The following is a 118,832-nucleotide window of genomic DNA, read 5'->3' as shown; positions in this document are numbered from 1 at the left end:
GACAGCAACATTTACTGTATGTTTTCATCAGAAAAGTAAAAATCTAGTTTTGTAGTACTGTAGGTGTGCAGTATATATTGTCTTTGATAATTACTTCTTTTTTGTAAAGTTTTAACAGAGTGCATGCTGAAATTATTAAGTTTTCAAAAACACCTTGAGGGTGAATGTTTTCACTGCATTATATAGCCTATTATAATTCAGTTCTACCTATATGACTGCATTCAAAATACTGAAAAACCCCATTCAATATATGAGGCCAAAAATGCATCTGTATTAATTTTTGTCTTATTTATGGCATATATCATATCGTTTTGCAACATCACACTAGTGCTGTTTTTAGATTACTTTTTTCTTTTCTTTTTTCATTATCGCACCTTATTTTGTACACATTAATGCTTTTTGTATTGAATTTAAAAACAGTTTTCTCTCGCTTGCTTGTCAAACAGTGCTCTCCATTTCTCCATCCACAGCCAGCAACAGATGCTGAAATGACAACTGTTCACCAGCTCAACAAAGAGAATTAAAAACCGACAGACTACAGCTCAACTCGAGCGGGAATGTGAAACGAAGCAAAGAGGGAATGTAAAATCCTAGACCCATGTTACATTTCCTGTAGAGTTTCTGCTTATATTCTTTGTAGATCCTCATTTGAACAGCCTCATCTGTGCTGCTACAACTGAAGGCTACCGTTTAAGGTGTACTAAGTGCTGACAAGGACAAAAACCAAGAAAATGAGGAGCAAGAAAGACAGGAAATGGCCCTAATCGTCCTGACGGCTCAGAAGATGAGTTGAACAGACACCGAGAAACAATGGCCTTCACTCTGGCGTGTCCAGGTCAAGATGTAATTAGCCTCAGAGTACAGCCTAAAAGGATTGTTTTTGTCTAAAACTAGATGCGGGGCTTTTCTTGTGTCAGCTTTTCTCACAGACAGCATGTAAAAGATTAATTGCTAAGCCACTATTCAGGCTGAGAATGAGATTAAATGTTTCTGAGATGCAAATTATTAAACAACTGCCAGCATTGTTTTATAACTGTAATAATTATATTTAAAGAAACAAAAATGACATTATGTGTTTTAGTGAGTGAATGTTAGACCATCAGGAAACTGACACACACACACACACACAAGCAAAAATGCAAATTGAAGGGACTTTCAAGATTTCGCTTTCAGTTCAATAAAGTGAAAAATGGGCAGACAGCCAGCATCAAATGATATGCCTCTGCACACGGGACCAAGGCCAGAAGGGCAAAAGGATCTGCTATTATTCTTTGGGGGCCACAAGAAAAAGGAAATTTCCTGCAGGGACAATACAGAGCAGAACAGCTTAGATTATGGATACATTAAATAAAGGAAATCTGTATAATCCCAGTTGTAAATCAATGAGCAGCCACAACCAAATAAAACTGTTGTGGGTTGCAAAATAAGGCCTGTCAATGTGATCTATCTCAAAACTTTCTGATTGACACAAGTTGACTGCAATGATAATGGTTCACAATAGTAATAAATGAGTATTTCCCATTTTGATATTTTTAGGTCAAACCGTTCTTGTCTGTGACTCATATAATGGAGGCCTATGGTCACCACCTCAAAGAGCATGCACAGAGGAGTCCAAATTAAACAATTCCCCATCATAAGTACACACTGATGACCTAAGACACGAAACGAGCGGTTTGTGTAAGAAAACGAACAGTTTTTATATTGTTTTTTCCTATTGTACACAACCACATCCAACTGATCTGAGGGCACGAGTGCTTTCTGATGTGACATGCGCGCGTGCTCTGGCTTAGTCTGCGCAAGCGCGGAAAGCGCCAGAAGTGATCTCTCGCACGTGTACATCACTCATTGTTTACACTTTGGTTTACACAGATTTCGGAAGTATTACCTTTCACTGTGAAGGTCTAAACATATTTAGACATACAGGAAATTGCAATGGAAAACGACTTCAATATATCCATAGACAACGTTGAATTTTTTTCACAACCATATTTTTTTGAACCAGTATACTCAGGAGCGATCCGCTGCAGCAGCATGCCTTCAAGCCTCAGAGAGACAGAGATCTCTTCAAAATTGGTGGTGTTTTAGTAGCAAGTGTTGTGAGATGCCAACAAAAGTGGAGAGCATATGTTGTCACGAATGTTGAGCCACAGCGTTTTGCACGTCGTGTTTAGTTTGCCACGTATAAACTGGAGGCAACGTCCAATGCCCGAGGGACCCAATAGCACGCTGTCAATAAAGTGAGTAATGTGTTGTATTTTTATTATAATCGCAACGATTACAGGGTGCATTATAAACAAATTAATTAATTACAATTACTGCATTATATTTCAGACAGTGCAGATTGGTGGCGTATCGTGTGGTAAACAGTAAACAATGAGTGACGTTCACATGCGAGAGATCACATCCAGGGCTTTCCGCACTTGCACAGACTAAGCCAGAGCAAGCGCGCACGTCACATCAGGAAGCACTCGCGCACTCAGATCAGTTGGTGTACAAGAGGTAAAAACTATATAAATACTGTTCGTTTTCTTACACAAACCGCTCATTTTGTGTCTTAGTTCCTCAGTGTGTACTTATGATGGGGAATTGTTTAATTTGGACTCCTCTGTGCATGCTCTTGGAGGTGGTGACCATAGACCTCCATTATATGAGTCACAAACAAGAACGGTTTGACCTAAAAATATCAAAATGGGAAATACTGCGGAAACAAAGAAACCTACATCTTGGATGTCCTTGAGGTAAGCTAAAACATATCAAAATTTAATTTGAGAGTGAACTATCCCTTTAACTTCATATAACGAAACATGAGTCCGTACTGTAAAAACGTGATCACCGTGATGTCTCACGGATATTGTAGTTTCTTGTTACTCCTCACGTCTTACGAAATAAACATATAGTCATTTATTTTCAGTAAAATCAAAATAAATTTACATGGTATCCTGCTATAGATATGTCATTACTTTATATTAACATATATAAATAGGCTTATATAGGCTATATATTAGTCATAATTATTATCATATGTGTGTGTGTGTGTGCACACACACACACACATCATCATCATCATCATCATCAACATAGAAATCTTTTACACATTTCCTACAATATAATTAGTGTCATAACCATTTTTATTTGGATAAAGGTATTAACTTGCAGTCTATATGCTGAGAATTAAAATGTAAGTTTTACCCAAGGATTACCCAAAGAAAACAGCGCATTACTGAATTGCTGCAGTCATGGGGGTTTGTCTCATTATGATAAATGTATTACATATAATGCATCACAACTTATATATTGAAAGCACACACTGAAGCAATACATGTACAGTTATCTACTTTGGATACAAATCTGGTGGGTTGAAAGAATGGCGTTTCATCTTTACTAGACAACAGACTGTTAATCACTGATGAATATTGTATTTCACATAATGAAATGGTCATAATAGCATTGTCCATACAGAGAAAGTAAGCGCTCAGTAATACGTATACTTTGCTGGAAATTAGGGCATTTAACATAGAAAAGAAATAATTCTAGAGAGTCCCATTGGTACACAATGCAACATTACAATATGGCATATATCTGTAAAACAAAAATACCTGACAGAGAAAATACTGTGCATGGCACGTCAAGTAACATAGAAAGAAAACTGTTTATACAAAACTAGAAAAGGTTATCACTTTAAAATAAAATGTTAATAGAAAAGCTTAATATCATATAAGCAGCTATGTGTAAATATGAGGAAAATGCATTATATTGCAAAGTTAATGGCATGGGACAACCAAAAAAAGCTAAAACAATTGGTCCTCAAGTTAAACGCTGTTTAGTGTTTTAGTGAATACATTTTGTTGTGAAAAAAAAAAACCTCAACACAAAATAACTAAATCATGTTCATCACAAATATTCCCATGCACAAGGCATCTAAAACCTCAGTTGTAGTTCTGTTAATTTTGTTAAAAGAAAAGAAAAAGAAAAGAAATAAAAGAAAAAAGAAATTGAGGAAAAAGCTCTGTAGCAGCATGTAAAATACTGAAAGTCTACAAAAGAGGAGATTCACAGTTCCTTTGTAATGAAACAGGTGCAAACGTCAAGTTCCAACTGTTTAAAAGTCATTAAAATGCACAACACAGCTCCAGAACAGAGAAAGGCCAACCAAATCAGAATCACACTGTATCACACCGTTAAACTACTCCATCTTTTCCTTAATATGATGCATTGGAACACAAAGACCATTTTTTGTGCAAGAACTCACCGAAACATCTATGAATACATCTCATTCACACAAACAGCACACACACACACACACACACTGTTCTCTTGGCTTTAAGTGCCAAAAGCTTTAAACATCGCTACGGTTACTAAAATACCAAAGCTGGATTAAATTAACTACAAAGCATCCTGGTATATATCGGTTCTGATAACAGATCAAATGTGTAAATGGACAGAATATTTCCAAATTGGAATCGGAGTAATCCTTGGAAAAGAAACTTGTGGAATGAAATAAGCATTTTAGACAGTGCATTATAAGCTCATTGTTTCTTTTTTGCGTACAATGTGCAAAGATATTAAAGAACTATGTCTAGAACTTGGCAACTACGTAAAAACCTCTTTCTAGAGCGGATGATCTCATGAAACCGGTCAAGAACAAGCCATACACTGAAAGAAAGTAAGTCGAAGTTGAAAGAAGTCTCTTATGCTCACCTAGGCTGCATGTATTTAAAAAAAAAAAAAAAAAAAAAAAAAAAAAAATTATAGTAATATTTTGAAATATTTTAACTCCAGTCTTCAGTGTCACATGATCTTTCACAAACAGATTATAGGTGCTGGTTTGTTGATAAAGAAATATTTCTAATTGTTATTAATGTTGAAAACAATTGTGCTGCTTAATACTTTTGTGGATTTTTTTTTTTTTTCAGGATTCTTTGTTCATAAGAAAACCATTTATTTGAAACAGAAATCATCTGTAACATAATTGTTACTGTCAATTTTGATTAATTCAAAGTATCCTTTCTGAATAAAAGTATTCATCTCTTAAAAAAAAAAAAAAAAACTTTTGAATGGCAGTGAATTTTACCTTAAAATCAGGAGGGGGTGGAGGATGTTGAAAGGAAAATTTAGCTTATTTTATGAACAATAATGTTATTAGTGTAATGCAATAAATCTAATTCATACATATAATTCAAAAAAAAATTAGATTCCCCAGTGCGATGTGATATATGACGATGTAAACGGCAGAGGCACATTGGGTTTTTGATGACTTCTCAACATGACATTTCGACTCCCATGCAAGCAGTAAGGGGAGTTTATATTCTTACAAGCTGACTACCTGATAAATGAGGATCTAAAATGGCTGTTTTACTTCACATCTTTCTGTCAAAGTTTATATAAGGGAGCTGGCCATCTCTTTACATTACTGACTTATTCATAAAAAAAAAAACAACAACAAAAAAAAAAAAACATGCATGCATAAGCAACCTCAAACAATCTCGTAAGCAATCATCAAGAAGTGCATTTTGTGCGAATAATAAATGTGCACACCAACAGATGAATTTTGTGGCGATGGGTCTTAAAGAAGTAGTTCACCCTAAAATTAAAATTCTGTCATCATTTACTCACCCTCATTTAATTCCAAACGCATAAGCATTAATGCTTCAGAAGATTTGGGATATAAAATGCAAGTCACGTGGACTGCTTTGGTCACTGGAAACCTGCGGTTGGAAAAGAGCTTTGTGAACATTCTTCAAAACATCTTCTTTTGTGTTGAACAGAAAAAAAGTCAGTAATATGAGTTCTGAACAACATGAGGGTGAATAAATGACGAAAGAAGGCTTATTTTTGGATAAAGTTGTCCTTCAAGTGGGTAAGACTGCTGATGAAAACCGGAATCCCCGGTGTTTTTTTTTTTTTTTTTTAACCAACAAATACATTGGCTCTCAAGACAGCAGGGAAATCCCAATAGTTGCATTGTACAGAAGTATAGAAAATCCCTTTATCTGACCTATCAGCAAGAATTGTTGTGTACCAAGGCATTTTCCTTGCCAAAAGCATCACCTCTAAAAGCAGCATCATCTTGATATCATGTTTTTCCCAAATATTTTAAAATACCCAGGGATTTAAGAAGGGTAAAAGATGTAGATTTCAACAACAGTTGAAAAGAGTAACCACTGCAAATACATAGTGGTTACCAACAATACAACAGCTTTGTATGCAATCCATGTTGCCCCCTCAGCCAGACAGAGTGGCCAAGTCTACTAGTTTATGCTGCAGCAACTCAAGTAACTGATGTTTTTCCCTTCTCCAGGCATGGGAGTGGAGTCGTTGTTGTCCAATGTGTTTTGCTTGGCCTCGTGGATCAGTTCACAGGCCAGATCCAGAAAGAGCTTCTCCACGTTGTCCGATTCTTTGGCAGAGGTCTCCAGATAAAGCATGCTCTGCGCCTCCGCAAACTCCTCTGCTCGCTGCCGATGGACTTCTCGATTATCGGCCAGGTCTATCTTATTCCCTGCAAACAATAACAGCAGTAAAGGGGCTCAAACGCTCTGGTTACAAGGACATCAAATATGTGTTGACAGCTAGAAGGTCTAACGTAACCCAGTTAGTTTGTTCAGTGACAAACGGCTCCAAAAACATATTAAACTAACGTTGATGGACAATTTCCTGCATTGGTTTACAGAGTGCATTGTGACCGACCGACCAACCTGACAGTCACATCGATCAATAGATCTAGAAACAGTGGAGAGAATATTTATTTGATACCCTACTCTTTTTGTAAGTTTGCCCACTTTTTTTAAGTATAGAAACATTATATAAAGGTTCAAAATTGATTTGCATTTCAGTGAGTGAAATCAATCAATCACCTTTATTTATATAGTGCTTTAAACAAAATACATTGCGCCAAAGCACTGAACAACATTCATTTGGAAAACAGTGTCTCAATAATGCAAAATGATAGTTAAAGGCAGTTCATCATTGAATTCAGTTATGTCATCTCTGTTCAGTTGAAATAAGTATTTGATTCCCAAGCAAAACATGACTTAGTACTAGGTGCAGAAAAATTTGTTGGCAGCACAGATGTAAGATGTTTTTTGTAGGTGGTCACCGGGTTCGAACAAATCTCAGGAGGGATTTTGATCCACTCCTTTTTACAGATCGTCTCTAATAACTTTCAGTTTCAAACTTTCAACTTTCAACTTTCAAAGTTTCAGCTCCCTTCACAGATTTTCTATAGGATTGAGGTCTGAAGACTAGCTTGGCCACTCCATGATTTTGGGTCATTGTCATGCTGGAAGACCCATCCATGACCCATCTTCTCTGTTCTGGCTGAGCGAAGGAGGTTCTCATCCAAGATTTTACAGTACATGGCCCCGTCCATTTGCCCCTAAATGCAGTAAAGTCGTCCTGTACCCTTAGCAGAAAAACATCCCTGAAGCATAATGTTTTCACCTCCGTGCTAGACTGTAGGGATGGTGTTCTTGGGGTCATATTCACAATTTCTCTCCCTACAAACACGGCGAGTTTAGTTCATGCCAAAGAGCTAAATTTTGGTCTCATCTGACCACAGCACTTTCTCCCAAGCATTCTCTGAATCATTTAGATGTTTTCAGTCCATTGTGGTGTAGTGTGTTGCCAATAGTTTGCTTTGTGACTGTGATCCCAACTGCCTTAAGATCATTAACAAGCTCATCCCATGTACTTCGGGGCTGATCCCTCAACTTTCTCATGATCATCCTTACACCATGAGGTGAGATCTTGCACCGAGCTCCAGACCAAGGTTCATTGATGGTTGTTTTGTATTTCTTCCATTTCCGAATAATAACACCAACAGTTGTCTCCTCACCAAGCTTTTTGCTGATGGTCTTGTAGCCCATTCAAGCCTTGTGCAGATCTACAATCTTGTCCCTGACATCCTTTGCCAGTTCTTTGGTCTTGCCCATGGTGGTGGAAGTGGACAGGTGTCTTATACACCTAATGAGCTGACATTAGGAGTAACTTCTTAAAGTGACAGTGACAGGACTAATCTGTGTTCCACATGGGCACATAACCAATCTGTGGGAGCCAGAATCCTTGCTGATAGATAAATGATAAGCTATATATTAAGTAGTTTGTAACTGCATCAATAAACATGTAGCTTACTGTACTCGTGTTCCTATACTGAACAACTCTTACTAAAATTAGCCTGTGGCCTATTGTGTAGTAGAGTTAATCTGACAATCTTAAAGGGATACTCCACCCCAAAATGAAAATGTTGTCATTAATCACTTAGTTCCAAATCTGTAAAAGCTTCGTTCATCTTTGGAACACAATTTTGGATATTTAAGATGAAAACTGGGAGGCTTGTGACTGTCCCATTAACTGCCAAGTAAATTACACTGTCAAGGTCAAGAAAAGTATGAAAAACATCATCAGAATAGTCCATCTGTGGTTCAGCCGTAGTGCAATTTTGGAGAATATCCGCTGGACGCCAGCAGTTTACGCTCTTCTGTTCAAATCAAAGCGTAAATACTTCTAGGAAAATATATCTTTGTGTCACGGGTGACACAGAATAGCGTACGCAGTTTGCGTCCATCAGATATTCACCAGAATGCTGCTACGGTGAGGTGGAGAGACGCAGAGGAGACAAATTTTTTAATAAAGTCATTATTTTTCTTTTCTTTGTGTACAAAAATTATTCATGTCGCTTCATAATGTAACGGTTGAACCACTGATGGACTATTCTGACGATGTCTTCCATACTTTATTTGACCTTGACACTGTTATTTACTTGGCAGTCAATGGGACAGTCACAAGCCTCCCGGTTGTCATCCAAAATATCTTGAATTGTGTTCTGAAGACGAATGAAGCTTCTACAGGGTTTGGAAGGACATGGGGGTAAGTGATTAATGACAAAATGTTCATTTTTCAGGTGGAGTAACCCTTTAAGGTAACATGACCTTCTCCCATAAAGGACAATGTGTCTAACACATACAATTGATTTTGAAATTGGTATCATCACTCTAGCTAAAAAACGAACAGCTAAAAGTCAAATAATTTATTTTAATATTAGAAAATGTTTCAATAAAAACTTGGATACTTACCTACTAAGATTGTCACTACTTGGTTGTTGGCATACTGTTCGATCTCCCTCAGCCACTCAGGAAGGCACCGGAAGGAATCTTCACAGGTGATGTCGTAGGTGAGAATGAGGGCATTGGCACTGCGGTAGTAACTCTGGGTAATTGAGCGGAACCGCTCCTGCCCAGCCGTGTCCCAGATCTGGAGCTGTGGGAATGATCGGATCAAATAATCAGTGAAGTCACTTAGCACTTCTAGCAGAACCCAAAACAAACTACAGCTTTCAGTCTATTTTAATAGCAGGAAGTGCACTAAAATGCGGAAAAAGGCCCAGAGGTGCAAACACAAACACAAGGGCTAAATCAGTCAGTGTTCAAGTAGTCTAAATTGATGCTTGCTACATTCCAAGGACAAGATTAATCACATTTATACTGTTAAAAAAAGATATAAAACAAGTATTGTCTTGAATATAAGTAGCATTATTTTTATCATCTGAACAATGCTGAGTCTTATATTCATTATGTAAGTTTATTTGTATAGCGTACTGTCTACACTGGTAGTGCTGGCGGTTTCAGTTTCACTATAAATAAATTATTTTAGGTTTGACACTTATAATAAATGTTGTTTAGAATGAATGTCATAGCTTGTTTTATACATATCTGTTCCATTCTTGTTCTGAATACTGTCAAATGTAAAGGATTTGTTGTGGAACTGAGCAGAACTAAAACACAGGTTGTTTTATTTGCCAATATTTCAAATAATTTCTGAAAGTAATGATTTAATGCTATTTTAATGTAATTATAATGTGACAAATGCAATTATGACCCAGCATGTGGCTTCCATATATGTATAGTTTTTTTTTTAAATGACAAAAAATAACTTCATAGAAAATTTACACTGAAAACTAAAAAAAATAATCATTAAATGAATTAAAACTACAAGTAAAAATAGAAAGTACTTATAGTCACTATTTATTTATTTAATTATTTATGCACGCATGCATATGCAATAACTACTATATTCCAATTAAATTTCCACACAGTTACCTCAAAATGAAACAAAAACTAAAGTGGCTTACCTACCTTCACTTTCACTCCTTTTATTTCCACAGTTTTAATCATGAAATCAACTCCAATGGTGGCACCTTGTCCAGGAGGGAACAGCCCCTAGGAAATGCAAGATAAAGAATAGTTTTAATGCAACAACAATTATAAAATTAGTATTATCAGTGAAAACATAGACACATGGCAAACCTCTAGTGTTTGGTGCATTATTACAGGTAATGTAATGAGATATTCCACATACCTGAGTGAAGCGTCGGACGAGGCAGGTTTTGCCCACTCCTGCATTTCCTATCAGCACAATTTTGAATAAGTAATCATAATCTTCCATCCTCACGCTCAGCTAAGGGAACATAAATGAAGAGAGAGAGAGAGAGACAGGCGGATAATATGTGGGTGTTAAGAACTGAATGCAAACTACACATGACTGAGCAACATCCCTCTGATAAAACACTGTTTGAAGTAAAAGAGCCCTTACAGAACAAACATTTCAGTGACACCAGTGATTTATTACTGAGAACAGACGAGGGAATAAACTACGCCTGATGTCTCTAGGGACCATTTTTTTCTGCCCATTCTTTAATTTATTAGATCAACAGTGCATCTGCCTCTGTATTTCACTACACACATTAACAGTGTTTGTTTCTGAAGTGTTGCTATAGGAGAAGCTGCTATGCATGTGCTCAAACGCTGCTGTTGCCAAGGCCTATGGCAGGATGCTGAGAGAACTGCAATAAAAACACAGGGAATAAAGAACAACTCTCAGAGGCCTGTCAACACACATGCATGCACGCAAACAAACTTTCAACAGCTAATTAAGAATTATGGTGGATGCAGGCATACAAAATGTAAAAGAAATGAGAAACTGAAATTTGAAAGTTGAGCACAAACAGACCTTTTAAAATAAATTTTTGATTCAATAAACAGTTTGACTGAATTAGCTGCATGAATAAACATTCCAACATTACACATCGATGTCATCACCACTGCAGAAATTATTTTCTCACAGTTGTTTTGTAAATAATATTTTAAATAAAAAAGAAATAATACTATACTAATTTAATTATCTGTTATTATTGTTGTTATTCACCGCTGCAAATATATTTTATATCACGTTAATTTTGTATGCAATTAATATATATATATATATTTTTTTTTAAATTAACAGTACAGACAATTATTAGTTGAGGTTGTGCTCAGAGTCACATTTATATTTGATCATTTTGCACAATTATTTATGCATTTATATATTGGCAATTAATTAAATTAAGATTGTTTAATAAACTTTTTTATGCTGGTTAAACCTCACATTAACACATATTGCAACAACATGAGCAGAACTTTTTTTTACCTCTCATAGAGTGAATAATAAACCTTCCAAACTGTATTCCATTTTCATCCGGAAATCAATATGTTGAAAACAGATGAAATATAACTTCACTGTTCCTTATATATTAAATATAAGGATTGTGATATGTGCTATGTGGGAAAAATAAGGATATTAAATAGAACAGAAAAAAAAGATCCCTACTGGGTATAACGTTAATGAAAACATATCTGATGTGCAATATCTCAAAGCAGAACACTGAAATCTGATATGCCATATCTCTGAGCAGAACAAAATGTAGAAAAAACACAGATGTGGCCTAATTATTTTCCTTTACATTTAGACCATTTATAAATAGTTAAAACTGCACATTTTATTTTATTATTGAATAAAACCAGCTGGCACAATGTTTTCCATTAGCTAGCAGGATGCTCTTCACATTAAAGGTCATATTAAATCATCTTTACACTTACCAAACGCAGGGGATTCTCCCCACTGTTTCTATTATTCCGAATGCATTCACTCTTTTCTTCAGGCTTTTAATCTAAGCGATAATAGCAATCAAATCAACAGCAACCTCGGAAGATTTTCGGCTCCAGTGTTGCACAATGATCGCAGCAGAGTTTCCTCTTTTTTTTTTTTTTTTTTTTTTTTGCGAATGACGTCATGCTGCTTCCCCAGCGAAAGCCGAGTCCAGGAAATATAGCGGCGGCATTCTGGGATTTGTAGTCCCAGACCAGTGTAAATGGCAAAACGCAACGTTTTTATGTATATAGCATTTAAAAATACAATAAATCCGTGAAGATACATTCACATACTTTTAAACATATTTTATTTTATTATTACAGTACATAAAATACATTACAATATAATATACAAATAATTCATCATCAATATAAATCTAGCTCTGATCTCTAGTTCCATCCACATTTGAATAAATGTAGCCTACTGTAAGACTGGAAACGTAACGTAACCCTGAAATGCATTATATGTAGTTTTAATAATAATACTATAATATATGTATATCAAGAAAAGCTTGAATTAGTTCATAGAATCGATATTCATGTTTAGAATATCCATATGTTCTCTCCGGAACACTTGTAAATCCGCCATGTGTTTCTGACCGGACCGGTTTTCATTTCCGCCTAAACATTGCCCTTGATTTCCTCTAGAAAGTGATATGGAAAGTTAAATGTCAAACGGATTCTTACTTTAGAAGAGCCAGCTATTTGGCAAAATGGGTCTTCTCCCTGACGAAGCGAAGGTTTTGCCTCCGCCGGGGATCGTCAACAGAAATTCATTGTGGTTCGGGCTGTGCGGGTGGGCGACCGCGATGCTGCACAACAGTTTAAACCGCAGACCTGCGCTCAAAGCCGGTGAGAACACATCTACAGCAATGCAATTATAATGAATTATATGTGTAACATCAACATATTGTAATTTAATTGCATAATAATAACAAATTGATGCGTTCGTGGTTGACTTTTCTTGCACAAATGAACTGTAGTTGGCACCGTGGTACAATAATGGTGACCATTTGTGTGCTACTAAATGAATACCACATTCATATAACTTGATATTTATATGGTACCATTATAAAATACCATGGATACTAATATTTTTATTACCGAGTGGAATTGCTGTTGCATTCTTTGTTACTTGGGCTAAACCATAAACATTGCTTGTGACTTAATATAATTTGCATATCACTATATTATCCAACTGACCGGTCCAGTTAAAATGGCAAAATGTGATATAAAATGAATGCAGAAGTAATACCAGATTTAATGCATAAGTGTGAATTTTACTTTTCCAAAAAAAAAAAAAAAAAAAAAAAAAGGACAATTTTGAATGAAAATTAAAACGTCAGTTGTATTCTTAAACATCAACCATTCCAGTTGATTATGCAAACATATATTTTAATTTCTAATGTTTTATATATTTTATACTTTTTATATACTTTCCTTTTTACATACAGGTGTTCATCGCCAAGCGCTGTTCATAACAGTTGGATGGTTTATTGGTTATCATCTTACAAAGTATGAGAATTATAAATATGCCACATTGGACAGGGACATGAAAGAGTACATGCGGCTGCATCCTGATGTATTTCCAGAGAAAGGTAACAGCATCTGGAAATCCTGCCACATGATAGTGTGTTATTTTCTGTCTTGACATTCTTTATATGTATGAATGTTGCCACAATATTCTGTCTTTCAACTTTCTTTTTTTTTTTTTTTTTCACTTTCTCAAACCAGAACCGAAGACATTTGCTGAAATCGTGGAGCCTTTTCATCCAATCCGTTGAACAGAGTCTACTGTTAAAATACTCTTGTATTGATTTATTAAGTTGTGTCCTCGGTGACATTAAACTGTTAAAAAAAAAAGTTTTTTTTGTTGTTGTTGTTTTTTTTTTCAATGTACAATTAGTTTTTACATTACCAGAATATTTTAATTGTATGAATAGTCAACACAAAACAAGATCAGAATTTACCCACTATCAATTTTTATTTTACAATATTTGTATTCCATGGACTATACGCAGTTTAGAAAGATAGTATTTTAATTTTTGATGAAGTGCTCCTTTCACAATTTGAGTTTAGTCTTGTACATGTGTGTATTTAGTATACTATATGCATCTGCTGTTCTTAAGAGTGTGTTTGCCATAATGACAGAAAGCATGTTGCAAGGACATGCATAAACAAGGCCATCAGTATCTCTGAACTGATTGTACAAATAATTGTGCAGCACTGAACAGCATGACATTTTACAGATAGCCTGTCTCATGCAATAATGAGAAATAGCAGGAGTTTTGTGTGTGTGTGTGTGTGTGTGTGTGTGTGTGTGTGTACACGTGTACATCTGGGTTATTGTCATTGACCAGAACTATTTAAAGCATTTTTGTTAATTTAAATAAAGTAAATGATAGAATGAAAAAAAAATATATATAAATAATAGAAATGTATCATTGGCAACTAACAGTAATAAATTTAAGGTGAAGCACTAAAATAACTAACTGGATATAACTAGAGCTGAAATAAAAAAAAAAAGTCTCACTTTAAATGAGATTCATTAAATATGATATAAATAATAGCAAAATAATACTGGTGTGCATACAGTGCTTTGGCAATTTTACATAAATTGTCTTTTATTATTAGCTTAAATTTGTTATATCTCAATGATTTCACTTGCCTGTCCTGCTTGTTTCACTGACAATATATATGCAAATGATGTACAGTTACAACAAGTGAAGGTCTTTAAAGTGTTTCAGTGATCTTGTTTACGTAATTTACAAAATTCTGTTAATTAAAAAACTAATTTCATAACCTATTCATACTGCAACCCCTGATATTAGATGGAAGCAGTTTGTCTATTTTAAAATGTCTACTGTTCACTAACAATCTGTGTACAGAATGTAAACTAATATTACAAGCCAAATCTAATGGGTGATTAGAATAAAATAATAATTATAATAAATAATTATAAATTTAAGATTATAAATACAATTCTGAAACAAAATCATTTGTAATATTTTAATTGCATGTCACAGATAGTGACAAGGATGTAAACAGCTTTCCAGGTAATTGCAACAACCCAAGATGGATGTTTTTTTCAATATGTGCTGAATCCTAACGACTGATCCCGATGATGTCCAAGTATTTCTCAGTCAAGTTCTGGGACTTCTTCGTGAGCGTTGCCATGACTGTGTACAGGCCTCGCAGATGGAAGTGGAAAAGCTCTTCAGGTTCTGCCTCCAGCAGAGGCTCCAGGCCTTTGTGCAGGGCAGCATGACTCGTGGCTTTGGCATCGTCATGTGGGATGAGGCCACTCTCTGCCGTGTTCTTGATGGCTTTCAGCAGAAGGTAGTACTCGTACAGGTCCATGCTGTTGTCGGCGCCCTCACAGTCCGAACCGTCATCGTATGGCACATCTCTGAGAAGGCTAGGAAGCAGGACGGTCTGCTCCATATTCTTCACTGCTGTGCCGTAGCGCCTCAGGGCCAGCAACAGGGAGCTTCGGCTGAGCTTGGCATCGGCAAACTGCATGGTTGCTGGAGGTGGGTTTCAGGCAGAGGGCGTCTCTTGATTAGATGGTGTAGCAGCCGGGGCCTGGATGCAGTGCAAAATCTAAAGAAAAAGGCTCTTTTTATAGCCTGTCTGACAGGGGTCGCATGGAACAGTTACGCAACATGGTGGCCTGATCTGCTAGTGGTTGAGTTCAGTTAAAGCACCCCCTTTAGCTCACCCCCCCTCCCTTCCCCTTATTTCTTCACAGCGTGACATTCTGGCTGCCATGCTGAGACTGAGCAGTTTACTGGAGGCCACTGTCCCCAGAATGGTCATTTACATCAGACCATCCCTCGTGAATAAGAAGTGTGTTTAAATGTGTTAAGTGTACTCATAGTGTACTTCAAGTCTAAAAAGTATATATATATATATATATATATATATATATATATATATATATATATATATATAACTAGAAACTGCAGATAATGTAAGCTTAAAACTAAAATGAAAACAACTCAAACCTGAAGAGTAATATTTAAAAATGAATCTAAATCCAGAATTGCATAAAAAGCTAATTTTCACAACTTTTCATAGCAGACAAGTAAAAAGTGCACACGTTTAAAAAGTGCATTTTGTAATAATGTCCAGTTAAAAGTTTTACTTAACACAAGAAGTACAATTAAAATCAACATGCTTTAAAGATCATGTGTCATGCATGCATGCATTCAGCAGCACACTTTAATCATATTTTGCATTAAATGAGCAAGCTTTATTTTTCGATGATTCTACAACATTGAAAAGCTATAAATGGAAAGCTAAATATAATCTAAGAGTATGTTTCTAATCAATTAGAGTGCAATGACATTCAAGGTCAGATCTGTTTGGATTGGCTCTGAACTGTGATTGCACATGTACAGATGCAACCAGACTGTACAACATCACTCATATTTGGAAATAACAGTCAAATTGTTTGCACAATGTCTGTGAAGAAATAAATGTTCAAACTTCATCATTTATTGGAACATAAAATGATTTTATGATATATTTAATCTTTTTGCACAGCAAGTTAAAGTTAATATCTAGTTAAGTTCACCCTATAAAATTCCAAATAAAATATAATATGTAATATTTTATGTAATTTATAATATTTTAACACTGCTATGCTGCATACAGCAGAAGTCTGAGAAGTGAAAATATTTAATATGAATAAATAATAATAATAATAAAATGTTTGGAAAGTTAGTATTTTCTTACCAAGAAGACAACAGTGAAGGGAATAGCTTTAGATGAAATATGGCACATTTGATGTGCAAAGAAAATAAAGAAGTATGAAAGTAAACATCACTTATGGGAAATATACTTTTATGCATAATTTCCAAGCTGCAGATGATGCAAATATGTGAAAATATGATCATATTTTGTGTATTTAGAATATATACAATTGTCAGAAGTGAAGTAAGACATTTTTATTCCAAAAATCAACTATCAATTCCACCACAGAATTAATGTATACATAATATATGATTTGAGATGTGGTGGAAATTAAATTGTGTTGTAAATCTTTATAGCTTTTGAGAAAAATTAAACATTTTGACATTATTCAGAAAAAAAGTGTGTACACTGTTGGACATTGTTAGCTGACGTATCAAATTAGTGAGATTATGAAACATGCTTCAAGAGTGTTTGAATAAATGGGTCAATTATGACAAATTACATTTTTTGGGGAGAATAATCCCTTTAAAAATACAATATGTAAGTTTTTGCTGCTACTGTAGAGGGCACACATTCAAAACAAACAAAAAAGTCATAGTTTGATGATGCCGTGACTGAGTGTGGAATCATATTAATCAGTTTTCTCTCACATTTTCAAACATTTTGCTTGAGATCACAGTTTAAATATTTTATTTGCTTGTTTTTTTTTTTTTGTTTTTTTTTTTTTAACTGGTGAGCCATCATTTAAAAAAAAGCGGGGAGGGGGGGAGAATGTCTAGAGTTATACCTAGACATTTTGCTCCACACACAATACTCCATCAATACCAGGCTCAAAATGAAGCCATGCAAATTCTTGGTACTAGTTAGCATGAAATTTTAGAATTCTGTCCCGAAGCACCTGACACACAATTTAGGATCTAGCTGGTGGGTTTTTAATATTTACAGAAGACCTGCCTACTTCTACAGCAGCCAGCCCTATGCCTGATGCCCCCTGTTCTGTCTATAAAAAAGGACAAATTAGTCTGCTTAGTTTAAGCTAAAAGGTAAGAAATATGTTATTATAGACAATGCTGTAAATAATCTGTCCTTACCTCTGAAGCCTCATTGATACTTTCTGCCTCATTCACTCTCAACTCTGAATTCACTTAAGCCTCTGTATATTGAAAATGAAGTAGTGTTTGAAACGTACATACAGGGAATAGTGACAAACAGAAGAAACACATTTAAGGGTTAGTTCAACCAAAGAAGAAAATTTTATGTTTATCTGCTTGACACCAGGGCATCCAATATGTTGGTGACGTTTCTTCAGTAGAACAAATAATTTGAACTCTTAATTTGAACTGTTGCAGTCTGTCAGTCTTTTAATGGAAGTGAATGGGAATCACTGATAAAACATACAACATTTTTTTTTTTTTTTTACATACACAAACAAAACCAAATTAAACCCTGTGGCTCTTGACGATACATTGATGTGTAAAGACAGAAAACGATTGATCTGTGCAAAAAAACTGTACAGTATTTATATAGTATTTTTTATTTTTTTTTTAACCTCTGATGCACTGCCTGAACTTATGCACTTCCTCAAGCAGTCTGCACTTAAAGCGTCTTCTTCTTCTTGCTTTACGGGGGATCACAGACTTAAAACTGCATTACCGCCACCTATCTCTCAAGTGGACCATTGACACTCCTAATTGAGATTGTAGATAGAGTGGCAATGGTCCATTTGAGCGAAAGGTGGAAGTAATGCACTAATAAGTCTGTGATCTGTCATAAAGCAAGAAGAAGAAGACACCTCATGCTCCTGCTTCTTAAAAAGCGCATAGGACAACGCACTTAGGAGAATTATAACAGTTCGGACATTGCATGAATCAAATTTTCATTTTTGATTGAACTATCCCTGATACACTGCTTAACAATAATCAATCATTTGTATCCTAAAATATTTTTGGTAACACTTTAGAATAGGTAACACTTGTTAACTATTAACTACGACATGTCTCTCAATAAATTCTTAATTTGCTGCTTATGATGATGAGTTAGTAAGGTAGTTGTTAGGTTTAGGTATTGGGTAAGATTAGGGATGGAGAATAAGGTCAAGTAGAATAAGGCATATGTTCTTAATTAGCACTAATACATGGCTAATATTCTAGTAATATGCATGTTAATAAGCAACTAATAAGTGTGACCTATTCTAAAGTGTAACCATATTTTTTTAACACTTTAATATTGGGTACACATTCACTATTAACTATGGCTTTTGCGTCAATAAACTGTTCATTTACTGCTTATTAATAGCTTGTACGGTAGTTGCTGTAATTGTTAAGTTTAGTTATTAGGTAGGACTATGGGATGCAGAATGTGTCCATGAAGAATAAGGAATTAATATGTGTTTTATAAGTACTAATAAACAGCCAATATTCAAGCTAATAAGTACCTACTGTAGTTTAAAATTATAGCTGAGAAGTTGTTCATCATACTAATGTGCTACATATTTGTTTCTATATATAACTAATTGCATTTGAATTTTTTATGATTGATCCATATATAATCATATAAACACTTGTGTATTAAATTTTATACAATGAAAAAAAATGCAATAGCAGCCAGATGTTATAAGTCACTCTTTCTTACCTGTGAAGGTTCTTTTTCTTGTGTGTCATCCTGATTCTGCCCAGATAAACCTAGGCTGTCTGTTTCTTGTATATCCTTGACAACACATTAAAACATAAAAATCAGTCCAATAATGAAAGAGCACCCCACAAATTAAGATCATTCCTATATCAGATCGTCAATGTTTTCATACTTTATTGACACATGCCCCGCTTAATCTACGCCACTGGTTAGACCTGAGGCTAGCTGAGCTGATATATGACCACTATATGAGAAATTTTATGCACACACATTTTATACAATTTTATAAAAATTATGAAGCAAATTATGAACCAACAAGACAAATACGATAGATACAAATGAAATATTAGACTATTAAACTAAACTATTTTTTTATACAGTTAGTTTAACATTTATACATTTAATTAACATCTGTTGTTGTTTGATTAACATTAATCAGGCTCCTGTCCCTTTAAGGCCAAATGAATGTAACATAACTGACACATAACCTGTTTATGTTTACTTATGCCATAGCCTACTGTATTAACGTGAGATACTCATATGGACATTTTGACAGTTCTGTGTGACAATTAAGGCTCAAGGGAAAGGACATAAAGCACAAAGTCTGTCAAAGAATGCCGTATTTGCACCTGTACCGACAGGGTCTCCCCTGGGAGCCCCATACCATCCGGGACTGCTCAAAGAGAACACATGGCCTTTCTTCCTTCTAAGGAGAAACCAGACTCAGTCAGCGCGGCCAGTTCTACTCTGGTCAGACACTCAACTAGTTCCTGTGGTCTTGTCCTGGTGGCTATCTGAGACAAGGTCTTTAGAGGGTATCTAGTGCCGCATTTCCACCGCAGGAACTTTACCCAGGAACTAGGGAGTTTGGCCTGGTACTTGGTGTGTTTCCACCGGAGGAACCAGGAACTAAATAAAGTTCTGGGTTAAAAAATGCCCCTCAGAAAGTCCCTGCTGGTGAGGTAGTACTTTTTCAAAGTTCCGGAACTTTCGGGGGCTGGACTTGGGCACTAAACATCCTGATTGGTCGAGTTCACGCAGCATTGGTTCAACCACCATTTATTCGGATCATTTAAAAATATTACTGCTATTGTGCCATGAAATTTAATTTTAAAAGTATTTCAGGCGAGAATATAGTTGTTTAAAACTCAAATCTGTGGTTTATTTATAAACACAGCGCCTATTTAAAAATGTGTTTCGCCGATCTCGGAGACGGTCAGCTCCACTCGATCAGCGGGAGATCAGTGATCATCTATCCGCTGAGAAGCAGCCTCACCTCAGCTAGACCTTCTGATATGTGCTGCTGGCTCTGATGTCTCTTTAGTGGTTAAACATAAAATATAATAAATTTTGGGTAAATCTAACAGGTTATCTTTCATCTGTATTCAATTTATCTATATGTTAAAATGAAAATAAAAAGGCAAATTTGTATAATATTTTGTTTCATTGTAATGGCTGTTTATATACACATATCCCTGATCTAAGTACATTTCTGCAGCTGTTATTATGTTTAAATGAAAACGAAAGGAGGCAGTGGTATTTGATATCCTATTTTGTTTTATTGTAAATATACAGAGAGGAAAATTGCAGTAGCCAAGACGAGCTGAATGACGTTATCAAGTACACTGCTGTTTGCAGATTTACCGGATTTGCATTGTTGCGGACATCACGCTCCCGAGTCGAATGCACAAAGTCTGAACTACCAAGGATGCACGTCCAAAATCAGCAAACTTTGTATTGAGAAACGCGCGCAGACCTACATCACCAGTCTATTTGCCTAATCTTCCCGGAACTTTACACCGCTGTGGAAACGCATAAAGCAACAGGTCTGGGGGGGAAAGGTTCCTAGAGAAAAAGTTCCTGGTACAAATGTTACGGGTAATTTCGGTGGAAACGCGGCATAGTTGTCCTAGTCTCTGCTGTCTTTTAGGGCTGTAAAGGTCCTCTATAGGTGCTGATCCACCATCTAGTCTGGATACGTACTGGATCTGGTGGCTACGGTGACCTCGGAATAAGAGAGAAACAGACTAATATTAGCATAGATGCCATTCTTTTAACGTTGTAGCAAGTACATCGGGTGTTATGGGAAGTGTTTCTGGTTCCGGTTGACCTTAATTAATACAGCCTAAAAATCCTTTAACGGAATTGAATGTTAGAAATGTGTTAATGTGTTATGGGTAAGCCAGGTTAAAATGATGGGTCTTTAATCTAGATTTAAACTGGCAGAGTGTGCCTGCCTCACGAAAAAATTTAAGATAGGTTATTCCAGAGTTTGGGCACTAAATAGGAAAAGGATCTGTCACCCACAGTTGATTTGAAAAACAGTGGACGCGGAGGACTGTAATGTAACAATAACTTGTTCAAATACTGAGGTGCTACACCATTCAGGGCTTCATAAGTAATAAGCAAGATTTCAAAATCTATACAATGTAGCCAGTGGAGTGCTGACAGAACCTGGCTAATATGGTCATACTTCCTGGTTCTAGTAATGCAGGTGGCTCCACTCCACTCCACACTAACACCATCCACGGCTTGCTCCCTCGTGGTGGGCACTGTCGCCGCCTCTCGACCTGATCTGATGGGTTGCGCTCTGACTCATCGGTGGGCTCGGGCTTATACTCGTGGGGAGATGGTGGGCTGGGCTCTGGGTCGGGAGTGGCACTGGCGATCAATCCATGAGAACAGGTGGGGAACAGAGATCTATTTCTAGCCAGTGTCCACTCCACAAATGTGGCGAATTTCACTAGGGGAGCATCCTTGGACGACTGCGCTCCGTGTGCAATGTTCAATCTGGCGTTGTAGAACGCACAGAGCACGTCATCCGGGTAGTTGGTGTGGCTTGCCATGATCCTGAACAGACTGGTGTGTGCCCTGAGCGAATTAACATACAGAGGAGGAGGTACTCCAGGGCGAAGGAGGGGATCCATCACACACACACACACACACACACACACACACACACACATATATATATATATATATATATATATATATATATATATACAGTAACAACAGTACCCTTGCAACAGTTGGTAACAGTCAGACACACACACACACACACACACACACACACACACAAACAAAACTTTTCACTTGTAGTATAACAAATGCTTAATGAAACTTAAAAATAAAAACCCTTGTAACAGTTGGTAACAGTCAGACAGAAAACAGCAGTCCAAATGTGCAGCATACTGCATTTATTTATGTAAGGCAATGGTTACAAGTTAGAACGGTAGTGTTTTCTAAATAATTTAGCACACAATTTCAAAAGTCAGAATGAAGATTACATACATCAATAGAAAAACTGTACAAATTATTTATAACACTGGTCCCTCTTTACACTGTGTTCACTAAACAGTGTTTGGACATTTAAATTACTTTAGTAAGTCACATTTAAAAGTGCCTGTCATTTTGATTCATTTTAATTGAGACTTAAGTGTCCATATACATTTTAGGGGCACTGTAAATGCAGCGGATTATAGAGCATATCATTTGCTAACAACATGCTTCACACCCCAGCAAATAGGACAAATGATCCATTAATTACCATTAATTAATCTCCTCTTGTATCATTTCTGCCTGTGAGAATGACATTTTCAGACTTGTAAAGGTGATTCAGATAAAAGTAAAAGGGTAAGAGAGCTCTGCTAACTGGATATCTGGATGCACAGAAACAGAGAAAAAGTGTATGAAAACAATCACAGAGATATTGCTAGCAGGTTTCACCCTCTACCAAGTCTGTTTTATGCTTTTAAGCCACAGAGTCGATCTTTAATCAGGATGGGATCCTTTTATTGTGCAATGCATCAGAAATTGGCAGTCACTCCTTCTTTTTTTGCCCATTGACTATGATCTCCAGAACATGCGTTAGGTCCATCATCTTAGTGAGCATTTCCATGATATCAGGATGTTCTTTAGCCCCTGTGATGAACTCCTCCAATGTCAACTCACCTGCCAAAGTATAGGCATTACATTTTAAGCGTGAATCTGTTAAAAGGTCAGATTTCAACACAAAATTAAAAGAAAAAACTAAGATTATAGAGTGTAAAATATAATAAATTGCAATTTACACATATGAGTAAATATATTATGTTTTTAATAATAAAATGGGTGACACTTTAGTATAGGGTCCAATTCACACTAATAAGTAGTTGCTTATTAGCATGTCTATTATTACCATATTGGCTGTTTATTAGTGCTTATAAAGTACATATAATGCATGACATCCATAATCCTACCCAATACCGTAAACTTAACAACTGCCTTATAAACTATTAATAAGCAGCAAATAAGGAGTAAATTGAGTCAAAAGTTATAGTCAATGGTTAGTTAATAGTGAGAATTGGACCCTAAAATAAAGTGTGACCATAAAAGGTTTTAAAATGTAAATGTAAAAAACAAAACAAAAAAACTCATTCTCAATCATGTAAAAAACAAAAACAAAAAACAACCTATTATGATACTTATTGGTAGAATTTTTGAAATGTATTACGGTACATTATGGAAATGATAATGACATTATTTACAATATAATGAGAACTGAAGTTTGGGATTAAATTGTTATAAACCAATGCAAACAATTTAAACGGTCATGAAATACTTGGTTTTCTGTAGAGAAAAGAAAAGAAATGTACAGACAAACACAGTGATTCTAAACTTTAACTGGTTAAATCGACCTAGACTGTAGTGATGTGTCGTTCTTGAACGATTCGTTCATTTTGAACGAATCTTTAATGTGACTCGGGAAGAACGAGTCGTTTCGGGGATGATTTGTTCAGTCGCGCATGCGCAATATTCTATAGGTTCTGTAGTAGTAATTCACCTGTGTCAGTCAATGCAGTCTTGAACCGGAAAGAGAATTGATTAGTTCATAGTTCGGGTCTATTGGGTTTTTGACTCGTTCCTTAATCAAGTGAATTGATTAGTTCACAGTTCGGGTCTATCGGGTTTTTGACTCATTCCTTAATCACGTGACAGGCCCATACACTAAACCCAATGCAATCTGAGTCGGAAAGAGTCTTCGGGTAAAGTCGTTCCTTAATCATGTGACAGACCCATACGCTAAAACCATAGACAGTAAAAGAATGCAGTATTGAGCCAGAAAGAGAATAGATTAGTTCATCTTTTGGGTCTTCGGGTTGTTCGTTCTTTTGTCACGTGACATGACAACATTGGCTAGAGTAATTAGTTAATTTACAACCTTCTTTACAAATGGGTGCATAGTACTTATTATTATTTTGTATTATAATTATGCTTTAAATGTTGTCCATATGATGGTGAAATCACTTTGATGAAGAGATGTTTTTTCTGTTTTTTTTTTCTTTCTTTTTTTTACAGTGGATTCTAATCTTCAAAAATTACCTTGTTGTATGATTTATGTCTTTTGAGTTCACCCTTCAGATTAGACTATAGAACTGTAGTGTTACTTGTTTAGGATTCAAAATATTATTTGCTTTTAATTTATGTCATTATGTCCTTTTTGATCAAGAAATACTTGGTTTTCTGTTGAGAAAAGAAAATAAAAGAAAATAAAAGAAATATACACACAAACACAGTATGATTCTAAACTTTAACTGGTTATATCGACCTAGACTGACTTACCCAGACATTTTACCACTGGAATTTGTTCTCTGTGTATACACTATAGATGCTGTAATGAATATTTATTTTAGCCAATAACCTTGTTCAATAAAGAAGTTTAAACATTGACCATTGTTAATGGTAGTGGTGGTTTTAGATTTGAGCTTCTAATACTACACAAAGGTTGCAAGTTTAATCTTGGACAGAAATTACTTGAAAAGTAAAGAACACCAAACACCACAGAGGACAATAGGAGAAATTAGTGTTATGTTAATTGTTTCAAATGAAATATTCCAGTTGAAAAATTATGCTGAAGGTTAATATGATCTAGCAGCTCTAACCTTCATTATTGACATCAATTCTCTCATAGATCAGAGTCACAATATCATCTGGAGGAATGTCATAACTCCGGGTAATATCCTGGATGGCCTGGGCAAAGATAAAAATATGAATGTTTTGTCTTTTACTAACATAACATGTCAAATTGCGTCAGTGTAATTTCCTTGTGCTTTAAACCAAGATCTGTTGTGTGGCTTCAGAAGTTGTTAATGAGATCAGATTCTTCTATCATATAAACATACTGCGGCCACAAAATCACTGATTTGGAATACACATCTATGGTGGCAAAATAAATCAATTGAAATAATAGTGTGTTTTAATTTAGTTTTTAATGATGTAGACCTTCATGAGAAGAGGATTGCAGTCATATCAGAAGTTTTTATGACAAATGTTTTATTCTACATGGGGACGGTCACCTCAGGAAGCAGGGGTAGGCAAGTTCGGTCTTAGAGGACCGAACTTGCCTACCTCTGTCATGGAGGCTTCCATGTTGGGATTGCTTGTAGAATAAACAAATCATGGCTACCTCTGAATAGTGTATTTCTACAATGGCTTTAGTAACTGAAAACCATTGCTTCTATGTGATGTTATGACACAATATAACTGCACTCTCACTTAAGCTTCTTTTTATGAAGAAAAGAAGATTAAGAGTGCAGATATATTTTGTCTTCACTAAGTCATTTCTCTAAGTCATTTCTCAACTCAAACAGTTGTGCATTTGCCTCATTGCATAAGTGCTACATCAAACAGAACTCTAGTATGAATTAGTGGTCATACACCAGAACAACGTGATCACTAAATAAAGGAAAAATGGATATACTTTACTTTGAATATGGTCTCCATTTCATCTCTGTCAATCTTGCCATTTCCATCCTGATCAAAGAGTTTGAAGTACCACTTCAGTTTCTGGTTTATCTCTCCTTTTAGTAGCAGACTTACAGCTGCGATGTATTCTACAAAATCTATGTAGCCATCCTGAGGTAAAAAATAAATAGATAAATATAAATTAGAATAAAAGAAAGAAATATACAAGTATATAATAATTATTATTATTATAGAATAGAATAAAAAATAAGGCGCATGTGCAAGCTGACCATTCATTGTTTGGAAAAATCTGACTGGGCCAATTAAATTTGTCTCATGCACTGTAAGCATAAGCAACATATTGCTTAAAAACTGAATTATTCTTTGGCCTTTTAAGAGTTTAAAAAAAGTAGCTTGTCCACAATGAAATGAAAATGCTAAATCATGTTACTGTTTATGCATAAAACGTAATAAAAGCTCACTGAGATGATAGCGAGACACCAGACAATGGGTCACATACATTTATCCATTGTAATTTAATCTAAATGTAATTTAACATTCTGATTTTGATGGCTAACAGATGAACAGAAATGAACATTGTAATGTTTAAGAATGAGCTCAGTCAGCAGAGGGGCTGTTCGAAAGCATGAGTATCCAATACAATCCATTTTCATCAAGCTCAAAACGTTTTAGACCCTGTTCACACCTGTTTTTAGCATTGTCCACTTATGATAGAATTAACAAAAATGCATATTAATTCCAGGCGTAAACAGTGTCTATGAAAGTGAATAGCAAGCACAATTAAATTCAATTCAATTCAAAAGGTCAGTTTTCACTGGATAAAAATTAATTTAATATTCAAAAATATATTATTTCATGCACAAGAGATTTTGGTGTCAACTGAATGATCAATCTGTATAATAAACCTAAATGTTCCAGTCACACATTTGTCTCACCCCATCCATGTCAAAAGTGAAGAAGACTTGGTCCACATAGCCGCTGGCTTCCTCAGTCATCCCCTGCATCTGTAGCATGGTCTTGAGTTCAAAGAGTGTGATGAGACCTGATGGCGATTCCCTCATGAACTTGTTGTACCAGTGGTGCATGTCCTCAGCCAAGACTTCGTCCAGGCTGGATCCGTGGGCACCCATAACTCCTCAGAGAACCTCTTTCTAAATGAAATGTAGAATTGGCCTGTCAAATCCAGAAGTCCAACAGTAGCTGCAGTTTATAGAGTATGAGTTGTGAGGAGTTTGCTGCTCCAAGACAGTATTGACTGCTGATGACGGCACAAAGTCTAAAGCCCTATAGACTAGGCACCTAAAAGGAGAGATAACCCTTTAATTGGATAACTGTTGAAACCTTCCTAGAACTGAAGGACATCTATGGTCATCAAAGAGGCAAATGGGAAAGTCTCCAGATGGATTTACCCCTCTCCTTTGGCAGAATAGGTCATGATTTGCCATTATCTTGAACTTCCTGACCTTGTCTGAGAGGGCTTAGCAGGGAATGATCAATCACTTTCCATGGAGAGGTCAAGATCTGGCCAATAAGCTTAAATATTCCTGGCTCCTCTGAATAAACCCCGCCCAGTGTGACGTTTATTTCTGAGGATAGTTCTTGTCTAGGGAAACCCTGTAGAGGAGGCTGTATTTGAGTCCACAGAAGTTCAGTGTGGAACATAACTACATGGTGGATATTTTAAGAAATGATTAAGACTGTATCCCTAACCCTAAATGTATCAATGGGCAAAATATAGCTGTGCTACATTTAAAACACTTAAGTAAATGTTGCATTGAAATTATATAAGTCAATGGTTAAAAAGTAATTAATTTGATTGTTCCACTATGCAACCCTACGGAGCCCTGCACATGATATGTAAGAAAAAATAAATAAATTGTGCGCACAATTTACTAAATCGTTCCCTCAGTGTACTAAAACATGCACAAGATTACTATTGTGTTCCCTCGATTTACTAAATTGTGCGCACGATTTTGCAAATCGAGCGAACGAATTAGGAAATTGTGCACACAATTTATAAATCAAGTGAACGAAATAGTAAATCGAGAGAACACAATAGTAATCGTGTGCACGTTTTAGTACTTCTAGGGAACAAATTAGTAAATCGTGCACACGATTTAGCCTATTCCTGCATGTCATGTGCAGGGCTCCGTACAACCCACCTAGCAACCACTCAGAACACTCTAGAAACTCCTTAGGAAACAATTAAAACAGATTAGTAACCAAGAATGGTGCTTTTCCACTGCATTGTACGGCACGGTTCACTTTTGGGGGGGGGGTTCCACTGGTTACAGTTTACCGTTAATAAATAAATGTTTTGAACAAATGCACCTTTTTTAAGAAACCAAACCTCTGTTGAGGAAGTAGAGGAATTCCTCCCATAGCAGAGGAGTGTATCCAGCGAGAGCTTGATGGGGAATAAAAATGCTTTTCAGGAGTCGTAGCAGTAGAGGCGGCGCAACTATAAAAATGTGAATAATCCCACCCACTCTAAAGTGGCACTAAGCTACAGTGGAAATTAAATCCCAGCCGAGTCGAGCCATGCTGTACAACGCAGTGGGAAAGTGCCAATTATAACATGCTAAATAACTGCATATGAACACCATAACAACCACCCAAAACACTCAACATTGTGGCAGCAAGTTTATTCTGAGCAAACATTTATATTTTTCTTTAGAAAATTTAGTCAAACTACTGTTTGTTTTGTAAATCAAGTTGATCTGAAAAAAAAAAGTTAATCACTTAATGTAACAATGTCAAACACCGATATATGAACTTGCTACACAGTTCACACACTATATATATATATATATATATATATATATATATATATATATATATATATATATATATATATATATATATATATATATATTTATATATATAGTATAATAGTATAATAGTGATGCATTATATCAGGATTAATATTATTATGTGTCTGAAACTACATTTATATTTATATCTTTTATGTTAGAATTTTATAGTTAGCATTTTATATGTGTATAAAGCACACACAATAAAAATATAAATTTTGCTAAATTTTACAAAATGATAGCTTAATAAAAAGAAAAACTGTTCACAATATTTGACACAACAAGAATTACGTTTTTTCAGACAATAAATATTTAAATGTTTATTTAATACTGCATGCCAGTAGTTATAATTAAACATAAAATGGATATTTGAGTGGCATTTAACCCTCTTTAGCCAAAGCTAAACTCAACCCTGCATGTCATGTTTATCTAGCACGGCTGACCCATGCAAAGTGTGACCATGATCTCTGATCTGCATGAGATTCCACTGGCATGTGCATGATCCATTCAGGAACACAAAGTGCAACCACACTGAGATTAAATAGAGGATAAATTAATCAGACTATCAAGAGTGTTCTTATTATAGTAAATCTGGCCTCAGACGATTAACAATTTCCAAAACAGATTACATTATTTCTGTTGAGATTCTTAATTGGGACTTCTTAAATATATCTTCTGCAACATATATATATATATATATATATACATATATATATATATATATATATATATACATATATATATATATATATATATATATATATATATATATATATATATATATATATATATATATATATATATATATACACTGTAAAAAAAATTGCCGTTAAATAACAGTAATTTTCTGGCAGCAGGGGCGCCAGTAAAGTACTGTTAATTTACAGCTCTTAACCATTAATTTACCACTTTTATTTTTTAACAGTATTTTACCGTAAATTCTACCATAGAAATTAACTCCACTCCCACTGCTTCAAACAGTTCAAGTTTTTAAAACTAGCATTCCTACGATGTTAGTACTATGAACTTATTTCATTTGAGTCCACTGAGAAGGAATATTTCTTAATATAACAATGCAAACACTTAATGTGCAGTAATAAAGTAACTAAATACATGACTTTTACTCAAATCACTGCAGCTCATTGTCAGCTATAGCACACATGTATATGCTGAAGTACTTAACAAAGAGATCATCACTGTATCAGCGACTCCACATTTACTGCCTTTACATAAAGCAGCAGAAAATCAGAAATTGTGGCTCATCATTGACTGAAGCAAAGGCTCTACTCTCCAGCACAATGGTGAACAACAAAACTACATTAAACGATTTCTCTTGTGCAAACACACATTAATACAGTCAAGTTCAGTATTTACTCTCATTATCAGTGTATGACTTTGCCTAGTTTTTTTTCTATGGATGTTCACAAATATTTTAGTTAAATTAACTTTTTTTTCATTTGGTAAATCTGACGTTTACATTTTACAGTATATTACTGTTTTTCCTTGACTTAACGGCAACAAACTGTAGAAAAACACTTTTTTTGCTGGCAACCATTAATTTACGGCAAGAAACAGTTGAAAAACAGTTTTTTACTGGCAGCAGGGGCGCCAGTAAATAACTGTTTTTCTACAGTTTATTTCCTGTAAATTAATTACAGTTTATTACTGTTAAATTATGTTTCATGCTGTTTTTTCTTCATCTTAAATCTTTAACCCTTTAAACCCCACAAGAAAATCCTCAGTTTTAAATGAACACTTATAATGTGTGCACACTACAGAGTGTTAGAGTAACACTGAATCAGTGAAGTTAATGAGATAATTCGGTGATTAATTGATGATTGAGCATTAGTATAAACACCTGCAGAATCACTGAAGGAAAGAGAAACACAAGATCTACAAATGACTTCAGCCACAGCCTTAGATGAAATCAACTGAATAAAATAATACATCAAATCTCTCAAGATCTGATTAAACAACTATTAAAACAGCTTCATCAGATTCACATTACTAACCAGACTGACTTTATTTCTGTCAGATGTCTACAGAAGAACTTATGGAGAGTTAAATAGGTTTAGGTGTTTTTTTCACTACCATGATGGAGATCAGTGTTTACTTTAGTTGGGCTCTTGAACATGACTTTTCAACAACTAAGTTTTTTTTTTAACATGCTTTAACAATGCGTCTTTGGAAATTGTTATAGCAAAACAAAAGTACACAGAAGAAAAAAAAATCTGATATTGTTGTTTATATATTGACAAGAACAAACACTATTATTTCTGATCTAATCCCGTGTCTCTTCTCTTATTGAATATTGATACTACAGCATAAGAAGGAACACTGCTGAGCCATAAGTTATAAAAGACTGTTAAGAAAATTTCACTCATAATAAAAAATAAAAAAAAAACCTTTGCTGAAATTTAGACAGAAACATCAAGAATCAGCGTATGAATCACAACAATGGTGACAATCCACAAAATAAATGAACAGATCAGTTCTGAACATCACAACACATGCTACTAAAACTTAAAACAAATGCAAAATTATAAGCACATAAGAATTCAAGAAAATAAGTGAACAATTCAGGGGCATAATTTATTCATGCCCCAATGCATGCTGGGAGTCATGGATGAGTTTTATCCTGTGCTGGTACCCAGCATGCATTGCATCATAAACCTTTTGATTGTCACCATTGTTGAGATTAATATGCTGATTGTTGATGTCTCTCTTTCAGTGTTGTGAGGACTGCTGCTCAAAATATTTAAAGCTCAAAATTTCATTAAATCCATATCCAGATAATCACATTACCGTTCAATCTTATAAAATTTAAAAAACAAACAAAAGAAAAGTGATATTCAAATTATGAATTGACTATTATAGCAATAAGTCAGTCTAGTAGATCATGCCTGACAGAAACCGTCATAGTCACTTGATCATGAAGATTAATATTGCTGTAACAGATGTATCATAAAGATACAAATATAACAATGAAACAAAAGTTGAAGTACAAAAGTCAAGGGTCAGGAGCCCAACTAAAGCAAACACTGATCTCCACAATGGTGACGTCAGACGAAACAGTAACATTATCATCTAAATCTCTGTAATTCTCAATAAGATTTTTTGATCTCTGATCTCTGATCTGATAGAAATAAAGTAAGTCTGGTTAGTAATGTGTGAAGTTGGTGAAGCTGTTTGTTGATCGTTTAAATCTTCAGTTGATTTCATCTAAGGCTGTGGCTGAAGTCAGTTGTATTTCATGTGTTTGTCTTGTTATGTTTTTTTTTTCTTCAGTGATTCTACTCATTAACAGCAGCTGTTGATCATTGTCTGAATTAACTCATTAGTTTTCATTCTCTCTGTCAGGTGGACTATATTAGTAAACTCATGTAGGGAATAGTGAATGAGGGTGTAGGGTGTGATTTGAAACACAGCCGCTGAGTGTCGAATTTGAACTTTGTTATTTTACGATATATAGCAGCAGGCTACTTCTTGAAAATGATTAATATTACCCAGAATGCACTGTTTAAATGAAAAACAGTATTTTACTGTCGGAATTTGGCCGTTTTTTTACAGCGATTTTTAACAGTGTATATATAAAATATATATAAAATATATATAAAATATATAAAAATTTAGACCATAATCAGGCAAACAGTTTTAACCTTATGTGGAACATTTAAAAATCAATAGTAATAGCTTTTGAGCTTTTGACTTATGTACTGAGAATAGTTAATATTTGAACATATTTTGTGTTAAACAAATTTCTCCAATAAAACATCAAGTCCTAAATTTCATAGTTGGATTTCTATTGTATCTAGCTACACTCTCAAACATGTATTGTAAACAAACAGCAACATACTGTCATGGATCAGGGTGCTTTCTCAGCTCCTCGTGTTGTATTTGTTGATGTTCGGTGTTTAATTATTGTTTATTTTACTTTGTGTTTTCTGGTGAGAATAAAAATCTCCCTTCTCACAACTCCACTGCATCTGAATCCTCTGTTATCCCAGACAGAGACACATACAGTTCTGTGTTTCTACAGTGCATATGTACTTTGAAGGCACCCAGCATGCAATTCAGCATGGATTATACTGCAGAGTGTTATATATATTATTATTAGTTTAATAAATAAAATAAAATCTTCATGTTCAGGCTAAGAATAGTTTGACTTAGTCATACAGTTAGCTTATTTCATATTCTAGCTTGTCATCATTTTGACAAATGTTTTAATTTGTTACACTTCCGGCATGACTACATCATAAATTTGAATATGAATATGCAAAGAGTAAGGCTGAAGATCCCAAACAAATGGGATCACTAATCTCCATTATGATGAATTCAAAACAATTATAGTATTAAACAACAACATTTCTCACAGTGGCTCAGTTAAAGACAATTCTATAATGTGAATTCACAGAAAAACAAGAGCAGTAAATTAATTTAATTAAATAATTCTGCTGTTCAGTCCCAGTCATAAGATTTTCTGACTACAGTAATATATTGTAAAATAAATGATGAAATGATGAAACACATCTGAAACACAGAACTATTAATGATGGTGGCCATGGAAACTGAAGAGTGGCAGGACTAAGGGAACACAAACTAAAAGTATTGGAACAGAATTAAACAGAATAAAATAGTGACATTTGTAAAATTAAGTAAAACCTACTCACCTTTTATGACACTGGTGTTCCCATCATGCAGTGGGGCACGTTTTTTTTTTTTTTTTTTTTTTTTACTGTTTTCCTGCTATGTTTACACTGCTTTATCATTGGTTTTATGTTTAGTAACTTGCGATTGTGTTACAGTTCATATCCTACTCAAAATGACACATTCATACTCAAAGATCCACGGAATGCACCGTCATTGTGTATTGTGTACCAATTATCGAAGTCTCTGTGTTTGGGTGAGGGCTGCTTTATTTTATTAAATGCTTCGATATTTGTGAGTAACACATATGCTTTATAAGCATGGTGTGATTCAATACTGTCTTTAAAAAAATCAAAGTATTAACCAGTAATCTTTGAAGTAAAAAATACTCAAACTCTTACTGGACAAGCTAAAGTTACTTTTTTTTACAATATGTTAGAGACATGTAGTCAAAATAATAATAATTAATAGCCTAATAATAATACACAATTAATACATAGCAATCAATGTAGTTATCTTTTAGATATTTTAGCATTTATTAATTTAGTTTTAAAATTGCATAAACTTAGGACGGTTGCATAAACTGCTTAGACTAATCTTAAAATATTAGTAATCTAATTTGTTTTCTTCAAGGCTATTCAAAACATTTTGAACTTTTAGATTTGCCCAATTTGAGACAGAAAAGACAAATTACCTTTTGGCTAACTGCTATAGTTGGTCAAACAATTCCTCAAGACAGTCTTAACAAAGTGGTTGTTTATGCAACTGACCACTGGACTTTTTGCTTTTAAATAAAGATCAACACTTATACTTTAATAATAATAATAATAATAATAATAATAATAATAATAATAATAATAATTATATCAAATGTAAAAAATAAATTTCTGCAAAGCTAAAGTTTCCCAATTTTATTTTCTCACATTAGAGCAAAGTTACAAAAGAGCATCTCTATCCCATTTGTGTCTTCTAGAGATACTACTAAGATTTCATCCAGTAGCCTAATCTTTGTATTTTTTGAGATTTCAAAATGCCTCTCATTAAATATATTGTCTCTATACAAGAGATCCAAAACAGTAAAGAATAATATCCATGACAAAACTTTACAATATTTTACTTAAGACTTTTAATTTACATAACTTATACACACTCAATCATTATGATTATCAGGAAACTATTCAGACTATTCAGAAGATGGTTTTTCAATGCCACAAAAATGAATGCGGAATACAGAAAATTAAATGTCTCCAATCATGTAGCCTAAATGTACCAGAGGTTTGGATGAGTATCTAGTCATAAAACTAAGAGCAGTGAAAGAACAGTACAGCCCCCTACAGGACACAACAAACGAAAACATGCAGAATGAACAAAAATCATCTGATAATAATATGGGATTATTTAGATTTCTTTACAACAATATTAAACGATGGTGGCTTATTCAATACTATGGGTGTCAACCAAACACATGTCGTTTTAGCATAGTATGGTACTATAAAACAAATATTATAAATAAGTGTTTTGTGTTGGATATAACCTACATGTATGAAAAAAATACTATAGTAATTTATAGTAAATACTATAGTGTTTCTGAACCATACTATAGTAAAGTGTATTATACTGTATGTATATATATACATGACAAATCTAAACCTCAATATTCCTCAATAATGATAATAATAAAATGCAAAAATCTTGTTTTACTATACTGTTAAGTGTATTGATATAAGTTTTTTTAAAATGATAAATTCAAGGACTTCATATGGGCACACATTTCAAGTGAGAGCAAGGTTATATCCTGATATCTTGTAAGATGCATTGTTACAGTTTTCATGTGTCAAACATAACTATGCAAAAAAAAAAAATGTTTTAATTATTTCTGTTTTGCATAAAACTGAAGAATATTCGGTACATCCTATACTGTATTCTAAAATGATCTGATATTAACTTTTGCATGAATTTGCATGATTTTATTGAAAAGAGCTTAGGCTCATGTAACCAGAAGTTTTTCTTGCCTCATAGGTTTACATTATCTTAAGCAAAGCAATTCAACATTAATTCCCAGGTGTGTCTGTGAAACACAGAGGTAGGCCTACCATCCTAGTGGTTTAGTGCATGACAGTAGGGTGACCATATTTTAGTTTTCCAAAAAGAGGACAGTGGTTGGGGCAGGGGGCTGGGATGTGGTTGGTCAGTGGTTAAAGTAGTGCAATGACCATATCCCAAATATCAAATATCATGAAAATGTCATTTCCATACCTAAAATACATATTTTACAGTCACGGTTATGCATATTGATCATAAAAACAGCTAAAAAGATTCCTACTGTACCAGTGGCCCTCCTTCACAAAATGTAATATCTAGAACAGTTTTATCATAGGTAGAATCTTAGTCAAATGTAATTAAGCAACATTTAAAACCTTTAACCAACGGGGAAAATCAACCCATTAACAGTTTAAAAGTAGCAATAGGAGCTGCAGGAGTCAAATTTGACTGATCACGGATTGAGGAGAAAGGGATGACTGATAAAAAGAGATTTAAATGCTCTGCTTATTGAAGGCGGCTCCCTGATGCGCAAAAAATTATGCAATATTAGAATCACGGGAGCGGGAAATCCAGTGGGAGCAGGATTAAGAAAACAGTCCATCGTAGCGCTTTAATACAAAAATGCACTGACGACTGTAGAAAGTAAAAGCCGAATTCCCGACATTTTGGGCAGTTCAGATTAATTTGTTTAGGTCCAAAAAGAGGACATGTCCAGGAAAAAGAGGAAATATGGTCACTCTAACGTAATGGCAACGTACTGTCTACAACACAAAGTACCTCACACGTGAAACACTTAACGTAAAGCATAAATGCGCGTAACTAATGTAAATCAAGCAAGCTTCTATGCATAGGCCACAAATTATTGGCAAAATAACACATTAGCAGACCAGAGGGACTAATATGGAATTTTTTCCAGAAAACTTCTTGCACAAAAGAAATCCAAGCACTTTCAAGTACCTGCATCAAAGTATATTTATTTTCTAAAACTTTCCAGGCCGCAACAAAAATGTTTCAGATTCACAAACTTTCAAGGATTTCAGGGACCCATGGGAACCCTCTATATAAAACATACTTTAATGAACACTAACTTACCGCAATGATATTTAGAAATGAACCCATAAAACTGAGATAATTTTTAATGGTGGATAATTAATATTATTAAGAGATCTTTTAAAGAGTCCACAAGGCAATCAAATGAAATAAAGTGTTGCATGGAATGTTCTGTTTTCTGATGAAGCTACCAGAGGTTCAACATCCATCTTGTAGTTAAAGTTTGGCATGTCTACCCAACTGAAAAAATAGCAAACAAAAAAACAAGAAAATTATAGTAAGGTTTACTAATAAACCAAAAAACAAATTTATCTCATATTTTGCAGTCTTGCATGTAATTAGCATTTTGTATAATGCTACAATTATTTATGTTTTGTCACTGTATCATTTCCATACTTATACTTTTTATTATTAGCTATAATTTTTAGGATAACACAGATGATTTTTATTATTTATTTATAATGTCTTATTATTACTTCATTTGATAAATATCTCCTCACCTTCCATGTGGAGTGATGTTGGTTTGATATAGAAAGGGGCTCCAGTGTCTCGATCATACAAGTGTTGGAGCAGCACATTTTTAACCATCTTTAGACTCAGAGTGTAGCGTATCAGCTCCTCATGTTCTAAAGGCATCATGAACTGGAGCTTAAACTGGGCTGCAGTGTCCCTGTTTCGAAACACAACATTAAAAATTCATTTCGGTCGACTTTCCCCTGACATAAATTAGATTTGTTTGTCTGGACCAAAAATGAGTGGATTAGACTTAAAATCACACTATGGTATGGACAAGCAAATAGGTGTAAAATGTGACTGGAGTGTGAAATTTACTCACTGGAGATTGTTTATGGTGACACTGTAAAAGTACCTCTCCAATGCAGGAGAAGAACTGTAGACTTCTATCAGCTGAAGATTGATTATGTTGTATGGGAGAGACAGATAGAGTGAATGAGTAATCATACATGTAAATAGCAACATAATTAAATAAAAGCAGTGCTGTTTTGTTTGTTTTTTTTCTCCATTGTACTGCAGGATGTTTAACTTATCTAAAACATGTGCTTGAGTCAGTATACTACTGAGCTCTGTTAAATCAGATGTGTTGGATAAGGAAAACATCCCAGATATGCAGTGATGTGCCCCTAATATAAGGAACAGCACTGAGAAGGAAAAAAATAAATAGAACACTACTACTGTTAAAGCATAAGTGCAAGTTGTGGAGCATCCCGCTCAGGATGATTAGTTCACCCACAAAATTAACATTTCATCATTATTTACTCACCTTCAAGCTGTTCCAAATCTCTCTGATTTATTTTCATCAGTGGACTACAAATGGTGGGTTTTTACAAAATCTCTTGATATGTGCAGTAGCTTTAAACAGTGATGTCCAATGAAAGCATCGTTCTTTTGGGTCAGATTCTTTTTCACAGAATATAGAAAGTCATACAAGTTTGGAATGACATGAGGGTGAATAAATGACATCATTAGTGAATTTGCATGAGTGAACAATTTTTGGGTAAACTATTCCTTCAAGACAGATGTCAATGATTCAAGATTTGCAGTGTCACAAGAATATATATTTCAAATAAATGCTGCTCTTTTGAACTTTCTATTGATCAAAGAATTCTGAAAAAAAAAAAAGAAAAGGTATCATGGTTTCCGCTGAAGTATTAAGGATTTTTAACATGGATATATATATATATATATATATATATATATATATATATATATATATATATATATATATATATATATATATATATATATATATATATATAGGTTTAGCAGCAAATCAGCATATTTCATTCCTGAACACATCAAGTGACACTGAAGGCTGAAGAGTAATGATGCTGAACATTAAGCTTTACATCATAGAAATAAATTAAATTTGAAAATATATTCAAATAGAACAGTTACTTTTTAATTTCTATTCTATTCTATCCTCATTGACACCCCTTAGTGCACTTTTTATTTGTTCATACAAACTGGGACGAGTAAAAATCATTTTCTGTGTCAACTGATAACATGTCAGATGCTGTCCTTATAGTCTAGCTTGTACTAAACATTGAACATTTATATAGATTCAAATTCAAGATTAGTCAGGGAAATCATGTGAAACATTTGGGGGTTGGGGTTAATCATTAAATATATATTTAAAAAAAAAAAAAAAGGTATGTCTTCATACTTCAGAGTTTAATACAGTATTGTTCAAAATAATAGCAGTACAATGTGACTAACCAGAATAATCAAGGTTTTTAGTATATTTTTTATTGCTACGTGGCAAACAAGTTACCAGTAGGTTCAGTAGATTGTCAGAAAACAAACAAGACCCAGCATTCATGATATGCACGCTCTTAAGGCTGTGCAATTGGGCAATTAGTTGAAAGGGGTGTGTTCAAAAAAATAGCAGTGTCTACCTTTGACTGTACAAACTCAAAACTATTTTGTACAAACATTTTTTTTTTTCTGGGATTTAGCAATCCTGTGAATCACTAAACTAATATTTAGTTGTATGACCACAGTTTTTTAAAACTGCTTGACATCTGTGTGGCATGGAGTCAACCAACTTGTGGCACCTCTCAGCTGTTATTCCACTCCATGATTCTTTAACAACATTCCACAATTCATTCACATTTCTTGGTTTTGCTTCAGAAACAGCATTTTTGATATCACCCCACAAGTTCTCAATTGGATTAAGGTCTGGAGATTGGGCTGGCCACTCCATAACATTAATTTTGTTGGTTTGGAACCAAGACTTTGCCCGTTTACTAGTGTGTTTTGGGTCATTGTCTTGTTGAAACAACCATTTCAAGGGCATGTCCTCTTCAGCATAGGGCAACATGACCTCTTCAAGTATTTTAACATATGCAAACTGATCCATGATCCCTGGTATGCGATAAATAGGCCCAACACCATAGTAGGAGAAACATGCCCATATCATGATGCTTGCACCTCCATGCTTCACTGTCTTCACTGTGTACTGTGGCTTGAATTCAGAGTTTGGGGGTCGTCTCACAAACTGCCTGTGGCCCTTGGACCCAAAAAGAACAATTTTACTCTCATCAGTCCACAAAATGTTCCTCCATTTCTCTTTAGGCCAGTTGATGTGTTCTTTGGCAAATTGTAACCTCTTCTGCACATGCCTTTTTTTTAACAGAGGGACTTTGCGGGGGATTCTTGAAAATAGATTAGCTTCACACAGACGTCTTCTAACTGTCACAGTACTTACAGGTAACTCCAGACTGTCTTTGATCATCCTGGAGGTGATCATTGGCTGAGCCTTTGCCATTCTGGTTATTCTTCTATCCATTTTGATGGTTGTCTTCCGTTTTCTTCCACGTCTCTCTGGTTTTGCTCTCCATTTTAAGGCATTGGAGATCATTTTAGCTGAACAGCCTATCATTTTTTGCACCTCTTTATAGGTTTTCCCCTCTCTAATCAACTTTTTACTCAAAGTACGCTGTTCTTCTGAACAATGTCTTGAACGACCCATTTTCCTCAGCTTTCAAATGCATGTTCAACAAGTGTTGGCTTCATCCTTAAATAGGGGCCACCTGATTCACACCTGTTTCTTCACAAAATTGATGACCTCAGTGATTGAATGCCACACTGCTATTTTTTTGAACACACCCCTTTCAACTAATTGCCCAATTGCACAGCCTTAAGAGCGTGCATATCATGAATGCTGGGTCTCATTTGTTTTCTGAGAATCTACTGAACCTACTGGTAACTTGTTTGCCACGTAGCAATAAAAATATATACGAAAAACCTTGATTATTCTGGTTAGTCACATTGTACTGCTATTATTTTGAACAATACTGTATGTGTTGAGTTATGTAAAGCTTATGAATGATTTCTCAAAAATGCTTCACATGGATCTACAATTTCTAGTACTGAATAGGTCATTTTTGTTATTACCTGCTTTTCCAGCTCTCTCATAGTCTCTTCATCCGGAGAGTTTGAAATGAAGCTGTTAGCATCCAGAGTGAAATTTCCTCTGAAGAAGCGTGCCACCACATATGAGGATTTGTCATATTTTTCATCCTCATCATCATGAACAACTTTAAAACACACAGGGTTGCAAAACAAAAATACAATCAAAATGTTATACAGGAATTATTTAAAGGGGTCATATGATTTGATTTAAAAATGTTCTTTTTTTTTGGAGTGTTACATGCACTTGCTGCATAAAGAAGATCTGTGAAGTTGCAAAGACTAAAGTGTCAAATCCAAAGAGATATTCTTTATTAAAGTTAAGAGTCAGCCACGCCCTCCTAAAACGGCTCGTTTAAACATGCCCCCACATTATGATGTGGGAAAATTTGTATAACACTGCCCAAATGTTTACGCACATAAAAAAGGCGTATGGTGGTTTCATGGTGGAAGTGAAACTACTTTTTTTGTCCTTTCAAAAGAGGACACAAAAATCAGTGGTTAAGTTGTATTTACAACACTGTTCCGGAACAGGTCAAGGAATGTTTATTTATTATTACTGTATTTATTTTTACTGAAGATGAGGACTGTTTCCTGAACCAGTAGCCTACAATGCTTCTGTGCACAAATGCTGTTTCTATAAAGTGGGGAAATTCTAACTTTGCAAGGACAGGCTGGCGCTTCTGACTCTCAGTCTGTAAGTACATTTACATATGTACCACAAGACCGCAAAAGTCTCAAGTGTCAATTTTTCGAAATTGAGATTTATACATCATATGAATGTTGAATAAATAAGCTTTTCATTGTTGCATGGTTTTTTAGTACAATATTTGGCAAAGATACAACTATTTGAAAATCTGGATTCTGATCTAAATACTGACAAATTGCCTTTAAAGTTGTCCAAATGAGGTTCTTAGCAATGCATTTTACTAATCAAAGATTAAGTTTTTATATATGTACAGTCAGATATCTCCAAAATATATTCATGAAACATAATCTTTAATCAATATCCTAATTATTTTTAGAATAAAAGAAAAATCTATAATTTTAACTCTTACAAGTTTTTTTTTTTTTTTTTTTTTTTGGCTATTGCTAAAAATATACCCCAGTGACTTAAGACTGGTTTTGTGGTCCAGGGTCACATATTTAAACAATGTGCCACTGATAATTCAAATGTGAGTTTTGAGCAGTGTAGAGTAGCACTTGTTGTTTTATCATTTTTCCAATCACAAATGCAGACATTGTTTTTTGTTTACTCAGCGCAACGAGTAAAAAGAGAGTATAAGTTATTATAATCAGTAATTATGTCCCCACTGGATGCAACAAATGCCTCATTTGTAATGGGTTTTATTGGTTATGTCTCGTCGTGACGGAAGACGGCATTTCCGTCACATGCTTGAGGCATTCAGCCAATCACAATGCACTGGATAAAAATGTTTGCGTTTCAGAAGGGCGAGGCATAGAGGAGCAATAATAATGTGCACTGTGTGGAAAATAATGTGATTTTTTAATCTAAAACTGCATAAACACATTGCATTACACTAAATACACAAAATAATGATCTTTTAAGCAATGTCATATGACCCCTTTAAGAAACATATGCTGTGGTTCAGTCATCTTGGAAACAGCTGACATTTTGGTAAATGTATAGAGGAAGGCTCCTCTGATCTCATAATTTTTAACATCAGTATCAGAAGAGCAAGCCAGATATGACTAGAATTCAGGATGCACTTGGCCAAAAATAAAACTAAAAAATAAATGTTATTTAATAATCAATTAATTAATCAAATGTTTTTAATAAATCAACACTCAAATAAAACGAGATGCAAGATATTTCAGCAAGTTGCTTTGTTTCTTTCAACATACAATACATTATGATGTTCATTCATGCTTATTTTGTGCAAGAACTAAAATGAAAGAGAAACATATGCAATCAGCTAAAATAAAAGTGTTAAAGGTTTAAAATGTTTTGCGTGTGTTAAACATTTATTGTTTGTATTTTGTGATAAAATTGACAGAATTTGAAAGTTGAGATTTTGTTTTCTCTTGAAAGTGCATAAAAACAGCAAAATATATAGCCTAACAAATTAGACTGGTAACATTATCAATAGCATTCGCAGTAGTCGAAGATTATGAATGGAGCATCAGTACCTGCACACACAATAATTGAGATCCCAATAACCAGAGCAATGGTAATAAAGATGAAGAGTAGCACTGTCCATAATTTGAATTTCCACACCACCACCTCATTTAGTTCTCTCTTGACCCTCCGCAGCTCCCTTGACCACTGCAAACACAAACAGAAACTCTGTTTTAATAGTAACATTAAATTGAATTAATCAAAAAGCATGTCTAATGAATTTACATCATGAAGCGTACACAATATAACAGCAATTTAACAAAAATATATTTTTTTTATTATTTACATACTTGAAGCAATATACATTTTTATTTTTTTTGTTTCTAACATTTTTTTTTTTTTTTTGCCAAATTCTGTGTTTTCCATAAATTTTCTGGATTACATTTGAATGGTTTCATTACATTATAATAATAAAAGCACCTCTAAATAATATATTTTATAAAATAATAATAATAATAATAATAAATATATATATATATATTTTTTTTTTTTTATGTTTTAATAACAATTTTATTAGTTGTAGTGGTACTATCATTACATTAATTAATATATTTCTGTCACAGTTTCTTTGAGTTAAACCAAACTTATTTTTGATGAGTTGCTGTAAAGACTTTTGCGTTTCTGTTTGAATATGATATGACGATAGTTTTTCTCAAAGTAAATGGGAAAATGGTTATGAAGTGACTCTCACAGCAGACCTAGAGATTATGTTCATGTACTCATATATTGAGGCTAAAAACAACACAAACGTCACAGGTTCTTCAGTATGTGTGTAGTAAACGAAACCTTGCATCTGTGCCGTTCATTCACACAGTGACACGCAGAGCAGGAAGGATTCATATTAAAATGCATATTTTAAAGCTTAATATTCACAGACAATAGTCCATATCACATTTTGATTTAAGTGTAATGAGATACTTTTGATTTATTCATCCAAAAATTGGCAAATTTAGTGACATTCCTTGTTTACTTTAATTTTTATGACTGGATTCTGGTTCCGTCTGAGTTTTTCACATCGCGGAAATCATAGGGTCCTACAGAGGAACAACCACAAGACTTTCTTACTGTACCTAATCGTTGTTAAAAGCCAAGCTGTTTAAAGGGACAATAAGTAACTTTTTAGGTATTTTATTATCTAAAATCAATATTTTTATTCATAAATATGCCCTCAATGGTGTACAAATACCTATGCCAATGTTTAAACTAATCCTTGTAAATGAAGAATTTATTATCTTTATATACATGGGACGGGTAGGTTGACAGAGGCTTCCATGTAGTTCCGCCATCTTGCAAAACTATAGTAGCAGAGAGGGACAAAAAGTACTAAGCCAACGCGTTTCCACAGCGCGTTTTCGGTCAGAGCCAGAAACGCAGGTGCAGAGCAGTGAGAGGCGCTTGAAACTGCACCGGCAAGTTTAAAAGTCTGGATTGCATTCTTATTATGGACCATACATATGCCACGCCACAGGAGAAGAAAACATCGTCGCCAAAACAGTCAAAAATAGAACGTAAAAGGAAACGTGACCGTAGATTACAGAAAACAAGAGTTAATGTCGGGGAAGCTTTTTCTAGGTGGAAAGAGCTAATGCTGGATAAAGATTTCAAAAGAGACGCTGAAGTGGCCAGTTTTCTTCTCGACAGGTAAGTCAGTGTTACAATCTATATTACAATATTTTTTTTATATCTAACAATGCATATAATTCAGAAAATATAACGAATAAATTAGACATAACTACTAATTACAATATTTCATGTTTTCCACAGTCAGTAATTCATACTGTAACATTCGTTTGTTAGTTGTCATGTTGCAGTTTGTTTGAAATAACACACCTGTTCACCTGAAGGAAAACTCGACGAAGTGCTATTAGAATACATCCTGTCAAAGCTTTTTGGTACATATCGCCTACCGTAGATGCAACGCGCATTTGAAAAAACGAGGCGCTGGAGAGCAAAATTAGTTTGAATGCAAAATACAATTTCACCACTAGATGGGAGTAATTCCTACTCAGTGTCCCTTTAAATTACATTATACACATTTGCTTATGTCAGTGGTTCCCAATCTTGGTCCTGGAGAAATCCAAGCATTGCACATTTTAGATGACTCCCTATTCAACACAACTGATTCAACTCTCATTAGTAAAGACTCCCAAGACCTCAGATGTGTATGTCAGATAAGAGAGACATCAAAATTTTATTATTTCCACATGTAGACATACTCCAAAGTAATGGCTTTTTGTTTTTCAGATTTACCTTGGGTCGAGTTAGAGAGTCAGCATCGACGCCTCCATCCACATGCTGTTCACTATTATTCTCAGTGACCTGAAAACACATAAATCCAGACAGACCAGTCAAACTAAACTGAAGGATGGGTTTGCAGCCTAAAAATCTGCATGCAGCACAAGACATCGATAGTGGAAAATTAATAGCTTACTTGAATAACCTAATTATGAGTGAAAACAATGTATTATATATATATATATATATATATATATATATATATATATATATATATATATATATATATATATATATATATATATATATACAATGCATTTCCCATAAGCAACTATGGTCACAAGTTATGTCATTGTCAATGCTTTTGCTTTGTTTCAAAACCATCATAGTTTCATTCATTCAATTATTTTTTTTCAGCCAATCAAAAGTTACGAGTAAGAGGCATATACCTGTGGTGTTGATAGAAGAGGGGACACTTCATTTCTCTCTGATCTTAGGTGGTCTGAGCAAGTGCCATTCCCTGGAATCACCTGTGAACATTTCTCACATAACTTATACAATATTTACATAGAGAAAGTCATTGGTCTGTACAGTTGTAGTGTACAGTATATCAATATTTAGACAACAGCCTCTAACGCAACAGTAAAAACATTAAAATAGTACGGGCCAGGAGCAATGAAGAAGGGTAAATAATAAAGAAAGAAAAAACTTCCCAAGTGTGCCAGGTGTGTTTTAAAAAGTACTAAATTTAGTCATGTTTGTATCATATGTATTATATATTATGTATTATATATATATATATATATATATATATATATATATATATATATATATATATATATAGATAGATAGATAGATAGATAGATAGATAGATAGATAGATAGATAGATAGATAGATTATTATAAACAACTTTACACTTTTGGTAATCATGCCACATGACATTTTACAACCTGGGCCAGCCTTGCTTTGTCATAAAAGTGCCAGATTATAAGATATTTGAGAGACTTGCTGACTTGTTATGGCCATGTACCATAGTATCCTATCCTTTTTCAAAAGAACCACTAAACTAGATGAAGACCTGCTTGGCTAGGCTGGGAAACCAGTTTAAACCAGCGAATACCATCTTAAATTAGCTAAAAACCAGCAAACGAGGTAAGACTCTTATGATATTCTACCTTGGACATGTAGACTTAATAAATATGAATGGGGTAATCATTCAGGTCATGGCATGTATTTACTTAAGCATCAACGTGTCACCATCGTACCTTTCGTACGTTATTAAGTACAAAGTAAAACAATAATAAAAAAAAAAAATAAATAAAGTAAAAAATCTATACGATCAAATCGAAACAAGGGAATACACTCAGAGTAAAACGTTAGAGTCGGACATTTGCGCACTTGCACAATCATGAATAAATTTGTCAATGATCTGAAGACAAGATGAAGAAAATATTTTTACAGCTTACCTCAATCGTTTGGTCACTCGAGGCGTTATTGTTGTCACAGACAACTTGAATGGGCTTCAACTCCAACGCGTCTGTCATACTTCCATAGTCACTATCCCAACCTGCGGAAACCCGGAACTGAGGCGTGTTAAGACTGGTTGCGAAATAGTTTCACCAGGTTTTGTGTTGTGGTTAGTGAACAATTTTCCCAAGTGTCACATTTAGCTAATAAATTATAAATAAGCTGATTCCAGGTTTTTTTTTTTTCGATGTGGATGCGGCTGATAATGATATTCTAGCCAACAGGTTAAATCCAGGTGTTAAAGAGTGTCTCGTATTTCAGTTAGAATGACTTTGTACATTGAAACGAAACTGTAGCACACAACGTTAGGCAACTTACAGGAACTGTGAGAAAAGGGCATTTGCTGTCTGAAGGCAAATAAAATAAAGAAGCAGGCTAAACCAGTATATGGATATATTGAAAAACGTGTGCTTTTTACTGTGAGGTGAGATTGTACATTTAGAGTCATTCACTGTGACTCATTTGACACTATAGTCACCAAGGCAATCATTGGCAATTATGTAATTCCAAATAAACACAAACATCGCCCTTGTGGACACATAGGTGAACTGCATTTTGTGCACATTTAAAGAGACGGGTAGCTGCATTTAAAGCACACATTAATTTACCTTCTCACACTCATGTCCGTTGAACACAAAAGGGGAGTCACTTGAGTTTCAGTTTTCAACAGATTGCTGTCAGTTAATTTGCACTTAAACAAATCAGTGTTCTTACACTTTTGTCCAAGTGAAATTCAAGCAATTTCCAAGCATTTGCAAGGTGCAATTTCAAGCTTTTACAGCACTTTAGAACTGCAAATGACATGTTTCTTCATGTTGAAGGGGTGGATTCTGGAATCCACTGCTACTTCAACATATATCCTTTTGAGTCGTTTAAGTTAATTTTAATTAAGTTAATATTCATTAATATTATGATTTGGAATAATGTATGATTTAAGGGACGTCCCCATGTAAAACTTAAATAGTATACAATTACATGTGTTCTCTCCATGGTTTGAGAAAAGAACCCAACACATTAAAACATACATTTACTCCTCGACTTACTACAGCTTCATAGGTCACAAAGGGCCTCTCATCTACATGACCGATTTACAGTTAAAGCATTTACTTTATTTATCTTAATATTGAAGAAAATAATGAAGAATATTGTTTGAAACATCTAGCTGAGAAAAAGTACTTTATAAATAGATATTTTGGGGAAGTTTTGGAAAATCCAGTCTTGAAGAAGCTGTATGTTCTCTATTGGCCCTATCATACACCTAGGCAAAATGCGGTGCAAGGCGCGGCAAATGCATTTGCATTTGCATGCAAATGCACTTGCACCCATGGGTGTGCTGGTATAAAAAAGAGGTGTGTTCAGGCGCATTTTTGGCATGTTGCTATTTTGAGGAACTGAAAATAGACTGTGCCATAGACCAACTCAAACTTGCTATAAAGTCAGTATTTTTCCTTTGTTATTTAAAGGGCATGTTAGTAAAATGCACCAGTAGGCATGTAAAACGCAAACACTTTCCTTATTACACACAGGGATGTGCAGCAGCTCACAATTTTTTTTTTTTTTAATTATATTTCGCTTTGTAAATAGCGAACCCACCATGGCGCGAGCTCAACTGGCTTTTAAAGGGGATGGGAGACGAGACTGTTTGGTTTATTACACGTTACGTTCCCCAAAAAATGGCCATTACTCATTCAGAATGGACAACCTGTTTAGACCATGTGCCCGAGCACACCGACCATTTTCCCGTCATGCAAACATGTCCTGATAACACCTTCACCAAGTGCTTTAGACCATGAGCTTAGATCGTTAAAATAGGGCCCTATGTGTGTGTGTGTGTGTGTGTGTTAGTATTAGGGGCGGCTCTGGGGTGGAAGGGTGGGGCGGATGGGTTTGGTTGGGAGGCAGGGTTAGGGTTTGTACTGTAGCTGGCAGTAATGGAAACAGGTAATTCATTGTGCAAACATAACTTTTATTTCAAGAGGAAATTACTCAAAGGGAGAAAGCATGCAGAGAATACGTGCTTCAGAAAGAAAGAGCTTCATAAGAGCTACATTAAAAAATATATATATTAAATTTGTCATTTTCAGGTAGTAAGAAAAACTATTCAAGTGTCTTCTGTTAGTTAGTATCTGTCTGTGCAGGACCGACCTTCAGAAAAATTCGCACCCAGGATGGAATATGCACATGGACATCTTCAGTCAACCTGATGCAAGGGTGGCAGATACACGTCTTGGGAGTGAGTGGTTGCGTGTGCGATATGCTTTAACCTGCATATAACCAGTCAGATTCATTTTTACCTAAGTAATGACATTACTATACTCTAACAGAGGTTAGTGAACTCTGTTAGAGTATAATTACTGAAAATGTTAGCGCAACATGTACAGGACCGAGTGCATTTGGTTTCGTTTTTAGCAAAAAGCAAAAGTAATTAGGCTTGTTGTAACTAAAAAGTGAACTATTTAGTAAGATTATTTAATTATTATCATGTCAGTCAGTGGGGTCAGTCAGTGATGCTTCAGACTCAATTACTGTACACAACAAAGGAAAGCATCTGGTAAGTGTAAATAAAGCTCTTTATTCAGTCATATATGGGAAGTAGTAGATCATTGATACAATACAGTAGCTTTGCAGTCACAGTGATACATTTCAGGCATTATATTTAATAATAAAGTATCTTTACATAACAGCAGTCGAGACTGCTAATAAATTTGGCCTTCACAATATATTTGCCACTATGCTCTTTGTATTATTTATATTTGTCGTTATATATCTTAAAAAAAATAATAATAATTTCAGTAACCATCAGAAAATAAAATTGTATTTAGTGATTCGTGATTTTGCAACTTTACCCAAACCCTTTCCACAGCCCTCTTAGCCAACTCAATGTCAGTGAAACTAAACACTCAAAATGACTGATAAATAATTTCTGAATTGTTTATGAAGCATTTATAGCCAACTTTTGCTGTTAACAGACCCTAGTGCTATCACAGAGGCATGTCAGATATTTCAAATTAACCAACAGTCGGTAAAACTACACCTATTTCAGTGATATTTGTCACTTTGTTAACTGAATCACATGGATATTCAAACAGGGTGAATGCTGGAAATGTACTTTCAAAATGAAGAATGCTCTCCAAAGGTGAAAGTGTTTCTGTTCTCTGAACAGAAAATAAAAATCTAAGTTTATTTAAAAGAAAAAGCCAGCAAGATAATCAAGGAATATGAATAACCCAGACATACTCTAGAGAGTTTGAATAGAAACTCAGGGTTTGATATATTATGGCTTCAAGATCCCACCTGATCTCTTGAGAAAATATACACATTTTTGCAGTTGGAGGCAAATTTGTACAGTTTTTCATTTGTACAAAAATGTATGATTTTTTTTAAAGGTCCACCTCTAAACCTAACCAGCAGTGGGGTGCAAGCAGATTTTACAAAAACATACAAATGAGATTATACAAATTCACCACCAGTACTCTAAAACATAAAATTGCAACAAATTGCCACGAGAGTGCTGATAACATCTAACCCTTTGTGTAATATTTACTTTCTGACAATATGTCCACAAATCCACAGTCCTAAATGAGAAAAAAAATTCAATTCTGTCATTTAGACAATTTAACTTTTCATCTATTCTGGAGTCTATTCTCAGCGATTCCATTTGAAATTTTGTTAGAAACACCATTAAGTCAACGGTTATTGGCAATAACATTATTATTATTCTGGGTTGCTAAATCAATGCCTTATGTTGTGTAAAAAAAAAAAAAAGTTATAAAAAGTTATAAAAAGTTATAAAAAAAAGCTAATTTTTCTTTTCAAGACCATTACCCTGTTATTTCTATTCTGGGTTGTTCTCTTCATCCAGAACTTCCTTGTCCTCTTTCACTTCTGTCCTGTCCTCTCTTGTCTCTTCCTTCTCTTCTTCTTGAGCTTGTTTAGAGTCAGAAGGTTCATACCCTCCCTCAGTTACTTCTTCCTTACTTCCTACATGGGTTACTTCGGTCCCCTCATTTTCTTGGGTTGCATCTAAGTGCTCTGTCCTGTCTTTTTCCTGTTGAAGGCCATTGGTGGGTTGAACATAGTCTGTTTTATCCTCAGTGTCCTCCTGTGAAGGCCCATTATACAATTCCCCTTCATCTCCATTCTGCTGTTGACTATCTGGTTCACATGGAGAATCATCGTTCCATTTTGTCTCCTCACATGCTGACTTTCTGTGTTGTCGTGTGGGCAGCCGTCGCTTAAAAGACAGCCTAGCCCGACTCTGTGGGGTGAAGACACATAATCAGACTAGCTGAGTTTGTAAAAGTTGAATTCATACATAATTTTAAAAGCACTACAGACTACATCAGACATATTTACTTTGTATCAAACTTATTTAGCTGCCATGCTACATAAGCAGCATGCTAATTGGACTGAACATCAAAAATAAAACTGGAAATTGGCTGCAAACAACCACTCCAAGTGCCCCACAAATAGCCCTTGTCATATTTACCACACAGAAGAGTGTTGCTATGCTAACAACATAAGGCTGTGATAAGCAGAAAAATATTGAAACTACAGTAAAACAATACAGTACAACACAATAAACGATTGCATAAAATCAAGGAATTTACCAGATATTTATGATTTAGGGGGACCAAATGTACAATTTGATAATTTGATCGATTAATCATTTATTTAAAAACAAATGGGTTTCACAGAAATCTGAAATTTAGGTGGTGATGTTGTCTGTTACATTTACATATACATTTAGTCATTTAGCAGACGCTTTTATCCAAAACGACTTACAAATGAGGACAATTGAAGCAATCAAAAACAACAAAAGAGCAATTATATACAAGTGCTATAACAAGTCTTAGTTAGCTTAAAAGGAGTACACGTAACAAGGGCTTTTAAATAATATAATGAATAAAAAGAAAACAGATAAAATAGAAAAAGAATAGAGCAAGCTAGTGTTAGAGGTATTTTTTATAATTGTATAATAAATAAAAAGAAAATAAACATAATACAAAAAGATTTGAAAGGATGTTACATTATTATTATAATTTTTTTAAGAATAGAGTGCTAAAGTAAGAGGGTCAAATAAAGACGGAAGAGATGTTGGGGTCATTCCACCAGGAGGGAACATTTCATTTAAAAGTCAGTGAAAGTGACTTTGTGCTTCTTTGGGATGGCACAATTATGCGACGTTCACTTGCAGAACTCAAGCTTCTAGAGGGCACATAAGTCTGAAGTAACAAATTTAAGTAAATGGGTGCAGAGCCAGTCGTAGTTTTGTATGCAAACATCAATGCCTTGAATTTTATGCGAGCAGCTATTGGTAGCCAGTGCAAATTGATAAACAGAGGTGTGACGTGTATTATTTTAGGCTCATAAAAAATTAATATGGCGGCCGCATTTTGGATTAATTGTAAAGGTTTGATAGAACTGGCTGGAAGACCTGCCAAGAGGGCATTGCAATAGTCCAGCCTGGACAGAACAAGAGCTTGAACAAGGAGTTGTGCAGCATGTTCCAAAATAAATGGTCTGATCTTCTTTATGTTGAATAAAGCAAATCTGCAGGATCGGACAGTTTTAGCAATGTGGTTTTAGAAAGTCAGCTGATCATCAATCATAACTCCAAGGTTTCTGTTTCTGTTTCTGTTCCTCTCAATGTGATAAAATGGTCTTTTAATAACACTGAACTATTTTTATTTTAAAGGGGTCATATGATGTTGCTAAAAAATAACAATATTTTGTGTATTTGAAATGTGTTTATGTGGTTTAAGGTAAAAACAAACAAAAAAAATCATTATTTTCCACATATTGTTCATTATTGTTTCTCCTATGTGCCCCAAAGGGAAGTCGTGGCCCAGTGGTTAGAGAGTTTGACTCCTAACCCTAGGGTTGAGGGTTTGAATCTCAGGCCGGCAATACCACGACTGAGGTGCCCTTGAGCAAGGCACTGCTTCCCGGGCGCTGCAGCATAAAAATGGCTGCCCACTGCTCTGGGTGTGTGTTCATGGTTTGGATGGGTTAAATGCAAAGCACGAATTCTGAGTATGGGTCACCATACTTGGCTGAATTTCACTTCACTTCTGAAACGCGCTGATTTTTACAAGGCTCATCAGTCTGAAATGAGAAAAGAGTGCGATCTGATTGGCTGAATACCTCCAGCGGCTGACGGAAATGTTATGCCCCTTAACATATTGTGATCCCCTGTCCGGCCGGAGCGATGAGACATAAACATTAAACCCCATTATAAACGTGATATAAACATGATTTCTAGTCGTGTCCTCTTTTGGAAGGCCAAACAAAGTAGTTTCACTTTCTCAACAAAGCAGCGTCACACACCGCAGCCTTGAGTGAGCGGAGGCCAGAGGCCTAGAGTGAGCAGAGGCCGGCTTGAGTGAGTAGAAGTGGGCCAGTTTGAGAACTGCACGGCCGGTGAATTTTATGAAGGAGCTTGCGCCAACCACATGTGACGGCCCCGGGCTGGACTCCGCTTCATCCTTCGGATGAGACATTAAACCAAGGTCCTGACTCTCTGTGGTCATTAAAAATCCCAGAATGTCTTTCGAAAAGAGTAGAGGTGTGACCGAAGCATCCTGGCTAATTTCGCCCATTGGTCTCTGACCATCATGGCCTCCTAACAATCCCCATATCTGCTGATTGGCTTCATCACTCCGTCTCCTCTCCACCAGTAAGCTGGTGTGTGGTGGGCATTCTGGCGCAATATGGCTGCCGTCGCATCATCCAGGTGGATGCTGCACACTGGTGGTGGATGAGGAGATACCCCCTGACTATGTAAAGCGCTTTGAGTGCCTAGAAAAGCGCTATATAAATGGAATTAATTAATTATTGTTATCCATGGTTAAAGCCAATCCAACAATCCACAGTGAAAAGTTATATTATAAGATAGATACTTGGTTCCAGGCAGGGACGTGCACAGACATTTTGAGGGACAGGGGCTCAAGTGAAATAAAGGGCACTTCTCATAATTACGTTTTTTTTTTTCTTGATGCTATGGACTGACAGGATAGAGACGTAGAGACGGAGCGTACTATTTTCTTTAGCGGAAGCAATACAATTGGGTTTAAATCAATAAACTCCCTTTTAATATGTTGTGTCAAATTATTAATTTATTTGGTAGGTAGCCAGGTAATAAGCAGGAGGATAATGTATAGCGATTATTCCTTACACAGCTCTAGTCTAGTAGCTCATGAGGCATGCTTGCTATCAAAACACAGGTTAACTAAGTTATATTTGCCTTTGGCTAATCAGCAGTAAATTCGAGCAATATTCGGGGCACTGGTATTTTAATCTTTTGTTCATCACCAGCTCCGCTCACCTCAGCACAAGCCAAGAAAAACACTGCTGGGAGGGGCTGCTGCTGCCTGCAGGTGTGTGTCTGTGTATCTGATGTGCGCCGCTGCGCGCAAGGGGGGAAGGGAGTGGGGGGGTGGGTTGGGGGTCAATGAGCGCTTCAGAACTCCTGACCTGATATTTATACTATTTTTCAATAAATATATTTGTTTGACAGGGAAGCTGTGCGCAAACAGGAATATATATTATTTTTTCAGAAAAAAAAGCACCCCAGAAAAAAGGGCACTTTCTCTCCAGGAATAAAAAGGGCAGGTGCTCAAGCCCCCTTTGATGTCTATGTGTGCACGTGCCTGGTTCCAGGTGTGGTTGGTGGGAAATTTTCTAGGTAACAATTTTAGCATCTATTCCAGTAAGATTTATCCCAGTATATCAAAAGAAAAACACTGACTTGAAACATGTTAAATGAAGATAATTGTTTTATCAAGTTCAAAATAGAGTTTGAAGATGACTTTCACAAAACAGTATTTTGTGCAAGATTTTTTGCAAGATAAGTTAAAACATTACATTTTAATCATCCACAATTTATTTATACAAGTAAAAATGTTGAGGAAAAAATAAATGTCACATTTGTTTAGAGCATTTTTCTATAACTACATGTCAAGCTGCAATACCAAATAGGAGCACACGGAGATGCTAACCGACCAATGTAACAGTCGCCTTTACCTGACTGTATATAAATGTAGACAGATCCATTCAAAATTATTAAACAGAGCAAAACACAAAATAAAAAAAGGAAATAAAAACATTATGAATTTGTCGAATGTGGTGATCTGAAGGCGACTCAACATTACCAGTGAACAGTTCCTGTAAGAGGGAGTGTTCAATGTCCATATGTACAGTATATGAACACCACTGGCCACTGGAAACTCCTAAAGCATGCTTCTTCAGCAATTGTCCTTTAAGTTCACACTACAAGATTATAAGCCCGATTTGCAAGTCAACAAGTTCACCGACAGGTCGGGCAGTGATCGTGGGAAAATCAGCATGTGATCAGCACTCTGCAATCTTTGTGTGTGTGAATTACTCAACGATGAGTCAAAGAGGCTCGCTGACAAAAATAAATGAATAATAATAATAATAAAAATAAAAAAACCTTTCTAGCATGCTATGCTACATATCTAGAGCTACAGCCAATGAGAGAACAAGGCATGGTTTAAGGTCAGCAGAAAAAAAACAGCAACAGCAACAACACAGCTTTAAATAGTTTTAACACAAGAAATTAAGTCATCACACAAACATCTTTCAGCACTTATTTCTTCCTGATGTCTAGTTACAAATAAATTACTCCTGTTTAACTTGTTGTTTTGTGTCACTCATTCCCGTTCAACTTCTCATGTCTGTTTTCATGACAAAACATCGTTTTGGGGACCTCGTGGAGATGTTGGCTGTCAGAGGTTGAGTGTATGACCCATTTACACCAGATCATTTACATCAGGCGTGCACAAACTAGGTCCTGGAGGGCCATTGTCCTGCAGAGTTTAGCTCCAACCCTAATGAAACACACCTGAACCAGCTAATCAAGCACTTAGAAACTTACAGGAAGGAATGTTAAGGCAAGTTGGAGCTAAACTCTGCAGGATACCAGCCCTCCAGGACCAAGTTTGGACACCTCGGATTTACACATTGTCATGTTGTGAGAACACCACAACAACTTCAAGACAGACAGCAAGTCATGTAGACTGAAAAGTCTACCATACTGAAACCATACTGAAAAATGTTTGTGCAAAAAGCTATCAGAGCGCACATACACGGTTTGCCTATTTGCACACTAATAATAACAGACTTGCACATATATATGACTCTTCTATGTCACTGGAATAGTCTAACTTCATTTCAGTCATAATCCATAACAACTTTACTGGTAAGTTACTGGTTTGCTTTATTCAGGCCATCCAGACTTGTTTTGATTTCATCTTAAAGATAAATAAATAGAGGTATGTTTGTTCCCACCAATTATTTCACAAGTTAAATTTATGTATGATGACAAAAGCAGGTTAGTGCTAGCACTCCTACTGCAGTCCCTGCAATTCGGGAAAAAATTTAAATAAAGAAAAAAAAACATATATAAACATATAAAAATATGAATGATGGACACATAACTCAGTTTAGTATAACTATGATTCTTTACTGAAGAACTGAATATACTAATCACACGTAGTTTTTTTAGACAAACCACTTCCGTACGTGTCTTTACGTCCTCACTATGGAATACCCAAAAGTACAATTGCGATTCATATATAAGAACATATAATCAATGTTCTACATCCCCTTTCTTTATTAATCTCTCATCAGCTTATAACAACAAATATCCACATCAACTCAAAATCAAAGAATGTATAACCAAATATACTATTGGCACTTAAAGTGTCACATTTTATGAGCAAACAAAACTCACAATATTTTACTCCAAATTCTTTAACAGTCTTTTAGTAGGTCACTAGATATACTTTGGATTTGGTTTCGAGATTCTGCCTGAGCGAGTCACATAAAGTTTTTTTTTTTTTTTTTTTTTCTGTTTCTTTGGCAGGTACAGCGGATTCCGATATTAACTCAGTAGCAGTCACTTGTGCACTTGGGTGATCGGAAAGGAAACTTTGAAATTTTCCTGGTGTACAAACTTTTGCATGTTTGCAAGGTTGTATTAATCATTTAGTTGTGGCAACTTTTTTGTACCCTTGAGGTGTTTGTAACCTGACTACTTCACCTTTGAAAAGAAGACAGAGTGGCTTGCTGCTTCTGTCATAATACCGCTTCTGTTGATGACGCTTCTGTGCAAGTCGATTTCTTGACCATGACATGGCTTTTGGTGGAAGGGACTAGCAACTTTGTTGGCAGTGTTTGTCTTGACAGAAGTCTTTCTGCTGGTGACCCGATAATTCCATCACAAGGTATGTTTCTCAAATTGAGTAGATTTAGGAAGACATCTGTTCCGTCTCGCTTTGATTTTTCCATCAACTCTCTCTTGCTCTTCGCACCGCTTGTTCTGCTAATCCATTGGATTGCGGATATTCCGGGATGCTTGTTACATGAACGAAGTCCAAGAAACTTGCAGAGTTCTTAAATTGTTGACTGGAAAGATGTGTTCTGTTGTCAGTGATCACTTTTTGGGGACAGCCATGTACTGAAAAGTGTCTCTTTAATTTTGTAATCACAGCGGTCGATGCAAAACTACGAAGAAGATCTATTTCAAACAAATTTGGATACGAGTCCACCAGGACAAGATAATGTTGGCCATTCCATTCAAATAGAGCAGTTGCAACAATTGACCAGGGAAGTTCTGGAATATCATGTAGCTTCAGTGGTTCCTTTTGTTGCTGCTGTTTCATACCATTGCAGACCTAACAGGAAGCACACTCCTTCTCAATGTCCTTGTTCATTGAAGGCCAAAACACTACACTTTGTGCTCTGCGTTTTGTTGATTCTACTCCAGGATGCACTCTATAAAGAATAGTAATATATTCTTTCTGCAGTGACTTGGGGATCACAGCTTTTGGGCCTTTCATCACAACCCCATCCTTCGTTGTCAACTCATCTCGGTATGGATAATACTGGTGGAGTTGAAGAGAAAGTTTTGCATGTCGGTGTGGCCAGCCCTGTTGTATTGTCCTGGAAAACTGTTGCAATGTTGGATCTGTGGCTGTGTGATCTTCCAACTCAATGAGCCTTGATGGCGAGATGTGCTCAACAGACAATACTTCAAAGTCGGCCTTCTCACTGCTTAACACTTCTGTGTTTTTCATTGGGGCACGTGAAAGAGTGTCAGCCAGAAACATTTCTTTTCCTCTTTTATAGTTTGTCACGAAGTCATACTTATGAAGCCTTACTTTGCGTTCACACCGCCGGCCGTCGAGAACGTCAAAGTGGCCGGAAATCATTCATTTTCAATGTAAGCCGGCGTCGAGCAGCGACGAGGAGCGGCGCAGCGCGACTTGGCCGTTGAGAGTGTCGAGGAGAGTTGAAATCAAGGCAACTTTATGGTAATGAGCTACCAATCGGAACGTAGAAGTCCACCGCTTGAGAGGATTCCAGAGAACGTAGCTCCGACCACATTAGTTCCCAAGTCCAATGGAGGTCAGGTTGATTATTGCTGTTTCGCGTTTGCAATAATCTATGATGTGTCCCTGTTTGCTTACATGGACATAAAAAATAAATTAAAAGTGTTACGTGGATCGAGGTGTCTGAGATTGTTAATTTTAAGTAAAGGATCTTAATATTTCCTCCACAACAATATTTCATGAGGTTAACTTATAACGTTTCCTTGTGTATCCTATATCCTTGTGGTCAGTCTGCACGAGATCAACAAGTTTGTTTGCTTTGCGGCCACTTTAAATACAAAATAAGCATTCGATCTACGTCAGAGCGTCTGAGCGCTCACAAATCTTTCTGCAAATCTACTTGACGCTCTCGACGCCGGCGGTTGTGAACGCACAGTTAAAATCATGCATTGTAATCGCGCAGGAGCCATGTGCAGTGGCTTGTTGAGTATCGTGACTAATGGCTGATGGTCTGTCACAATGTGGATTTTCTTTCTGTATATGTTGTCGTGAAACTTACCACATCCAAACACCACTGCAAGAAGCTCTTTCTCGATTTGAGAATATTGTCTCTCGGGTTGTGTCAGGGTCCGTGAAGCATATGCTATGGGAACATTTTGTTGAAGGCATGCCGCACCAAGTCCATATTGTGAAGCATCACACGTCAGTGTAACAGGTTTTTTGACATCATAATATCTCAGTGTTGTTGGGCTTGTGACTTCAAGCTAGTTGAATGCATCTTGATGTTGTTTAAGCCAGCACCATTCCATATCTTTGTGAGTCAGCTCTCGTAAGGGTGCTGAGAGGTCGCTGAAACCTGGAAGGAATTTTCCAAGATAGTTAACCATCCCTAAGAAGCGTTGTAGAGCTGTGACATTCTCTGGGACTTCCATCTCTGTGATGGTTTGATCTTTGAAGGGTCTGGTTTCAGTCCTTCACTTGTGAATACATGTCCTACATAGCATACTTCTGACAGCCGAAACTTACATTTGAGAGGGTTAAGTCTAAGGTTTTGTGCACGATCCAGCACTTTTTTTAAGATTTACATCATGTTCTTCAACATCCTTTCCTCCAACAAGGATGTCATCTACTATAATAGCGCATGGATAACCTTTCGAATATTTGTTCCATTGTCCTTTGGAACACCTCGCTCGCTGTGCTGATTCCAAATTGTAACGATAAAAACTCCCTAATCATCAGGAAGAAGGAGGCGGGAACCGGCGCACAATCCAAAACGTTTTAATATTCAAAATTAAATACAAAACAGCGTGTCAGCCCCTCACGGCGACTGACGCGCACAAATAAAAAGCAAACATAGAATAATGTCCCAGGACTGGTCCTCTCTCGTCCTTCACGGTCGTCACTCCAGTTTTATATCCTTCCATCTCCTACGTGGGACTCGATACTGGCGGTGGGGCGCAGGTGTAGCTCATCTCCAATCACTACACCTGGCCTCACTCCTCGTTCCCACGCCTCTCGGCCCCGCCCCACTCGCCACATTCCCCCATCGCCCCTCGCAGGCCAGGGGGTTCCCTCGAGACTGCGCTCTACTCCCCCTCCCTCCCCCCCTTCCCTCCGGGGGGGACCGCTCACGGGGACCTGCGGGAACCTGGGGGTAGGACAGACGAGGCGAGAGAAAAGGAGATGGAAGGAGGAGCGACAGGGACGAGAGAGGGGAGAGAGGAAAAAAAAAAAAAATCCGGTTCCCAGACGCACTGCTGCTCGGCCCTCCACCGGCTGGGTGATCTCCTCCGCGGTGCCCTGCGTTGGCACTGGACGGCCCTCGGCGGACGGCACGACACTCCTCCGCTCCCTCACGGACGGCAGCTGCCCCTCCATATCGTGGGCGGTCGGCAGCGAGCTCGCCCGTCCCCGGCAACTCGCTCCAGCCCACCGCCTCGAGCGTCCCTGGCGGCACATACCTCGCCTGCTCGAGGGCACCACGGATTCACCACAGCGGCGAGGGATCTTCAGCAGCGCGTCCCTCCTTCTCCCGGGTTTCGGCACCACTGTAACGATAAAAACTCCCTAATCATCGGGAAGAAGGAGGCGGGAACCGGCGCACAATCCAAAACGTTTTAATATTCAAAATTAAATACAAAACACAAATAAAAAGCAAACATAGAATAATGTCCCAGGCCTGGTCCTCTCTTGTCCTTCACGGTCGTCACTCCAGTTTTATATCCTTCCATCTCTTACGTGGGACTCGATACTGGCGGTGGGGGGCGCAGGTGTAGCTCATCTCCAATCACTACACCTGGCCTCACTCCTCGTTCCCACGCCTCTCGGCCCCGCCCCACTCGCCACACAAATGCCATGCGTAGAACTTGGTATCTCCCAAATGGGGAGTTGAACGTTGTCAACATTGATGATTTTTCATCAAGAGAAATTAGGCAGAATGACTTTTTCACATCCAAAATGGAAAAGAAAGAGGAATCCGGCATTTTAGATGCGACAACTTCTACTGTACGCATATGGTGTTGCGTACGTAGGAGGGCCTTCTTTTTGGTTAATGCATAGTCTTATCTCCTCTGAATTCTTTTTGTGGGTTGCCACCATTGATGATACCCATTCAGTGGGTTCCGAGACTGGGTTAAGAACACCCATATTAACCATTCTTCCTAATTCTGCTTCGACCCTGCTCTGCATGGCTTCTGGGATTTTGTGTGCAGGTTTTACAACTCGGTGAACTGCTAGGTTCAGTCTCATTGAATATGTTAATGGAAGTTTACCAATCTCATCCTTGAATAGGTCTGAATATTCAGAATGAATTTTGCTTGCAAAGCTTGAAACCTCATCTCCTGTCACATGATGAATTTCTTTGTTGAACAAGACCAGTTGCATATGTAAGCAGTCTGGCAGACCTATCAATGGTTGCATGTTTCTTTTTATCGCGTAAAACAAGAGGTTGTATGCCCTTTTTGATAAGTGGCAGATGAAAGTAACAAAGCCTGCTCTGGGTATCTCCTCACCTCCATAGGCTAGGAGTTTGGTTTTCTTCGATGATCCTCTCCATTTTTTTCACAAACAAATCCTCAGATATGACATTACATTTGGCTCCTGTTTCTACTTTAAAATCAACTGAATGTCCTTTGACGTACACATTGCTTATTAGCTCAGTCTTTTGAGGGGTTTTCTTTTTCTCAGTTCGTACAGCAGCTTTTTCAAGTGACACCCCATCCACATAGTAGGATTCATCTGCGCTATCTGTGGAAGTTTATTTTAGTTTGAGTTGATCTATGGCTCTTATCCGTCTATTCGGCATGTGCTTTGGTGTAGTTTTACAGCACTTCTTGAAATTATTCCATTTTTTACATTTGTCACTGTTGACCATAAACTAAGCATTTTTCCTTCTTTGCTACATGCTTACCTCCACAACTATTACAATTTATGATCTGAGATCTAGTGTGATCAGAGTTGGATCTTTCTTTAAATCCTTGTGTAATTTTAGTCTCTGTCTTGTCCATGTTAGTGTTGCTTTTAGATGCTGCAAGAGTCTTTGCATGCAGATCTTTTAGTTTGTGGATTTGACACAATTCTATTGCTTTGGCTAGTGTTTACTCACCTTCTCTCAATATAATTTTTCTCATACTATCATTGATCACGCCACACACAAGTCTGTCTCTTATGAGTTCATCTTTATTCCTTAAATCACTCATGTATGCTTCTATGGTTTCACCGGGTTTTTGGTTTCTCATATTGAACTTGTGGCATTCCATAGTAACATTTATTTGTGGGTTGGATAACTCACAGAATTTCCGTTTGATACATTCTGGGTTCTCTCTGGTTTCATCCGTCATTGCTCTCCTTCCCCCGCATACACGGCTGGTGCATACACAAACGTGCGATGGCTTCCCGCTCGATGGCTTCTGAGCAGGCCAAGTTAAGGAGAATAAATGCCTGCGTCTAGGCATCTTTGTCTGAGTGAGCAGCTGCTATAAATATATTGCATTCTTGCTCGAATACCCGCCAGTTCTCACTAATGTTGCCATCAAACATAGAAGTTTGGGTCTTTCCGATGTGCTATCCGAAACTTTTCTTTTCTTTTTTTTCCTCAAGTCTTTTCGATGAAACTTGACTTTCTTCAAGGGCGTTCTCTTTTCCACGAATCACCTTCTGACACCATGTTGAATACTGGACACATAACCCAGTTTAGTATAAATTTGATTATTTACTGGAGAACTGAATATACTAATCACATGTAGTTTTTTTAGACCAATCACTTCCATACGTGTGTTTACAGTATGTCCTCATTACGGAATACCCAAAAGTACAATTGCGATTCCTATATAACTAAGAACATATAATCAACAATCTACAGTGTATATATATATATATATATATATATATATATATATATATATATATATATATATATATATATATATATATATATATTAATAATAGTATGTGTGGCAAGAAGTGGTTAGGTATGTGAAAGTTACCAATAATAAGAGAAATCCTACAGTCAACTACCCCACTCAGAATACACTGAGACATAACAGCACTAAGCAAAAGAGACACAGGTTTGATGCCAAAGGCAGGGTGAGCATTAAGAAACAAAACAAATTCAATTTCAATCATATACAATTAACGAAACAAATACAACTTCACACAATCACAACTCTTTACCAGTAAGATACAAAACAACAAAATAACAAAAATAAGGGGGAGATGTACAGCAAAGACCCTCAGATTTCTACCTCACACTCAATACCCATGATACACAATCTTGTGAGAAACCAAACATGTTAAACACAGCACTCAATGTGGACACACAGTACAGGGTATCATGGCCAACTCCTGCCACCTAAATCCATGCACAAAAAAAAAAAAAAAAAAATCAGACAAACTCAGATGAGTTCCAGCAAAACTATAACAAAACAGAGAAGAGCAGCAGTGCAGTCACTTAATGATTGTTAGGCTTCAATTAATATTATTGGAAACCTCTGGATGTGCAATAAAATCAAGCAAATAGTACAATGCTGCATGATCATGCAGGATTACAGCTACTTGCAGGCCCATATCTGAAAACTTGCCAACAGACAGAACAATAGCCCAACTACTAGCACTCATTCAAAGCACTGCATGTCACAAAGGGGCGGTACCAAGGACGATGCATCCCAAGCAATGAAAATTTCCCCCTTTTATATGCACAACACAGGCTAATTGGCTCATGAAACTTAACTAACTGACCAATCATGATTAAGTCCAGACACTGATAGATTCACCTGTTTGGGTAATGCCAGCCAATCATACTGGGTCTATACCTCACTCTGCTACATATGGAAGTCTATTGTGGCGAGAGTGAAATTGCCCAAAAAGAGGCGGTACTCCACATAATGTGACTTGACGCTGATTGGACTATATATCCTAAGGCAGAACTAAGCTGCAACCTTCTGGTCTCTCGTAAAACCTAAAAGTAAAACTGCAACTGGCCACTAGAGGCTGGCTCCAACTCATCCGTTTAAATTATATTAGGTCTTCTGTTCTGTAACAGTTCTGTAAATTAAGGGTGTGGCCACTTGAGTGATAGGTGGATTGCTGCTGCTGCCACCACTGTTGAGCTAGGTGGGAGTGGCTTCAGAAACCAGCTCCTGCCTCTTTGCGCATTTTGGATTATGCAGGAGTGACGGGTAATGACGCGCTGCCAAGATGGCGACGGCCGGCTCCACCAACTTTGAGCTACAAAAATGCTCTACAGAAACCTACAAGCGATGTCACAGACACAACGTCCATGTTTTTATACAGTCTATGGACAGAACAAACAATCTAGAGTAGTGACAGCTAGCGTTACACTGTGGTTGAATGTGATAGAAATAAATCCTACCTTTCACACTTTGGTGCGTCTCCCTATTGCCCTAATGAAGAAACCACTCTGCTTGATTCCTTCCTGTGATGTTTTCTGGCTAGTTTGACGTCTAGGTGGAAAGATTATGTTTTGTGGACAGAGCTGTTGTTTAATAACAGCATTCCAGCATTAGATTATACTAGATTTTAAGGCTTTAGTAGTTTCACGTAAACCTGGACTCAAAGTAACCCTCTGCAACCTACAGTACGTTAGGCTATTTACAGAATGTAATATTAGTATACCACATACAACAGTATGGGGGCATTCCTACCCTTACATGATCAATACTTTCCCAATATATGGACATTTTTGTATGCCGTTATGGATATGTTTACATAAATTGGCTTTGCAGTGTCAAGCTGCTTCTTCGCTGACAAATGATTACATTTCCTACAGTGGATTGTACTCATCCTACATCAGAAATAGCTCAAAATGAATCAGTTTGTGAATCAACTGTACAAATTAATCCAACTGAATTGCAAATTCACAAATCCAGACCTTTCTGTGAATTTGCATTGCATTCCAGAATCAAAGAACATAGTACAGAAACTTCTTTAACAAAATATTAACAATCATTTGTTATTGCTGCATTATTTTGTGAATGTTCTTTGAAGAGTGACAGAGGGTACATGCAGAAGTGGCCTGATTGGATTAGAGTGGACAGTCTCTATTGCCTTACATGGAGCTTAAGCCCACAATACTGCCTGCCGCAAAGAGATGTGCATCTTCATGCCGCTATCATCAGATCCTCTTCTGCACACATCAGAGATTTTCTGAGAAACAACTTTCAAGAGATCATGTTTTGCCACTCATAACAAGGTTTTCAATGACCAATTAAAATTAATTAACCACTTATGGTCCAAAATATGTGATCACAGCCCTGCGGTACCAGTTATGATTTCCTGATAGAACCCTTATCCCATCACAGTATATATGGAATGCATATACTTACTGTAAAGTAAATTCTAAGAGAGTATCCCTCACAAAATCCAAAAGTGTTGTAATTTTTCTGCAAAGCAATATATATATATATATATATATATATATTTGTATAATTATTTTATTATTTAAATGTTATTGATATTTATATATATACATATTTAAAAACCATTATTACAGAGCTCCTAAGAGGACATGGCACAGAAACTGCACTTGTTAAAATTACAAATGACCTGCTCCTTGTGTCAGATCGAGGCTGCATCTCATTTCTAGCCTTACTTGATCTTAGTGCTGCGTTCGACACAATAGATCATGACATACTCATAGATCGATTACAAAACTATACAGGTATTCAAGGGCAGGCTCTAAGATGGTTTAGATCCTACCTGTCCGATCGCAACCATTTTGTTTACTTGAATGGGGTGTCATCTCATTTATCATCAGTAAAATATGGAGTGCCACAAGGATCCGTCCTAGGTCCCCTTCTATTTTCAATATACATGTTGCCCCTTGGTAATATTATTAGAAAATACGGAATTAGCTTCCACTGTTATGCCGATGATACTCAGCTATATATCTCAACGAGACCAGATGAAACTTCTCAATTATCTAAGCTAACAGAATGTGTTAAAAATGTAAAAGATTGGATGACAAATAATTTTCTCCAATTAAATTCTGAGAAATTTAAAGACAGAGATATTAATTATTAGACCAAAAAACACTACACAGAATCTTGTAGATTACAATTTGCAACTAGACGGATGTACTGTTACTTCCTCTACAGTCAGAAATCTGGGTGTCATATTAGACAGCAATTTGTCTTTTGAAAATGATATTTCCAATGTTACAAAAACTGCATTCTTCCATCTTAGAAACATTGCCAAGCTACGAAACATGTTATCTGTTTCTGATGCAGAAAAGCTAGTTCATGCATTCATGACCTCTAGACTGGACTATTGTAATGCACTTCTAGGTGGTTGTCCTGCTTCTTCAATAAACAAGCTACAGGTAGTCCAAAATGCAGCAGCTAGAGTCCTTACCAGGTCAAGAAAATATGATCATATTACTCCAATTTTACAGTCTCTGCACTGGCTACCTATTAAGTTCAGTATCAGTTACAAATTATCATTACTTACCTATAAGGCCCTAAATGGTTTAGCTCCTGGGTACCTAACTAGCCTTCTACCATGCTACAATCCATCACGCACCCTAAGGTCACAAAACGCTGGACTTTTGGTAGTTCCTAGGATAGCAAAGTCCACTAAAGGAGGTAGAGCTTTTTCACATTTGGCTCCCAAACTCTGGAATAGCCTTCCTGATAATGTTCGGGGTTCAGACACACTCTCTCTGTTTAAATTTAGATTAAAAACGCATCTCTTTCGCCAAGCATTCGAATAATGTATCTCTTAGTTTAGTTTAGTTTATTTAATAGGGACCATGCATGTTCATGTACATTGTTGTATGAAAATACACCATGTAAATATGCCAGAATTAGTAAAAAGATACTATTTTTCATCTGCAGTCCCTAGGCCGGTGACATAAAAACGAAAAAAAAAATAAAAATAAAAAAAAAAAATAACCAACAATCATATAACATTCAATCATTATGACAACAATACACAAAAATAAAAATATACATCAACAATACAAACAAACAAGACAAAAATTCATAATAACATAATAACAATTGCGACCAACCACATCTAAAACAATAGTCCGCGCCCACACAATACACATGCATGCACCATGCACAATCATCCCGCATACATAAATACACACACACGCACATACACACTCAAGATCTTTACTTATCCATGCGTAAATTATTCACACCTATATACAACATAGACAATGTATAAATGTACATACAGTATATACATGTAGATATTTATTAAATAAATGCATATGTGTGCATTCATATACACAAAGCAACTACACAGAGCACACACAAATACACCATGCAAACACAAACCTCCATTCCGGACGCGATCAATCGCGACCAGTTCCCCCAGCATTAATGACTAAAGTTACAGTTAAAAGTGAGTACATGTCTGATTATCTAAGAGCCACTGTTTTAATTGAGTTTTAAAGGAGGTGAATGAAGGACACTGACGTATCACAAGGGGCAAGCTATTCCAAAATTTTCCACCTATTATTGATATTACATTTTGTCCAAAGGTGGTACGTCTAAATGGTATCATACAGTCCCCTTTTATAGAGGCCCGTGTGCTACCTCCGCTTGCAAGCCTTTGAAAAAAGGCATGCAGTGGAGGTGGAGCAAGATTATTTAACACCTTATAAACTAGACAAATGTACTTGAAACGTTTGAAATTGTCAAAACTTAAAAAATTATGTCTCTCTAAAATATTGCAATGGTGAAATGACAATGCCTTTTTATCAAAAATTTTAATGGCTTTCTTAAATAGAGATTCAATAGTTTTAAGACTCGATATGCTAGTTAATGACCAATTTATGAAACAATACTCGATATGTGAAAAAATCATAGTATATAAAAACAACTTGGCTGCTTTGGTGTTAAGAAACGGCCTGACTTGTTTAAAATTCTGCAAACTGAATTTAACTTTATTTGCCACCTTTTTCACATGATATTTGAATGTTAAGGTGGAGTCATATATAACTCCTAAATACTTAAATTCATTGACAACATCAAGCTCCTGTCCTCTAAGAAACACATTAGAGTGTGACACCTTCATACATTTTTTGGTGAACACCATACAGACTGTTTTTTTGGTGTTTAAGTAGAGACACGACCTAGTGAGCCAGTCATCAATGTGAACCATCGCTGATGTAAGTGTAGATGCTATCTCTGAGTAGTTCTTATCATGTGTAAAGATTACAGCATCATCTGCATACATCTGGACATCAACATTTTAAATTGTGAGTATAATTGCATCTGATTAAATGTGCATTTTTATTCATTAGCTTGGGTTAAACTAATTTTAGTTTGTTGGATCAGCAGCTATGCTAATGATGTCTCTATTTTGTTTCTATGTTTTGCCACGGGATGTAGGATTTACACAAGCTCCAGTCTGGATCCAGAACACCTGAGAAGAGATGATGCTGACCCTCAGAGGACCTCAGATAATGCTAACCTTGAATCAACAAACAAAACTAACAATTATTGCTACATGTGTGAATGCATCATATAATAATTATTAATTAATAATATTAATAATTTTCAACGTCTAGCTGACTACGTCTTGTATTCATTTTTTCTAAAAATCCTCAAACTGACAGTCACCACCATAAGCTACTACTAAATATTGTAGAAACATAATTTTCTGTAAAGTTGCTTTGTAACGATTCGTATTGTAAAAAGCGCTATACAAATAAACTTGAATTGAATGGTGATAGAAACAAAAATAAGATAGGAGGAAAAATTATATTTCAGTGCATTTTTCTGTGTTACCTTGAGAAACGTTCTCTCACAGAAGTATTGCATTCTCTTACACAAAATTTGCGTTCTCTTACAAAAATATTGCATTATTCCCAAGAAACTTCCCATTCTCCTCCCACCTCATATTATTTCCATTACAAATTATTATTGTGAGCAAATGCAAAAAGTTTCTTGGGGAAATGCAAAAGCACTGAAATATAATATTTCCTCCCATCTAATTTTCATTTACATTTTCACTGCTAAGAAGTTAGGAATTTGTTGCTCATTAGTTTAAAATTTTAATCCGAATGTAAATGAATGACACGTCTTTATCTGAATCTGAAGTTCCCAAACAAGACTAAAAATATATAAATAATCATATTGGACAAAATGTATTTTGTAAAGCGAGATATTTTGATATTGATAAAATATAATAATTTAAAAATATATATGATATATACTATACTAGTTGACCTTGTTGATGCTTGGCAGTGGAGTACCCTCAAACGGCTGCTCGAAGCTAACTGGTGCCTCATCTTCACAGGAGAGCTGAGTGGGCTGCAGGGTGGAGCTCAGGGAGCTGCAGGGGCTGATGGGACTGCAGGCTGTGGACGTCTGTTTGGACTCTGGACTTTTGGGTGGGGAGAGCAGGACAGTTGGAGAGAGAGCAAGATTGGCCTTAAAGAGAGAAGGAAAGAATGTTTTAAGGCTCCTGTATAAGGTCCTTTTGAATAGAAATTAAACTAGATTTCAAATGAAATTGTTTGTAAACGCTGATATCTAGAGAACAGAGCAGATGATATAATGCACACATTAACCTAATGCAACTTACTGATGATGATATGTATATAACATTGAGAGAGTTTAATAGTAATTTTATGTATTTACTTTTAATGATTAAATATGTATTTAGTGACAAACAGGGCATTGTGTTGTTCAAAACATACAGGTGCATCTCAATAAATTAGAATGTCATGGAAAAGTTCATTTATTTCAGTAATTCAACTCAAATTGTGAAACTTGCGTATTAAATAAATTCAATGCACCAGACTGAAGTAGTTTAAGTCGTTGGTTCTATTAACTGTGATGATTGTGTCTTACATTTAACAAAAACCCACCAATTCAATCTCAACAGATTAGAATATGGTGACATGCCAAATCAGTTAATCAACTCAGGACACCTGCAAAGGTTTCCTGAACCTTCAAAATGGTCACAATCATGGGGAAGACTGCTGATCTGACAGTTGTCCAGAAGACAATCATTGACACCCTTCACAAGGAGGGTAAACCACAAATATTCATTGCCAAAGAAGCTGGCTGTTCACAGAGTGCTGTACCCAAGTATGTTAAAAGAAAGTTGAGTGGAAGGAAAAAGTGTGGAAGAAAAAGATTCACAACCGAGAGAACCACAGCCTAATGAGGATTTTCAAGCAAAATCGAATCAAGAACTTGACTGAACTTCACAAGAAATGGACTGTGGCTGGGTTTAAGTCATTAAGAGCCACCACATACAGATGTGTCAAGGAATTTACTGAACCACAGACAACATCAGAGGCTTCTTACCTGGGCTAAGGAGAAGAAGAACTGGACTGTTGCCCAGTGGTCCAAAGTGCTCTTTTCAGATGAGAATAAGATTTTGTTTTATTTCATTTGGAAATCAAGTTCCTAGAGTCTGGAGGAAGGGAGGAGAAGCTCATAGCTTGATTTGGGGTGTAATGTCATCTTCTGGTGTTGGTCTGTTGTGTTTTTTGTCTCTGCACCCTATTACTAAGAAATTTTGGAGCACTTCATGCTTCCTTCTGCTGACCAGCTTTATGAAGATGCTGATTTCATTTTCCAGCAGGATTTGGCACCTGCCCACACTGCCAAAAGCACCAAAAGTTGGTTAAATGACCATGGTGATGGTGTGCTTGACTGGCTAGCAAACTCACCAGACCTGAACGGCAGAGAGGGTCCATCTATGGGGTATTGTCACAAGGAAAGTCAGAAACAAGAAACCAATAAATGTAGATGAGCTGAAGGCCACTGTCAAAGAAACCTGTGCTTCTATGCCACCTCAGCAGTGCCACAAACTGATCCCTCCAAATTGGGGAAGCAATTAAAGCAAAAGGACACCCTACCAAGTATTGAGTACATTTACAGTAAATGAATATACTTTCCAGAAGGCCAACAATTTACAAACAATTTTTTTTTTTATTGGTTTTATGTACTATTATATGTATGTCAATACTATATGTGAGCCTGGACCACAAAACCAGTCTTAAGTGATAAATATATATATATATATATATATATATATATATATATAGAGAGAGAGAGAGAGAGAGAGAGAGAGAGAGAGAGAGAGAGAGAGAGAGAGAGAGATTTATACATGATCTGAAATCTAAATAAACAAGCTTTCCATTGATGTATGGTTATTAGGATCAGACAATATTTGTCCAAGTTACAACTATTTGAAAATCTAAATACTGAGAACATTGCCTTTGAAGTTGTCCAAATGAATTAGCAATGCATATTACTAATAAAAAATATAATGTACAATGTTTTTTTTTGTTGGCTATTGCTAAAAATATACCCCAGCGACTTAAGACCAGGGTCCAGGGTCACATATTAATAGCAAGTTAATATTTTAATAAAAATAGAAAATGCAATATACTTAAGTGTTAAAATATTTTTAATGAATAAAAATACATTAATAAGTTTTTTTTAAAGTATTGTTTTTAAATGTAAATTAAAAGAAAAGTTCCTCACCATTCACAGTAGTACTGTATCCAGATTTTTAAAATCATCTTTAACATGACTACCTGTGTTTTACCCATGGTTTACCTCTGCCATAGGCTGCTGGACACAGATTATGCCTAGTTTGTATTCCACCAGTTCTGTCTAAGATAAATTAGCCTAATCTCAACAAACAAAAAAGGCAACAAATGATCTAAATCTAGTGAGCAGATAACATTGGATGACACACAAAAATACACACACACAACTCAAGGAACAGCTACTTAAAACAGCTAAAAACGCTCCTCTTGGACTGTAAAATGAAAGATGATGTTCCGAAATAAATATCTCCTACCTGTACAGGAGAGAAAAAGAAAAGAGAGAAACGGTAACCCTTTTATCCCATGACTGCCTGATCGCTAAGTTGAGTCTAGCACAGCTCAGTACTCAGCATCTGTGGCTAAGCTGTTATCTCATTAGAGCCCTTGTCTTAACCAATTGGAGGAGCAAATGCGGACCTGTCCCTTTTATGAGCAGACGTATCCCATGGACCAATGACAGTTCAAACTAACTAGACAACTAGATGTGTGGGGTTCAGTTGCAGGAATTGACCTTGCAGGAGTGCAATATAAACTGTAGGTGGCAGTAGAGTTGCATTAAAAAACCTTGGCTTTGTTATAAAAGGAATATATTTTACTGGTCCTCCTACTGGTTTTAAGTAAAAATTTGTCTAGTTTTCACATTTTGTCAGTTTGATAAAATAGAGACTAAATAAGATGATAATATATACATTGGTGGATATTGTTTTATTGTTCATTGGTCAAAATAGAATAATTTTCATCTACATACTGCTGTATGAATATTTATATACTGCATAAATATTAAGACTGTTCTTGTAGCTTGCCATTCTGAACATTTTAGGCCATTCTGTGTGGTCTTGTTTTTGATATGTCTTTACAATAGCACATTTTTGTGACAGGAGACTTGCAAAATTATATGATTAATATTTTGGTGTTAAAATAGACAATAAATTGGCATTTACAAGAAGAAGAAAAAAAACACACCCAACCCGGAGAAGAATATTTATATTATTGCTGCAGGAAGCATGTGCATTTAAAATGTACTGGAAACTCCCTGCATGTTACATGTATTTATAAACTACATATTTCAGCTAATAGTTTCATCACCACACAACACATTTCCTGTTTCCTGAATGAAAGTTCACTTCGGAAATGATATGTTAAAGTGATAAGCAACCTCACAAACCTGCAAGGTCAGAATCATTCACATGCAAATGTATGTTAAATACATACATTTAAATGCTTGAGCAAATACATACATTTAAATGCTTGAGCAAACAGCTGGCTGAAACTAAGATCTTGTGTTAACTGGATAATCAAGAAAATGTCACCTGTAGTTTTTCAATGAGGGGTGAACTCTTTATCTTCAATTTAGGAGGATGAGGACAAATGGACACCATCTGCACCAGAAGAAAATAAAACACATATTTCAAATGACTATACAAATGACATCAATATATAAAAAGATGTTTGAACATGAATCGATTATTGATATTTATAATTCATAGTAACTTATGTGCTGACAATTTCATGCTCACCTCTTCATGTTCTTCATCTTTTTGGTTGTTTATCACCAGAGAACATGGGGTTCTCATAGATTTCACCTGCAATTCAGTACCATACAGGTTATAATACATGATCACTAGTGGAACTGAAAATAGAGAATGTACATTCTCCACTGACAAGGCTGTTTGTAGACCATGTAATTGATCCTCAGTCTTGACGACATTGGGACATGTTGCTTCATGAACCCTTCCTCCGTGTTTCTTTTCCTCACACTATTTCAGTAACATTTACAGTAATTCAGAAAAATGAAGAAAAATAAACATAATTTGGATTAGGAACAACCAATAAGAGACTAACAGAAAAACTTCAGATGTTCAACTACCTCCAGTCCTGGCATTGGCAGTGCATGACCTTTGAGTTTTCCAGCCAGCTGAGCCACTGACGACTTGACTTGCGCATCCTCCTGCAAACAGAAAAGCAGGGTCTCTGACTGTTTGTTTCACTCAACAGTGTTGCTGTTGGATGTTTTCTGATGGACCAAAGCATACTTTATTAACACAGAATCTCACAGGGCCTGTAGTTAAGCTCAGACCACCAAACACAAGTGAGGAGCTTGCGGGGGGGAAGTAAACACACTACTGCTCAGTTTACACATGGACAACTTTTTTGGGCCCATTACATAAGACAAGTATGATACAATAATGGGATCAAAATTCCGTATGTGCTTGTTATTACTAGATATGTTTTCTTAAGAACAACTGGATAATAAAAGACCTTTCAAAACAAAGAAATGGTGACATCAGAACCTCAAAAAGTGGGGTAGTGGAGAAGTTGACTAGAGTCAAGTTAATTCACCTTTATTTATATAGCGCTTTTAACAATAGAGATCGTGACAAAGCAACTGAACAGCATTAAATAGGAAAATAGTGTGTCAATAAAGTAAAAGGCTGTTCATCATTCAATAATGTCATCATCCAGCTCATTTCAGTTTAAATAGTATCTGTGCAATCAAGTCAACGAAATCTGTGGAAATTAAGTGTCCACAACTAAGCAAGCCAGAGGCGACAGCAGCAAGGAACCCAAACTTCATCGGTGACAGAATTGGAGAAAAAACCTTGGGAGAAACCAGGCTCAGTCGGGGGGGTTGGTGTGGGAGTGGTCAGTTCTCCTCTGGTCAGACAAAACCAGCAGTTCAAATTCAGGCTGCAGTAAAGTCAGATTGTGCAGAAAAATCATTCGTTTCCTGTGGTCTTGTCCTGGTGGCCATCTAGGAGACAAGGTCTTAACTGACAATTTGTCTCTGGGGCTGATCTAGTTGTCCTGGTCTCTGCTGACATTCAGGATTGTAGAGGTCCTCTCTAGGTGCTGATCCACCATCTGGTCTGGATACGTACTGGATCTGGGTGATTGCAGTGACCATCTGATCTGGATACAGACTGGATCTGGTGGCTACAGTGACCTCGTGTTAAGAGAGAAACAGACTATTATTAGTGTAGATGCCATTCTTCTAACAATGTAGCAAGTACATTGTGTGTTATGGGAAGTGTTCCTGATTCTGGTCTTCCTAATAAATGCAGCCTAAAGAATCCTTTAAAGGATTTGAATATTAGATATTGTGTTAGTGTGTTATGTGTTGGTCAGGTTAAAGAGGTGGGTCTTTAATCCAGATTTAAATTGATAGCACGTGTCTGCCAACTATACTTTATAGAGCACATTACCATTCTATTTCTGCAGTATGTATACTGTGTGAGGTCTCTGAAAATACAATTAACTGTGATGTATGGGTTACCATACTTAGGCACATGTCACTTTTTTTTATTTATTTAATTAATTTATTTATTTTCTCACAATTAGGACATATCAATTTGTGAATGAGGGCTATAAAGTTGCCGTCAGTAGTATGCAGCAAACTAGTTGTACTGTATATTCTGGACATTTTTGTGATGAAGAACAAAGATGGATGTATTCTGAGTATATCAGCAACACAGCTGACCAGCATCACATTTTCTGCCAGGAGGATTCTATCTCTCTAGAATAGGATACATATCAGTGTTTCATTGTGTGAAGAACATTTTTATAAAAGCATTGGACATGGCTGAATTTGTGCTGAACATTATCCTGACCTATATCATGCTTCAAAGCCTCAGATACAAGAGTAAGCACTTGTTCTTGGCAATAATTTATCTTACACTTGCCTTTTTGTCTTTATGTGGCTCTGGAAGACTTTGCAAAGAGAAACATGTCTCTCCTTCATCATTCTTCCCAAATCTCCCAAATATGGTCACCAGAGGTGGGTAGTAACGAGTTACATTTACTTCGTTACATTTACTTGAGTAATTTTTCGGGGTAACGAATACTTTTCGGAGTATATTTAAAGATGGGTACTTTATACTCTTACTTGAGTACATTTTTTGGGAAAAATCTGTACTTTTACTTCGTTACTGTGGGCGACGCCCCTCTCGTTACTTTATCTTAATGCAATAAATGCTTCAGTTTATTCCAAACGCGCCGTCTACTTTTCTCTGGACAATGAGCGATGCCCATTCGCGAATGATTCATTCTTTTGAGTCAACTCTGTTCAAAGGCTTGATCAAACCAATTGGCAAACGAGTGAATTGGTTCATGAATCAGTTTGATTGAGTCGTTCAGTTCCATGCTGCACGCGCTGAGCTCTGAAGCGGTTCACTCAGAGTTGTAACGTTTAAGAATATTAGCAGCGTTGAAAACGGGGCTATGGAACTGCACTGAATTGAAAGCTAATCTGCAAAGGCTATTCTTTGCTTGCGATGGAGATCCTTATTAGATGAACGCGTGTGCTGTCTACTGTTTAACAGGTAATAACTTGGGCTACATTCGATTACAGTACACGATACCACTGTGACATTAGTTTGTTGTACGTGTGTGGCTTATAACAGGTTGAATGCAGCTTCCAAAAGACAAAGAATAGCCGATTAAGATTTTATTAATTTTAATACAATCACACCAGTGCGAGTACGTTCAGCAAGTCATATCATCAGCTGCTAAATTCAGATCTGTGATCGCTTGCTGGCGCTGAGCCGGAGACAGACGCGTTCTTACAGCGCTGCGCATTAACCAATCACACACGGTTCTGTTGAGCTTTTGAATTCAATGGCCAATCAGAGGTGTTCCGATGAGTCATCGCTGAAATGCCGGTGCTTCCTTCACTCGCTCACTTACTGAATACCTCTTTCTGCCGAATTCTCTCGTCAGAAACAACAAAGTGCAGATGTGTGTACGAATCTATAATTAAGATATTGATTTCACAGTGTTAACAGTTTCAGTGATTTTAATGGTAGTTTCTGAGAGTGAATGAAATCTAGACTGTCAGTGAAAATTATGTTTAAAAATGTAAATGTTATTTGCTCTCTTTCTGAACAATGAAAGATTAGTAGCAATATTTATATCACATTAACTTTCAATGTTAAATTCACATTTAAAATAAAGTCAGTCGTATTAAAAATATGTTATGGCATGACACCTATATTTGTTACTTAAATAAACAGACAGGGTTTTATAATAAATTACATAAATTGGATTAAAGGCTGATGAAATATATACATTTATACACACACACATACATTACATACATTTTTTGTCTATATATCTATATATAAAAAGGCTCCGTATATATGACCCAAAGTAACTAGTAACTAACTACTTGAGTAGATTTTTTATCCGATACTCTTTTACTCTTACTCAAGTAACTATTCAAGACTAGTACTTTTACTTTTACTTGAGTAAATATTTCTAGAATTACTTTTACTTTTACTTGAGTAAAGTTTTTGGGTACTCTACCCACCTCTGATGGTCACTTTCCACAATTTAACTACATTTATACAAACATGATGACCACACTCACCTTGCTCTCTCCAGCCACAAAAAGCACCCTCTCACTTAATATCACACACCTTCTAAATACCACTGCACACAAGGACAGAAAGAAGATGTGTTTTCCCCCAATCCACTTCCCCTTCCATTTCCTGACTCATTATTTTGCCGCCCATGATTGTTAACTCTTTCCTGTCCCTCGAAAACAAAGCGACTGTAAAAATTGTAAACTTTACAATGAGGACAATAGGGTCAAGAATTTTTTTAATGTTTTTTCAAACCCACCCTTGTTGATATTTCTGGTAAAGTGGACTGGAGAAGGAATCCGTGATAATAATTTTCTCATTTATGACTTTTTATTTGTTCCAATTCCAATTAAAACATTAAAATCTGTTAACAAAACAAGACACAGAAATTATGACCTACATCAGTTAGCCAGAGATAGTTTTAACCCTATGTTTCGAAAAATCTGTAGGGTGGGAGAAAATTATGGGCTTGCTTTGGGAGTGGAAGTACAGAAAGCTCTATTTTAGGATGCTGTGACCTGAGAAATAAACCACAGACTGGCCTGTGAGGGTCTGGGTCAGTGATACTTGAGCAATACCCAGTGGAGAAAGATCATGTGCAGTTTGTGGTATGAGAAACACTTGCTAAAATTTTGTTGAAGCTGTGTGTACAGTAACTGTAAAATGTAATTTTTAATGGATTCACTTTTAGGCCTGTTTCAGAACAGTGGGTTCATGTTGTGCTTCCACACAGTGTTTCCGCTGAGTAACAGAACTCAAATAAAGAAAATATGTAATTCTTACAGTAGCTAACTACATATAGTATTTTTTGTTATATTATTTTTTGGCCATTAAAAAATCAATTTTAATCAAAATTGTACGACCGCGACTAAATGATGACAATATGATTGCACCGTATTTATATTTATTCAGATTTACAAAGAGAGAGAGAGAGAGCAAGAGAGAGATAATATATATATATATATATATATATATATATATATACTTCATCATGACAAAATATCTCTCTCTTGCTCTCTCTCTCTCTATTAAAACAACAATACACTGGTTAAAATTATGATCAAGTACTTTACATGTGTTTTAGTATGTTAGTCAACACATTGAAATAAGTGTACTTATTTAAAGCAAATTAACCATTTCATTTACCATTATAACAATGCACTTAAGAATGTAATAAGAACCTTGAATAATCTTGAAAAAAAAAAAAAAGTCAAGATAGTGTACTCTCCTAGAGTACACTTAATTGGCCTTTTATTAAGTTGGCTTAAAAAAGCCACCTTACTGATATGCTATATAAGCTTCTTCTTCTGAGCCAAAATTTAGTCAGTATTTCTTCTTACACATTTACACATGCTGGGTTCATGAATATTAATCACGTTGTCTGCGTTTGGTCGAAATTATTTGCTGAAATCGAAACAGGGATGGTAATAGATGAGCGCCAGCCAATGAAATTGCCATTTGCGCATTAGCTCCGCCGTCTATCAGAGAAACCGACATATTGCTTGTTCCAAATAGCTGAATAACTCTAAATGATCTACATTATTTTGACAGGAGAAGACAACAAATAATAGTTTACATGTAGTGTGTCGATTCAGTGTGGTGAGACTCTCTTTCTTTGAATGTTTGAGAAACAACGCTATCAGCAAAGCAATGACGAGTCATGCTCCTTCACAAAGAGTTTACAGTTCGGCAAATACAGGTGCGCTGTGCGTCCATTGGGATGAATTGAAAAGTACAGATCGCTTGATGGAGAGAGAACTCTGAAGCGCTCAGTCAGTGTTCAGCGAGTGAAAAATGTGCTAATCTTATAATGGCCTTGAACACACACACTGGCGAGTAAAATCTAGAATGGCTAACAATAGGCACAATTTAGTCACCCAGAGTAAAATTTAGTCGCATATGCGAGTGATTTACTTGCAATGTAGAGGGTTGTTTTGACAGGTTGTCTTGAATACCTTTAAAGTGACACTGGTTTTACTCAAATCAAACAGTTTTGGTGATGTTGTTTATGTATTTATGTTCTTATTACTGCAAGCATCACACACTTCAGACTATTTAGTAAACATTTGATGCTACTTTCTCTCTTTTTACCCCCTTGTTCAGGTCTCACCCAATACACCAGTCCAGTATTTCCCAAAGTTCCTAGTACAACATAAGGCGTAGTCTGGGCTCTCTATTCTCTTTACAATCACGGGCCACATGACCTGATGTAAGCGTTTACAAATGGGTCTACCATCAGGGTCCCATCGGTTCATCGACTGAAAAATTTCATGCTTTATCTCAGCTTTCCAGTCAGGTCTATATGGGCGTGGATTCGGTGTATCAAGCTGACTTATAGCAGCACATGCGGTCATACTCCACCTCCAGCAGTAATGCCTCTCGATGCAACTCGGCAAAAGTTCCTTTTGCGTGATGGCGGGCATACATCTTTAAGGCTCTATGCATCGGCCCATCCTCCATCCCCGTCAATAACTGTTCTCATCTCCAGCATTGTGCAAACCCTCCATTGCCGTCTCGCTAGTCTCCGAACAGCTCTCGCTGAATTGCTTGTCTCCAACCAGCTGTACGAACGTGGTTACTCTGCTAGTCACCGTCGTGCTCTCAAATCACGGAAGCCTTGTCTCCAAACAATCACAGACGTGCTAATCTCCAACAGCTGCGCCTGTGAATGCTCTACGTCACAGTTTTTGCAACACTTGACTCACTCGTTCCACACAGCTGTAAAATGTTCGGTTATCACTGCGCTGTGTTCCTTCAGAACAGAAAAACGCGATTATGCGATCGCCTTATTCCCAATGGGAACCTTATGAAGTGACGTAATTGCGTGACGTGAACATCATCTGCGAACCCCACGGTGAAACCAGGGTGAAGGATGCAAATCATTCTCATCTGCCAACAAAAATAAGCGCAAAAGACAGCGCGAAGCAGTTACCCGGAGTGTTACATGACAGTGGGGGCAAATTATTTTGAGAGAGGGATGAGGATGGCGAATGATAGGCCATTGTTAGAGGCTACGCAGTTAGTTTTCATTTTCACAGTGGACTGTTGTAGTTTCATTCAGAAGTTGATGCACCTCTACAGTTGTAAGATTGTACTTTTTTGTTACAGAATATTACCAAAACCTTACAGTTGTTAGTATATTAGTAGTATGTAAAATAATTTACGTTGCAGTAAGAGATTGCACTTTGCAATTCCTGTAAAACAGCATTTGTATATTTGTGTGCATATTTTATTTGTATTCATTTTTACAGAAGTTGTTGAATATTCCTTTTGTAAAGCTAGAGAACTTGTTTGACTCAATGTTTTGTAAGTTTGAGCCATGTGTTAATTAAGGTCTGAAATAAGAATGAGAACTTAAATATTATGTGATTTATGCTTGCTTATCATAGGAAGTCATAAGAAATGACTCTTTACAGTAAGGTAGTGAGAACAGGGTGTTGGGGGGGGGGGGGGTCACCTTTTTTCTCTTTTTCATCAAACCGCAGTTCCCTTTCGATACTTCACTCATACTGAGCATGGGGAAAAACTCCTTTTTTCCTCGATACTGAAGCCTTTTTTCATTAACGCAGTGCAACTGCACTGCGATTGGTTTAATCTGTAAACTTTTTTAAACCAATGACAGCACTGCGTAGCTGCGCGAGCCTGTGGCGATGCAGCGCGCCAAAGCCCGCCAAAATGGGCGGGGCGAATGGCTTTAAAAGCAGGCAATCATCAGAGGAAATCAGATCTTACTCCTTCAGCGACGACTTCACTTCGCTGGATCTTTGCTGAACGCCTTCGCCTGGAACGAGCTCTCACCGTCGAAGAGGCACCGCAGCCGACCAGCTGAGACCACCGACAGCCGCTCTTAGCGCCGATATCGCGCCGCCCGCTTCCCGCTTCCCGCTTCCGGCCGCTTCTCAGCGATCTCCTGCCATCATCCGGCGATCACAAAAGAGCTTTTTCCAGCGGTTTTCACCACTATAAAAGAGCGTTTCTAACGCCGTTTTAACGACGGTGGCCATGCCGCGCCACAGCTGAGGCTGTGGGAAGACCCCACGCTGAGGCTGCACTCACTGAGACTTCATGCTGCTTTTGTGAGAGCATGAGTCTCGCCTCTCTGCGCTCACGGATTGCTTTCTTTAATGAAAGCAATCCCGCCCCTCGCGCTCCCGCATGCCTCACCCTCTCCAATGAGAGAACCATCCCCTGTCCTCTTCTCATGCCCAGAGCAGCGTCCCTCGGCTGAAGCGAACGACCTTGTCTCTTTTGGCGGATCGGAGGACGAGCCGCTTGACGACTCCATGTCACTCGCGGCTTTTGAAACGGAGGACTGGGCCGGTGATTCTGACCCTGCCCACTTGCCATCACTGGAGCCCATTGACGCCAGTGCTGGGATGGATGCCGAGCTTCTCCGCATCCTCTCCAAGGCTGTTGAGGAACTCCATCTGGATGAGGATGAGGCCGTGTCTGCTCACCTCTGTCCCCCCGCGGCTGTGGGGTGGAAAAACAAGAGAGCCCTTCCTTCCAAGCCCTGCAGGATGACCTCTGCCATGGCTGGCAGAGCCTACACTTCTGCGGGGCAAGCCGCTTCAGCACTACACACCATGGCCATATTACAAGTGTTCCAGGCAAAGCTTCTCCATTCCCTGGATGAGTCTAGGACTAGTGAACCTGCTTTTCGTCACCTCCACAGCGCCACAGATTTGGCCCTGCGCGCCACGGCCCAGGCCATCGGACGATCCATGGCCAACCTGGTTGTGCTGGAGCACCACCTCTGGCTCAACCTAACAGAGATTAAGGAGAGCGACAAAGTGGCCTTTCTCGATGCCCCAGTCTCTCCATCCGGTCTCTTCGGGCCAGCCGTAGAAGGGTTTACAGAGTGCTTCACTGCAGCACAGAAGTCGCCCCAAGCCATGCGACACTTCCTGCCCAAGCGCTCCACCTCTGCCCCGAGTCGCCCCAGGACTGCACCGACTCAGCATCAGAGCAAACCTGTCTGTTCTACCCCCCAGGTGGCGCCCCCTAAGGAGCAGCACCCAGCTCGCCCAACTAGGCACGCTAAACCGCCTAGATGTCAGGGCCCCCGGCAAAGGATTGTGCTGGACCCGACGCCCTCTAAATCCTCCTGATCGTTGGGGAAGAAAGAGGAAGGGGCAAAGTCCCGCCACGGCCGGACCACCCCAGAAGCTCTCTCGCCTGCCTGCTGTGCGACCTGGGCCCACCGTTGTTGTGTCCACGCAAAGCGCCGTTGTTATGGTGAACACAATAAATATTTCACAGTTTCAAAAAGAGAGCAGTTTTCCTCTTCCACACTCGTCAGTGTTCAGGCCCCTAATCAGCGGCCTGCCATCCGACACTATCCAGCCTCTTGTCACGTGGGCCGAGGCCTGGCAGGCCATCCCCGGAGTGTCCAAGTTGCTGTTGGGGATAATAAAACACGGCTACTCACTGCAGTTCGCCCGAAGACCCCCCACGTTTTCGCGCGGTGATTCCCACCTTGGTAGAGCCGGACGACGCTCAGGTCCTCCGCACCGAAGTGATGATGCTGTCAAGGAAGGGAGCCATAGAGATAGTTCCTCCCTCAGAAAGCAGATTGGGGTTCTACAGCCGTTAGCTGTAGCGGTCTCAGACCCATCTTAGACCTCAGACACCTGAACCTCTCCCTCATGAAACAGAAGTTCAGGATGTTGACATTGAAGCAGATCCTCACGCAGATTTGCCCCGAGGACTGGTTCTTCTCGCTGGACCTGAAAGATGCTTACTTTCACATCCAGATAGCCCCCCATCACAGACGATTCTTGAGATTCGCGTTCGAGGGTGTGGCTTACCAATATACACTCCTTCCCTTTGGGCTGTCTCTAGCTCCCCGCACTTTCATGAAGTGCATAAACGAGGCACTTTCCCCTCTGAAGACAGATGGGAATCCGCATTCTGAACTATCTCGACGACTGGCTTATTCTAGCCCAGTCACGAACCGAGCTAGACCACAACAGATTCGTGCTCCTGAGCCACTTAGAGTGCCTAGGACTCAGGGTCAATTTTGCCAAGAGCTCACTGCTCCCCAGCCAACGTATTACGTTCCTGGGAGCAGTTTTCGACTCAGTCAATATGAGGGCGGTCATATAACCAGAGTGCGCTCTGGTACTTCAGCAGCTCACGGCATCTGTCAGGAACAAAGCCTGTTTCCCTCTGAAGTTCTTTCAGAGGATGCTAGGGCTGAAAGAACCCATTTTTACAGCTCGGCCTCCTACGAATGCGGCCCCTGCGATACTGGCTGAAACTCCGGGTCCCACCTCATGCTTGGCGGCACGGCCGCTTTCACATCAGAGTCAACCAGGCCTGTATAGCAGCCCTGGAGCCTTGGATGAACCCTGTTTGGTTCAGTCGTGGAGTACCCCTACAGGCGGTTGCCAGAAGGATGGTGCTCTTAACAGATGCGTCTAACCTGGGTTGGGGTGCTCTGTGCGAGGGCAGACCAGCCTTCAGCTCGTGGTCGCACGAGGAAAGCCATCTCCATATCAACTGCCTCGAGATGTTGGCAGTGGAACGAGCCCTTCAATCCTTTCAGGCGATCCTGGAAGGGCGCCAAATTCTAGTCCAGTCGGACAGCATGACATGCTTTCGCGGAGCAATGTCCCCTCGGACGAGTGAATGCTCCATCCCCAGACGGTTCTCAAAATCTGGGAGATTTTCGGGAAGGCAGAGGTCGACCTCTTCGCCTCAGAAAGCAACTCTCATTGCCCATCTTATTTTTCAAAGGAAACAGATGCGCTGGCCCACAACTGGCCCAGCCTCCTTCTTTATGCTTTTCCCCCAATTGTTCTGATCCTTCAGGTCATCAGACGAGTCAGGGAAGACAGGCACAGAGTCCTCCTAGTGGCCACACTCTGGAGGAGTCAAGTTTGGTCCTCGGAGCTTTTCAGGCTTTCCATGAAAGCCCCATGGCCGATCCCCCTGAGGCGGGACCTCCTCTCTCAGGCGAACAGGACAATCTGGCATCCACAGCCAGAACTCTGGGCTCTGCATGTATGGTCCCTCGATGGGAGCCTCTGAGCCTCCCCGGGGACGTGCTACACACCATTGCTCAGGCAAGAGCCCCGTCTACAAGATGCCTCTACGCCCAGAAATGGTCAGTCTTTGTTGACTGGTGCTTAGCACAAAACAAAGACCCTGTTGAGTGTGATGTATCTCTGATACTGTAATTTCTCCAAGAGCGTCTAGGGTCTCACCCCTTCCATGCTCAAGGTTTCCGTAGCAGCCATCGCAGCATTTCATGCTCCTATTGCTGGCCAATCAGTGGGTCGAAACAGCATCATTGTGCGTTTCTTGAGAGGTGCTAGGCGGTTGAAGCCCCCACGTCCTCTCACCGTTCCCACTTGGGACCTTCACACGGTCCTTGGAGCACTCAAAGGACCTCCCTTTGAACCGCTGCGGTCAGCTGACCTTCAGCCCCTAACGCTCAAAACTGATCTGCTACTTGCTCTAGCATCGGTCTAGCGTGTTGGCGATTTGCAGGCCCTCTCGGTGAGCCCTGCATGACTTGATTTTGGGCCCAATGAATCTAAGGTCATTTTAAAACCCAAGCATGGCTACGTACCTAAAGTGCTCTTGACGCCATTCAGAGCACAGGTAATTTCCCTCTCAGCTCTGCCTCCATTGTCAGGTGAGCGAGAGCTGGATTTACTCTGCCCAGTGAGGGCTTTGAGGATATACACTGAGCAGTCACAGCCGTTCAGGCAATCTGACCAGCTTTTTGTCTGCTTTGGTGGCCGAACAAAGGGGTCTTCGGTCTCAAAGCAACGCCTCTCGCGTTGAATAGTTGAAGCTATCACTCTATGTTACTCCTCTATGGGCCTTGAGTGCCCCATAGGAGTAAGAGCCCACTCTACTAGAGGGATGGCCTCTTCATGGGCCTGGTCTAGTGGTGTCTCTATCAAGGACATCTGTGAGGCAGCCGGCTGGTCCTCGTCGTCCACTTTTGTCAGATTCTATAACTTGGATATCCTGACCTTGCATGCTTGGGTTCTTTCGGTTTGATACGATGGCCTCTAGCAGACTCCATCATCATACCACCTCCAGGGAGCTAGCTCCCTCTTAGCAGTGTAGCATCAAGGGTTCGATGGCTCCGGCCCTCTCACTTATCCTCTGGACCCCAGGGTGTTCAAGATATGTCTTGTCGTTCCCTACCGTGGCACGGTGCAGTTGAATACGTTCCCCATACGCAGCATGAGTGAAGTATCGAAAGGGAACATACTCGGTTACGAACGTAACCTCGGTTCCCTGAGATACGAAACGAGTACTGCTTTATATGCCATGCCACGAGACTGCGGGTTCAGTGTCGTAGCTTCAGTCGTATGACCTGATTTCCTCTGGCGATTGCCTGCTTATATAGCCATTCGCCCCGCCCATTTTGGCGGGCTTTGGCGCGCTGCATCGTCACAGGCTCGCGCAGCTATGCAGCACTGTCATCGGTTTAAAAAAGTTTACAGATTACATCAAAGGCAGTGCAGTTGCACTGGGTTATTGAAAAAAGGCTTCAGTATCAAGGAAAAAAGGAGCTTTTCCCCATACGCAGTACTCGTTCCGTATCTCAGGGAACCGGGGTACGTTCGTAACAGAGTACGTTTTTGCAAGTTCCAGCAATTTCATTGCATATGATTGCAAAAATATCCTGCATATTCCATCGCATTTTTTAAGAAAACCTGCCGCAAAATCAAGGATTTTTGCCCGCAACAATCACAAAAATAATCCGCGTTTTTCTGGAGGGACTGATTATTAGAAAATACAGAATTAGTTTCCACTGTAATGCTGATTATACTAAACTATATATCTCAACAAGACCAGATGAAATTTCTAAATTATCTAAGCTAACAGAGAGTGTTAAAACTGTAAAAGATTGGATGACCAATAATTTTCTCCTATTAAATTCAGACAAGACAGAGGTATTACTTATTGGACCAAAAAACAATACACAGATTCTCGTAGATTACTATTTACATCTAGACGAATGTACTGTTACTTCCTCTACAGTCAAAAATCTACCAGGTCAAGAAAATATGATCATATTACCCAAATTATACACTCTCTGCAAAGGTTACCTATTAATTATTGTATCAGTTACAAAATATCATTACGTAGCTATAAGGCGCTTCATGGTTTAGCTCCTGCATACCTAACTAGTCTTCTACCACGCTACAATCCATCACACAAAAAGTTCACAAAACTCTGGACTTTTGGTAGTACCTAGAACAGCAAAGTCCACTAAAAGAGGTAGAGCTTTTTCACGTTTTGCTCCCAAATTCTGGAATAACCTTTCTGATAACATTCAGGGTTCAGACACATTCTCTCTGTTTAAATATAAATTAAAGACACATCTCTTTGGCCAAGCATTTAAATAATGCATCTCATAATCTGAGCTATATATGATCAAATGCACATTATTATTCTTAAGCTTGGGTTAAAAATAATAATTTTACTTGGTTGGAACAGCAGCTATTGAAATCCCGTGGTAACTAGGATTTAAACAAGCTTCAGTCTGGATCTAGAACACCTGACCTCAGATGATGCAAACCCTGAAACAACATCAGGGAGTATGCAGTAATAGCAGTATGCAGAGTATTTAAATCTCTTTTCAATGAGTGCTCCCTGTTCACTTTCAATTTTGTAATCACATGTGCTCTGTGTAAAGGAAGATCAGTTATTTGTCAGTGAGCTCAGGATCTGTTGAGCAGTAAATTTTTCAGCATATCCTCCAGCATGATCTGTCAGCCATCTCTCCTCTCACCCCCTGTGATCAGTCAAATCTGACACCTGCAGCTAGTGTTGGATGCAGGGAAGTCAGCGTTTTTTTCCCCCCATGAAATTAGACTTCTTTTAAACTGTTGCCATGGGTTGATTTTCCCCTGTGGGTTTAAAATTCAACATTAAATATAGCTGCAAGCAGCAATGTCGGGCTCAAGCCATCAGTGCAACGCCACCCCGGTGGCATCGGGAAAACTGTGCCCAGCGGGCATAAGCATTTACAGTAACCCTCTGACAATCAAGTTTTAAGGGATGCGGCAGTTAAAGGGTTAATCCGACCAATCTAGACTTTGAAATCACATACACAGAACAATATATATATATATAACTTTAGTAATACTTTATTTTTATATTTATAAAAAATTTATAAGGTGTGCATTGTAGCTGACACCTATATGAACACATTACAATTGTTTTGTGACTGCAAGTCTTTCTTCTCAAATGCTATTGAGCTTCAAATTTGCATTTGAGCCCATGTGAAAAAGTAGCATAATTTACATATGACTTACAGTTTGTTGTAATAAATATCAAACATTCAAATTAATTGTGCATTATAGCTGTCACCTAGATGAACAATTACAGTTGTTTTTATGACTGTAAGTCATTCTCTTCAAATGCTACTGACATTAGAGAAGTGTATAACAATATCACATGTAACTTTAGAGACCGGCCCTAAATTTGAGACTCTCGAATGTCCAATGTCAAGACAACTTTATGCCTGTTTTTTTTTTCTTTAGTTTTCTTTTCTCTGTGCCGGATTGCTGATGTGCTATACCCAGGCATAGATGTCTATCCATCAATTACGAACATTCAGCCGCAAACATGAGGTGTGAGCGGTCGCGAGCACATATTGGAGAATGGCGCATGTTTTTTTTGTTTTTTTTGAGCAACTGGGATGGTGCCCCCTCTGGGAGTTGGTGCCCTACGAAGACTGCATACTCTGCATATAGGGAGCGGCAGTACTATCTGGAAGATATATTCCTCAAACCATCGTACAAGAGAAGGTGATGCTAATCCTTCAAGAATCGCTCAAAAGCTATTCAAGTGTACAGTTTCCTTTTATTGCATCTTGAAATAAATATTTCTGAATTCTGAATCAAGCTGGGTTGTGTTTATTCATTTATTTTATAAGACAACTGAGACTTTAATATTTTGTAATATATGTGCTTTTAAACCAAGAACAATTTATTTATAGATGTATTACTGCTTAATAATGACTATTATTAAGGGAAAAGGCTTTATAATCATGAACTATTTACTAATGCTTAGCTAATGAGTGCAGTTATTATAAAGTGTTACCAATGCATTTACTAATGTTAACAAATTAGACATTATTTTACAGTGTTACCAAATCCTTAAATAATTTATTAGTGTTTTGTAATGATTTTAATGACCTATAAGCATTTGTGAAATAGTTTTGCTTGCATTGCAGCTTTATCTGTCAGTTGAAGAGTTTTACTGTTACATCCATGAGATTAATAAATGTCATGTCACGTCACAGGTTGTCATAGGTCAGTATCAAATGAGTTTGAAATTATTATTTGCAGCACAAATAAGGATTCTTAGGATGTTTTTAAATCCCTAAAACTGTCAGAAAAGGATAAGGCCTAAGAGATTTCTTAACCTGTAATGAAAGGAAAAAACACCACCATTAGCAACAACAAAAACAATAACAATTTAAAATACAGATTTTTTTTTTCCTGATTATTAAAGGGATGATTAGGTCTCTCTCTCTCTCTCTCTCTCTCTCTCTGCCAGACAGCCCCTCCCTACAATCCACACACACTGTCAGTCACCAAACATTCACAGTCACCAACCCCCTCACACTCCCCCTCCCTCTCCCCCTCCCTTTCCTCACACAGACAGAGTGGCCAGAGTGAGATCATGTCAGTTGAGAAGTCTGACAGTTTTTTAATTTTCTGTTATCCATACAGTGTTGTAAAGTCGTGAAACTATGCATATTTCCTCAGAATGATTTGATCTTTGTATGAAAAAATGCTTTGAAGTGTTTGGAAGCTGCAATTTAAACATACAAGACAATTAATGTTTCCCTTTTTACTGTCATTTCAAAAAATCACCACGACAAAACCGTTCAAGCTAACCAAAATCCGTTCGCAATTTAAGTTCCTCAATGTTTTTTCTTCATGTTGACAAAGTTTGGTGTGTATAGTGTACTTCCCCTGTGAGGAGTATGCATTAATTCACAACTGTAAAATCTCAAAAATACACATTCAAATCAAAATAGCCGACTTCCTGTTGGTCGTAGCTGATGACTGTGAATTAGAAAGTTGTCCGTCTTGAAAAGAACAATTTATGTACCAAGTTTGGTGTCTGTAGCTAAAACTAACCCCCCCACTTTTGACAAAAGGTGGCGCTATAGAGTGCCTCCTTCACGCCCTTTTAAAAGCTTTTGCCATTGTCTAGCTATCACTAATACTGATATGTGTTTTGAGTTTCATGTAAATCTGAGCTAGTTATCTGCCTAAAAATCACCAGAACAGAACATTCAAGTTTGACACGTTGCCATAGCAACACTATATTAGATATAAATATCCCCACAACAGATTTTCTTCGGCCGTGTTTTGTCATTATTCTGATGAAGTTTGAAGCAAATCAAGTAAAAATAAGATGCTGAATTCAAAGCGTTTTGAAAATGATTCACTTCCTGCTGCCAGTTGGTGGCGCTATAACTTTGACTCCTAATAGTCACATATATATGATCGGTATCATACAATGAACAAACCAATTAAGTTTGATCAAATTCAGGAAATGTATGTGGATGTTATTAGACATTTCCTGTTTCTCATTTCTCGCCATAATTTCAACGCCTCGCCACGGGCAAACCGTTCGAGATATCAAAAATCTCTTCGCAATTTAGCATCCCCAATGTCTTGAGATCGTGTTCACCGAGTTTGGTGGTGAACGGGTGGAGTTCCTCAGAGGAGTATATCAAATTCCAGAGCATGTGTTTTTCATAAAACCCTAAATAGCCAACTTCCTGTTGGGCGGAGCTTATGACATGCAGTGTGAAAGTTGTTTGGTTTGATGAGTTATATATATGTACCAAGTTTCATATGTATACGTGCAAGTATGCATCATATATGGCCCTCAGTACTACAGGGGGCGCTGTAGAGCCTCTGTGCCACGCCCGTGTATCAGACTCTGCCCGGCCCTAATGGCCGCAGGTTCCAAGGTGTGTGGCAATTTTCAAGAGTTTTTGAGCATGTTAAGGGCCCCAAAAGCCCCCGAAACCTTGAAGAAAAATAATAATAATAATAATAAATATAGCTGCAAGCAGCGATGGCGGGCTCAAGCCACCAGTGCCATCGCCACCCCGGTGGCATCAGGTAAACTGTGCCCAGCGGGCACATGCATTCACAATATCCCTCTGGCAGTGAGGTTTTAAAGGATATGGCAGTTAAAGTGTTAATCCGAATCATCTAGACTTTAAAATCACATTCACAGAACAATATATATATATATATATATATATATATATATATATATATATATATATATATATATATATATATAACTTTAGTAACACTTTACAATAAGATTCCATTCATAAACATTATGTTAACATGAACAATATTTATATAGCATTCATTCACGTCAGTTAATATTCCAAACTTAAACATTAAAACATTGTTTTATTGTGATTTTTTTCCAAGCATTTTTTACCAATTCCAAACCATATCAATCTTAATAACTACCATTGTTTTTTATTTAATCATTTATGAGTGCTATACAATAGTCCAGGAAAGCTGGAAGAGAAAAACAGGTCAAGAAGAACTGACAAAAAGAATTGCAAAATAATTAGGAAATAATGTGAAGATTAATTTTTAGTCAATTCTGCAAGACAGACTTTCAGGAAAGGAGGTGGAATAAAAATAAGCTCTTAAATCTTAATCCTGGATTCTGGAAGATATATTCCTCAAACCATCGAACAAGAGGAGGTGGTGCTGGTCCTTCACGAGTCACTCTAATCTGTTCATAAAGCCTATATATAAAGCCTTAATATATAGTATTTCACAATACTTCATGGTATTCTAATTAAATCATTTTTTGGGATCTTAAGTCTCTCAGAGCCGGACACCGAGTAATTCTGGAGACTCCAGGAAAGTGGCAGTTCTGTAAAATGTTGGCGCTGGAGACTAAATGCTCCCTGATTCACTTAACACACACACAAACACACACACACACACACTACCCACAGTGACAGTGGGACTGAGTGACATTAGATGTATGATAGTTTTTTTTATTTTCTATCATCCATATAGTGTTGTATAGTCATGAAACTATTGTCATGAGACCAGTCATTCTGAGGAAATATGCCTCAGAATGACTTGTCTTTTATGTGTACATTTTTTTTAAGTGTTTAGAAGCTGCACTTTAAAAAAAATAAAAAGACATTTACTGGTTCCTTTTTTACTATTATTTCAAAAAATCACCACAACAAAACCATTCAAGCTATCCAAAATTCATTCACACCTGTTCTGTAAGATTAGTTCTTTAAACAGTGGTAAAAGAGGATGTGGTGCTGATCCTTCAAGAGTCACTCAAAACGTATCTGTCCATAAAGCCTATAAAGAATTATTCTTAATATACAGTTCACAATACTTCAGCTTGTTATTCTAATTAAGTGAGGGTCATTTTATCAGTAAAATTCCTAAAATACATATTATTTTATTTGAAAGATTTCTATAAATGATTTAAATCATACTCGTTTCTCCAATAATTATTTAAAAGTAATCCTATAGCTCCCTCTGGTGACCATTATTGGTACTAAGAATTGCAAGCTTGATTTATAAGTTATGATAGTTTAAATTTTATGCTGGCTCTTGAAAGTGATAAAGCTATGAAACTTACTGTGCTTCCTTCAAATGAGGACTTCTACTTATATAAAAAATTATGAAGATTTAGAATGAAAAATTGTAAAGATATAGTAAAATAACTATTGTATTTTTTTATGTTACTTTAATAAATCTCTATGGCAACACCATTTAAGCTATCCTAAACCCATTCACAATTTAACATCTCAGTATATTGGCATCATGTTGAAAAAGGAGTATGGAGTAGTATGAGTAGGAGTATGAATTCATTTGCAGGCTTTATCATAAATCCACAATAAAATTTCTGAGTTCTGTATCAATCTGTGTTGTTGTTTGTTTATTTTTATCTTTTATTTTTCATAGGAAGATAACTTACTCTCATTTTTAATAAATGTGCTTATAAACCAAGGACAAGCTATTTATAGCTGTATTTATAAACTGCTTACTACTGACTATTAATATTGGGACAAGGCTTTATAAAGCATGAACTGACTATTTAATAATGATTGCAGTTATTATAAAGTGTTATCAATGAATTTGCTAATGTTAACAAATTAGACATTATTTTACAGTGTTATCAAATCCTTAAATGACTCATAAGCATTTGTGAAAGTTCTGCTTGTATTACAGCTTAGTATTGATCTGTGAGCTGAACAGATTTACTGTTACATCCATGAGATTATGTAAATTAAAATAAATATAATGTCACAGGATGTCATAGGTCAGTATCAAATGAGTTTGAAATTATTATTTGCAGCACAAATAAGGTTTTTTTAGGATTATTAAAAATCCCTAAAACTGTCAGAAAAAGGTTAAGGCCTAAGCTATTTCTATGTGAGTGGCTAATTTTATTTTTGTTTTTATAATTGTAATACACAAACTATGAAATTATACAAAATGTATAAAAAGATAAATAAATAAATACGCACACATTAAAAAAGCAGCCAAGTCGAATGAGTTTCCTTTTTTATATAGATTAAAATTGAAGACAGAAGCAAGTGGTAAATGTGGTCACTTTAATATTCAAATCCAGTAGATCCAGTTTATGTTCACGTGGCTGTTTTCGTTTATAGTCGCCAAGCTATTATGTATTTTGAAATAATCTTGTCCGTGATGTGTTCGTTCGTACGACGAAAGCCAGAATCCTGCAGCTCGAGAGATATGTTATTCTGCCAGTCGCGCTTTCAAATAGTCTTGCACACTTAAACAGGTCACAAACACCTGCATTTAGCTCTTGTTGTGTTACAATGGGTTTATTGTGTGCATTTGTGGTAATATTTTATTTAAAAAAGCTCTTAAACAAGAATAAATTCGTTTGTTTTGAGCTTGACACTGTACGCGCTGATCGGAGGCGGTGATTTCAGATAGGCAGCTGCAAATATTTCATTTTCACACAAACAGTTCAAAAACATCTTAATTTAGCTCTTGGTGTGTTCTAATTGGTTGATTGTGTGATATCGCTGTAATAATTTATTTTTAAAAGCTTTAAAACAGGAATAAATTCGTTTTCTCTGAGCTCTTTACTCCAGACGCTCGTGATCACAGCGGTGATTCATCTCTCCTATTTCTCACGTATCTCTGGCCAGAAATAATTTATCCATGAGCCCTGAACCGGTAATAATCAGATATGTTGGTTTAGCTTGTCAGTGTGAATTAAATCTAAGTATTTGTTTGTATTTTTAACCGATTTAAAAGTGAAAGTAAAAGTTCGGGAATTGAACCTGTAGGGGCGCTATTTCTCTCAGACAATGGAAGTCTGAAGCACATATACTCAAACAGAGGGACAGAGTGAGATGAGATGTCTGACAGTTTTTTTAATTTTCTGTTATCCATACAGTGTTGTAAAGTCGTTAAACTATGCATATTTCCTCAGAATGACTTTTTCATCTGTATGAAAAAATTCTTTGACGTCTTTGGAAGCTGCAATTTAAAAATACAATAATGATTCCCTTTGTAAGGTCATTTAAAAAAATCACCACGGCAAAACCATTCAAGCTATCCAAAATCCATTCACAATTTAAGTTCCTATCAGAAATACTGATGTGTGTTCAGAGTTTTGTGAAATTCTAAGTATGTTATTTGCCTCAAAATCACCTGAGAAGTATTCCAGTTTGACATGTTGCCACGGCAACAATTTTTTAGATATCAATATCCCCCTTGCAGATTTATATCAGCTGTGTTTTAACATTATTCTGATGAAGTTTGAAGCAAATCGAGTAATAATAAGATGCTGAATTCAAATCATTTTGAAAATGACACACTTCCTGCTGCCAGTTGGTGGCGCTATAACTTTGACTCCTAATAGTCACATATATGCGATCGACATCATACAACGAATAATCTGATGAAGTTTGATTAAAATCAGGAAATGTATGTGGACGGTATTAGACACTTCCTGTTTCTCATTTCTCGCCATAATTTCAACGCCTCGCCACGAGCAAACCGTTCGAGATATCAAAAATCCCCTGGCAATTTTTCATCCCCAGTGTCTTGAGATCACGTTGACCAAGTTTGGCGGCAATCGAGAAAAAAACCTATGACAAGTATTTCAAATTCCAGAGCATGCGCTTTTTACATAACTCTAAATAGCTGACTTCCTGTTGGGCGGAGCCTATGACATGCAATACGAAAGTTGTTCGGCACGATGAGATCTATATGTGTACTGAGTTTCATATGAATATGTGCAAGTATGTGTGAGCTATACATCAACATTTCTGACTGTGTTCCAGGGGGCGCCGTAGAGCCCCTGTGCCACGCCCGGGTCCCAGCCTCTGCAGGCTCCTAAAGGCCACAGATTCCAAAGTGTGCGCAAATTTTCAAGAGTTTTTGAGTATGTTAAGGACCCCAAAAGCCCCCACAACTTTGACGAAAAATTTGAATACTAAACCCTAAATAGCCAACTTCCTGTTGGGCGGAGCCTATGATATGCAATACAAAAGTTGTTTGGATTGATGAGATTTATATGTGTACCGAGTTTCATTCGTCTACGAGCAAGAATGTATGATATATGGCCCTCCATATTCCAGGGGGCGCTGTAGAGCCCCTGTGCCACGCCCGTGTATCAGTCTCTGCCCGGCCCTAATGGCCGCAGGTTCCAATCTGTGTGCCAATTTTCAAGACTTTTTAAGCACGTTAAGGGCCCCAAAAGCCCCCGAGACGTTGGAAAAAAATAATAATAATAATAATAATAATAATAAAATATAGCTGCAAGCAGCGATGGCGGGCTCAAGCCACCAGTGCCATCGCCACCCCGGTGGCATCAGGTAAACTGTGCCCAGCGGGCACATGCATTCACAATATCCCTCTGGCAGTGAGGTTTTAAAGGATATGGCAGTTAAAGGGTTAATCCGAATCATCTAGACTTTAAAATCACATTCACAGAACAATATATATATATATAACTTTAGTAACACTTTACAATAAGATTCCATTCATAAACATTATGTTAACATGAACAATGTTTATATAGCATTCATTCACGTCAGTTAATATTCCAAACTTAAACATTAAAACATTGTTTTATTGTGATTTTTTTCCAAGCATTTTTTACCAATTCCAAACCATATCAATCTTAATAACTACCATTATTTTTTATTTAATCATTTATGAGTGCTATACAATAGTCCAGGAAAGCTTGAAGAGAAAAACAGGTCAAGAAGAACTGACAAAAAGAATTGCAAAATAATTAGGAAATAATGTGAAGATTAATTTTTAGTCAATTCTGCAAGACAGACTTTCAGGAAAGGAGGTGGAATAAAAATGAGCTCTTAAATCTTAATCCTGGATTCTGGAAGATATACTCCTCAAACCATCGAACAAGAGGAGGTGGTGCTGGTCCTTCACGAGTCACTCTAATCTGTTCATAAAGCCTATATATAAAGCCTTAATATATAGTATTTCACAATACTTCATGGTATTCTAATTAAATCATTTTTTGGGATCTTAAGTCTCTCAGAGCCGGACACCGAGTAATTCTGGAGACTCCAGGAAAGTGGCAGTTCTGTAAAATGTTGGCGCTGGAGACTAAATGCTCCCTGATAGTTTCACACCTAATTCACTTAACACACACACAAACACACACACACACACACACTACCCACAGTGACAGTGGGACTGAGTGACATTAGATGTATGATAGTTTTTTTATTTTCTATCATCCATATAGTGTTGTATAGTCATGAAACTATTGTCATGAGACCAGTCATTCTGAGGAAATATGCCTCAGAATGATTTGTCTTTAATGTGTACATTTTTTTTAAGTTTTTAGAAGCTGCACTTTAAAAAAAATAAAAAGACATTTACTGGTTCCTTTTTTACTATTATTTCAAAAAATCACCACGACAAAACCATTCAAGCTATCCAAAATTCATTCACACCTGTTCTGTAAGATTAGTTCTTTAAACAGTGGTAAAAGAGGATGTGGTGCTGATCCTTCAAGAGTCACTCAAAACGTATCTGTCCATAAAGCCTATAAAGAATTATTCTTAATATACAGTTCACAATACTTCAGCTTGTTATTCTAATTAAGTGAGGGTCATTTTTATCAGTAAAATTCCTAAAATACATATTATTTTATTTGAAAGATTTCTATAAATGATTTAAATCATACTCGTTTCTACAATAATTATTTAAAAGTAATCCTATAGCTCCCTCTGGTGACCATTATTGGTACTAAGAATTGCAAGCTTGATTTATAAGTTATGATAGTTTTAATTTTAGGCTGGCTCTTGAAAATGAAAAAGCTATGAAACTTACTGTGCTTCCTTCAAATGAGGACTTCTACTTATATAAAAAATTATGAAGAGTTAGAATGAAAAATTTTAAAGATATAGTAAAATAACTATTGTATTTTTATGTTACTTTAATAAATCTCTATGGCAACACCATTTAAGCGATCCTAAACCCATTCACAATTTAACATCTCAGTATATTGGCATCATGTTGAAAAACGAGTATGGAGTAGTATGAGGAGGAGTATGAATTCATTTACAGGCTGATTTTATCATAAATCCACAATAACATTTCTGAGTTCTGTATCAATCTGTGTTGTTGTTTGTTTATTTTTATATTTTATTTTTCATAGGAAGATAACTTACTCTCCTTTTTAATAAATGTGCTTATAAACCAAGGACAAGCTATTTATAGCTGTATTTATAAACTGCTTACTACTGACTATTAATATTGGGACAAGGCTTTATAAAGCATGAACTGAATATTTACTTTTTGAGTTTGAAATTATTATTTGCAGCACAAATTAGGGTTTTTTAGGATTTTTAAAAATCCCTAAAACTGTCAGAAAAGGATAAGGCCTAAGATTTCTATGTGAGTGGCTACATTTATTTGTTTTATAACTATAATGCATAAACTATGAAATTATACAAAATGTATAAAAAAGTACAACAGTCATTGTTTTCCAATGTTTTTTTTTTTTTTTTTTTTTTTTTTTTTGGATTTACATTAAAAAAAATTAGCCTACTGCAATCATTCTAAACAGCTTGAATAAAACCTGTTAATATTTATTATAGACCACTGTAACTGTGTATAATCTAACAAACAAGTTTATTATGAAAATAAAAGTGTGTACACCAGATAAATTGGACGATAAAGAAATTGCTAACAATAGTATAATAGAGCATGTTTTAGGTTTTTAGGCATTTAGATGCAGAAATGGACAAATCAAATGTAAAATAAAATGTAATTGATTTAATTAAATATAGATTAATTCTTGTTAGAGCAAAATAATACAAAAATAAAAAAATACGTACACACATTAAAAAAGCAGCCAAGATGAATGAATTTCATTTTTTATATAGATTAAAATTGAAGACAGAAGCAGCTGGTATATGCGGTCACTTAATATTAAAATCCAGTAGATCCACTTCAGATATATTTCTCAACAGTTTATGTTCACGTGGCTGTTTTCGTTTATATTCGCCAAGCTATTATGTATTTTGAAATAATCTTGTCCGTTATGTGTTCGTTCGTACGACGAAAGCCAGAATCCTGCAGCTCGAGAGATATATGTTATTCTGCCAGTCTCGCTTTCAAATAGTCTTGCACACTTAAACGGGTCACAAACACCTGCATTTACCTCTTGATGTGTTACAATGGGTTTATTGTGTGCATTTGTGGTAATGTTTTATTTAAAAAAGCTCTTAAACAAGAATAAATTCGTTTGTTTTGAGCTCGACACTGTACGCGCTGATCGGAGGCGTGATTTCAGATAGGCAGCCACAAATATTCCATTTTCACACAAACAGTTCAAAAACATCTTAATTTAGCTCTTGGTGTGTTCTAATTGGTTGATTGTGTGATATCGCTGTAATAATTTATTTTTAAAAGCTATAAAACAGGAATAAATTAGTTTTTTTCTGAGCTCTTTACTCCAGACGCTCGTGATCACAGCGGTGATTCATCTCTCCTATTTCTCACGTATCTCTGGCCAGAAATAATTTATCCATGAGCCCTGAACCGGTAATAATCAGATATGTTGGTTTAGCTTGTCAGTGTGAATTAAATCTAAGTATTTATTTAAAGTGAAAGTAAAAGTCCGGTAATTGCACCTGTAGGGGCGCAATTTCTCTCAGACAATGGAAGTCTGAAGCACATATACTCAAACAGAGGGACAAAGTGAGATGAGATGTCTGAGAGTTTTTTAATTTTCTGTTATCCATACAGTGTTGTAAAGTCTTGAAACTATGCATATTTCCTCAGAATGACTTTTTCATCTGTATGAAAAAAGTCTTTGACGTGTTTGGAAGCTGCATTTTAAAAATACAATAATGATTCCCTTTGTAAGGTAATTTCAAAAAATCACCACGGCAAAACCATTCAAGCTATCCAAAATCCATTCACAATTTAAGTTCCTATCAGAGTAGTATGGTATTTGCCTCAAAATCACCTGAGAAGTATTCCAGTTTGACATGTTGCCACGCCAACAATTTTTTAGATATCAATATCCCCCTTGCAGATTTATATCGGCTGTGTTTTAACATTATTCTGATGAAGTTTGAAGCAAATCGAGTAATAATAAGATGCTGAATTCAAATCATTTTGAAAATGACACACTTCCTTCTGCCAGTTGGTGGCGCTATAACTTTGACTCCTAATAGTCACATATATGCGATCGACATCATACAACGAATAATCTGATGAAGTTTGATTAAAATCAGGAACTGTATGTGGATGGTATTAGACACTTCCTGTTTCTCATTTCTCGCCATAATTTCAACGCCTCGCCACGAGCAAACCGTTCGAGATATCAAAAATCCCCTGGCAATTTTTCATCCCCAGTGTCTTGAGATCATGTTGACCGAGTTTGGCGGCAATCGAGAAAAAAACCTATGACAAGTATTTCAAATTCCTAATGAGTACTAATGAGTGCAGTTATTATAAAGTGTTATCATTGCATTTGCTAATGTTAACAAATTAGACATTATTTTACAGTGTTATCAAATCCTTAAATGACTCATAAGCATTTGTGAAAGTTCTGCTTGCATTACAGCTTAGTATTGATCTGTGAGCTGAACAGATTTACTGTTACATCCATGAGATTTTGTTTTTATTGTAATACACAAACTATGAAATTATACAAAATGTATAAAAAGGTAAATAAATAAATACGCACACATTAAAAAAGCAGCCAAGAATGAGTTTCCTTTTTTATATAGATTACAATTGAAGACAGAAGCAAGTGGTAAATGTGGTCACTTTAATATTCAAATCCAGTAGATCCACTTCAGATTTATTTCTCAACAGTTTATGTTCACGTGGCTGTTTTCGTTTATATTCGCCAAGCTATTATGTGTTTTGAAATAATCTTGTCCGTTATGTGTTCGTTCGTACGACGAAAGACAGAAACCTGCAGCTCAAGAGATATGTTATTCTGCCAGTCGCGATTTCAAATAGTCTTGCACACTTAAACGAGTCACAAACACCTGCATTTACCTCTTGTAGTGTTACAATGGGTTTATTGTGTGCATTTGTGGTAATATTTTATTTAAAAAAGCTCTTAAACAAGAATAAATTCGTTTGTTTTGAGCTCGACACTGTACGCGCTGATCGGAGCGGTGATTTCAGATAGGCAGCCACAAATATTTCATTTTCACACAAACAGTTCAAAAACATCTTAATTTAGCTCTTGGTGTGTTCTAATTGGTTGATTGTGTGATATCGCTGTAATAATTTATTTTTAAAAGCTTTAAAACAGGAATAAATTCGTTTTTTTCTGAGCTCTTTACTCCAGACGCTCGTGGTCACAGCGGTGATTCATCTCTCCTATTCAGTGGCGGCTCCAGACAATTTTGATTGGGGGGGCAATGGGGGGTCCTGGTCTTTTCAAGGGGGGTCTCATGAAAACCAACAAAAAATACAGTGGACATGGCTAATAACTGCATATTTCTGCTACTAAACAACGAAAACACCTTTGCAATGTAAACAAATTACAGGCTACATTTGTTATTCACATCCTTCACACTGCACTTTCATGTCAGGTATATTATGCATTTTTATTGACATTGATATTTTTACATTTATTTCCAGATAGATATTATTGAGTTTACAGGCTAAAGTGGTCTTGCTGTTGTAAACACTGTTGCTTTTGTAGAAAAAATATTTGCATCACATTTAAAATATAATTATATTTTAATTCATTTCTGAATTGTTTTTATTTTTATAATGATAATTCAGAGAATGAGAAAATCTGAAAAAGCCTTACCAGTGTTGTGATAATTATTTTTACGTGTTAAAAATAAATAAGTACTGTAATATAATAAAAGTTTATTCAAATAACATAAAAAAGACCAGACCCCTCGATGCATGTGAAACTTGTCTCCCTCAAACAGCACGCTACTGTTACTTCTACACTACAGCAAAGAGTATAGAAGTTACTTCTATACTCTTTGACTACAGGCTACACACAGCAATATAAACAACGTATCTGCATGTTGTCACATCACATCATTCTTGTAAAATAATAATAAGTAAATAAACACCAAAATCACTTCGCTGAGAATGAAACACCACTTACCAGCTGCCACGATGTTGAAAATATCCCCTAGCAATTAAAAAATGCGCGTGCAGCATGAGGAATCTTCCCGGTTGGATGAGGTCGTAGTCAGGTGAACGGTCATCATGTTGGTCATTTTATTTACGGCTAAATTATTATTAATAAATTGTACTAATATTATGATTGGGCGTGGGCAGGCATTCACAAAAGTTTATGTTATTACAAAAAAAAATCAGGAAATTTTGCTTTGACAAAAGGGCACTTAAGGGGCAAAGGAGCAGGTGCTCAAGTGAACCGGTTCTTTCGGACAATTCGATCAAATAAACCAGCTGAAAAAAAAAATGGTTCACCGGTTCTTTTTCGCTCTGTGTCAGTCTGCTTCACGCTGAATCGCGCATGCGCAGTTATCATCAGCTCATCGGTTCTCGAATCGGACGCGTACGACAGAAACGGTTCTCGGTTCAGTGTATGAATAAATGTCGAAATAATTATTATTTATTATTATTCTGCATAGTTCGAAGAGAAACATTTTTGGATCTTTATCCCGAATATATATATTTTTTAATCAGGAAGAGGCTGGGGGGTCAAATGGGGGGTCAAGGCATTTTTTGGCAGGGTCTTGAGACCCCCCAAGACCCCCCCTGGCGCCGCCGGTGCTCCTATTTCTCACGTATCTCTGGCCAGAAATAATTTATCCATGAGCCCTGAACCGGTAATAATCAGATATGTTGGTTTAGCTTGTCAGTGTGAATTAAATCTAAGTATTTATTTGTATTTTTAACCGATTTAAAAGTGAAAGTAAAAGTCCGGGAATTGAACCTGTAGGGGCGCAATTTCTCTCAGACAATGGAAGTCTGAAGCACATATACTCAAACAGAGGGACAGAGTGAGATGAGATGTCTGACAGTTTTTTAGTTTTCTGTTATCCATACAGTGTTGTAAAGTCGTTAAACTATGCATTTTTCCTCAGAATGACTTTTTCATCTGTATGAAAAAATTCTTTGACGTGTTTGGAAGCTGCAATTTAAAAATACAATAATGATTCCCTTTGTAAGGTCATTTAAAAAAATCACCACGGCAAAACCATTCAAGCTATCCAAAATCCATTCACAATTTAAGTTCCTATCAGAAATACTGATGTGTGTTCAGAGTTTTGTGAAATTCTAAGTATGTTATTTGCCTCAAAATCACCTGAGAAGTATTCCAGTTTGACATGTTGCCACGCCAACAATTTTTTAGATATCAATATCCTCCTTGCAGATTTATATCGGCTGTGTTTTAACATTATTCTGATGAAGTTTGAAGCAAATCGAGTAATAATAAGATGCTGAATTCAAATCATTTTGAAAATGACACACTTCCTCCTGCCAGTTGGTGGCGCTATAACTTTGACTCCTAATAGTCACATATATGCGATTGACATCATACAACGAATAATCTGATGAAGTTTGATTAAAATCAGGAAATGTATGTGGACGGTATTAGACACTTCCTGTTTCTCATTTCTCGCCATAATTTCAACGCCTCGCCACGAGCAAACCGTTCGAGATATCAAAAATCCCCTGGCAATTTTTCATCCCCAGTGTCTTGAGATCATGTTGACCGAGTTTGGCGGCAATCGAGAAAAAAACCTATGACAAGTATTTCAAATTCCAGAGCATGCGCTTTTTACATAACTCTAAATAGCTGACTTCCTGTTGGGTGGAGCCTATGACATGCAATACGAAAGTTGTTCGGCACGATGAGATCTATATGTGTACTGAGTTTCATATGAATATGTGCAAGTATGTGTGAGCTATACATCAACATTTCTGACTGTGTTCCAGGGGGCGCCGTAGAGCCCCTGTGCCACGCCCGGGTCCCAGCCTCTGCAGGCTCCTAAAGGCCACAGATTCCAAAGTGTGCGCAAATTTTCAAGAGTTTTTGAGTATGTTAAGGACCCCAAAAGCCCCCACAACTTTGACGAAAAATTTGAATACTAAACCCTAAATAGCCAACTTCCTGTTGGGCGGAGCCTATGATATGCAATACAAAAGTTGTTTGGATTGATGAGATTTATATGTGTACCGAGTTTCATACGTCTACGAGCAAGAGTGTATGATATATGGCCCTCCGTATTCCAGGGGGCGCTGTAGAGCCCCTGTGCCACGCCCGTGTATCAGTCTCTGCCCGGCCCTAATGGCCGCAGGTTCCAATCTGTGTGCCAATTTTCAAGACTTTTTAAGCACGTTAAGGCCCCCAAAAGCCCCCGAGACGTTGGAAAAAAATAATAATAATAATAATAATAATAATAATAATAATAAAAAATAATCCTAAGGAAAACAATAGGCCTCTCGCCCTTTGGGCTTGAGCCCTAAATATAGCTGCAAGCAGCGATGGCGGGCTCAAGCCATCAGTGCAACGCCACCTCTGTGGCATCAGGTAAATTGTGCCCAGCGGGCACATGCATTCACAATAGCCCTCTGGCAGTCAGGTTTTAAAGGATACGGCAGTTAAAGGGTTAATCCGAATCATCTAGACCCCCCTTCCTCAAATCTTACCCTGGAGGTCCAATGCACTGCAGAGTTTAGCTCCAACCCTGATAAAGTCACCTGTCTGCCATTTTCGAATGATCCCAAAGACATTGATTGACACTGATTAGCATGCTCAGGTGTGTTGATTAGGGTTAGCGCTAAACTCTGCAGGAAAGTGGATCTCGAGGTCCAGATTTGAGGATCCCTGATCTAGACTTTGAAATCACATTCACAGAACAATCTATATAACTTTAGTTACACATTACAATAATATTTAATTCATAAACATTAACTATTTTAACATGAACAATAATTATTTTAAGATAATTAACAATAATTAGGTTAAGACATTTAAAAAAAATGGTGACTGGGTCACGGGGGCAGAAGAAGAAAAAAAAATAGGTGAAAAAAAATGACAAAAAGAATTGCAAAAGAATTAAGAATTAATGTGAATATTAATTTTAGTCAATTCTGCAAGACAGACTTTTCAGGATAGGAAATGGAATAAAAATAAGCTCCTAAATCTAATGCTAGATTCTGGAAGATATATTCCCCAAAGCGTCGTACAAGAGTCACTCAGAACCCATCTGTTCATAAGCCTATATATAAAGGCTCAATATATAGTATTTCACAATATTTCATGCTATTCTAATTAAGTCATTTTTGGGATCTTTTAAGTCTCTCAGAACCTGACACTTTGTAATTCTGGAGACTCCAGGAAAGTTGCAGCTCTGAAAAATGGTGGGACTGTAGACTAAATGCTCCCTGATAGTTTCACACATAATTCTTCACTTTAATTCTTAATTATTTTCCAGTTAATGTGTTTCTGTTCTTCTCCACTTGTTTTTTTCTGACCCCTGTGACCCAGTAAGCATTTTACTGTCCAGTGGTCATGTCTTAACTCTGCAATTACTGTACTGTACTTATTTTGAATATTTCTCATGGGGATCTAATAATTTTGGATTTTCAGTATGAGTTAAACCTTTGTTTTTGGCTCATTTTATCAGTAAAGGAAAAATGGCTAATAATTCTTCACACCTGAATATACAGAGTTTTTTTCTTTTCCAGTCTTCATTGTCAACTACGTCTATATAACACTCATTGCCTTTTCTAGTGCAGCTCAACCAATTTACATCCCATTGGTCCGTATTTGTGATATCACAAGTCCTGGAAAATATTTGTTGTAATTTTCATACTTTTTTAAGGATCTTTTTATCATTTATAAATTAAGTTATTTACAAAAATGAAATATAAACAAATTATATATATATATATATATATATATATATATATATATATATATATATATATATATATATATATATATATATATATATATATATATATATATATATATATATAATGTACTGGCTTTCCAATGCCGTTACCATTGATAATAGGAGTAAGCAAGTTTAGAACACCTACAAACAAGAGTCCATGCATACGGATGTAGATTCATAACTCTTAAATTCAGATAAATGTCATGTCATGTCACAGGATGTCATAGGTCAGTATCAAATGAGTTTGAAATTATTATTTGCAGCACAAATAAGGATTCTTAGGATGTTTTTAAATCCCTAAAACTGTCAGAAAAGGATAAGGCCTAAGATATTTCTTAAGCTGTAATGAAAGGGGAAAAAAACACCACCATTAGCAACAACAAAAACAATAAACATTTAAAATACAGATTTTTTTTCCCCCTGATGATTAAAGAGATGATTAGGTCTCTCTCTCTCTCTCTCTCCGTCTCTCTCTGCCAGATAGCACCTCCCCTCCCTACAATTCACACACACTGTCAGTCACCAAAAATGCAGTCAGTCACCAACCCCCTCACACTCCCCCTCCCTCTCCCCCTCCCTTCCCTCACACAGACAGAGTGGCCAGAGTGAGATCATGTTAGTTAAGAAGTCTGACAGTTTTTAAATTTTCTGTTGTCCATTCAGTGTTGTAAAGTCGTGAAACTATGCATATTTCCTCAGAATGATTTGATATCTGTATGAAAAAATGCTTTGAAATGTTTGGAAGCTGCAATTTAAAAATACAAGCCAATTAATGATTCCCTTTTTAGTTCTGTGTTTGTTTATTTTTATTTTTTTATTTATTTTTTATTTTGGAAGATAACAGCCTTTAATCTCCTCAAAATAAATGTGTATATAAACTATGAACAATTTAATTATAGCTGTATTTATAAAATGCTTACTAAAATATTAATTTTGGGAGAAGGATATATAAAGAATGAACTGGCTATTTACTAATGCTTAGCTAGGAGTGCAGCTATTATGAAGTGTTAACAATGCATTTACTAATGTTAACAATTGAGACATTATTTTAAAGTGTTACCAAATCCTTAAATAATTTAAAAGTGTTTTGTTATGATTTCATTAACCTTTAAGCATTTGTGAAACAGTTCTGCTTGCTTAGTCTTCATCGGTGAGCTGAACAGTTTTACTGTTACATCCATGAGATTATGTAAATTCAAATAAATGTCATGTCACAGGGTGTCAGAGGTCAGTATCAAATTAATTTGAAATTATTATTTGCAGCTAAAATAAGTATTTTTAGAATTTTTTTAATCCCTGAAACTGTCAGAAAAGGATAAGGCCTAAGATATTTCTTAAGCTGTAATGAAAACAGCACAATTAGCAACAACAACAAAAAAATAACAATTTAAAATAATATTTTTTTCTGGTGATTAAAGAGATGTTTAAGTCCCTCTCTCTCTTCCTGTCTTGTCTGCCACTCACCTCACACCTCACACCTCTCCCCCACTCACACTCACACTCACACACACACACACACACAGTCAGCACACATACATTCCTCACACAGAGTGACAGAGTGAGATCAGATGTCTGACAGTTTTTTAATTTTCTTTTAATCATACAGTGCTGTAAAGTCATGAAACTATGCATATTTCCTCAGAATCACTGGTTTTCTAAATGAAAAATGTTTTTTAAAGGTTTGGAAGCTGCAATTTAAAAATACAAGACGATTAATGTTTCACTTTTTACTGTTATTTCAAAAAATCACCACGACAAAACTGTTCAAGCTATCCAAAATTCATTCGCAATTTAAGTTCCTCAATGTTTTTTCTTAATGTAGACAAAGTTTGGTGTGTATAGTGTACTTCCCCTGGGAGGAGTATGCATTAATTCACAAAAGAAAATTCCCAAAAATCCATATTCAAGTCAAAATAACCAACTTCCTGTTGGTCGTAGCTTATGACTGCGAATTAGAAAGTTGTCCGTCTTGATAAGAACAATTTATGTACCAAGTTTGGTGTCTGTAGCTAAAACTAACCCCCCCACTTTTGACGTTGCCATGGCAACACTATATTAGATATCAATATCCCCACAACAGATTTACATCGGCCGTGTTTTGTCATTATTCTGATGAAGTTTGAAGCAAATCAAGTAAAAATAAGATGCTGAATTCAAAGCGTTCTGAAAATGATTCACTTCCTGCTGCCAGTTGGTGGCGCTATAACTTTGACTCCTAATAGTCACATATATACGATCGGTATCATACAACGAACAAACCAATTAAGTTTGATCAAATTCAGCAAATGTATGTGGATGTTATTATACATTTCCTGTTTCTCATTTCTCGCCATAATTTCAACGCCTCGCCACGGGCAAACCATTCGAGATATCAAAAATCTCTTCGCAATTTAGCATCCCCAATGTCTTGAGATCGTGTTCACCGAGTTTTGTGGTGAATGGGTGGAGTTCCTCAGAGGAGTATATCAAATTCCAGAGCATGTGTTTTTCATAAAACTCTAAATAGCCAACTTCCTGTTGGGCGGAGCTTATGACATGCAGTGTGAAAGTTGTTTGGTTTGATGAGTTATATATATGTACCAAGTTTCATATCTAAACATGCAAGTATGCATGATATATGGCCCTCGGTACTACAGGGGGCGCTGTAGAGCCCCTGTGCCACGCCCGTGTATCAGACTCTGCCCGGCCCTAATGGCCGCAGGTTCCAAGGTGTGTGCCAATTTTCAAGAGTTTTTGAGCATGTTAAGGACCCCAAAAGCCCCCGAAACCTTAGAAAAAAATTAGAAGAATAAAGAAAAAAAAAAAAAAAAAAAAAAATAATCCTAAGGAAAACAATAGGGCTCTCGCCCTCCAGGCTTGAGCCCTAAAAATAATCCTAAGGAAAACAATAGGCCTCTCGCCCTTTGGGCTTGAGCCCTAATAACAAATAATCCTAAGGAAAACAATAGGGCTCTCGCCCTCCAGGCTTGAGCCCTAATTAAATTTGACTGAAATGCTTGTATCAAAATATTTTACATTCTACCGAGGGGCATAGCTAATAGAAAGGTGGTGACGAATACGATGATGGCAGCCATGGCTGTGTCGGTGTCCTTTATGTTAATCCAAGAAGATAAAAGGAAGAAAATTACTCACTGCTCTTGACTGAATAATTTTTTGTTTTAACAAGAACTACCCTATATTTTATCTATATTTAATTTATACAGTAAAGACTATTTTACATTTGATTATTTGGTTTCTGTACCTGAATGCCTATAAACTTAAAATAATAATAATAATAATAATAATAATTTATATCTTTGTACTATTTATGTGTGCTATTAACACAATATCAAACAGGGGCCCATGGGTACAACCTGCACAGGGGCCCTGCACGCTACCTATGATAAAACTGTGCTAGATGTTACATTTTGTGAAGGAGGCCACTGGTAGGAAGCTTTTTAGCCATGTTTATGATTGCTATGCATAACAGTGACTATATAAAATATGTATTTTGGTGTTGGAAATGACATATTTTGAGTTTTGATATTTGGAATTGTGTTACTTTGGGCACCTTCAGCATTATTTTAACCACCAACCAACCACACCACAACCCCCTTCCCCACCCCACCCGCATCCACTGTCTTCTTTTTGGAAAAAATAAAATATGGTCACCCTAGTCATGAAAAAAATATGTTAATCTTGCTAGAAACCTACTAACTACATTCTATAACTACATTCTATACTGCTATACTATTCTATATCTTCTAACTAATACAATTCTTGAATCATGAAGGATTTTAAGAAGTAAAAATTGTTGTCTTGTTTTCAGAAAAAAAAAAAAAAAAATCTGCCAATGGGGTTATCAAAATAATCTTATTTCAAACAGAAAACAAGATTATTTTGCTTAACCCATTGGCAAATTATTTTGCTTGTTTTAATCTTAAATATGTCTAATTTATCTAAACATTCAAAGTTCAAGCTTTTAAAAAGGCTTTAAACTTCCAATCAAGGCTTATTCAAGCCAACTTCAAAGTTCAGTCACAAACTTTATTAATATGGCTTAATAAATACTAATTATCTGCAAATAGAGATTTTAACTGTATCTTTAAGATTCAGATTAATGCACAAGTACTTATAATACTTTAAATCACCACTACAAAGACGGATTACAAAAGAGCGAACAAAGTTCTAAATGAAGGTATCAGACTGTAAATCCCTTTTTACCTCCAAAACCAAATGTCAAATTTTTCTGGTTAGAAAAATCTTTGACTACCATGTAAATATAATACTTATCACACCACAGTACTTTTTGTTGTGCCCCTAATCATGTGCAGTAAAATTTTATAGCTGACCTCTTGATACATGTACAATATGCCTCTATTAAAGAGAGTCTTTGAGTAAACACTATCAGTAGACACATGATGCAGTTTACTTTAATTCATGCTTTCTGGACACATGCCTCTAAGAGTTCAGCCAAGGTTCAAACCCATATGGGGTCATGAGGATATACACAATGTATGAGGCAAAAGTGGAAATACTAAACACAAACTAAAAAAAACGGGGGAAAAAAGATAATAGATATTAAAATTTCAAGTTGTCATTTGGACTGATTCTCTTTCGTCGAATGGTCATGCCAGCTAAAACTCAATTAATATGCTCATACCATGACTCATTAATATGAGAACAGGGAAGTTAGTCTCCATCTTAGCCGCTCCAGGAAAACATGATGCGTTTGAATTTTACAAAATCAGAAGATCACACTTTCCCATGCCTTCACCGCCCTTACAGACACACAGCTTGTATTTTTACAACGGTTCTCTATGTTACAAAAAAAATAAAATAAACAATTTTCACAAAAAAGCAGTGGGAGAAACAACTACCACACTATGAGGCCTGACAGGAGGAAATATTATGACAAACTAGGAGTGCACCAGGAATTAATACTAATGTTTAACAGTTAAGCTAAATGCAGTAAGACAACCTGTATAATAGTAAAAATAAGCTGGGCAGGATATGTATTCTTTATTATGTGTCTACAACTTCAAAATTGTTTTTTGAAGGCCTTCTGCATTTTGTGTAGTCCTAAAAGATGACAAACTAAATTTGCAAAAATTAAAAAAAAAAAAATATTTCTTTCAACAAAACATATACAAACATACTTTTGTTTTTTGTGTGAGTTTGTTTTTAAGGACATATACAAAAAAAAAAAAAAAATGTTAAAACGCATAAGTTCCATTTCAAAACTTTGTTAGCCACAAAGCTGCCACGTTCATTAAGGTGCGGCCCCATTAGTGATATTTTAGTGAAATTTCACTGGTAAATAAGGTTCAATGAAGCACAGCTCACACAAAGGTCAACGTCAAAACCAAGCAGATATCTGTTGGTTAATGCAATGAATTCATAAGCCCAACTTGATGATGAGCAAAATCTGTGTGTGAAACTTTTTCACCCTCACTCAAAACTCCTGATCATTAGGATTCCTTACTAATTTATTATATATAACATGTAACTGCACCTTTAAGCAGCATTCCAACTGTCATGGAACCTTAATGATGATCGATTTAGAACCTTCATAGACATATAAATATCAATTCACAGGGAGATTTTTACTTTGCACTTTAAAGATTTTTCATATTATTCAGGCTAAAGGCTAGGCTAAAGCCGAGATCCTCTGAGGTATAATTTTGTTTAGTCAAGTACCTTCACAAAGTACCTTGACTAATAATTTTGTTGAGTGCTGTAATTATTTTCTGTTAAACAGTTCCTGGATTATTCTGGGTGGCTGCTAGTGTGTTGCTATATGATTGCTACAGTGTTCTGGGTGACATTCAGTAATATCCACATGCAGACATTTTCACCTCTGTTAATAACAGAAAACTGTTATTGTAACTTATTTTTAAGTAACAAAATAGAGGATAACTTGTAATGTGAAGGCCATAAATCCAAAAATATTTTCCAAAAAGAATAAATATTTATAAAATTTACATTTTTGGATGAACTGTACCTTTCAACTTCTATAAATAAAATTACAGCGCTTGTAATGACTGCATTTGTGACAGTGGACACAATGTGACTGTGCCAGAATCCAATTGCACTTGAAAGATTGCTGGCTTATTATAGTATTGCATAATATGATACATGGCCCATATATTTAGTATGTACAGTCTGCTTTCTTACATCTGCAAAATAAAATAGGGGTGCTCCGATCACGATCGGCCGATCGTTAATGCGCATCTCGTCAGTAAAGCCGATTCTGTAATCAGCGGTTAATTCCATTGTTAACTGAGAAGATGCGCCAATAAACGCTGAAAATGAACGTGGATTTGCACAGCTTCTCTGTTAACAATGGCTCTGTGTAGTAACAGCTGCTCTATGTGAAATCACGCACCTAATGGAATTAACCGCTGATTAGAGAACCGGCTTTACTGATCGTGATCGGAGCACTCCTAAAATAAAAGGGATAATACAAAATGCTAAATGTTTTGCTTAGTACTGACCAGAATTAAGATATTTCACATAAAATACATTTACATATAGAGAAAATAATAATAGAATCCCGTTCTAAAGTTTACATATGCTCGATTCTTAATGCTGTGTTGTTACTTTGGTGATCCACAGCTGTTATTTAATTTTTATGTTTATAGTTATTCATATGTCCCCATGTTTGTCATTTTAAGATCCATCTGACAACTGAGGGACTCGTGTACGAATATTACAAAAGGTTCAGACACTCACTGAAGCTACAGAAGGGGTTGGGGAGGGAGTGGAATTATGCCTTAAGAGCTGGAGGTAAAATTAAATATTGAATCTGAAGATCAGGGTAAATTGAACTTAATTTGTGGAACTTGGGATACGTGTAAGTATCTTCTGCAGCTTCAGAAGGGCATTAATAAATGAAAAAATAAATAAATACAGGTGCTGGTCATATAATTACAATATCATAAAAGAAAAATGATTTCACTAATTCCATTCAAAAAGTGAAACTTGTATATTATATTTATTCATTACACACAGACTGATATATTTCAAATGTTTATTTATTTAAATTTTGATGAACTGACAACTAAGGAAAATCCTAAATTCAGTATCTCAGAAAATTCGAATATTGTGAAAAGGTTCAATATTGAAGACACCTGGTGCCACACTCTAATCAGCTAATTAACTCAAAACACCTGCAAAGGCCTTTAAAATGAACTCTCGGCCTAGTTCTGTAGGCTACACAATCATGGGGAAGACTGCTAACTTGACAGTTGTTCAAAAGACTACCATTGACACCTTGCACAAGAAGGGCAAGACACAAAAGGTCATTGCAAAAGAGGCTGGCAGTTCACAGAGCTCTGTGTCCAAGCACATTAATAGAAAGGTGAAGGAAAGGAAAAGATGTGGTAGAAAAAAAGTGTACAAGCAATAGGGATAACCGCATCCTGGAGAGGATTGTGAAACAAAGCCCATTCAAAAATGTGGAGGAGATTCACAAAGAGTGGTCTGCAGCTGGAGTCAGTGCTTCAAGAACCACTACGCACAGATGTATGCAAGACATGGGTTTCAGCTGTCGCATTCCTTGTGTCAAGCCACTCTTGAACAACAGACAGCGTCAGAAGCGTCAAAGACAAAAAGGACTGGACTGCTGCTGAGTGGTCCAAAGTTATGTTCTCTGGTGAAAGTACATTTTGCATTTCCTTTGGAAATCAGGGTCCCACAGTCTGGAGGAAGAGAGGAAAGGCACACAATACACGTTGCTTGAGGTCCAGTGTAAAGTTTCCACAGTCAGTGATGGTTTGGGGTGCCATGTCATCTGCTGGTGTTGGTCCACTGTGTTTTCTGAGGTCCAAGGTCAATGCAGCCGTATACCAGGACGTTTTAGAGCACTTTATGTTTCCTGCTGCTGACCAACTTTATGGAGGTGCAGATTTCATTTTCCAACAGGACTTGGCATCTGTACACAGTGCCAAAGCTACAAGGACCTGGTTTAAGGACCATGGTATCCCTGTTCTTAATTGGCCGGCAAACTTGCCTGACCTTAACCCCATAGAAATCTATGGAGTATTGTGAAGAGGAAGATGTGATATGACAAAATACAGTAAAAGGTGCAATTTAAATCTACCTTAATATAATGTGCATACAGTATAGTAGAGTGCAAATAAGAAGTATAAAACACAGAAGGTGCATTATTCAGAATAAAGAAGTATAAACACAGCAGGTGCATTATTCAGAATGGGGTATTTGTAAATATATACATAAGGTCAGTGACCATTTCAGTGCAATGGGCATCATGATGTAGAATGTGCAAAGGAATGTGCAACAATAATAACAGTTGATGCTGTATTTATAGATTTGACCAAAGTGGAGGTGTTAAGGGTCCAGGAAAGAGATATGGACACGCAGGTCTTTGAAACTGGACAAACACTTCGGCCACAGCAGTGCAGGTGTGTGTGTGTGTGTTTGTGTTAGGTCTTTCCTGGTCCGCCAGGGGTCTCAGTTCCTTGGTCTTCTTGGTGTTGAGTGTGAGATTACTGTTGGCACACCATAATGCCAGGTGCTAGACCTCCTCCCTGTAGTTTTATCCTCGCCTCTGATCAAGCCTAACACTGTGGTGTCACCTGCAAACTTGATTATGGAATTAGAGCCATGTGCAGATATGCAGTCGTTGGTGAAAAATGAGTAAAGAATTGGGCTCAGAACACCACCCTGTGTTAAGCCAGTGCTACAGTCTGTGGTCTGTTAGCAAGAAAGTCAAAGGTCCAGTTGCAGAGAGAGAGGCTGCAACTGTGATTCACAGTGTTATCTCGTGATTCAGGGCAGTGTGGAGAGCAAAGGCGATGATGTCCTGTTGGGTTTGTAGGGGAACCTTTGTAATAGTTGCATATAAGTCCCTCAGTTTTCCATCCAGTCATCGGAGTGAAAAGATGGATCTCAAAATCATACAGTCATTGTTGGAAAGGGTTCAAACATGCAAAAGATTGGTGGATCCTGAAAGACTCTTCTGGGTGGAACCTGAAGGATTTTTCTGAAGAACAGCAGGCAGTTTAACAGTTTAACAAAGAAAGAAGTTGTAACTTTGATTCTCGCTGTTGCCACAGGCACCATGTTGTGGAGACATTGTTTTATTGTGGCCTTCCAAACAAACTATTTGGCCTGGTTAAGTTGTATTTACTGTTCCAGAACAGTTCAACCCAAATATTTAGTGTGCAGCACATTTTATGAAGGAGTGTTTCCTGATCCTGGGAAGGAAGACTACAATGCCGGCTGTTCTGATTCACAGACTGTAAGTACGTTAACATATTTGCCACTGATGATTCAAATGCTAGCTACATGTTTCTCTTTTCGCTTCAGATGTTTGTTTTATTCGAACATAAGTGCCCTGCTAAAGATATTCTGGCATGATTTCAGTTTGAAGCAAACATATATGTTCCATTCAAAGTGCACTGAAGTGTACGAGACATGAATTTAAATAGTATTTATTTACAGAGGTATATGATGTCACACTTGTCCATCTGTGAAAACATTGTACAGCGCAAATCCGTGAATGAATGTTCCTGAAAGTGAAGTAAACTCAAACAGATTTCCCATTTCTCCTGCTCAGGGAGTAGGGAGCAATGAACAATGTGTAGAGATCATATCAATGGGATCACAGTTCATGCATGGAGCTCACTTCTAACGAACTGATTATCCAAATCAGCTGTGTTAACAGATACATGCAACATATGCAGAGCTGGTGTGGGAGGGTGCGAGGACTGGAATTGAGAACCGCTGGTGTAGAGTAGTGCTTGTTGTTTGTTGTTTCTCCAATCAACACAACGTGTAAAAACATAGTATTAGTAACCGGTAAATATGTCCCCACTGGATGCAGCAAATGGCTCGTTTGTTTTTTGGTTTTATTGTTTTTGTCTTGTGGCACCGGGAAATCGCATCACAGTTTAGTAAAGGGCGTAAAATTTCTGTCACACGCTTGAGGCATTCGGCTAATCACAACACACTGGATAGCAGGCCAATCAGAGCACACCTCGCTTTTCAGCCCGATGAGCTTTGTAAAAAACTACGCATTTCAGAAAAGCGGGGCATAGAGGATAAACAATAGTGTACAGTATGTGGAAATGTATGTGTTTTTTTTTTTACCTTAAACTGTATAAACATATTTCATTACACAAAATACACAAAATATTGTTATTTTTAGCAACATCATATGACCCCTTTAAGAATCAAGCATATCTAAGCTTTTGAATGGAATTTTTTTGTAGAAGTGTTCTAATTTTTTTTACCAATTCAACTATGAATTTCTCTTGTGGACTATTGTATACTCTGTGTGTGTGTGTGTGTGTGTGTGTGTGTGTGTGTGTGTGTGTGTGTGTGTGTGTGTGTGTGTGTGTGTGTGCGTGTGTGTGTGTGTGTAAAATGATTTATGAATTAGTAGGAAAAAATACATTATATAATATATTTTATGAATTATTACAAAATTAATGCAATATATACACACACACACAAACACAAACACACATATGTATGTGTATATGTGTGTGTATATATATATATATATATTTATTTCACACTCACTTAATTTCTCTCTCTTTCCAATAACTGGAATTAACAAAATGTGTAAGAAATTGGTTCTACACACAAGATCATTTTAACAATAAAAAAAAGAGAAATATCTTGAAACAAAACATCTGAACAATATCTTGAGTTGTGGTAAGTATGGTATAATCAGAATAAATGACTCCATTCTGTTGAATTATTGAAACTGCCTGCCTGTATTCCTTACATATACAGTATAAAGTATATGTCATTTTCATGCATAGAGGATTATTTCTATGATTTGATTAGATTTGTATTAAATCATACTGGAAAAATTTGCATTGGTCCACAAAACTTTCAGTCCTTTAAATAAAAGCAAAAGCCATTAGAGCCATTATAAGGTTTTTATTATCATGATGAGAACTCTATATTCAGATTTGTGTTTTTGTATACAAACTTTTAACTGCAGACATTCTGTGGAAAAGCATACCTCTGCCTTAAGATAAACAGAGGAAAGAGTTGAATGCTAACTGATTACACTTGCAGAAATAACAACCCAACCACGACATGCCACGTGAGGAACTTTAATGCTTATGGTTAAGAGAGAGAAAACAAATCAAAGCTCTTACTTTACCAACAGAGGAAGATATTCTGCAGACGGCTCTTCCTGTCTCACTTTAAAACTTACATTTTGGGTAAAAACAGTCTAAGTAATGATTTTCCCAGCACATGTCTGTTATAGTGTATCTGCAGTAGCTTACTTCAGCCACTGTGGACTAATTGTGATTTATGGAGCAGATATTTTGGAGGACATATGGGTCACAGTCAGTGGCGGCTCCAGACAATTTTGATTGGGGGGGCAATGGGGGGTCCTGGTCTTTTCAAGGGGGGTCTCATGAAAACCAACAAAAAATACAGTGGACATGGCTAATAACTGCATATTTCTGCTACTAAACAACGAAAACACCTTTGCAATGTAAACAAATTACAGGCTACATTTGTTATTCACATCCTTCACACTGCACTTTCATGTCAGGTATATTATGCATTTTTATTGACATTGATATTTTTACATTTATTTCCAGATAGATATTATTGAGTTTACAGGCTAAAGTGTGGTCTTGCTGTTGTAAACACTGTTGCTTTTGTAGAAAAAATATTTGCATCACATTTAAAATATAATTATATTTTAATTCATTTCTGAATTGTTTTTATTTTTATAATGATAATTCAGAGAATGAGAAAATCTGAAAAAGCCTTACCAGTGTTGTGATAATTATTTTTACGTGTTAAAAATAAATAAGTACTGTAATATAATAAAAGTTTATTCAAATAACATAAAAAAGACCAGACCCCTCGATGCATGTGAAACTTGTCTCCCTCAAACAGCACGCTACTGTTACTTCTACACTACAGCAAAGAGTATAGAAGTTACTTCTATACTCTTTGACTACAGGCTACACACAGCAATATAAACAACGTATCTGCATGTTGTCACATCACATCATTCTTGTAAAATAATAATAAGTAAATAAACACCAAAATCACTTCGCTGAGAATGAAACACCACTTACCAGCTGCCACGATGTTGAAAATATCCCCTAGCAATTAAAAAATGCGCGTGCAGCATGAGGAATCTTCCCGGTTGGATGAGGTCGTAGTCAGGTGAACGGTCATCATGTTGGTCATTTTATTTACGGCTAAATTATTATTAATAAATTGTACTAATATTATGATTGGGCGTGGGCAGGCATTCACAAAAGTTTATGTTATTACAAAAAAAAATCAGGAAATTTTGCTTTGACAAAAGGGCACTTAAGGGGCAAAGGAGCAGGTGCTCAAGTGAACCGGTTCTTTCGGACAATTCGATCAAATAAACCAGCTGAAAAAAAAAATGGTTCACCGGTTCTTTTTCGCTCTGTGTCAGTCTGCTTCACGCTGAATCGCGCATGCGCAGTTATCATCAGCTCATCGGTTCTCGAATCGGACGCGTACGACAGAAACGGTTCTCGGTTCAGTGTATGAATAAATGTCGAAATAATTATTATTTATTATTATTCTGCATAGTTCGAAGAGAAACATTTTTGGATCTTTATCCCGAATATATATATTTTTTAATCAGGAAGAGGCTGGGGGGTCAAATGGGGGGTCAAGGCATTTTTTGGCAGGGTCTTGAGACCCCCCAAGACCCCCCCTGGCGCCGCCGGTGGTCACAGTTAAATGATTATAGTAGCAGGGCTGACCAAAAGACACCTTCTAAACACCATATAGCCTGTTGTCAAGATCTCATAAATTTCTCAAAAAGCAACAACAGTCCAGACCTAAACAGTAAAGGCTACACTAAATAATTAAATGACATTTACACTTATTGAAACAAGGCTTAATAGGTCATTAAAGCACACAAATGCAATTTGAGTAGTCATAATAATAAATATTATATTTTACTACTATTCTCCAACACTAGATACGTTATTGTTGTTATTATAGTAGTTTATTACTATTTCCTGTTATTTACTGTTATTTATTTTATAAAGTTATTATAAACTATTACCTAAATATTAACACGTGAGTCACTGGATTCAAATTTCTCACTTATTACCATCAGGTCCATTGAAATCCCATATAAATGAATTCATATTCGCTATTAAACTAAACCGTCTTTAGTCTTATTTTTATTCATTTTTTATTAATACGCAGTCGAATCTGAAAACGAGATCATACCTCCATCCTCAAGCACGTTTATCCGCGTTGATCTTCTGTAGCCAAGCGGAGGACCGAGATGCGTCTCTCTGTTCTCCAGTCTAACAGCAGCTTCACTACACTTTCCGTTTCTTTAGTCAGTATCCCAGATCTGCAAACACTTCAAAACACAAAACGACAAAGGAAGAGAAACTGTGGGGTGCTGAGAGGGCAAGTAAGCTGCGCAACACTGTGTCCAACTGCGTCTGATCACCCTAATCGCAGTAATGAACTATCATGACAAAAAAGACCGGCTGTGTCACAAACCTACTGCCATATGCGCGATATCGCATAAAATACTGCAAGGAAGATATAGATACAATTTTGAAAATGTGCATGAAAACGTAGAGAGAGGGGCTAACAAATTTGGCTTTTTCTAAGTGTGTAAATCCACTTGAGGTTCAGAGTATTTCTTAATCTTTTTCTTTCTTTTTCCACAATCATTTCATGCAGAGGGGCGCTCGATAACATGACCATAACAAAAAGTTTTCTGATTTAACAATAAATCTCTCTCTCTCTCTCTCTCTCTCTCTCTCTCTCTCTCTTTCTCTCTCTCTCTATATATATATATATATATATATATATATATATATATATATATATATATATATATATATATATATATATATATATATATATATATATATATATATATATATATATATATGACAAATTGAAATATTTCATCAACAAAACATTATTATTAATATATATAAAATAATGCCTTTTTAATAACTAAAAATAAACTAATTTTGGAGTTTGATGATGAACACACTACAAAACTATTTTGACAAACAGATTCAGACATTCAACAAAACAAAGCCTTATAAGACATCTATACAGACATTAAATAAAAAAAAAATATATATATATATATATATATATATATATATATATATATATATATATATATATATATATATATATATATATATAAACAAATATTCAAAAATCCCCCAAAACTGAAACACATCTGATTATTATGTTACATAATGAAAGTGGCATAACGTGATGCCAAGTATGGTGTCCCATATTCAGAATTTGTGCTCTGCATTTAACCCATCTGTGCACACAGAGTGAGTAGTCAACATACACACCTTGAACACACACCAGGAACAGTGGGCAGCCATCTCATATGCTGTGGTGCCTGGGGAGCGGCTGGGGGTTCGAAGCACTGATCAGACAACTGGATTGCTCATGACATCACGAAAGTGAAGCTGCCGCGACACCATAATGGCAATCTCTAGACTTCCCATACATTCCATTGAATTAATATGAAATCGCACAAACTTAATGAGAAAACATCACCTAACAAGTAAGCATTTTTCAATCTGAAGTATTTACAGTATGTACATTCTCAGAACGCAAACATCCTAGGCATGTTATTTTTGTAATGTTGTGAATTTCCCCTACTTATTAAACAGCAACATTCATTACAGTAGCGAACATCATGAACATGATAACCATCAGATGGACATGACCTCAACATATATAACAAATGACAAAATGCTCATTCTGAAATTTGAAGAAAGATTTATGCTTTGTATATACTGTATACCTTTATTCGCCTTATTCATTGTAAATATAATTTTTGTTAAAGTGTTTTTATTTGTACAGTATAGTGCCTATAGGCACTAACTGCAAATGTTTCAACAATGATTTCGTTAACAAAATTAATTTTGAAGCAGGTAATGATTTAAATGGTGGTTAAATTATTATTAATTTAAAATACAACATTTTATATGGAAACAGTAAACATATTTGCGCAATCTTAGAGACTGAAATAGATGTTGCTCAATCAGGATATAAAAATATACATTTTATTCAGTATTCAATATTTACAATTTATTCAGAGAAATAACTGATGACATACAGTACGGAAATGAAGCTTTATATCAAGATGGTAAGTTAAGCTTTTCATTCCAGTATAGAGCAATATAGTAACATAGGCTGTATTATTCATTGTATATTCAAATCAATTTCTGATATAAATAGGTTCATGT

The 118,832-nt window shown here is 36.7% G+C and overlaps 6 protein-coding genes and 1 long non-coding RNA gene across 9 annotated transcripts; 2 read left to right on the top strand and 5 right to left on the bottom strand.

The window, feature by feature from the left end:
* Nucleotides 1-3,400: 3,400 nt before the first annotated feature.
* On the bottom strand, nucleotides 3,401-12,072 carry LOC128029527 (ras-related protein Rab-30-like). Its single transcript, XM_052617356.1, has 5 exons — nucleotides 11,910-12,072; nucleotides 10,354-10,452; nucleotides 10,131-10,214; nucleotides 9,072-9,255; nucleotides 3,401-6,499 (listed from the first exon to the last, which is right to left on the bottom strand). The coding sequence occupies exons 2-5, from the start codon at nucleotides 10,438-10,440 to the stop codon at nucleotides 6,249-6,251; spliced, it is 606 nt and encodes a 201-aa protein (XP_052473316.1). The 5' UTR covers nucleotides 10,441-10,452; nucleotides 11,910-12,072; the 3' UTR covers nucleotides 3,401-6,248.
* Nucleotides 12,073-12,557: 485 nt separating this feature from the next.
* LOC128029515 (NADH dehydrogenase [ubiquinone] 1 subunit C2) lies at nucleotides 12,558-14,160 on the top strand. The gene is made up of 3 exons (XM_052617329.1): nucleotides 12,558-12,812; nucleotides 13,415-13,558; nucleotides 13,695-14,160. Exons 1-3 carry the CDS (start codon nucleotides 12,674-12,676, stop codon nucleotides 13,742-13,744), a joined length of 333 nt encoding a protein of 110 aa, XP_052473289.1. The 5' UTR covers nucleotides 12,558-12,673; the 3' UTR covers nucleotides 13,745-14,160.
* Nucleotides 14,161-14,955: 795 nt separating this feature from the next.
* Nucleotides 14,956-15,574, bottom strand: LOC128029514 (mid1-interacting protein 1-B-like). The gene has a single exon (XM_052617328.1). The coding sequence runs from the start codon at nucleotides 15,480-15,482 to the stop codon at nucleotides 15,066-15,068; it is 417 nt and encodes a 138-aa protein (XP_052473288.1). The 5' UTR covers nucleotides 15,483-15,574; the 3' UTR covers nucleotides 14,956-15,065.
* Nucleotides 15,575-22,471: 6,897 nt separating this feature from the next.
* LOC128028638 (guanylyl cyclase-activating protein 1-like) lies at nucleotides 22,472-27,315 on the bottom strand. The gene is made up of 4 exons (XM_052615906.1): nucleotides 26,969-27,315; nucleotides 26,034-26,183; nucleotides 25,211-25,298; nucleotides 22,472-23,240 (listed from the first exon to the last, which is right to left on the bottom strand). Exons 1-4 carry the CDS (start codon nucleotides 27,161-27,163, stop codon nucleotides 23,110-23,112), a joined length of 564 nt encoding a protein of 187 aa, XP_052471866.1. The 5' UTR covers nucleotides 27,164-27,315; the 3' UTR covers nucleotides 22,472-23,109.
* An 8,123-nt stretch (nucleotides 27,316-35,438) lies between these two features.
* LOC128029441 (TPA-induced transmembrane protein) lies at nucleotides 35,439-46,627 on the bottom strand. The gene is made up of 8 exons (XM_052617229.1): nucleotides 46,359-46,627; nucleotides 45,341-45,421; nucleotides 44,907-44,975; nucleotides 42,668-42,803; nucleotides 40,502-40,644; nucleotides 37,422-37,492; nucleotides 37,087-37,256; nucleotides 35,439-36,826 (listed from the first exon to the last, which is right to left on the bottom strand). Exons 1-8 carry the CDS (start codon nucleotides 46,434-46,436, stop codon nucleotides 36,819-36,821), a joined length of 756 nt encoding a protein of 251 aa, XP_052473189.1. The 5' UTR covers nucleotides 46,437-46,627; the 3' UTR covers nucleotides 35,439-36,818.
* LOC128029442 (uncharacterized) lies at nucleotides 45,735-68,694 on the top strand. The gene is made up of 3 exons (XR_008187386.1): nucleotides 45,735-46,044; nucleotides 67,637-67,756; nucleotides 68,547-68,694. It is a non-coding gene; the product is annotated as an uncharacterized LOC128029442 (long non-coding RNA).
* On the bottom strand, nucleotides 48,972-118,005 carry LOC128029440 (capZ-interacting protein). 3 transcript variants are annotated; one of them, XM_052617226.1, is made up of 7 exons: nucleotides 117,927-118,005; nucleotides 116,812-116,950; nucleotides 72,689-72,769; nucleotides 72,339-72,404; nucleotides 72,132-72,200; nucleotides 68,477-68,680; nucleotides 48,972-50,677 (listed from the first exon to the last, which is right to left on the bottom strand). In XM_052617226.1, the coding sequence occupies exons 2-7, from the start codon at nucleotides 116,815-116,817 to the stop codon at nucleotides 50,255-50,257; spliced, it is 849 nt and encodes a 282-aa protein (XP_052473186.1). In that variant the 5' UTR covers nucleotides 116,818-116,950; nucleotides 117,927-118,005; the 3' UTR covers nucleotides 48,972-50,254. The 3 variants fall into 3 exon arrangements, with proteins under 3 accessions (XP_052473186.1, XP_052473187.1, XP_052473188.1); XM_052617227.1 differs by lacking the exon at nucleotides 117,927-118,005 and having other exon boundaries at nucleotides 116,812-117,275; XM_052617228.1 differs by lacking the exons at nucleotides 116,812-116,950; nucleotides 117,927-118,005 and adding an exon at nucleotides 76,187-76,472.
* Between the last annotated feature and the right edge of the window lie 827 nt (nucleotides 118,006-118,832).

Source organism: Carassius gibelio, chromosome A15 (genome assembly GCF_023724105.1).
Source record: "Carassius gibelio isolate Cgi1373 ecotype wild population from Czech Republic chromosome A15, carGib1.2-hapl.c, whole genome shotgun sequence".
In the NCBI taxonomy this organism is placed as follows: Eukaryota; Metazoa; Chordata; class Actinopteri; order Cypriniformes; family Cyprinidae; genus Carassius; species Carassius gibelio.
The sequence above is the reverse complement of the archived record's forward strand: the minus strand, read 5'-3'. Positions and strand labels throughout refer to the sequence as shown.

What these genes read in the sequence shown, in the direction of transcription:
- LOC128029527 (XM_052617356.1), bottom strand. Translation starts at nt 10,440, where the DNA reads ATGGAAGATTATGATTACTTATTCAAAATTGTGCTGATAGGAAATGCA. An exon ending in TAAAAGGAGTGAAAGTGAAG is followed by an intron (nt 9,256 to 10,130) that starts GTAGGTAAGCCA and finishes TCATTCCCACAG; the next exon opens with CTCCAGATCTGGGACACGGC. An exon ending in AGTAGTGACAATCTTAGTAG is followed by an intron (nt 6,500 to 9,071) that starts GTAAGTATCCAA and finishes TATTGTTTGCAG; the next exon opens with GGAATAAGATAGACCTGGCC.
- LOC128029515 (XM_052617329.1), top strand. Translation starts at nt 12,674, where the DNA reads ATGGGTCTTCTCCCTGACGAAGCGAAGGTTTTGCCTCCGCCGGGGATC. An exon ending in CAGACCTGCGCTCAAAGCCG is followed by an intron (nt 12,813 to 13,414) that starts GTGAGAACACAT and finishes TTTTACATACAG; the next exon opens with GTGTTCATCGCCAAGCGCTG. An exon ending in TGATGTATTTCCAGAGAAAG is followed by an intron (nt 13,559 to 13,694) that starts GTAACAGCATCT and finishes TTCTCAAACCAG; the next exon opens with AACCGAAGACATTTGCTGAA.
- LOC128029514 (XM_052617328.1), bottom strand. Translation starts at nt 15,482, where the DNA reads ATGCAGTTTGCCGATGCCAAGCTCAGCCGAAGCTCCCTGTTGCTGGCC.
- LOC128028638 (XM_052615906.1), bottom strand. Translation starts at nt 27,163, where the DNA reads ATGGGTGCCCACGGATCCAGCCTGGACGAAGTCTTGGCTGAGGACATG. An exon ending in TCACTTTTGACATGGATGGG is followed by an intron (nt 26,184 to 26,968) that starts GTGAGACAAATG and finishes TTTTTACCTCAG; the next exon opens with GATGGCTACATAGATTTTGT. An exon ending in AAATGGAGACCATATTCAAA is followed by an intron (nt 25,299 to 26,033) that starts GTAAAGTATATC and finishes ATCTTTGCCCAG; the next exon opens with GCCATCCAGGATATTACCCG.
- LOC128029441 (XM_052617229.1), bottom strand. Translation starts at nt 46,436, where the DNA reads ATGACAGACGCGTTGGAGTTGAAGCCCATTCAAGTTGTCTGTGACAAC. An exon ending in CGAGTGACCAAACGATTGAG is followed by an intron (nt 45,422 to 46,358) that starts GTAAGCTGTAAA and finishes AAATGTTCACAG; the next exon opens with GTGATTCCAGGGAATGGCAC. An exon ending in TGAGAGAGCTGGAAAAGCAG is followed by an intron (nt 37,493 to 40,501) that starts GTAATAACAAAA and finishes ATCAATCTTCAG; the next exon opens with CTGATAGAAGTCTACAGTTC.
- LOC128029440 (XM_052617226.1), bottom strand. An exon ending in AAGATGAAGAACATGAAGAG is followed by an intron (nt 72,201 to 72,338) that starts GTGAGCATGAAA and finishes CTTCTGGTGCAG; the next exon opens with ATGGTGTCCATTTGTCCTCA. An exon ending in CACTGCCAAGCATCAACAAG is followed by an intron (nt 50,678 to 68,476) that starts GTCAACTAGTAT and finishes TTCACCCCACAG; the next exon opens with AGTCGGGCTAGGCTGTCTTT.